This window comes from Panulirus ornatus, chromosome 7, assembly GCF_036320965.1.
Source record: "Panulirus ornatus isolate Po-2019 chromosome 7, ASM3632096v1, whole genome shotgun sequence".
Taxonomy (NCBI): domain Eukaryota; kingdom Metazoa; phylum Arthropoda; class Malacostraca; order Decapoda; family Palinuridae; genus Panulirus; species Panulirus ornatus.
Genome location: NC_092230.1, coordinates 37,855,146 through 37,999,324, shown reverse-complemented (window position 1 = coordinate 37,999,324; position 144,179 = coordinate 37,855,146). Strand labels below are relative to the sequence as shown.

The 144,179-nt window shown below is 40.2% G+C and overlaps 2 protein-coding genes across 8 annotated transcripts in view; both read left to right on the top strand.

The window, feature by feature from the left end:
- The window catches only part of Dtwd2 (DTW domain containing 2), a 38,096-nt gene extending 3,109 nt beyond the window's left edge, over nucleotides 1-34,987 (top strand). For both annotated transcript variants that reach the window (XM_071663512.1, XM_071663513.1), the window contains exons 3-5: nucleotides 26,901-27,096; nucleotides 28,752-28,919; nucleotides 31,682-34,987. In XM_071663512.1, coding sequence (XP_071519613.1) covers nucleotides 26,901-27,096; nucleotides 28,752-28,919; nucleotides 31,682-32,074 — 757 coding nt within the window. In that variant the 3' untranslated portion in view covers nucleotides 32,075-34,987. The remainder of the gene's footprint in view (nucleotides 1-26,900; nucleotides 27,097-28,751; nucleotides 28,920-31,681) is intronic.
- Nucleotides 34,988-39,442: 4,455 nt separating this feature from the next.
- On the top strand, nucleotides 39,443-133,199 carry LOC139749533 (major facilitator superfamily domain-containing protein 6-like). Of its 6 annotated transcripts, none has more exons than XM_071663508.1 (11): nucleotides 39,444-39,674; nucleotides 43,752-43,850; nucleotides 43,974-44,175; nucleotides 52,530-52,695; nucleotides 66,687-66,863; nucleotides 79,162-79,390; nucleotides 98,238-98,377; nucleotides 107,425-107,556; nucleotides 110,883-111,249; nucleotides 111,375-111,524; nucleotides 125,039-133,199. In XM_071663508.1, exons 2-11 carry the CDS (start codon nucleotides 43,793-43,795, stop codon nucleotides 125,116-125,118), a joined length of 1,701 nt encoding a protein of 566 aa, XP_071519609.1. In that variant the 5' UTR covers nucleotides 39,444-39,674; nucleotides 43,752-43,792; the 3' UTR covers nucleotides 125,119-133,199. The 6 variants fall into 6 exon arrangements, with proteins under 6 accessions (XP_071519611.1, XP_071519609.1, XP_071519606.1 ...); XM_071663505.1 differs by having other exon boundaries at nucleotides 39,448-39,674; nucleotides 98,190-98,377; XM_071663506.1 differs by lacking the exon at nucleotides 39,444-39,674 and adding an exon at nucleotides 39,761-39,893 and having other exon boundaries at nucleotides 98,190-98,377.
- The last annotated feature ends 10,980 nt before the right edge of the window (nucleotides 133,200-144,179 follow it).

Genomic DNA, 144,179 nt, shown 5'->3' with positions numbered 1-144,179 from the left:
CTGAGGAGAAGGGTAAGATGGCACAGACGCTTTCATAAGGTAAATAGATAATAGTAACAAATCCAGAGTTTCAAAGAAATATATCATTGACTGTTTAAAGACAAAGTTTTAAAGAATTATTGTAATAATTAAAGGATTTAGTATGCTAATGTCGGAGGTAGGGTGTATGATAAAGTAGATCTCCATGGTGTAACACTTACTGTTGCTAAATGTGACACATTCAGAGGGTACCTAGGGTCTAGCACACAGGTTTGAATCCTGGTTGTGGGAGTAAGTCTACAAGGAACACACATCAACATATCTAAGCCAAATTTTTGGATGATTACTGATATGTTAGAATCACAGTCTCAAAATATTCCATGAATAAGTTAATAAAGATGGGACTTTGGAGATTTCCCATGTTTAGACCAAATTTGCCTATAAAAATTACTTTCAGAATCTTGAAAAATATTATTGAAAATACAAAGTTCTATGATGCTGGTGAGATTGTTAACGGGGAAGGGTGAGCTGAGACTGAGATCAAGTAATTTCATCCTTCTGTAAGTGCCTTTTCCCAGTCTCCTGTTTTATAGATGGGTATGATGTTTGCCGTTTTCACTCCCTTGACACTGCCTTTCTCCAGGAAGACTGGAACAGTATTTCAGGAAGTCTGTTTAGTGTATCAGCACACATAAGGTGAAATTTCATCAGGACCCTGAGCCTTGTATGCATCATGGCCCTTCCTTAAGTATTCTGGTAATGCCTTTTCTAGCTATCTGTTTCCTAAAGCTTCCTTCCCATCCCATCTCACTAGTGTTGGGGCTGTAGTGTCTTTTAGTGTGAAAATAAGTATTATGAACTTATTATTCAGTTCCTCAAATCAACTATTTTCCCTTTGAATCTTTTAACCTGGTTGGCTTCTTTATAAGTGACAATCTGCTCCTGATGAATTTGTGGAAAAGTTTTGGATTTTCACCTGCCTTATCCAAAATATTTTTTTTCAAAATTTCTCTCTCCTTCCTTTGTTATCCTGATGTGCTTCTTTCTTACTCTCCCATGCCTTCTATAAGCTGGCTGGCTGGAGTGTTGCCTATATCTCCTCCACTGCATGTCTTGAAACTCCCTAGCTTTTTGACATCTTGCTTAAGCTATTCTTCTCTTTTTTTTAACCCTTCCTCTGTATTTGGGGTTAGAGGTACACCTGCTTCCACTCCATTGTAAATTTTATAAAACCTCTGACCATAGTGCTGTTTCCTTGCTACTAAACCCCATTCCCTAGTCTGTTACCATAGAAAGTCAGTTCTGCATAGTTTCCACAATTATATCTCCTCAAGTCCTGTCTCTTCTCTGTTATATCCTTTTCACCACATAATCAAACGAGCATTACAAGATCATTTTTTCTAAGTGATGTATTATATATGGTGTTTTCTGAAGCCATGCAAGTATTTGTGGAGATTGTATCTAGTAATAAGGGTGAATCAATCCCTGTCATCTAAGTGAATTCACTGTCATGCTGGTATAGGAAATTTTCCTGTATACACTCTAGGACCTTGTGTCTCCATGATACCCAGTCCCCCTGAGAATCCAAATCCCTCTAGTATTTCTCTTTATAATTGCAATCCCCCATTATCAATAGTGTTCCTTTTCCAAGAAGTGCATGTTTACATGCTTCATGAGCATCTTGATTGTTCCTGTATTGTTGTCACTGTATCTTTGTTCTGGATAGTTAAGATTCTTCGGAGGATGGTAAATCAACACCACTATTCATTTCTTTCCAACAAAAACCCTTTCCATTATGTACTGTCTGAATGGGCCATTAGCTACTGCTTACTAAAAGTGAGGGTTGTGCAGTCTCTTGCATGGATGATATGTCATCTATAAAAAGTCATGATTGAGAGAGCAGAAGAGGGTGTGTTGAAATGGCTTGGTCACATGGAGAGAATGAGTGAGGAAAGATTGACAAAGAGGATATGTGTGTTGGAGGTAAAGGGAACAAGGAGAAGCGGGAGACCAAATTGGAGATGGAAGGATGGAGTGAAAAAGATTTTGAGAGATCGGGGCCTGAACTTACAGGAGGGTGAAAGGCATGCAAGGAATAGAGCGAATTGGAACGATGTGGTATACCAGGTGGACATGCTGTCATTGGATTGAACCAGGGCATGTGAAGTGTCTGGGGGTAAACCATGGAAAGTTTTGTGTGGCCTGGATGTGGAAAGGGAGCTGTGGTGTTGGTGCATTACACATGACAGCTAGAGACTGAGTTTGAACGAATGTGGCTTTTTTTTTTTTCCTAGCGCTACCTCTTGGTGGCAGGGCAGGGGGAATGCTATTACATATGTGGCGGAGCGGCAATGGGATGGATGAACGCAGCAAGTATGAATATGCACATGTATATATGTATATGTAAGTGTATGTATACATTGAAATGTATAGGTATGTATATGTGTGCGTGTGGGCGTTTATATATATACATGTGTTTGTGGGTGGATTGGGCCATTCCTTTGTGTGTTTCCTTGTGCTACCTTGCTATCGCGGGAGACGGTGATTAAGTATAACAAAAGAATAATGAATAACAAAAAAGGAATGGGATGTATTTAGGGAAGCAGTGATGGCTTGCACAAAAGATGCCTGTGGCATGAGAAAGGTGGGGGGTTGGCAGATTAGAAAGGGTAGTGAGTGGTGGGTTGAAGTAAGATTGTTAGCGAAAGAGAAGATAGAGGCATTTGGATGATTTTTGCAGGGAAATAGTGCAAAAGACTGGGAGATATATAAGAGAAAGAGGGAGGAGGTCAAGAGAAAGGTGCAAGAGGTGAAAAAGAGGGCAAATGAAAGTTGGGTTGAGAAAGTATCGTTAAATTTTAGGGAGAATAAAAAGATGTTTTGGAAGGAGTGAAGTAAAGTGCGTAAGACAAGAAAAGAAATGGGAACATTGGTGAAGGGTGCTAATGGGGTGATAATAAGTAGTGGTGAAGTGAGAAGAAAATGAAGTGAGTATTTTTAAGGTTAGTTGAAAGTGTTTGATGATAGAGTAGCAGATATAGGGTCTTTTGGTCGAGGTGGTGTGCAAAGTGAGAGGGTTGGGGAGAATGGTTTGGTAAACAGAGAAGAGGTAGTAAAAGCTTTGTGGAAGATGAAAGCCGGCATGTGGCTGGTTTGAATGGTATTGCAGTGAACTTTATTAAAAAAGGGGATGACTGTGTTGTTGACTGGTTGTTGAGGATATTCAATGTATGTATGGTTCATGTTGAAGTGCCTGAGGATTGGCAGAATGCATGCATAGTGCCATTGTAAAGGCAAAGGGGATAAAGGTGAGTGTTCAAATTACAGAGGTATATGTTTGTTGAGTATTCCTGGGAAATTGTATGGGAGAGTATTGATTGAGAGGGTGAAGGCTTGTACAGAGAATCAGATTGGGGAGGAGCAGTGTGGTTTCAGAAGTGGTAGAGGATGTGTGGATCAGGTGTTTGCTTTGAAGAATGTGTGTGAGAAATACTTGGAAAAACAAATGGATTTGTATGTAGCATTTATGGATCTGGAGAAGACATATGATAGAGTTGATAGAGATGCTCTGTGGAAGGTATTTAGAGTATATGGTGTGGGAGGTAAGTTAATAGAAGCAGTGAAAAGTTTTTATTGAGGATGTAAGGCATGTCTACAAGTAGGAAGAGAGGAAAGTGATTGGTTCCCAGTGAATGTCAGTTTGTGGCAGTGGTGCGTGATGTCTCCATGGTTGTTTAATTTGTTTAAGGATGGTGTTGTTAGGGAGGTGAATGCAAGAGAGGGGCAAGTATGCAGTTTGTTCTGGATGAGAGGGCTTGGGAAGTGAGTCATTTGTTTGCTGATGATACAGCACTGGTGGCTGATTCAGGTGAAAAACTGCAGAAGTCAACTGGGGGGTAAGTTTGAATGGAGAAAACTGGAGGATGTGTTTTAGATGTCTGGGAGTGGATTTAGCAGCAGATGGAACCATGGAAGCGGAAGTGAGTCACAGGGTGGGAGAGGGGGCGAAGGTTCTGGGAGGGTTGAAGAATGTGTGGAAGGTGAGAACGTTATCTCGGAAAGCAAAAATGGGTATGTTTGAAGGAATAGTGGTTCCAACTATATTATATGGTTGCGAGGTGTGGGTTATAGATAGAGTTGTGTGGAGGAGGGTGGATGTGTTGGAAATGAGATGTTTGAGGACAATATTTGGTTTGAGGTGGTTTGATCGAGTCAGTAATGAAAGTATAAGAGAGATGTGTGATAGTAAAAGGAGTGTGGTTGAGAGAGCAGAAGAGGATGTTTTGAAATGGTTTGGTCACATGGAGAGAATGAGTGAGGAAAGATTGACCAAGAGGATATATGTGTCATAGGTGGAGGGAATGAGGAGAAGTGGGAGACCAGATTGGAGGTGGAAAGATGGAGTGAAAAAGATTTTGAGTGGTCGGGGCCTGAACATGCAGGAGAATGAAAGGCGTGCAAGGGATAGAGTGAACTTGAATGATGTGATATACCGGGGTCGACATGCTGTCAATGGATTGAACAGGGCATGTGAAGCGTCTGGGGTAAACTATGGAAAGTTTTGTGGGGCCTGGATGTGGAAAGGGAGCTGTGGTTTTGGTGCATTATACATGACAGCTAGAGACTGAGTGTGAATGAATGTGGCCTTTGTTGTCTTTTCCTAGCGCTACCACACGCACATGTGGGGGAAGTGGGTTTTCATTTCATGTGTGGCGGGATGGTGATGGGAATGAATAAGGGCAGACAGTATGAATTATGTACATGTGTATATATGTAAATGTCTGTGTATGTATATATATGTATACACTGAGATGTATAGGTATGTATATGTGCCTGTGTGGACGTGTGTATATATATATATATAATGTGTATATATATATATATATATATATATATATATATATATATATATATATATATATATATATTTTTTTTTTTTTTTTTTTTTTTTTTTTTTTTTTCAAACTATTCGCCATTTCCCACGTTAGCGAGGTAGCGTTAAGAACAGAGGACTGGGCCTTTTTTGGAATATCCTCACCTGGCACCCTCTGTTCCTTCTTTTGGAAAAAAAAAAAAAACGAGAGGGGAGGATTTCCAGCCCCCCGCTCCCTCCCCTTCTAGTCGCCTTCTACGACACGCAGGGAATACGTGGGAAGTATTCTTAATCCCCTATCCCCAGGGATAAAGAAATATATATATATATATATATATATATATATATATATATATATATATATATATATATATATATATATTTTTTTTTTTTTTTTTTTTTTTTTTTGTCTCCCGCGCCTGCGAGGCAGCGCAAGGAAACAGACGAAAGAAATGGCCCAACCCACCCCCATACACATGCCTTGATTCAATCCACCGACAGCACGTCAACCCCGGCACACCACATCGCTCCAATCCACACCACTCCCCGCCCTCCCCCCACCCTCCCACACGCCCAGGCCCCGACCACACAAAATCCCCCTCACTCCATCTTCCCACCCCCAACCCGGTCTCCCCCCCCCCCCCCCCCTCGCTCCCCCCACCCCCGACACACATCCTCCCTATGAGTCCACTGGGAAAATGAAACACGAAAAGTTGCCAAGTGCACTTTCGTGTAATAATCACATCATCAGGGGAGACACAAGAGAGAAATATAACAGTCAGTTGATATACATCGAAGAGACGAAGCTAGGACGCCATTTGGTAAACATGTGATTGTCCAAAACATACAACAAGAATCAAACAAGAATCAAATGCCTTGTTTAATCATGTTAAAAACTATGATCATTGTATTGACTGGAGTAACACCATCTCAGTTGTTAACTCTAACTCTGTTACCTAGAGAAATATCATTGAATCTTCTATTATTAAATTTTTTTTTTTTTCCGCTGTCTCCCGCGTTTGCGAGGTAGCGCAAGGAAACAGACGAAAGAAATGGCCCAACCCACCCCCATGCAACATGTATATACTTACGTCCACACACGCAAATATACATACCTACACAGCTTTCCATGGTTTACCCCAGACGCTTCACATGCCCTGATTCAATCCACTGACAGCACGTCAACCCCGGTATACCACATCGATCCAATTCACTCTATTCCTTGCCCTCCTTTCACCCTCCTGCATGTTCAGGCCCCGATCATACAAAATCTTTTTCACTCCATCTTTCCACCTCCAATTTGGTCTCCTACTTCTCCTCGTTCCCTCCACCTCCGACACATATATCCTCTTGGTCAATCTTTCCTCACTCATTCTCTCCATGTGCCCAAACCATTTCAAAACACCCTCTTCTGCTCTCTCAACCACGCTCTTTTTATTTCCACACATCTCTCTTACCCTTACGTTACTTACTCGATCAAACCACCTCACACCACACATTGTCCTCAAACATCTCATTTCCAGCACATCCATCCTCCTGCGCACAACTCTATCCATAGCCCACGCCTCGCAACCATACAACATTGTTGGAACCACTATTCCTTCAAACATACCCATTTTTGCTTTCCGAGATAATGTTCTCGACTTCCACACATTCTTCAAGGCTCCCACGATTTTCGCCCCCTCCCCCACCCTATGATCCACTTCCGCTTCCATGGTTCCATCCGCTGCCAGATCCACTCCCAGATATCTAAAACACTTTACTTCCTCCAGTTTTTCTCCATTCAAACTTACCTCCCAATTGACTTGACCCTCAACCCTACTGTACCTAATAACCTTGCTCTTATTCACATTTACTCTTAACTTTCTTCTTTCACACACTTTACCAAACTCAGTCACCAGCTTCTGCAGTTTCTCACATGAATCAGCCACCAGCGCTGTATCATCAGTGAACAACAACTGACTCACTTCCCAAGCTCTCTCATCCCCAACAGACTTCATACTTGCCCCTCTTTCCAAAACTCCTGCATTCACCTCCCTAACAACCCCATCCATAAACAAATTAAACAACCATGAAGACATCACACACCCCTGCCGCAAACCTACATTCACTGAGAACCAATCACTTTCCTCTCTTCTCACACTTACACATGCCTTACATCCTCGATAAAAACTTTTCACTGCTTCTAACAACTAGCCTCCCACACCATATATTCTTAATACCTTTCACAGAGCATCTCTATCAACTCTATCATATGCCTTCTCCAGATCCATAAATGCTACATACAAATCCATTTGCTTTTCTAAGTATTTCTCACATACATTCTTCAAAGCAAACACCTGATCCACACATCCTCTACCACTTCTGAAACCACACTGCTCTTCCCCAATCTGATGCTCTGTACATGCCTTCACCCTCTCAATCAATACCCTCCCATATAATTTACCAGGAATACTCAGCAAACTTATACCTCTGTAATTTGAGCACTCACTCTTATCCCCTTTGCCTTTGTACAGTGGCACTATGCACGCATTCCGCCAATCCTCAGGCACCTCACCAGAGCAAGGGAAGGAGTAGCAGTACTCCTGAAACAGGAGTTGTGGGAGTATGTGATAGAATGTAAGAAAGTAAATTCTCGATTGATATGGGTAAAACTGAAAGTTGATGGAGAGAGATAGGTGATTATTGGTGCATATGCATCTGGGCATGAGAAGAAAGATCATGAGAGGCAAGTGTTTTGGGAGCAGCTGAATGAGTGTGTTAGTGGTTTTGATGCACGAGACCGGGTTATAGTGATGGGTGATTTGAATGCAAAGGTGAGTAATGTGGCAGTTGAGGGAATAATTGGTATACATGGGGTGTTCAGTGTTGTAAATGGAAATGGTGAAGAGCTTGTAGATTTATGTGCTGAAAAAGGACTGGTGATTGGGAATACCTGGTTTAAAAAGTGAGATATACATAAGTATACGTATGTAAGTAGAAGAGATGGCCAGAGAGCATTATTGGATTACGTGTTGATTGACAGGCGCGCGAAAGAGAGACTTTTGGATGTTAATGTGCTGAGAGGTGCAACTGGAGGGATGTCTGATCATTATCTTGTGGAGGCTAAGGTGAAGATTTGTATGGGTTTTCAGAAAAGAAGAGTGAATGTTGGGTTGAAGAGGGTGGTGAGAGTAAGTGAGCTTGGGAAGGAGACTTGTGTGAGGAAGTACCAGGAGAGACTGAGTACAGAATGGAAAAAGGTGAGAACAATGGAAGTAAGGGGAGTGGGGGAGGAATGGGATGTATTTAGGGAATCAGTGATGGATTGCGCAAAAGATGCTTGTGGCATGAGAAGAGTGGGAGGTGGGTTGATTAGAAAGGGTAGTGAGTGGTGGGATGAAGAAGTAAGATTATTAGTGAAAGAGAAGAGAGAGGCATTTGGACAATTTTTGCAGGGAAAAAATGCAATTGAGTGGGAGATGTATAAAAGAAAGAGACAGGAGGTCAAGAGAAAGGTGCAAGAGGTGAAAAAGAGGGCAAATGAGAGTTGGGGTGAGACAGTATCATTAAATTTTAGGGAGAATAAAAAGATGTTCTGGAAGGAGGTAAATAAAGTGCGTAAGACAAGGGAGCAAATGGGAACTTCAGTGAAGGGCGCAAATGGGGAGGTGATAACAAGTAGTGGTGATGTGAGAAGGAGATGGAGTGAGTATTTTGAAGGTTTGTTGAATGTGTTTGATGATAGAGTGGCAGATATAGGGTGTTTTGGTCGAGGTGGTGTGCAAAGTGAGAGGGTTAGGGAAAATGATTTGGTAAACAGAGAAGAGGTAGTAAAAGCTTTGCGGAAGATGAAAGCCGGCAAGGCAGCAGGTTTGGATGGTATTGCAGTGGAATTTATTAAAAAAGGGGATGACTGTATTATTGACTGGTTGGTAAGGTTATTTAATGTATGTATTATTAAATACACAAAGAATTATAATCTTAATGATGGTCTTAGTGATGGTCTGTACAAATTAGATAACTTTATTGTTGATAAGATTTGTAAAATGATAAGTTTATGAACGCTCGTTGTATGTTTTGGACAATCACATGTTTACCAAATGGCGTCCTAGCTTCGTCTCTTCGATGTATATCAACTGACTGTTATATTTCTCTCTTGTGTCTCCCCTGATGATGTGATTATTACATGAAAGTGCACATGGGAACTTTTCGTGTTTCATTTTCCCAGTGGACTCATAGGAATATCTTGATCACACACAAAATTGTGATCCTTTCCAATATATATATATATATATATTTTTTTTTTTTTTTTCATACTATTCGCCATTTCCCGCATTAGCGAGGTAGCGTTGAGAATAGAGGACTGGGCCCTTGAGGGAATATCCTCACCTGGGCCCCTTCTCTGTTCTCTCTTTTGGAAAATTAAAAAAAAAAGTGAGAGGGGAGGATTTCCAGCCCCCCGCTCCCTCCCCTTTTAGTCGCCTTCTACGACACGCAGGGAATACGTGGGAAGTATTCTTTCTCCCCTATCCCCAGGGATAATATATATATATATATATATATATATATATATATATATATATATATTTATTTTTTGTCGCTGTCTCCCGCGTTTACGAGGTAGCGCAAGGAAACAGATGAAAGAAATGGCCTAACCCACCCCCATACACATGTATATACATACGTCCACACACGCAAATATACATACCTACACAGCTTTCCATGGTTTACCCCAGACGCTTCACATGCCCTGATTCAATCCACTGACAGCACGTCAACCCCGGTATACCACATCGATCCAATTCACTCTATTCCTTGCCCTCCTTTTTTGTCGCTGTCTCCCGCGTTTACGAGGTAGCGCAAGGAAACAGATGAAAGAAATGGCCTAACCCACCCCCATTTTTGTCGCTGTCTCCCGCGTTTACGAGGTAGCGCAAGGAAACAGATGAAAGAAATGGCCTAACCCACCCCCATACACATGTATATACATACGTCCACACACGCAAATATACATACCTACACAGCTTTCCATGGTTTACCCCAGACGCTTCACATGCCCTGATTCAATCCACTGACAGCACGTCAACCCCGGTATACCACATCGATCCAATTCACTCTATTCCTTGCCCTCCTTTCACCCTCCTGCATGTTCAGGCCCCGATCACACAAAATCTTTTACACCATCTTTCCACCTCCAATTTGGTCTCCCACTTCTCCTCGTTCCCTCCACCTCTGACACATATATCCTCTTGGTCAATCTTTCCTCACTCATTCTCTCCATGTGCCCAAACCATTTCAAAACACCCTCTTCTGCTCTCTCAACCACGCTCTTTTTATTTCCACACATCTCTCTTACCATTGCGTTACTTACTCGATCAAACCACCTCACACCACACATTATCCTCAAACATCTCATTTCCAGCACATCCATCCTCCTGCGCACAACTCTATCCATAGCCCACGCCTCGCAACCATACAACATTGTTGGAACCACTATTCCTTCAAACATACCCATTTTTGCTTTCCAAGATAATGTTCTCGACTTCCACTCATTCTTCAAGGATCCCAGGATTTTCGCCCCCTCCCCCACCCTATGATCCACTTCTGCTTCCATGGTTCCATCCGCTGCCAGATCCACTCCCAGATATCTAAAACACTTTACTTCCTCCAGTTTTTCTCCATTCAAACTTACCTCCCAATTGACTTGACCCTCAACCCTACTGTACCTAATAACCTTGCTCTTATTCACATTTACTCTTAACTTTCTTCTTTCACACACTTTACCATACTCAGTCACCAGCTTCTGCTGTTTCTCACATGAATCAGCCACCAGCGCTGTATCATCAGCGAACAACAACTGACTCACTTCCCAAGCTCTCTCATCCCCAACAGACTTCATACTTGCCCCTCTTTCCAAAACTCTTGCATTCACCTCCCTAACAACCCCATCCATAAACAAATTAAACAACCATGGAGACATCACACACCCCTGCCGCAAACCTACATTCACTGAGAACCAATCACTTTCCTCTCTTCCTACACGTACACATGCCTTGCATCCTCGATAAAATCTTTTCACTGCTTCTAACAACTTGCCTCCCACACCATATATTCTTAATACCTTCCACAGAACATCTCTATCAACTCTATCATATGCCTTCTCCAGATCCATAAATGCTACATACAAATCCATTTGCTTTTCTAAGTATTTCTCACATCCATTCTTCAAAGCAAACACCTGATCCACACATCCTCTACCACTCCTGAAACAGGAGTTGTGGGAGTATGTGATAGAATGTAAGAAAGTAAATTCTCGATTAATATGGGTAAAACTGAAAGTTGATGGAGAGAGATGGGTGATTATTGGTGCATATGCACCTGGGCATGAGAAGAAAGATCATGAGAGGCATGTGTTTTGGGAGCAGCTGAATGAGTGTGTTAGTGGTTTTGATGCACGCGACCGGGTTATAGTGATGGATGATTTGAATGCAAAGGTGAGTAATGTGGCAGTTAAGGGAATAATTGGTATACATGGGGTGTTCAGTGTTGTAAATGGAAATGGTGAAGAGCTTGTAGATTTATGTGCTGATAAAGGACTGGTGATTGGGAATACCTGGTTTAAAAAGCGAGATATACATAAGTATATGGATGTGCTGGAAATGAGATGTTTGAGGACAATGTGTGGTGTGAGGTGGTTTGATTGAGTAAGTAACGTAAGGGTAAGAGAGATGTGTGGAAATAAAAAGAGCGTGGTTGAGAGAGCAGAAGAGGGTGTTTTGAAATGGTTTGGGCTCATGGAGAGAATGAGTGAGGAAAGATTGACCAAGAGGATATATGTGTCGGAGGTGGAGGGAACGAGGAGAAGTGGGAGACCAAATTGGAGGTGGAAAGATGGAGTGAAAAAGATTTTGTGTGATCGGGGCCTGAACATGCAGGAGGGTGAAAGGCGGGCAAGCAATAGAGTGAATTGGAGCGATGTGGTATACCGGGGTTGACGTGCTGTCAGTGGATTGAATCAAGGCATGTGAAGCGTCTTGGGTAAACCATGGAAAGCTGTGTAGGTATGTATATTTGCGTGTGTGGACGTATGTATATGCATGTGTATGGGGGTGGGTTGGGCCATTTCTTTTGTCTGTTTCCTTGCGCTACCTCGCAAACGTGGGAGACAGCGGCAAAAAAAAAAAAACATATGTAAGTAGGAGAGATGGCCAGAGAGCGTTATTGGATTACGTGTTAATTGACAGGCGTGCGAAAGAGAGACTTTTGGATGTTAATATGCTGAGAGGTGCAACTGGAGGGATGTCTGATCATTATCTTTGAGGCTAAGGTGAAGATTTGTATGCGTTTTCAGAAAAGAAGAGTGAATGTTGGGGTGAAGAGGGTGGTGAGAGTAAGTGAGCTTGGGAAGGAGACTTGTGTGAGGAAGTACCAGGAGAGACTGAGTACAGAATGGTAAAAGGTGAGAACAATGGAAGTAAGGGGAGTGGGGGAGGAATGGGATGTATTTAAGGAATCAGTGATGGATTGCGCAAAAGATGCTTGTGGCATGAGAAGAGTGAGAGGTTGGTTGATTAGAAAGGGTAGTGAGTGGTGGGATGAAGAAGTAAGATTATTAGTGAAAGAGAAGAGAGCGGCATTTGGACAATTTTTGCAGGGAAAAAATGCAATTGAGTGGGAGATGTATAAAAGAAAGAGACAGGAGGTCAAGAGAAAGGTGCAAGAGGTGAAAAATAGGGCAAATGAGAGTTGGGGTGAGAGAGATCATTAAATTTTAGGGAGAATAAAAAGATGTTCTGGAAGGAGGTAAATAAAGTGCAAGATCATTAAATTTTAGGGAGAATAAAAAGATGTTCTGGAAGGAGGTAAATAAAGTGCATAAGACAAGGGAGCAAATGGGAACTTCAGTGAAGGGCACAAATGGGGAGGTGATAACAAGTAGTGGTGATGTGAGAAGGAGATGGAGTGAGTATTTTGAAGGTTTGTTGAATGTGTTTGATGATAGAGTGGCAGATATAGGGTGTTTTGGTCGAGGTGGTGTGCAAAGTGAGAGGGTTAGGGAAAATGATTTGGTAAACAGAGAAGAGGTAGTAAAAGCTTTGTGGAAGATGAAAGCCGGCAAGGCAGCAGGTTTGGATGGTATTGCAGTGGAATTTGTTAAAAAAGGGGGTGACTGTATTATTGACTGGTTGGTAAGGTTTAATGTATGCATGACTCATGGTGAGGTGCCTGAGGATTGGCGGAATGCGTGCATAGTGCCATTGTACAAAGGCAAAGGGGATAAGATTGAGTGCATAAATTACAGAGGTATAAGTTTGTTGAGTATTCCTGGTAAATTATATGGGAGGGTATTGATTGAGAGGGTGAAGGCATGTATAGAGCATTAGATTGGGGAAGAGCAGTGTGGTTTCAGAAGATTTTTTTTTTTTTTTTTTTTCTTTTTTTTTTGCCGCTGTCTCCCGCGTTTGCAAGGTAGCGCAAATGCGGGAGACAGTGACAAAGCAAGTAAAATATATATATATATATATATATATATATATATATATATATATATATATATATATATATATATATATATATATATATATTTTGTTTTTTTGTCGCTGTCTCCCGCGTTTGCGAGGTAGCGCAAGGAAACAGACGAAAGAAATGGCCCAACCCACCCCCATACACATGTATATACATACGTCCACACACGCAAATATACATACCTACACAGCTTTCCATGGTTTACTCCAGACGCTTCACATGCCCCGATTCAATCCACTGACAGCACGTCAACCCCGGTATACCACATCGCTCCAATTCACTCTATTGCTTGCCCTCCTTTCACCCTCCTGCATGTTCAGGCCCCGATCACACAAAATCTTTTTCACTCCATCTTTCCACCTCCAATTTGGTCTCCCTCTTCTCCTCGTTCCCTCCACCTCCGACACATATATCCTCTTGGTCAATCTTTCCTCACTCATTCTCTCCATGTGCCCAAACCATTTCAAAACACCCTCTTCTGCTCTCTCAACCACGCTCTTTTTATTTCCACACATCTCTCTTACCCTTACGTTACTTACTCGATCAAACCACCTCACACCACACATTGTCCTCAAACATCTCATTTCCAGCACATCCATCCTCCTGCGCACAACTCTATCCATAGCCCACGCCTCGCAACCATACAACATTGTTGGAACCACTATTCCTTCAAACATACCCATTTTTGCTTTCCGAGATAATGTTCTCGACTTCCACACATTCTTCAAGTCTCCCAGAATTTTCGCCCCCTCCCCCACCCTATGATCCACTTCAGCTTCCATGGTTCCATCCGCTGCCAGATCCACTCCCAGATATCTAAAACACTTCACTTCCTCCAGTTTTTCTCCATTCAAATTCACCTCCCAATTGACTTGACCCTCAACCCTACTGTACCTAATAACCTTGCTCTTATTCACATTTACTCTTAACTTTCTTCTTTCACACACTTTACCAAACTCAGTCACCAGCTTCTGCAGTTTCTCACATGAATCAGCCACCAGTGCTGTATCATCACCGAACAACAACTGACTCACTTCCCAAGCTCTCTCATCCCCAACAGACTTCATACTTGCCCCTCTTTCCAAAACTCTTGCATTCACCTCCCTAACAACCCCATCCATAAACAAATTAAACAACCATGGAGACATCACACACCCCTGCCGCAAACCTACATTCACTGAGAACCAATCACTTTCCTCTCTTCCTACACGTACACATGCCTTACATCCTCGATAAAAACTTTTCACTGCTTCTAACAACTTGCCTCCCACACCATATATTCTTAATACCTTCCACAGAGCATCTCTATCAACTCTATCATATGCCTTCTCCAGATCCATAAATGCTACATACAAATCCATTTGCTTTTCTAAGTATTTCTCACATACATTCTTCAAAGCAAACACCTGATCCACACATCCTCTACCACTTCTGAAACCACACTACTCTTCCCCAATCTGATGCTCTGTACATGCCTTCACCCTCTCAATCAATACCCTCCCATATAATTTACCAGGAATACTCAACAAACTTATACCTCTGTAATTTGAGCACTCACTCTTATCCCCTTTGCCTTTGTACAATGGCACTATGCACGCATTCCGCCAATCCTCAGGCACCTCACCGTGAGTCATACATACATTAAATAACCTTACCAACCAGTCAACAATACAGTCACCCCCTTTTTTAATAAATTCCACTGCAATACCATCCAAACCTGCTGCCTTGCCGGCTTTCATCTTCCGCAAAGCTGTTACTACCTCTTCTCTGTTTACCAAATCATTTTCCCTAACCCTCTCACTTTGCACACCACCTCGACCAAAACACCCTATATCTGCCACTCTATCATCAAACACATTCAACAAACCTTCAAAATACTCACTCCATCTCCTTCTCACATCACCACTACTTGTTATCACCTCCCCATTTGCACCCTTCACTGAAGTTCCCATTTGTTCCCTTGTCTTACGCACTTTCTTTACCTCCTTCTAGAACATCTTTTTATTCTCCCTAAAATTTAATGATACTCTCTCACATATATATATATGTGGAATGAACTGGGAAGACTAGGGGTTGGGAACATGTTTACATAGGGGGTTCCATTAGTTGTTAATTTCTGTTTTCCAGCATTTTCTGTGGTCCAGCAGTGGCTAGGTCCCAAGACTGCTGGATTAAAGAGGTTCAACCTTTATTTTCCAGAGATCCTTACACACCACAGTCAATAGTGAATCCAACATGTAGTTCAGAACCTCTTCACATGTGTGTGCTTATGTGTTTGTCAGTATCATAGCTCCATAAACATGACTGCTAGAAGCCTGGAACTTGGTATACTTACTGAGGAACCCCAAGGGTGTGCACCTGGGTATGATGTTTCACACTTAGTGAAAAACATATTTATTTTATTTTCCCAAAAATTTAGAAAATAGTTATAGAAAAATATGAAATACTGATTTCAGTCTGGCTAAAGCTGGGTACTTTAGCTAGTTTACAATGAAAGTCGTTGAGTAGAACTGAAAGTTTTTAAGGAAACATGATTTTAATCTATACTTTGATACAGCCAGAAAAACAAAACCTGCAGAAAAGCAACAAAACTTGCGAAAAAATTCAGAAATATGAAAGAAAAAAGTCGGATGTGAATGCTGAGTAACTGTATTAGAAAGGGTAATGAGAGTGACTTACTGTGGAAAGATTGAAAATATTTTTTGGTGCTTACCTTGCTTATTTGACTGTATGGGGAGGGAATTTTACACTTGTGGGGCTTTATCTCTTGAAAACTCTCTGGTATCATAATTTCTTAAATGTATGTATGCTCTCTGTATTAACTATGTCCTCTTTCAGTATGTTCCATTCATCCACCACTTATGCTGTAGAAGTACTTCTTTACATCCTTATTTACAAGTTCTTAAGTAATTTTGTGTTATTTTCTGTGGTTCTGTCCCTCCATCTCTCAGGGAACTTTCCAATGTCCACTTGGCCTGTCTCTTTTGAAAACTTCATGTGGATGAATATAAAGCCTTAGCCTTTTCCTGTAGCTTAACTTTCGTAATTTTGATACAGGTACACCACTGAATTTCCGGCAACTCCTTTAGTCCTGACAAAATTATGTGAGGGAACTTGAAATTACCGCAGCCACCTGACTAGTTTACTGGGCAGCCACAGATGGTGTTGTGTGTAGGGTGTGCTTATTTACATTCTTTACACTTGTTGTTGGTGATACTGCAATTCTGTGAGAGTCTTGGCTTATTTTGCGTGAATTTAACCTTAGCTATGGCTTCTAAGATATATGAGAGTGGCAGTCGTGGTGTCAAATGTAAACCAGTCCATATTGATCCAAGATAAAGTAGAACTGTTGAAAAAAAATGGACCGTGGTGTTTCAGTGCGTAAACTGTGTGACATCTAAAGTATTAGTTCACCAACTGTTTATGATATAAAGAAGCAAATGGAGAAAATATTGAAATTCTACGCAGACAGCGATTCCAAGAAGCAAATGACGATTGAAAGATGGTAAGAGTACTGAGCACGATCGAGTGATGATGGAATGGTTTCAACAGTGTCAGAGTGACGGAGTGGACATGTCAGGTAGCATGATAATGGACCAGGCTAAGTTGCTCCATAAAGAACTTAAATTACAACATGAGCATGACTATAGTGAAGGATGGCTTCAAAGATTCAAGAAGCGTCATGGAATTTCCATGAATAAAGTGTGCGGAGAAAAGCAGTTTGTAAACCAAAAAGGAGCTGCCGAGTATGTGAACGAATTTGCGAAACTCATAGCTGACAAACACCTCAGTCCTGAGCAGGTGTTTAATGCAGACTGAAAGTGCATTATTCTGGCAATGCACCTCAGTCCTGAGCAGGTGTATAATGCAGACGAAACTGCATTATTCTGGCGATGCACATGGGAGATGTATGATTAGTGGGTTAGAGGTGTGTTGAATTATTATTATGTGACCATGGTTGGTCCGGCAAAATGGCTAATCCAGCAAGGCTTTGGAACCAAGAGTGCTGGAGAATCGGTGGTGTACCTGTACCATCTAAGTTGCCCTCATCCATACCTTCTCTATGAACTCCTTTTGGTGTAATAATGAAGCCTGAGAAGCATATTCTAGTTTTGGCCATATGTAGAATATGAATGCTTGCTTGGTATTTTCTCATCCATATACTTGAGAGCTGTTATGGTATTTGTTAGCAAGCAGTTTGTTTCCTTAATTATTCTTCTCATATAGGACTGGTAATAGGTTAGGGATGTTGTCCACTCCCAAGTCCTTCTCACACACAAGATCCTAAAGCTTATTTTCTACTAGGTAATAATCATATTGAGGCCATCTTTCACTATGTCCCATCCTCATCACATTTACTGGGGTTGAATTTCATCAACCACATTTCAGACCAACTTTGGAATCTGTTTAGGTCCCCTTGTAAGCTGATGCAATCCTCCCTGCTTTTCACTTCCCTCTTGAAACTTTGCATCATTTGCAATCCTCAGTTTTCACTTCCCTAATGACCTTTGCATCATCTGCATACATATTAAGGTACAATTCCATATCCTCAAGCAAGTAATTAATTAATACTGATCAAGAAGAGTAATGGTTCCAGAACCAAACCCTATGGCACTCCACTGGTCACAACCTTCAGAAAAGGCTCCTCTAGCATTTGTCCATTGTTCCCTCCCTCCAAAATAATAGTCTAACCATCATAGGAATTTTGCCCTTATTTATGTTTGGTAATTCATTTTCTTAATCAGCCTCCTGTGTATTTATGCTTGGTAATCCATTTTGTTAATCAGCCTCCTGTGTATTTATGCTTGGTAGTCCATTTTCTTAATCAGCCTCCTATCTGGTACAGTGTCAAATGCCTTTTAGCAGTCCAGATACAGACAGTCCACACAGTCTTCCCTTTTGTCCAGGACTGAGCAGCATTTTACAATCAGCAGCAAAAGGCAAGTTAGTTGTTAGAACTTTAAAAGCAAAAAGAAAAATTTGAGTTTATTATGTTTATTTCAGTTTTGTATCTCAAACTAATGTAAGTTGGTGAATAGTGTCTTTTAGCAGTAGAGTGGTTAATAGACTGCAAAAGGAGGGATGAATATCTTTGGAAATGGATTTAACTTAAGAGAGAGGGTGTATATAGGAATAGAGATAATGAAAGGAGAGTTTCATGCCTAGAGTTATTTTTGAAGTTGATTACAGAGGTTGTATGAATATTTAGAAAGTTGTTACAGAAGTTATAAGGATAAAGTAAGGAGTACCTGTGTAAGAAGGATATCTTGAAGGAAGTTGCATGACTTAAATCAAGTTACAAAAATCAGAGGGGATTCTTCACGAGCAGCCCAGCAATAGATTGAGAGAACATTTAGACAGTTTTTTCTAGGAGTGTCTAAATTACATAGATATAGTTACAAAGATACGCAGACCTAAGGTCCAAGTGATGTGGTCTGGTCTTTAAAAAAAGCCCCCTTAAAAGCTTTAGAAGGAAAGGATAGTAAAGTAGTGGCTCTCTTTTCACCTTCCACTCCCTGCAGCAGACACCAGATGGAAATCAGAAAAGATATCTTGCAGGATTGATATGCCCAAAAGAAATTTTTATAGGAAAGTGATAAGGTAGAATGAACATGAATATGTCATGCATCCCTTCACTATATGCTATAAAAACAGTAGTAAGGTTAAACTTCAGGTTCGGCCTCTTGACTTACCCTGCCTATATTATTCCAGAAGTTTAAGATTGATACAATTATTTTTAGTTACTTTCTGAAAGCAGGTGAAATGGTTTGATCACTGTTGGTATATTACCACAGCATGGCCAGGGAGAGATCAGTTGTTCAGAAAGTGGCATGATATACCACTGCATTATAATGACGTTAAAGTAATTACTCGGTACCAGAGAGTGCCAAGTGATGATCAAGTCAACTTTTCAAGGTTTAAGGGTATTGCTTTGAACAACATTTTCTGGGAGCTTATTCCATGCATCAATAATGTCTTTGGTAAAGAAATATTTCATACAGTCCAGATTAACTTATTGGTAATGCTGGTGCTACTGAAAAGAAATTTTCAATATTAACTGTGTTGACTCCTTTAAGTACTTTAAAATAGTTGCTCTTTGATGCACTGCTTCCAGTTTAAGAATACTCTTGCTGAAGTGGATGGGGCCCATAACTGCACTGCATCGCTTCCTTGCTTTTGTAAATATAGATTTTGTAAATATATCCTAACTTCATTTCAAAATAAAAGTTTTTGTTGAGGTTTCCTGCTTGTTGCAGCTGACATTTATTGATGTTGAATGGCATTTGCCACTTACTAGACCAATTTGCAATTTTGTCTAGATCCTCTCATAATCTTAGACTATCTCTTCTGTTAATATGACATTGCCAGTTTTTGTATCATCTGCAAATTTTGACATTAGGTTATTTAGCCCTACATCAATATTAGGTAGGAACCTCTGCAAACACTATGTTAGAGTTGCCCTCTGCCAGTGGCCAGTTAAGGGTGAGGCATTAAAGGCTAAGAAGTGGCACTGGAGTCCACTAGTTATGGAGACTTTATTTCCATGGCCTTCCCCATGAGAGAGTTCCAGTTGGAATAGGCATCAGAGATATAGAGAGATAGTATTCTTTCTTCCCTATCCTCAAGGATGATGACAAAATTATACCTCATTGATTGAACTTGCACTTTTGTCCACCTTGATTTTATGTAGTGGCACTATACAGGCATTCCAACAACCCTTAGGCCTCACATTTAACCATACATACATGCATTGGATATCCTAACTAACCAGACAACAGTGCCATCCATCATCCCTTTCTCATGAAATTAAACTATAAACTACTTTCCCAGCCACTTGCCACACTAAATTTTAACCAGGGCATTCACAACCAGTTCTCCTTTTCACCAAACCACTTACCATGACTCACTTCTCTTATATCTATTTCCCAAACACCCAAAATCTACCACCCTTTCATCTAGTACATTTAGTAGTCCTTCACAATGCTTACCTTATCCACTCTTTCTTTTCTTTGCCTATTACCACTTCCCCATCTGCTCCAATCGCTGTATAGTGTCACTGAGATTTTATCAGAAAGGTACTTTATTGGTTCAGTCTTGAGGTTTGAGTTTTCACACACTCCATACTACCATTCTAACCGCTCTAACTATTGTCCTGTTGCTTTAATATCTAACATTTCCATCTATTGCTTTGATATCTTAACATTTCCATTTATCATATATCTCGAATCTCACAGTCTTCTCACTGACCACCAGTATGGCTTCCATAAGACAAGACTCAATGGTGATGATCTTTCCTATCTTATTAATGTATGATCATCATCCCTGATAGATTTGGGGAATCCTTTTTGGCTCTTGAGAGAGTGTGGTGTTGGCATCTCATCTTTAAGCTCCCTTTTTTTTGCTTCCCTTCCTTACTCTGCTCCCTCATATCTAGCTTCCTTCCTGGCCAATCTGTATCCATGGTTGTTGATAGATCAGCTCCCCAAGTTTCTGTCCCTCAAGTTTCTGTCTTGTCTACTCTTGTTCTCTTTTATTGATGATTTCCTTTCTATCATAATTAACCATATGCACTCATATGTTGATGACTCAACACTACATACCTTCTCATCCCTCACTTATGCTCCTTCTCTCACTCGATCTGCATCTCATTTCAGCATAACTTCCTTAGTAAACTCAGACTTGGACAGGATTTATCGGTGAGGTAGACAAAATAGGTTAAGGTTAATGCCTCCAAGATCAAATTTCTACCTATCTTTCATCAGAAATTCCTCACAACTTTCCTCTTTCCTTTGATGGTTCTGTAATTCCACCTCTTAAATCAGCAAACATACTTGGATTTCTTGGAAACCCCACATTATAGAAATAGCTAAGTCTACCTTTAAGAGTTCTGGTTAGATGTCAGAATTTCGTTGCTTCCAAACAGATGCTCCATTTGTACAAAGGATTTATATGCCCTTGTATGGAGTATTGTCGCTTTTCAGGTGGTTCTAGGTCTGCATCCTTACTTGAAAGAGTTGAATTGAAAGCAGTGCGACATAAATTCTCCCGGGCAAACTTCAAGACTTAAACCACTTACCCTATGCCACAGTGTTGTTTCGCTTTTCCACTTCTATAGGTATTACTTTGGTTTTGCTCCCTAGAGCTAGCTGCTTGTGTGTCCCCTTTGCTAGCTAGACCATGCAATACTCTCTACCCTCTCATATATTTCCCAATATCTATGGCCTGTCACATTTGATAAACAGGTTTTTTACTTTCTGCATAATTTGTAAATACTGTCTTTTGCATTTTCTTTTTTCCCTTTTCATTAACCTCTCTATATTTCAATTAAGGCTTGGCCATGAAATGGACTTTTGTCCATGACTATAACTTCCAACTTAAGAAAAAATCTTCCTGTGCCAGTAGTGTAAAGATCATGCCTTTTACCTTGGCTTTTTTAAAGAACCTTTCTTTGTATTTGCTTGAGCTTAGCAAAAAAGGGTCTTTGGCATTTGACAAGTACCTTTTTTTTGTTGGTGCATATGTTTAGATTTGGTTGAATTTCCTCATGTGGCTTTGAATGTGCTGCCATTGGAAAAGGATAGTCCAGACCATAGGTCACATGTCAGTGAGTCTAGTTTTCCTACGTCCATCCTTTTTCATTTGGGTATACTCATAGATGATCATTAAGCTCTGTTTGGAGATGAAAAATGTTAGTTTTAAAGGAAGAAAAATAATTTCTCTTCCATAGGCTGAATCCTGTTAGCAAACATTATTTTTCTTTCCTTATTTCCTTTAACAAAAATTCACAGTAACAGGCCTGAGGTACCATCACCAGCAGTCAGTGAATTCATGGAAGGGAGAGATTATTTGGTCGCACCATACCTGCGCATCTTGACTTCATAGGCTTGGATGAGTTACTGTTCTATATAATCTGAGTTGTGAACGAGCTTCTCTTAGCCTTGTGCATTTTATGATTATCAGAAGAGGTGAAGCCTCATGGATTTATCTCATTTTGAGGATGAAAATGAGTACAGAGTTGCTCCCTCTTTAAGCTTGCAGGGCTTAATTTTAATCACTTAAAACCAAAATTTTATTCATTTCTGAATAGATTTTTTTATGAGTTAATTTCATGTTATCAGTTTTTACTGTTTGGAATTAAGTGGGTAAATCACATTCACCATATTAAGTGGGTAAATCACATTCACCATATTAAGTGGGTAAATCACATTCACCATATAGATTTCTCTCTATCCATTTCTCTTTTTTCATCTTTAGTGAAATATTGTGTTATGTAGAAAATGAAGTAATGTGCATTTCTTTTCTTTCTTTCTTTTAAACTATTCGCCATTTCCTGCATTAGTGAGGTAACGTTAAGAACAGAGGACTGGGCCTTTTTTGGAATATCCTCACCTGGCCCCCTCTGTTCCTTCTTTTGGGAAAAAAAAAAATCCATTTATGTGCAGAACGTCTTCCCTAATTTCCCCTTTGAGTAGTGTTGTAATAATCCCTTCCTGATGATAAGTAGATAATTTGCTTATGTATCATGAGATGGTTAGATTTTTCATGTAATGGTTTTTGTTTTTTAATCAATACCCCTTTTAAGATTTCCCATGATTTTTTTTCTTATTGACTCGAGAAAATATGACTTTAGGTTCAACGAAATGGATAGTATTACCTTCTCTCTCTCTCTCTCTCTCTCTCTCTCTCTCTCTCTCTCTCTCTCTCTCTCTCTCTCTCTCTCTCTCTCTTAAAAAGAAAAGAAAGAACATCTGTAGTTTAACCAAATTGTTTATATTTCTTGCAAGATGTTTCTCTTATGAGGGACACAGTTCTCACCTAAAGCACATAAGTGAATTTCCTTCTTGTAGATTGCATAGCTCACCTTGTAAGCCCGTTTATTTTGTTTCGAGAAGCAACTGCTTGGCATGAATGCTATACATTTGTTAAGTCATGCTGATGTATCTACAGGCTGCAGAAAAGAGTCAGTTTTCACCCTTAAGTGTTTTATCCCAAGGTAACCCATCGCACTATTTAATAGGACAAGGCATATAACATATATTCAAATGCAAGTGTTATTTCCTCTCCTCTGCAGTCTCTCCCATAAGCATGAGATACATTTCTTGTAAATTAACTGGCTTGGATTCTGTCCTCCCTCTTATATGAGGCCAGATTTTGTTTTCTGGGCTTGCCTTCGATCAGTCATCAGCTGGCCCTGGCCAGTGTGACCATCCTGCCTTTCATTAGCCACTCAAAGCATTTACATTTCTTGGTTTAAGAGCATGACAGACGTACTGCCTCCTTCTGCAGCTGACTTATACAGATCAATATCCCTTACTTTTATTTTGCTTGTTATGATTTTGTATTTTTATGTAAAGTCATTGTTTATAGTAGATTTCCATTATTAGATTCTAGATATGTGACTTTTTTTTTTCATCTATTTTCTAATATTACCACCCTTGTACTTCAGGAGCTATACAGGCAGTAGTTTCTGGAGTGTGTAAGTTTTGAAAACCTAAAAGAGATGTAAGTGTTCAGGTTGTTACCTGGTGGCTTTGGTGACATATCAGTGGTTCTAGTGCCTTTTGTCTGTGTGTTTTTTATATATCTGTTTATCACTGTGGGACATCTTTATACCACAGTTGCCCTCATCTCTGCCATATACCTCTGTGTTTTTTTAGACCACCTCAAATTGAAGGACTTTCCATGGATTTTGAATGTTCTGTATAGTGTTTTCTCAGACTTTCTGCAGATTAAGTTTAGAGTAAGGTAACAATTGGCCTTTTACATATTAATCACCCATTTGCTTAGTACGGATTAGCTTGAAATACCCTTGTCTCATGAAGTTCTCGTGTCTTGGAAATGGCTTAGGCTTTTTGTTAGGGTTCTTTAGCCCTTGTCACCACAGAACCATGATAGTTGGGCTATTGCCTCTCTAGAGTTCCCTATAAGGGAATTTACTTATTTGGTTCTTCAGGAGAAATTGGTTCCCTTTTTTCCTCACAGCCCAAGCAGGAGCTTTAATTATAAGACCATTTACAATCCATTATTTTTTCTTTTTAGGACAGTTACCTCCTTGTCTTATGAAAATACTTGTCTGCTAGTCTTGAGTTCTTGAAAGAGAGTTAGTTAATTTCACACTTTGTGCTGACACCACACATTCTCTACATGATTTTAGATAGCCAAAAGCCTCACCTGTGCTATAATTAGATTAAGACCAGTATTGTTGTAGAATTTTTGTAATGATTGAGAAGATTGTCAGGGCATCATGCAGAGATGGCACACAAATCATGAAGAATTCCACCTTTTTGACATTGTGGATAAACCTTGTGGTTCTGGGGTTCCTTCTTCAGAAGACTTGGTTTCCAGTTTCCTTACAAAATGCCATTTTTTTTTTTTTTTTTTTTTTTTTTTTTTTTTTTAGGGCATGTATTTGAAGGTTTCTCTTTTCTCATGCTTTCAGAAGACTTTACTATGGAGAGAAATATGGCCTTGATTATTGAAAAACCTTTTCTCTCTAAGGCAGTGACCCTTGAGCAATTTTTTTTGTGATTTGTCATCCTGCCTGCCCTTCCCCTTCTTTTTTGAAACACCTTGTGTAATCATCTGTGACTACCTTGGGTTGGAGCCATAATCTGCAGAATGTGATCTTCAAGTGGACAGGGCAGGATAGGAAAATAGGCATAGGCTGTATATACCTTATAATAGTTCAGAAAGGATGACTGTAGGTAGGCTGCTGCCTCCTTACCAGATGAGAGGCAAAACAGTGTCCAAGCCAGTATATTTCCAAATAATGTGTCTTGCATTGATGGGACAGTGCCTCTAAGAGAAAAAGGTTTTCCACTTTGTATTTATTTATTTATATATTTATTTATTTTGCTTTGTCGCTGTCTCCCATGTTTGTGAGGTAGCGCAAGGAAACAGACGAAAGAAATGGCCCAACCCACCCCCATACACATGTATATACATACACGTCCACACACACAAATATACATCCCTATACATCTCAATGTACACATATATATATATATATATATATACACTCACAGACATATACTTATATACACATGTACATAATTCATACTGTCTGCCTTTATTTATTCCAATCGCCACCTCGCCACACATGGAATAACATCCCCCTCCCCCCTCATGTGTGCGAGGTAGCGCTAGGAAAAGACAACAAAGGCCCCATTCATTCACACTCAGTCTCTAGCTGTCATGTAATAATGCCCGAAACCACAGCTCCCTTTCCACATCCAGGCCCCACACAACTTTCCATGGTTTACCCCAGACGCTTCACATGCCCTGATTCAATCCATTGACAGCACATCGACCCCGGTATACTCCAGTTCACTCTATTCCTTGCCCGCCTTTCACCCTCCTGCATGTTCAGGCCCCAATCACTCAAAATCTTTTTCACTCCATCTTTCCACCTCCAATTTGGTCTCCCACTTCTCGTTCCCTCCACCTCTGACACATATATCCTCTTGGTCAATCTTTCCTCACTCATTCTCTCCATGTGCCCAAACCATTTCAAAACACCCTCTTCTGCTCTCTCAACCATGCTCTTTTTATTTCCACACATCTCTCTTACCCTTACATTACTTACTCGATCAAACCACCTCACACCACATATTGTCCTCAAACATCTCATTTCCAGCACATCCACCCTCCTGTGCACAACTCTATCCATTACTGTTTGTGCAACTGCACAAAAGGTGCCCATCAGTTGCCTTGATATTTTCTTCAGGAATAGCTTATAAAGTAGTAGTTAATTTGCTGTAATTGAATTTGAAACACTACTAATATGCCAGATTATTTTTGGGGGTAACTTTACAAAAGAAAGTATTAATTCTAATGCAAATGTCCTGTTCATATAATTCAATGATGCTGTATTCATTTGTTCAAAGGTTGGTTCCTTGAGAATATCATGTCTATAAAGGCTTGAGAGAGCATATCATGTGGTAAAGAGCAAATAGATGCTCCACTCTTTGTTCTGGAACATAAATGAGCCCAAGCAACCAATCAAATATTAATTTTATTTTTCTTTAGAAGCCTCTAAGACATCTAAGACAAACTTTTTTAATCATAATATAAAACACAATCTTTGTTTCATGACTTCATTCTGACCGTTGTTCCCCATTAATTCTCTTATTATGTGCATGGTAGCACCCATTAGTACATTCTTGAACTACTTCACAATGTGGAGACATAAGGTGGAGAGGAAGCAAAAGTGAGACCATATGTTGGGTATAAGGGCAGCAATGTAATTCTGTCGTAACAACTGTTGAGCTGAAACTTACTGTGTAGGTTAGTCAGTATAGGTAAAATATACCATTCAGGATAAGATAGAATAATATTAAAGCTAAAATCTTTGTATGTGACCTGCATTCCCAAATAGCAAATTGCAAGGAAAAGAAGTTTAAGTTAAATGTTGGAATACAATTGATTTAACATCAAGAATTGTGGCAGAGAGGCCCTTGATCACTTAAAGATTTTTCAACAGCCTGTACTCCTGGGAAATTACCTAAATAAAGAAGAGACTCTTCCCTTTTTATCCTAGATTCCCACAGCTGGAAGACATTTTCAGCAATGAGAACTCTATCCTCATGTATCCAGGAGAGAAAGCTATCAGCTTAGATGACCTTCCACCTGTGGGAGATGACCAGCCTCCATATAACATTATCATTATTGATGGTACCTGGCAACAGGCCAAATCCATGTACCATAATTGCCGCCAACTTCACACCCTGCGACAAGTAAGTGAAAAGATGTTAGCCTCTAAAACGTCTGATTAGTTCTTTTTAACCAAGTAGTCTGACATTCTCCCAAAAATGAAGGGTGACGACACAAGTGGCCAGCTCTGGGTATACTAAAGCTACCAGCCTATTGATGATTTGAATGGACAATCAGATTCAAACATAGGAGAATTAAGATGATATATTTAAAGATTGAGAGGTAAGCTGTTTCATAACAACACTCACAGAAAAATATAAGTAATCCTTCTGTTATTTCAGACCATCTAATAATATAAGGTGATAAGACTCAGTTTATGGAAGTGCATGTAACTACTTAGGCAAAAAAATACTTAGTTGTGATTCTAGAGGATACAAACCCTGCTTATCATAGTCTTTTCTTTACCCCAAGAGAAAGTAAATGTAGGAGCACTTTAATTATTGGCTGACATCAAGAGTCATGCCACATTAGTTATAACTTGTGATTTACACTGATAACTGATTGTATGTGCTACATTGTATGATTTATTGCCTTTAGGTAACTGTATATGCAGATTGTCACAACACATCTCAAAGTAAATTAACATCTGCTTGTAGCAAAATAGTGTATATATTAATTACTTTACTTATCCTTTTTGGCAAAAAAGCACAGCTTATTCTTATTGCATTTGGAAAAGCAGCTTAACTAACCAACAGCACCAAATCGAAGTTAGGCTTAGTTGCATAAGCATAATAGCATTAGTGCCCTTGCAATATATGTATAAAAGGTTTCCAGTCATTAATTTCCTGCAGGTTCTCTATAATATTTTCACATCAAAGCAATTACCAGATAGTGCATTTATTAACTTTTGTAAAAAAAAAAAATTCCTAGTCATTATTATCATTTGAGAGCTTTGCATGCGAAGCACACCTTTTGATAATACGATATTAACCCGAAGGTGAAGTTGAGTTGGATTCTTAATGATTTTGAAAACATGTTTATAAAAGGATTAGATGGTTAAGAAAGTATTTGAACCAATGGAAAAGTGAAATCTCTGACCATTATAAAGATGAACTTAGAACCACATAATACTAAAAAAAAAATTGTGGGAACATTTTAAGGATTATGCATTAATCAAATGGAGAACAAATCAAAAATCTAGCAATAGGTTAGTGTGAAAGAATAATAAGAAATAGAGATTAGTTAGTAACTTATGATTCAGATTATTGGAAACTTAGCTTGAAATTTGCACTGTTTTAGGTTGAGTAACTGGATAATGTTTGAAGGGCTTACCAATATCTCACATCAGTTAGCTTATCTTGATTATTTAGCACAGTTGTCTGATATTGGTACCACAGATGGGTAGCTACTTAAATCATGTACAGTATGTGTGATCCTTCTTCCTCAGGAACAGGTTTCTTCCAATCCACTAGACACTGGTAGGTATATAATGGAGAGTTTTGCATAAGCATCACTACATCAGTCATTCTACAAGTCCAGTTCTCCTTTAGTGTGCTTTGACTTTCATATTTGAGTGAAATTTTGTATAGAGGACCCTCTGGATATGGTTGATGGTTTGTAGTGGATAAATGTGTCATTTATGCTTATATGTTAACTGTAAATGAATGGTAAGTTAGATTAAGTTGTTGGTAATGTTATTTTTAGATAATGAATAGTACAGCAGTTAGTTTCATTTCAGGTTAGTTTATCTGGGAAATACAGAAGTGAGTATGTAATACGCACTCAACCGACAGAAGATGCATTGTCAACGGTTGAATCTGCTGCTATAGCATTGGCTACATTAGAACAAAACTGGTCTATATACAACACTTTAGTACACCCTCTTCAGCTTCTCTGCCATTATCAGGTGAGTTACAACTTTGTATATATATATATATTAATATATATTTATACTTTGTCGCTGTCTCCCGCGTTAGCGGGGTAGCGCAAGGAAACAGACGAAAGAATGGCCCAACCCACCCACATACACATTTATACATACATGCACGTCCACACACACACATATACATACCTATACATCTCAACGTATGCATATATATACACACACAGACATATACATATATACACATGTACATAATTCATAGTCTGCCCTTATTCATTCCCATCATCACCCCGCCACACATGAAATAACAACCCCCTCCCCCCGCATGTGTGCACGGTAGTGCTAGGAAAAGACAACAAAGGCCACATTTGTTCACACTCAGTCTCTAGCTGTCATGTATAATGCACCGAAACCACAGCTCCCTTTCCACATCCAAGCCCCACAGAACTTTCCATGGTTTACCCCAGACGCTTCACATGCCCTAGTTCAATCTATTGACAGCACGTCGACCCCAGTATACCACATTGTTCCAATTCACTCTATTCCTTGCATGCCTTTCACCCTCCTGCATGTTTAGGCTCCGATCACTCAAAATCTTTTTCACTCCATCTTTCCACCTCCAGTTTGGTCTCCCACTTCTCCTCGTTCCCTCCACCTCTGACACGTATATCTTCTTTGTCAATCTTTCCTCACTCATTCTTTCCATGTGGCCAAACCATTTCAAAACACCCTCTTCTGCTCTCTCAACCACACTTTATTACCACACATCTCTCTTACCCTTTCATTACTTACTCGATGAAACCACCTCACACCACATATTCTCCTCAGACATCTCATTTCCAGTACATCCACCCTCCTCCACACAACTGTATCTATAGCCCATGCCTCGCAACCATATAAAATTGTTGGAACCACTATTCCTTCAAACATACCCATTTTTGCTTTCCAAGATAACGTTCTCGCCTTCCACACATTTTTCAACACTCTCAGAACTTTAACCCCCTCCCCCACCCTATGATTCACTTCCGCTTCCATGGTTCCATCCACTGCCAAATCCACTCCCAGATATCTAAAACGCTTCACTTCCTTCAGTTTTTTTCTATTCAAACTTACCTCCCAATTGACTTGTCCCTCAACCCTACTGTACCTAATAACCTTGCTCTTATTCACATTTACTCTCAACTTTTTTCTTTCACACACTTTACCAAACTCAGTCACCAGCTTCTGCAGTTTCTCACCCAAATCAGCCACCAGTGCTGTATGATCAGCGAACAACAACTGACTCACTTCCCAAGCTCTCTCATCCACAACAGACTGCATACTTGCCCCTCTTTCCAAAACTCTTGCATTCACCTCCCTAACAACCCCATTCATAAACTAATTAAACAACCATGGAGACATCATGCACCCATGCTGCAAACCATCATTCACTGAGAACCAATCACTTTCCTCTCTTCCTACACATACACATGCCTTACATCCTTGTTAAAAACTTTTCACTGCTTCTAACAACTTGCCTCCTACACCATATATTCTTAATATCTTCCACAGAGCATCTGTCAACTCTATCATATGCCTTTTTCAGATTCATAAATGCTACATACAAATCCATTTGCTTTTCTAAGTATTTCTCACATACATTCTTCAAAGCAAACACCTGATCCACACATCTACCACCTCTGAAACCACACTGCTCTTCCCCAATCTGATGCTCTGTACATGCCTTCACCCTCTCAAACAATACCCTACCATATAATTTCCCAGGAATACTCAACAAACTTATACCTCTGTAATTTGAGCACTCACCTTTATCCCCTTTGCCTTTGCACAATGGCACTATGCAAGCATTCTGCCAGTCCTCAGGCACCTCACCATGAGTCATACATGCTTTAAATAACCTTACCAACCAGTCAGCGACACAGTAACCCCTTTTTTTAATAAATTCCACTGCAATACCATCCAAACCCGCCTCCTTGCCGGCTTTCATCTTCCACAAAGCTTTTACTACCTCTTTTCCATTTACCAAATTATTCTCCCTAACCCTCTCACTTTGCACACCACCTCGACCAAAATATTTGCCACTCTATCATCAAACACATTCAACAAACCTTCAAAATACTCACTCCATCTTCTCACATCACTACTACTTGTTATTACCCCTAAGTAATGATAGAAAAATTGTCATTTTACTTTTTCCTCTACAAAAAAGTTTGTTGTGAATGTACATTATTAGTAAATTCATCTGTAACTATTATATAGATACCATGTACATAGCAGAACTTTTCAAATGTGACATCTACACAAACTGTGCACTTTCCTCTCATTATACTTGTAGGGTAACTTAGATTGATTGTCCTGTGGAAGCGTTCATCACTCATACCTGTATCCCTCATTACCCCTACCCAGATTGTAGCCTCAAAACTGCAGTGGGAGTTTTCAATGGAAAGATCTTCACATGTTGATGTTACCCACATGAAGCTCTTTGAGTGTGAATGTTAAAGGGTTAAATGCATTTGATTTTAATGAATATTGAAAGCTTGACACAAGGAATCTGAACAAAGTGAAAGGAGTATATTAGTACTGAGACAGAGATGAAATAGATGAAGTGAGGGATTTTGTCAATGGGGGGAAGTTTTGATTAGAAATGTGACATGACCATATCATTTGGAAGATTGCTGCTCTAATCATACTGCTGAGAACATGGCTAAAGTGATATTTTGACTTGGGAATTCAAGTGACTTTTAAATAAATCTTAGAATTATATGCCAATGCATTTTGTTTTTCAGATCAAGCATGGTGCAGTACCTCATCAGAGCAAGGAACATATGATTGTCTCAGGGCGCTGCAATAAACCATTAGGGAAACGAACTTATAAAAAGTTGCGCAAGTGTGGTGCCAGACAGGGAGATAAACTTTCTGACTTCATGGACTCACTTACCATAGATAGTGATAAAATGGAAAACGTTGATCTTGGTGTTGAACTTAATTTTGATGATGATAAATCAAATGACATAGGAAATAAAAACATAGAATCTGATCTTGTAGATGATGAGAAAAATAATCAGCATGGGAAGATCCAAGAATCCTCACAGAGCAAAACTCTTGGCTTAGGTATGCCTCAGCAGGGTGTTTCCTTATTGAGTAATAATGTCTTCAACCCATTTCATGATTTTAGATGATACACTGCTCATCTTTCTAGAAATGATAAAAAATTTTCTTTTGTTTAAACATTTATGAGACATGTTTCTTAATTCATTAAATTATGATTGTACTTATGAATTGTATTAATTAATTATTTTCTTGTTACCATGGCATTAATATTTTTTCTCAGAGCTTAAGATTACTAAGAGTCATCCACAATTATGAAAATTGCTATAGATTTAAGATATATCTGATTTTAATACATATATTATTTTCAGTGATGTAAGGGGAGTAGGGGAGGTATGGGATGCATTTGGGGAAGCAGTGATGGCTTGTGTAAAAGATGCATGTGGCATGAGAAAGATGGGAGTTAGGCAGATTAGAAAGGGTAGTGAATAGTGGGATGAAGAAGTAAGATTGTTAGTGAAAGAGAAGAGAGAGTCGTTGGGATGATTTTTGCTGGGAAGTAATGCAAATGCCTGGGAGATGTATAAAAGAAAGCAGCAGGAGGTCAAGAGAAAGGTCCAAGAGGTGAGAAAGAGGGCATTTGAGTGTTGGGGTGAGAGAATGTCATTGAATTTTAGGGAGAATAAAAAGATGTTTTGGAAGGAGGTAAATAAAGTGCGTAAGACAAGAGAACAAATAAGAACATTGGTGAAGGGGGCAAATGGGGAGGTAATAAGTAATGATGAAGTGAGGTGATGGAGTGAATATTTTGAAGGTTTGTTGAATGTGTTTGGTGATAGAGTGGCAGATATAGGGTGTTTTGGTCGGGATGGTTTGCGAAGTGAGAGGGTTAGGGAGAATGGTTTGGTAAACATTGAAGAGGTAGTGAAAGCTTTGCGGAAGATGAAAGCCGGCAAGGCGGTGGGTTTGGATGGTATTGCAGTGGAATTTATTAAAAAAGGGAGTGACTGTGTTGTGGACTGGTTGATAAAGATATTCAATGTATGCATGGATACTGGTGAAGTGCCAGAGGATTGGTGGAATGCATGCATAGTGCCATTGTACATAGGCAAAGGGGATAAAGGTGAGTGTTTACATTACAGAGGTGTAAAGTATTCCTGGGATATTATATGGGAGGGTATTGACTGAGGTAAAGGCATGTACAGAGAATCAGACTGGGGAAGAGCAGTGTGGTTTCAGAAGTGGTAGAGGATGTGTGGATCAGGTGTTTGCTTTGAAGAATGTATGTGAGAAATACTTAGAAAAACAAATGGATTTGTATGTAGCATTTATGGATCTCAAGAAGGCGTATGATATAGAGTTGATAGAGGTGCTTTGTGGAAGGTTTTAAGAGTATATGTTGTGGGAGGTAAGTTGCTAGAAGCAGTGAAAAGATTTTACCAAGGATGTAAGGCATGTGTACGAGTAGGAAGAGAGGAAAGTGATTGGTTCCCAGTGAATGTTGGTTTGTGGCATGGGTGGGTGATGTCTCCTTGATTGTTTAATTTGTGTATGGATGGGGTGGTTAGGGAGGTGAATGTAAGAATTTTGGAGAGAGGGGCAAGTATGCAGTTTGTTGTGGATGAGAGGGCTTGGGAATTGAGTCAGTTGTTCACTGATGATAGTGCTGGTGGCTGATTTGGGTGAGAAACTGCAGAAGTTGGTGACTGATTTTAGTAAAGTGTGAAAGAAGAAAGTTTAGAGTAAATGTAAATAAGAGTAAGGTTATTAGGTTTAGTAGGGTTGAGGGACAAGTTAATAGGGAGGTAAGTTTTAATGGAGAAAAACTGGAGGAAGTGAAGTGTTTTAGATATCTGGGAGTGGACTTAGCAGCAGATGGAACCATGGAAGCAGAAATGAGTCACAGTGTGGGGGAGGGGCCGAAGGTTCTGGGAATGTTGAAGAATGTGTGGCAGGCAAGAACGTTATCTCGGAGAGCAAAAATAGGTATGTTTGAAGGAATAGTGGTTCCAACAATGTTATATGGTTGCAAGGCATGGGCCGTAGATAGGGTTGTGCAGAGGAAGGTGGATGTGTTTGATATGAAGTGTTTGAGGACAATATGTGGTGTGAGGTGGTTTGATCAAGTAAGTAATGCAAGGGTAAGAAAGATGTGTGGCAATAAAAAGAGGTTAGTTGAGAGAGCAGAAGAGGGTGTGTTGAAATGGTTTGGACACAGAGAATGAATGAGGAAAGATTGACAAAGGGGATGTATGTGTCAGGTGGAGGGGAGAAGGAGAAGCGGGAGACCAAATTGGAGGTGGAAGGATGGAGTGAAAAAGATTTTGAGCAATTTGGGCCTGAACATACAGGAGGATGAAAGGCGTGCAAGAAATAAAATGAATTGGAACGATGTGGTATACTGGGGTCGATGTGTTGTCAATGGATTGAACCAGAGCATGTGAAGCGTCTGGGGTAAACCATGGAATGGTCTGTGGGGCCTGGATGCAGAGAGGGAGCTGTGGTTTCGATGCATTACACATGACAGCTAGAGACTGAGTGTGAACGAATGTGGCCTTTTTTGTCTGTTCCTGGTGCTACCTTGCTGGAGGGGGGGGATGCTGTTTCATGTGTGGCGGGATGGTGACAGGAATGGATGAAGGCAGGAAGTATGAATATGTACATGTATATATGTATATGTCTGTGTATGTATATGTATGTATAGGTTGAAATGTATATGTATGTATATGTGCGTGTGTGGGCGTTTATGTATATGCATGTGTATGTAGGTTGGATGGGCCATTCCTTGTCTGTTTCCTTGCGCTACCTTGCTAACGCAGGAGACGGCAATTAAGTATAATGAAATAATAAATGAAAATGAATATAACATACAGAAAAATACATTGATCTCCTCATTTGGCTTTGGCCATATATTGAACAGTTAATGTGTTCATCAAAGACTTGTAATTTGGTAACGTACTTTTCTACTTGAGATGCAGATAAGTCTGAGCAAAATATGAAGAAGAATACAGTGTGATGAACTAAATATAGAAGTAGAAAAATCATTGTGTTGCCTTTATTTAAATCCTGTAACAGATTATGTCACATTGTCAGTCTACGTAGGGTGAAGAAGGTGGAAAATAAAAACAAAGAAATATGTAAAGATTTAGTGGGTATTATGTAATTTTGATTGAATTATAATATGGAAAGTGAAAGTGATTTAAGGAAGCAGTGCTTACATGTGTGGATGAAGTATATGACGTGTGGAAAAAGGATGTGGATACACAAGAAAGAAAGAGTAGTGACTGGTAGGTGAATGGGATGAGAGGAGATAGTAAATGTTTTACATAACATGAAGTGTGGCAGGGCAACAGGAGTAGATGGAACGAGAGCTGAGTTTCTCGAGAAAAAGTGTGACAATATTGAGGATTGGTTATTCAGCAATCTGATGTTTGAAAACATCAAGGTTGTGCCTGAGGAGTGCCAGAATGGAGGTACTGTACTTTAATATAAAACCAACAAGAACAAAAGGGAGTGTTCAAACTAGAGGTACAAATCTGATGCATACCTAGTAAGGTGTAAGGAAGAGTCAGTTCAGATGGGAGGCTAGCAGAGAACATCTAACTTTGGAGGAGCAAAGCAGCTTCAGCAGAGGTAGAAGGACACTTACTTACATACAAATACATATGACGAGATATTCCCTTGATGGCAGTGCTAGAGTATGGTGGTCTCCACACTGCATGCTTGTTGAACTATTCTTTTTCAACTGCTACCCTAATATTCATTTGATATCTTACATGTTGGATGATTTTTTGTCTTTCTTAAACCAAATAACTGCTTTGAAGAATTTTGTGTGAAACTGAGAATGAATTGTATATGGAAACAGAGAAAATGCATTGAGAGTTAATGCATGTCTTTTGGGAGATGTTTGAGGGATGGAGAACAGAAGCCCTGAACAAGGCCTAATGGCTGTTTTCTGGTTTACCTTGACACTCCATGTGCTCTAGTTCAGCTTATTGACATAATCTCACACAACACATTGATCCAATTTATATAGTACCATAGTTTACCTTGAGACCTCCATGTATTCTAGTTCAGCTCATTGACATGTGATCTCACATATAACATCACATGTCAATAAGCTGAACTAGAATACATGGAGGTCTCAAGGTAAACTATGAAACTATATAAATTGGATCAATGTGTTGTGTGGGATTATGTCAATAAGCTGAACTAGAGCACGTGGAGGTGTCAAGGTAAACCAGAAAATAGTCTTTAAGGCTTGTCTAAAGAGAGTGGATGAGTTAGTGAGCTCCTGGTTTATTTGTGCCTGACTCTACCTTGTTAAGGCAATTGAATTTATAAAAAGCAAATGAATTGGGATCATTATCATTTTGTTATTGTTCATTATAAAATTTTTCTTAGTTTATCTCTTATTCTCATTGTTCTTAGTAAAAATTAATAATTTGGAACTCTTCAACCGTGGCAGAGACTAGTTTTCAGTTTGGTTGCATTAAAGGCATGAAGACAATGCATACATGCAATTAACCTCCAGAAAAGCAGAATGCAGAACAAAAGAATTTGCAGAATAACAAAAGGGCTGGTGATAAAGTTTTAAGTCAAAACTATAGGCAAGTGTCAATGGTCCAGATCTGGGTGGATCAACATAAATGCAAAATTTATTGAATATTAATTGTAAACCTAATTTTAAAGCATTAGATGTACTGACAGAACTGTTAACAACAACACTAATAATCTCATTTTCCTTAACATTTAGACCAACAAAAAAAATAGATATATTCTCATTCCCATGATATTAAAGACATGCATGCATAAGAATGAAAACTAAAACGAAAAATACTTTACTTTTGTTTTACCCTGATGGAGTGTTAGAATCTATAAATGTTATATTTAGTGCACAATTCAAAACAGTGACGTGGAAATCATGCCTCAGACAATGCATGTGACAGTTGATTATGTACTGACAAATTATGTATGTCAAGACCCAAACTCCTGGAAGGGCTCTATAAATGAGATCTGACTTTTCTTAAATTATCCCAGGTTTCAGTAGTTTTGGGGATCATGAAAATGAGATCCAGCTTGTCTAAAATAAGTATTGATTACATGATTTTTCATTCTGGCTTGTTTGTGATAAACCCAAAAATTCAACTGCTGAGATTATATATTTACACACTTCCTCTTCACTGATGATACAGCGCTGGTGGCTGATTCATGTGAGAAACTGCAGAAGCTGGTGACAGAGCTTGGTAAAGTGTGTGAAAGAAGAAAGTTAAGAGTAAATGTGAATAAGAGCAAGGTTATTAGGTACAGTAGGGTTGAGGGTCAAGTCAATTGGGAGGTAAGTTTGAATGGAGAAAAACTGGAGGAAGTAAAGTGTTTTAGATATCTGGGAGTGGATCTGGCAGCGGATGGAACCATGGAAGCGGAAGTGAATCATAGAGTGGGGGAGGGGGCAAAAATCCTGGGAGCCTTGAAGAATGTTTGGAAGTCTAGAACATTATCTCGGAAAGCAAAAATGGGTATGTTTGAAGGAATAGTGGTTCCAACAATGTTGTATGGTTGCGAGGCATGGGCTATGGATAGAGTTGTGCGCAGGAGGGTGGATGTGCTGGAAATGAGATGTTTGAGGACAATTTGTGGTGTGAGGTGGTTTGATCGAGTAAGTAATGTAAGGGTAAGAGAGATGTGTGGAAATAAAAAGAGCATGGTTGAGAGAGCAGAAGAGGGTGTTTTGAAATGGTTTGGGCACATGGAGAGAATGAGTGAGGAAAGATTGACCAAGAGGATATATGTGTCGGAGGTGGAGGGAACGAGAAGTGGGAGACCAAATTGAAGGTGGAAAGATGGAGTGAAAAAGATTTTGAGTGATCGGGGCCTGAACATGCAGGAGGGTGAAAGGAGGGCAAGGAATAGAGTGAATTGGATCGATGTGGTATACCGGGGTTGACGTGCTGTCAGTGGATTGAATCAAGGCATGTGAAGCGTCTGGGGTAAACCATGGAAAGCTGTGTAGGTATGTATATTTGCGTGTGTGGACGTGTGTATGTACATGTGTATGGGGGGGGGGGTTGGGCCATTTCTTTCGTCTGTTTCCTTGCGCTACCTCGCAAAGGGAGACAGCGACAAAGTATAAAAAAAAAAAAAAAAAAAAAAAAAAAAAGACTATACTTCATTTGGTTTCAATATATTTTTCAAAGATCTGCTCGGGAGGTGAGGGGAGGATTCAAGAATATTTCAGCTAGGGGCCCCAAACCATTAATATGATGTCATCGTTGTGGGCCACTGCTGTAGTATATAACAAATTTTATGAGTCCTCCCTAACCTTGTTTGTGTTAATGTTGTGTAGTTAGTTTAAAACAATGGAGGGTGAATATGGGTATGTCTGGTTTCTTAGTTGAGCTCTACATATAGGATGTACTTTAAGAGAAAGTTAAGTACTTTTGAACTACTGCCATGTGGATAGGGCAGGTTCTCACTTTCCTCATCTTTTAAATGAGAGGGTGCTCAATTTACTCATCACCATGTAGGTGGGACAGGTGCTCACCTTTCCTCATCTCCATGTAGGTAAGGTAGCTACTCTACTCACCACAATGTAGGTGTGGCAAGTGCTCTTTTTTCCCATACCACCATGTAAGAGAGGTAGGTGTTCACTTTCCCCACCATAGTGTTAGCGTAGCAGGTGCTCTCTTCAACCATGTATGTGGGCAGGTACTCAGTTTCACCACTATGGGGATGGTTACTTTCCATGAACTCCTTGTGTATAAGGGCAGGGGCATTTTTCATTTGCCACTACGGTGTGGGGTCAGTTCCCCCTTCTCCCTACTACCATGTAAGTTCTCTCTTCCCACCCCTATACAGATGGGTAGAGGCTCATTTTACCCCAATACCATGCAGCTAAGGGGCAGATGCTAACATTACCCTGTGCTAACCCTGAACATAACTCCCTTCCCACAAAATTCCTTAATCCGTAACTTTATACAACCTAACTGACCACGTTCACCGGATGAATTATCAAATACCCATCTTCTGGTGTTTCGGTTGAGCTAAAAAGTTTAATAACTTTTGATTAACTAAGTGAATATAGCGTGAGGAGGTGGAAATGATCAGGTATCTTTGCCTAAGGGCACTGAAAACAAATTGGTCTTCTTTATAGAAACACTAGAAAAAAAATACGAAAAAAGTCATTTTTGTCAGTTAGATACTATATCCTCATTCTCTATCAATGATTAATGAAATTACAGCTCAAAATCATGGATACTTTCTAGGTTTGCCTTGTTACTTCATTGGCAAGATTAAAAATAGACAAAACTTTAATAATAAATAATCTATGTGATATAATCAAAAATCCAAATCATTGGCACATTATAACAAAGCCGGTTTCAATAATCATTACAAATATTACTCGTTACTCCAACACAACCAACCCGAAATCATATCAGAATAAATATACTTAAATATTTCTAACGAACAGTCATGCATTGAAGGTCCTGTAAGTTATAAGTAAACCTCTACAAATCTATAGATCTTAAAATGGTTGTCTTACACAGTGAAAAGGACATAAGTTGTAATTCGGTCTAATGTCAACACTATTAGACTCTTGGTTTAATGTGCGAGCTGGTGTCATGGCCAACTGTTGAGGAGAGCAATAAACAACGAAATAGTAAAAAAAGCAACTTTTGAGCAACTACTTCTCTGCATATTATTTCCATAGTACTTCTGGCACATTTAAAGGTAAGTGCTAGCATTCCAGTATGACTGTTTACCAGTCTAGAGACAGATAAGTTGGCTGCTGATTTTCGTATTGCCGAAGATTGTAATGGCATGGCAGTGGCTTCGAGATAAGGGAATTATAGTAATGGACCTCGAAATAATAACGTATGAAGGAGATTTGATAAAAGTTCATTTCTAGTGTAGAGGAATCATTGCAGATTCGAATATTAGCAAAGCATGGTAAGGAAATGTGTAATTACGGATATCAGTTAGAACCATTGCAGATCACTAGTTATAGAAGCGTTGTGAAGGACAAGTCTCCCTGGAGCTGGACGGCCACATTTTACGCACCTTATTTTGTGTGTGTGTTCATATCGTATATTTCATGAATTACATAAATCAAAATGAAGGTAAACTCCTAATTTGTAGTACCATATGTCTAACGTCGTTAAAGCTCATATCTCTTGGTCAAGATTTCTTTTTTCATGTAAAGGTTCCATGGCTTTCCAGACCCTTGTTAGAGAACTGGGAAAAATTGCTAATTACGGCTCCAGTCATAATCTTCAGGTTGATGGCGAAAATCCCATCAAACAATTTGGTTTGATATAACCTCTCAGGACACGAGTATAATTGTAAGTTTTACAAATTAAGAATCTCGAAAGTAAGATCATTTGAACGTATTTTTGTACATCAGTGGCACATCAAGATGGACGAAAGTAGGTTACTATTATAGCAGATGGTTGTTTCCATTGGTTACATTCATTATCATCTTTTTTCAAACCATTTTTATTCATATTCTATGTTTTTCTAAACCATGAATTATTCGCTGTCGTATGAGAAGAAAAAATTCAAATTACAACCCGTTTAGTATTTGAGTATTCTAAAGAATATAAGACCGTTCCAACACGCACTTTAACCACTAATTCGTTTAGTTAAATGTTTAAAGGATGCAATATTGGTAATATTTCTTTGTATTACGTATTAGAACTGAGAAAAAAAGCGATTGCTTGCCATTATGAGAGGTAATAAGTTACATATCTTATGTGTTCGTGTCTTTTAACACCGTTAATTTTGATACGTTTGGTAAAATTTTTAACCGTTGCCTGGGGCAGGTAAGCACATAATTACAGTAGGGTTGAGGGACAAGACAATTGGGAGGTAAGTTTGAATGGAGAAAAACTGGAGGAAGTGAAGTGTTTTAGACACATAAAAGTGGATTTGGTAACAGATGGAACCATGGAAGCGGAAGTGAGTCACAGGGTAGGGGAGGGTGCAAAAGTTTTGGGAGTATTGAAAAATGTGTGGAAGGCAAGAACATTATATCGAAAAGCAAATGTGGGTATGTTTGAAGGAATAGTGTTTCCAACAATGTTATATGGTCGCGAGGCATAGGGTTGGAGGAGGGTGGATGTGTTGGAAATGAGATGTTTGAGGACATCCACATCCAGGCCCCACAAAAGTTTCCATGATTTACCCCAGACGCTTCACATGCTCTGGTTCAATCCATTGACAGCACGTCGACCCCGGTATACCACATCGTTCCAGTTCACTCTATTCCTTGCACGCCTTTCACCCTCCTGCATGTTCAGGCCCCAATCGCTCAAAATCTTTTTCACTCCATCCTTCTACCTTCAATTTGGTCTTCCACTTCTCCTCGTTCCCTCCAACTCCAGTTTTGTCTCCCACTTCTCCTCATTCCCTCCACCTCTGACACACATATCCTCTTTGTATCCTCTTTGTCAATTTTTCTTCACTTATTCTCTCCATGTAACCAAATCATTTCAATACACACTCTTCTGCTCTCTCAACCACACTCTTTTTATTACCACACATCTCTCTTACCCTTTCATTACTTACTCGATCAAACCTCCTCACACCACATATTGTCCTCAAAAATCTCATTTCCAGCACATCCACCCTCCTCCACACAACTCTATCTATAGCCCACGCCTCGCAACCGTATATCATTGTTGGAACCACTATTCCTTCAAACATACCCATTTTTGCTTTCCGAGATAATGTTCTCGCCTTCCACACATTCTTCAATGCTCCCAGAACTTTCTCCCCCTCCCCCACCCTGTTACTCACTTCCGCTTCCATGGTTCCATCCGCTGCCAAATCCACTCCCATTCAAACTTACCTCCCAAATGACTTGTCCCTCAACCCTCCTGTACCTAATGACCTTGCTCTTATTCACATTTACTCTCAGCTTTCTTCTTCTTTCACACACTTTACCAAACTTAGTCACCAGCTTCTGCAGTTTCTCACCCGAATCAGCCACCAGCACTGTATCATCAGCAAACAACAACTGACTCACTTCCCAAACCCTCTCATCCACAACAGACTGCATACTTGTCCCTCTTGCCAAAACTCTTCCATTAACCTCCCTAACAACCCCATCCATAAACAAATTAAACAACCATGGAGACATCACACACCCCTACCGCAAATCAACATTCACTGAGAAGCAGTCACTTTCCTCTCTTCCTACTCATACACTTGCCTTACATCCTCGATAAAAACTTTTCACTGCTTCTAACAACTTGCCTCCCGCACCATATGCTCTTATTACCTTCCACAGAGCATCTCTATCAACTCTACCATATGCCTTCTCCAGATCCATAAATGCTACATACAAGTCCATTTGTTTTTCTGAGTATTTCTCACATACACTCTTCAAAGCAAACACATGATCCACACATCCCTTACCACTTCTGAAACCACACTGCTCTTCCCCAATCTGATGCTCTGTACATGCCTTCACCTCTCAGTCAGTACCCTCCCATATAATTTCCCAGGAATACTCAACAAACTTATACCTCTGTAATTTGAACACTCACCTATATCCCCTTTGCCTTTTTACTATGGCACTATGCATGCATTCTGCCAATCCTCAGGCACTTCACCATGAGTCATACATACATTGAATATCCTCACCAATCAGTCAACAACACAGTCACCCCCTTTTTTGATAAATTCCACTGCAATACTTGTCACTATCCTTTCTAATGTACCCACCTCCCACGCATCTCATGCCACAAGCATCTTTTGTGCAAGCCATCACTGCTTCCCTAAATACATCCCATTCCTCCCCCACTCCCCTTATGCCCTTTGTTCTCACCTTTTTCCATTCTGTACTCAGTCTCTCCTGTTACTTTCTCACACAAGTCTCCTTCCCAAGCTCACTTACTCTCACCAATCTCTTCACCCGAACATTCTCTCTTCTTCACCTTCGCCTTCACAAGATAATGATCAGACATCCCTCCAGTTGCACCTCTCAGCACATTAACATGCAAAAGTCTCTCTCGCACGCCTCTCAATTAATACGTAATCCAGTAACGCTCTCTGGCCATCTTTCCTACTTACATACATATACTTATGTATATCTCTCTTTTTAAACCAGGAATTCCCAATCACCAGTCCTTTTTCAGCACATAAATCTACAAGCTCTTCACCATTTCCATTTACAACACTGAACACCCCATGAACACCAATTATGTCCTCAACTGCCACATTACTCACCTTTGCATTCAAATCACCCATCGCTATAACCCAGTCTCGTGCATCAAAACTACTAACACACTCACTCAGCTGCTCCCAAAACACTTGCCTCTCATGATCTTTCTTCTCATGGCCAGGTGCATATGCACCAATAATCACCCATCTCTCTCCATCCACTTTCAGTTTTACCCATATCTATCTAGAGTTTACTTTTTAACACTCTATCACGTACTCCCACCACTCCTGTTTCAGGAGTAGTGCTACTCCTTTCCTTGCTCTTGTCCTCTTACTGACCCCTGACTTTACTCCCAAGACATTCCCAAACCACTCTGCCCCTTTCCCCTTGAGCTTCGTTTCACTCAGAACCAAAACATCCAGGTTACTTTCCTCAAACATACTACCTATCTCTCCTTTTTTCTCATCTTGGTTACATCCACACACATTTAGACACCCCAATCTGAGCCTTCGAGGAGGATGAGCACATATACATATATAGGTAATGGAAATCAGTGAGAAACTAGTTTTATGAAATTTTTAGTTTTGTTTGGAAAATTATTTGTCATTTCTTGATTTTTATGATTGTACATTAATGTCCAGATAGTGATCGGCATATGTCCTAGAAGCAACATTGCAGCAGAATGATATTCAACAAGAAGTTAGTGCCTCTTAAGGCTCACTACTTTCTATTTTTTGCAGGTATGTATGTTATAGATTGTCAAGTTACAGTGATATATATTTTCATGCTGTTACTTCTTTTTGTTATAAAGTTGTTTTATTTTAGTTTTACCTAATATGCATGAACTTTAATTTCTGCTACAGGTATAAGTCCAGTTCTTCCGTTTTTGCCTGTGTATGCTCGACAGCAAGGAATGTCTACCACTGGAATTGGCATTATATACACTGTCATACCCTTTATTGGACTTATTGCTAAAACAACATCTGGAGCATTATCAGACTGGCTGCAGATTCATCGTGGCATGTTCTTGTCAGCTATTATTTTGTGTGCTCTTGGCATTTTCAGGTAGGCTGAAAAAATTATTTACCCTCCCTCAACTGTTGTTGCCTTTTGATGACCCCTCCAAAATATTTCTCTCTTTTGTGGCCCCCATCCAATTCATTAAATTACTCTTCTAACATTAATGTGTATGTTTTTTTAATTTAAAGGTTCCAAAGGTTCCAGTTTGGGTTCAGGTTGTGGTTGTTTAATGAATGATGCTATGTCTCTCTCCATTGTTAAACTTAATAACCTAACTTTCTTTTTCATTAGCTCTCAAATTCCTCCTTTCATAGTCTCTCAAACTCAGGAATTAGCTTCTACATTTCCTTACTTGAATATGCTGTCAGAGCCAATTTCATCAGCAGACAGCAACTGAATCAACTCTAAGATTCCTCCACCATCAGCAGACTGCAGCCCTGCCCCTCTCTCCAAGTCCTTCACTTTCATCTCCCTCATGTCCCCATCCATTAACAGCTTAAACAGCCATGATGACATCAAACACCTTTGCTGGAGATCCACTTTCACCTTGAACCCCTTACACTTCTGTCTTCGTGTCCATACATCACCTTAGTCTTTTGATGAAAACTCATTGGTCCTTTCCTCTTACATTATGTAGTAAATTCTACTTTAGTATGGAAACAACAATGCATAAGTTAATTCTTGATTCAGGGAAGATATTTCCAGTAAAAACTTTACACATTATTCACATTACTCTTGATTATCTCTGGATTTATAGTCATATAGTTGGAAATGTTTTTCAATACTTCGGAGAAAGAGAGATTTGTCACAGGATAAGATAGATGGATCAGCTAGGAAATATTTCCAGTAGCTAGAAATGGTTAAAAGTTTCCAAGACTGAAACTTTCCATGTATTTGAGATTTCCATCCATGGGAGGTTCCATTTCAGGAAAATTTACTGTACTACCATCATATTCCTCACATTGTAAGGGGACTGAAAGGGGCAGATTTTTTATTATTGTTATTGTTATTTAATCTTCTCTCTCTTACAATTTCTAAAGGATGGAACAGAAGGAGCCTAGTGAAAAGTGCCTCATCATCTTCAAAGGCTCAGGTTAGGGTGTCTTTTAGTGTGTTTGGATGTAACCAGGATAAAAAGAAGGGATAGAAAGGTAATATGTTAGAGAGAAGGACTTGGCTGTGAGTGAAACAGAGCTAAAGGGAAAGGATGAAGAATGGTTTGGGATTATACATTGGATGAAGTCTGGGGTTAGTGAGAGGGTGAGAGTAAAGAAAGGAGTGCCACTTCTACTGAGGAAAGAACTGTGGGAATGTGTGAAGGAGTGTAAGAAAGAGAGCATCAAACTCTCGTTGAAAATGAAAGTGGGTTATGAGAGTTGGTTGCTTGTTAGTGCTTATGAACCTGAGAGAAGTGAGAAAGAGAAGCAAGTATTTTAGGAGGATTAAGCAGATTTGTTAGTAATATTGATATATTAAATTGAGTCATAGAGATGAGGTATTTGAATGCAAGAGTGGTTGATATGGCATATGAGGGTATACTTGGAAGTCATGAGGTCAGTCAGGATAACATCTTTGTTTCAAGGAATTATGAGATGGCCAGCCTGGTGGAAGGTAGGATGATGATGTCACTGAAGACAGTTTTAAATCAAGTTGTTGCCACAGCTGCTTCAGGGGTTGATTGTGAAGGGTAAGGAGCAAAATCTATTTTGAAGGAGGGTGGGTTAGAGGGCTCAAACCCCTGATCCATGGAGATTCTCTCGTATGTTGCAGAACACTCCCCTGGTGAAGACCAGTGATAAGGGGCCCTTGTCTTCATGTCATCATTACATAATACACTTCAAATATTCTCTCTCTCTCTCTCTCTCTCTCTCTCTCTCTCTCTCTCAAGCTTGAAACAAGAAAGAAAAAAGGCTCAAAGAACATATCTGGACTGCCGTTTCAAAAGGGGGTATGGTGAAGTTGACTCAGGTCCATTGCTGGCTCTTGATGTTCCTCCCCTAGAGAGAAGCAATTTTTCCTTCTTCACTACTCACTTTTTTAATGAATATCTATCTATCTGTTGGTTTATCTATCTACTATCTATCTATCTGATGTCTTATTTCATCCAGGAACTCCCATCATGGGCATGGCCACAGCAAAAGAGCCTCCACATATCCCTTCCCTTGCATGCAAAATTCACATACACTATTCCATGCATTCTTCTGTCATTTCTTTTCCTCCAGACTCTTCCACTCTATTTCCCCATGTCACAGGAGTTTTTTTTTTCTCTCACACCAACCATTTAATCATAGTATCATACGCTTTCCTTGTAAACTCCCCATCTGGCAAGCTTCCTACATGCCCAAACCACTTCAAAGTATTACGTTTCACCCACTCTGTCACTCCAAAACTGATTCCCTTTGCATTTCTTACCATACCAAGTTTTTCATACAGAACCTCATTTCCTTCTTCATTCCATCTAGTCATACTACATGCTTCTCCCAGATAGCTCAATTAAACACCCTGGATTCTTGACTTGGTAACATGTTGACTATTCAGGACTATGAAAAATGAATTAATAAAGATCTAAATTTTAATGAAAATTGAAAAGTTGCAAAGAAATTTGTGCAAATACAAACCAGCAGAAATATTGTTAGATGATGAATTGTGTAGAAATAAGTCAGAGAGAATGAACAGATTAATGATGAGACCATGAAATTAAGTCAACAAACAATTCAGTAGCTGTCAAAAGGAACAGATAATTAAACTAATAATAGTGTGGCCTCTTTAACCTAATACAAGTTATAACATACCAACAAGAAACACCAACACCATTAACCTACTCTTCACAAGTTATGATTTTCATCGCTGATAAGGTAATCAGATCTAACATTTCAGATCACAGCCTCACAGACATTCTAATTACAGTGTTGAATTAGTGAAAGCAGGCAGAGTTATGCAATGGAAGATGTATGCAATCTAACCTGCTTAAATTTCTACTTTGACATAATGAATTAAAGTGAAGTCAATTATTTAATACCAAATGCTATTGGAGTGAAGTTTTCACTAACATTAATGTGAGAGAAAACAGAGATTATCACCATAGTATTATGTAAGTTATTACAAGATTACTACAGCATGTAAAAAAATGCAGAAAACAGAAAAATACCAAAAGATAGATATAAGTGAATGAATAGAAGATAATGGAAGAAAAATATGAGATATACAATGGAAATGGTGAAGAGCTTGTAGAATTGTGTGCTGAAAAAGGACTGGTGATTGGGAATACTTGGTTTAAAAAAAGAGATATACATAAGTATATGTATGTAAGTAGGAGAGATGGCCAGAGAGCATAATTATTTTTTAATTGATAGGTGCGTGAAAAAAGGGGTGACTGTGTTATTGATTTGGTCCCAGTTATATTTTTCCAAAAGAAGGAACGGAGGGATGGGTCAAGTGAGGATATACCCTCTAAGGCTCACTCTGCTCTTAATGCTACCGCGCTAACTCGGGATAAGGCGAATATGTAAAAAAAAAAAAAAAGTTTGAATGGAGAAAAAGTGGAGGAAATGAAGTGTTTTAGATATCTGGGAATGGATTTGGCACCGGATGGAACCATGGAAGCGGAAGTGAGTCACAGGGTGGGGGAGGAGGCATAGGTTCTGGAAGCCTTGAAGAACATATGGAAGGCGAGAACGTTATCTCGGAGAGCAAAAATAGGTATGTTTGAAGGAATAGTGGGTCCAACAATGTTATATGGTTGCGAGGCATGGGCTATAGATAGGGTTGTGTGGAGGAGAGTGGCTGTGTTGGAAATGAAATGTTTGAGGACAATGTGTGGTGTGAAGTTTTTGATCGAGTAAGTAATGAAAGGGTAAGAGAGATGTGTGATAATAAAAAGAGTATGGTTGAGAGAGCAGAAGAGGGTGTATTGAAATGGTTTGGTCACATGGAGAGAATGAGTGAGGAAAGATTGACAAAGAGGATATATGTGTTAAAGATGACTGGAACAAGGAGAAGTGGGAGACCAAATTGGAGGTGGAAGGATGGAAAGAAAAAGATTTTGAGTGATCAGGGCCTGAACATACAGGACGGTGAAAGACGTGCATGGAATAGAGTGAACTGGAATGATGTGGTATACCGGAGTCGACATGCTGTCAATGGATTGAACCAGAGCATGTGAAGCATCTGGGGTAAACCATGGAAAGTTTTTTGTGGCCTGGATGTGGAAAGAGAGCTATTGTTTTGGTGCTTTATACATGACAGCTAGAGACTGAGTGTTAATGAATGTGGCCTTTGTTGTCTTCCTGGCACTATCTCACACATGTGCGGAGGGGAGGGGGGTGCCATTTCATGTTTGGTAGGGTGGCAATGGGAATGGATGAAGGCAGCAAGTATGAATATGCCCATGTGTATATATGTATATGTCTGTGCATGTGTATGTATGGATACGTTGAAATATATAGGTATGTATGTGTGCGTGTGGACGTGTATGTATATACATGTGTATGTGGGTGGGTTGAGCCACTCTTTCGTCTGTTTCTTTGCACTACCTCGCTAACGCGGGAGACAGTGACAAAGCATTATAAAAAAAAAGATAAACTTTGAAAAAGATAACTAGAGGACTAGTTTATAGGCCTCCTACACTGACACCAGAGGCAGACAAAAGATTTTATGGTCAGTTAGTAGAAATTTGTGATGAACAAAATTCAGTCATGGTGGGAGATTTTAACATACTAATATCTAAATGAGGAGAATCCCTTTCTAGTAACTCTGGGTGTAGACTCTACTTAAATATTCTTGATAGTGCTCTAATCCAATTATTCGTGAAACCTACTCATGACTAGTATATATCAAATTTAGTTCTTGGAACTCTCTACCCTCTCATGTCTTTCCCAATAACTCTACAAGTTAGCATATTTTAAAAAGACAGGTTTTTCACCTCCATAATTCATAAATTTTTTCCCTTGCCTGTTCTTTTTCCCTCTCATAATCCTTTGTGTAGTTCAATTAAGGCTCAGCCTTGGCATGGACTTTCATCTGTGATTGGAGTCTCCACTGTAAAGAGAGAGACAAACTGACAGACAGAGAGAGGATCATGTTGATATTGCTGAAGTCAAGAAAAGTTTGGTGCAAATGATCACTGACAAATTGACTTTTAAGTTGCTATAAATGCTTCCTATAATGTTGGTCAAAATGACTTATTGCAAAAATTATTTAAGCTTCAAAACATTTTTGATTATAAAACAAAGACATGGATGTAAGGGAAAGTTTAGCTAGGAGTTTTGTGGATTACTTAAGTAAGATGGTGTGTACGGAAGACCGAAACCATTTATAAAGAGATTTAGATATTGTCTATAAATGGGTTGAAGATAACTGTATATAGTGCTTTGAGGAGAAATTTAAGTAAATGAACCATAGAATGAATATTATTGTAATGATTTTTTCATACTTAATCATACTTTGATACCTTTCAGTGAAGGTCCGAAAGAAAGAGACAGAGAGAAGAGAAAGTATGAGAGATCTGGGAGTCACTATCTATGGAAAGTTTGAATTATTGGAGCACACAGAAAAAATGCTATCATGCCAAACATTGAGTGGTATGATAATAAGAACTTTCACAAGAGGCAGATAGCTGATTGTGAAAATGTTCATTGTTTGTATAAGAAATGCGCTAGAATACTGCTGTATTGTATGGGCACCAGTTTAGCACATGAGAGTAAACAAACTGGAAAGAATACAGCAGCACTTATCAAACAAAATATAAGGATTGGAACATATGAATTATCATGAGAGATTGAAAGAGACTGAAATTGAGATCTAGAAAGGAGAGAGGGTGAAGTAAGTGAGATCCAGCCAATGTTCAGACATAAGTACCATCTCTCTTATTGATGACCTGTTGCTGTGCAAGATAAACACAAACCCAATGGTCTTGGCCAAGAATGAAACTGTCAAACTTATGAATAACTTTATTATGATTCATTATTGAAATATTTCCTCAGAAAAGCACTGTATTTAAGTCCATTTATATCTCTTAGGGATTTGCTGAAGATCACTTAAGACTCTAGGAGAAATTTTTTTCCAGAAACTTTGAAATCACTCTTGATATGGAACATCTCTTTTTCAGTTTAGATACTGGGCACAGTGGCACAACCTGGCCTATCTTCTAAAGCCCATGACATCAGGGAGGTGGCCTGTTCCCTAACTTGACCTTTCAGTGAAGGAAATCAATACAAGAGATCCATGACACTTGTGAAACACATTCATTAGATAGCACCACAGTCTGGATGTTGCATATCTTCCTTGTGTGATTCTGGGGATTTCTCCAGTAGAGGAGAGCAATCCAAAGCGATCTTAAATTTGCCATTAGAAAATGCATTTTTTGCTATTATCTGTGGTTTATTGCACTAAAGTGTTTTCTCCAAGCCCCTCTCATTCATATGGGTAAGTTTTCAGTTGCTCATGGGACAAACCAACCTTGAAGAGAAATTTGGTTTCTGAAGTTTTTTTTTTTTTTTTTTTTTTTTTTTTTTTTTTTTTTTTTGCCGCTGTCTCCCGCGTTTGCGAGGTAGCGCAAGGAAACAGACGAAAGAAATGGCCCAACCCACCCCCATACACATGTATATACATATGTCCACACACGCAAATATACATACCTACACAGCTTTCCATGGTTTACCCCAGACGCTTCACATGCCTTGATTCAATCCACTGACAGCACGTCAACCCCGGTATACCACATCGCTGCAATTCACTCTATTCCTTGCCCTCCTTTCACCCTCCTGCATGTTCAGGCCCCGATCACACAAAATCTTTTTCACTCCATCTTTCCACCTCCAATTTGGTCTCCCACTTCTCCTCGTTCCCTCCACCTCCGACACATATATCCTCTTGGTCAATCTTTCCTCACTCATTCTCTCCATGTGCCCAAACCATTTCAAAACACCCTCTTCTGCTCTCTCAACCACGCTCTTTTTATTTCCACACATCTCTCTTACCCTTACGTTACTTACTCGATCAAACCACCTCACACCACACATTGTCCTCAAACATCTCATTTCCAGCACATCCATCCTCCTGCGCACAGCTCTATCCATAGTCCACGCCTCGCAACCATACAACATTGTTGGAACCACTATTCCTTCAAACATACCCATTTTTGCTTTCCGAGATAATGTTCTTGACTTCCACACATTCTTCAAGGCTCCCAGAATTTTCGCCCCCTCCCCCACCCTATGATCCACTTCCGCTTCCATGGTTCCATCCGCTGCCAGATCCACTCCCAGATATCTAAAACACTTCACTTCCTACAGTTTTTCTCCATTCAAACTCACCTCCCAATTGACTTGACCCTCAACCCTACTGTACCTAATAACCTTGCTCTTATTCACATTTACTCTTAACTTTCTTCTTCACACACTTTACCAAACTCAGTCACCAGCTTCTGCAGTTTCTCACATGAATCAGCCACCAGCGCTGTATCATCAGCGAACAACAACTGACTCACTTCCCAAGCTCTCTCATCCCCAACAGACTTCATACTAGCCCCTCTTTCCAAAACTCTTGCATTCACCTCCCTAACAACCCCATCCATAAACAAATTAAACAACCATGGAGACATCACACACCCCTGCCGCAAAACTACATTCACTGAGAACCAATCACTTTCCTCTCTTCCTACACGTACACATGCCTTACATCCTCGATAAAAACTTTTCACTGCTTCTAACAACTTGCCTCCCACACCATATATTCTTAATACCTTCCACAGAGCATCTCTATCAACTCTATCATGTGCCTTCTCCAGATCCATAAATGCTACATACAAATCCATTTGCTTTTCTAAGTATTTCTCACATACATTCTTCAAAGCAAACACCTGATCCACACATCCTCTACCACTTCTGAAACCACACTGCTCTTCCCCAATCTGATGCTCTGTACATGCCTTCACCCTCTCAATCAATACCCTCCCATATAATTTACCAGGAATACTCAACAAACTTATACCTCTGTAATTTGAGCACAAAAGAAAATTCTGAGGCAGTCATGTGAGCATCATTTTCTGTGATTTTCCTGTCCTGCTTTCCCTTCTTTTTGTTTTGGAAAACAATTCTTTTTTACTGGCTGTGATAGTTTTCAGACTAACACCAACAATCTGCAAATTCCAAGATGTTCAAGCAGCTAGGGCCATTGCCATAGACAGGTTGGAGACTGTGGTACAGTATTTGCAGATTGGTTAAGGGGTTCCTAACCAACACCACTTGCAGGTGTTTATTGAAGTGTGTAGAATGCCAGCAAGTTCCTATTGTGTCCTTGGTTATTGTATTGATAAGACTGATTTTTTTGTGACAAAAACATAATCTGTCAAATTAGCTATGTTATCTGTCAAATTTATTTAATTCATTTCATTCTTTTAGCATCCAATTCAACCCTGCTGTGCCTCAGAAGCCAAGCCATGCCTTAGCTCATGTGGAGCTTGAATGCAGTGCCTCATCCACTTCTTTCAAGTACTGTATTCCTAAAGCTAGATGTGGTCCAAATAATTTTCTTAGCATCTCAGGCGACTATACAACAGACTGTGAGGTTAGTATTTTTGAAGAAAGTTTCAGGTTTGTGTCGGATTCTTCTAAGCCGAATTGAAATCCAAAGATTGTGGGCTGATGGCATTCATTCAGGTGTAAATGGACCAGAGTACATGTTGAATCAACTAAAGTACAAATCATTGGAAATTTTAACTTCCATATTCTGTTTGTTTGTCAATCTGTCTGTCTGTCATCACTCCATACCAGTTTGATGAGGTGGATACATCACTAGACATCAAGCACACAATTCCTTCATGACCATCTGTAGCTGCTTGGTGTGAGATGATTATCATCTGAATGAGTTTACATTTTATGTGACAAATGGATTCCCTGAAGGCCAGTATAAAGCTACAACCTAAACAAGCTCTGTGATTTTTTCTCTCATCTTACTAATAATTATATCATTTCATATTGCTTAAAATGTTTATTATGCTCTATCCTAGTTCTGCCATCAGCTGACACATTTATTCTACTTCAGTTGAAAGATATAATGTGTATAAGCTTTCCTCTTCCTCACATATTCATCAGTTGCCCCAATTATTGCATGATTATAGGCATATACTGCATGGTGTCTGCAGAAAGCCTTGTATGCTCACCCATACATATTTTCAAAGGTGATATCACACTTACATTTTAGTACTTTGTCATCTCCCCTTTGGCCTTGATTACCATTTGCAGACATCTAGGCATAAAGTTGGCAAGGTTTCTGAAGTATTCCCAGTACATATTTTGCATTCATAGGGTTTTGATCTGAGTAACGTGAGGCACAGATGTGGTGTTGGAGGAAGCAGCTGCCTGATCATGCATTCTGAGCGCTCTGTGTGCCTAGAAATCTCATGTGTACTCGCATTTTCTTGCTTCCAGGCAAGAATTTGGGCTTTGTATTAGAAAGGTAAGAGCCAGCCATCTGGAAGTACTGGTTGAAGAAATATACCACCCAGAAGAGATATTCTCAAAATGAAATGGTAGGAAGAGTAAAGAAAGAACATCTTTCCCAAAAGATAGCCTAAGGCACACTGAGGCAGGATGCTGGTGCTTGCACTGTTAGAAATACTGGACTCATCAATCAGATGCATGACCAGTTTACCTTGAGGGCATCATATGCTTGTATCCGCAATAAACCTTAGCCATGTATCGCCTTTGAAAATATACATGCGAACACTATTTACAACATATCAACACACCAGCCAACATATGTGCACCTTCTCAGAGGATTTATTAAGGCATGTGAAATTTTATTCCACTGTGGTAGGAGAATGCAAGTGACATTTATAGATAAATGATAGACACCAGCTAAGAATTCAGATGATGATGGGAACCTCCCCATGTGAGGTCAGAACATCCCTCATCAAATCTTTATGAGAGGTCCCGGGCAGTGAGAAGTTAAGTGAGGGATACTGGGAATTTTAAGAGATATTGATGCATGGGATATTCAAATATTAGAGAATGGGTAAATTTCTAAAAGGGGAAACAGGAGTCAAGTGGGGAGTGCTCATCCTCCTCGAATGCCCAGACTGGGGTGTCTGAATCTGTGTGGATGTGACCAAGATGAGAAGAAAGGAGAGGTAGGTAGCATGTTTGAGGAAAGGAACCTGGATGTTTTAGCTCTGAGATGAAGCTCAAGGGTAAAGATGAAGAGTGGTTTGGGAATGTCTTGAGAGTAAAGTCGGGTTGGTGAGAGGACAAGAGCAAAGGAAGGAGTAGCACTACTCCTGAAGCAGGAGTTGTGGGAGTATGTGATAGAGTGTAAGAAAGTAAACTCTAGATTGATGTGGGTAAAACTGAAAGTGTATGGAGAGAGATGGGTGATTATTGGTGCTTATGCACCTGGACATGAGAAGAATGATCATGAGAGGCAAGTGTTTTGGGAGCAGCTTAGTGAGTGTGTTAGCAGCTTTGATGCTCGAGATCAGGTTATAATGATGGGCGATTTGAATGCGAAGGTGAATAATTTGGCAGTTGAGGGTGTAATTGGTGTACATGGTGAAGAGCTTGTGGATTTGTGTGCTGAGAAAGGACTGGTGAGTGGGAACATCTGGTTTAGAAAGAGAGATGTACATAAGTATCTGTCTGTGAGTAGGAGAGATGGTCAAAGGGTGTTATTGGATTACAGGATAATTGATAGGTGTGTAAAAGAGAGACTATTGGATGTAAATGCTCTGAGAGGGGCAGCTGGAGGGTGTCTGATTGCTATCTTGTGGAGGTGAAGGTGAAGATTTGTAGAGGTGTTCAGAGAAGAAGGGACTGAGAGGAAGTGAGCTTGGAGAGGAGACTTGTGTTAGGAAGCACCGGGAGAAATTGAGTGTAGAATGGCAAAAGGAGAGAGCAAATGCCATGAGGGGAGTGGGGGAGGAATGGGATGTATTTAGAGAAGCAGTGATAGCTCGGTAAAAGATGCCTGTGGCATGAGAAAGGTGGGAGGTGGGCAGATTAGAAAGGGTAGCGAGTGGTGGGATGAAGAAGTGATATTGTTAGTGAAAGAGAAGAGAGAGGCGTTTGGATGATATTTGCAGGGAAGTAGTGCAAATAAGTGGGAGCTGTTTAAAAGAAAGTGGCAGGAGGTCAGGAGAAAGGTGCAACAGGTGAAAAAAAGGGCAAATGAGAGTTGGGGTGAGAGAGTATCATTAAATTTTAGGGAGAATAAAAATGATGTTTTGGAAGGAGGTTAATAATGTGCGTAAGACAAGAGAACAAATGGGAACATCAGTGAAGGAGGCAAATGGGGAGGTAATGACAAGTAGAGATGGAGTGAATATTTTGAAGGTTTGTTGAATGTGTTTGATGATAGAGTGGCAGATATAGGGTGTTTTGGTCGAGGTGGTGTATGAAGTGAGAGGGTCAGGGAGAATGGTGTGGTAAACAGAAGAGGTAGTGAAAGCTTTGCAATGGATGAAAGCCAGCAAGGCAGTGGGTTTGGATGGTATTGTAGTGGAATTTGTTAAAAAAGGGAGTTACTGTGTTCTTGACTGGTTGGTGAGGATATTCAGTGTATGTATGGTTCATGATGAAGTGCCTGAGAATTAGTGGAATGCATGCATAGTGCCATTGTACAAAGGCAAAGGGGATAAAGGTGATGTTTCAAATTACAGAGGCATAAGTTTTTTGAGTATTTCTGGGAGATTATATGGGAGGATATTGATTGAGAGTGTAAATGCATATACAGAGCATCAGATTGGGGAAGAGCAATTTGGTTTCAGAAGTGGTAGAGGATGTGTGGATCAGGTGTTCACTCTGAAAAATGTATGTAAGAAATACTTAGAAAAGCAGATGGATTTGTATGTAGTATTTATGGATCTGGAGAAGGCATATGACAGAGTTGATAGAGATGCTTTGTAGAAGGCTTTAAGAGTATATGTTGTGGGAGATAAGTTGCTAGAGACAATGAAAAGTTCTTAATAAGGATGTAAGGCATGTGTACAAGTAGGAAGAGAGGAAAGTTATTGGTTCCCATTGAATGTTGGTTTGCCTGATGTCTCCATGGTTGTTTAGTTTGTTTATGGATGGGGTGGTTAGGGAAGTGAATGCAAGAGTTTTGTAAAGAGGGGCAAGTATGCAGTCTGTTGTAGGTGAGAGGGCTTGGGAAGTGAGTTAATTGTTGTTTACTGATGATACAGCGGTGGTGGCTGATTCAGGTGAGAAACTGCAGAGGTTGGTGACTAAGTTTAGTAAAATGTGTGGAAGGAGAAAGTTGAGAGCAAATGTGAATAAGAGCAAAGTTATTAGGTTCTGTAGGGTTGGGGGGCAAGTTAATTGAGAGGTAAGTTTGAATGGAGAAAAACTGGAGGAGGTGAAGTGTTTTAGATATCTTGGAGTGGACTTAGCAGCGGATGGGACCATGGAAGCGGAGGTGAGACACCGGGTGGGGGAGGGAGCAAAGATTTTGGGAGCATTGAAAAAGTGTGGAAGGCAAAACATTATCTCGAAGAGCAAAAATGAGTATGTTTGAAGGAATAGTGGTTCCAGCAATGTTATGTGGCTGTGAGGCATGGGTTGTGCGGAGGCGGGTAGATGTGTTGAAAATGAAATGTTTGAGGACAATATGTGGTGTGAGGTAGTTTGATCGAGTAAATAATGGAAGGGTGAGAGGGATGTATGGTAATAAAAAGATTGTGGTTGAGAGAGCAGAAGAGGGTGTTTTGAAATGTTTTGGACACATGGAGAGAATGAGTGAGGAAAGATTGACAAAGAGGATATATGTATCAGGGGTGAAGGGAACAAGGAGAAGTGGGAGACCAAACTGGAGGTGGAAAGATGGAGTGAAAAAGATCTTGAGCGATGTGGGTCTGAAGTTACAGGTGGGAGAAAGGAGTGGAAGGAATAGAGTGAATTGGAACGATGTGGTATACTGGGGTTGACATGCTGTCAGTGGATTTAACCAGGGCATGTGAAGCATCTGGGGTACATCATGGAAAGTTTTGTGGGGCCTGGATGTGGAAAGGGAGCTGTGGTTTCGGTGCATTACACATGACAACTAGAGACTGAGTGTGAATGAATGTGGCCTTTTGTCTTTTCCTGGTGCAACTTCGCTGGAGGGGGAGAGGATGGGGATGCTGTTTCCTGTATGGTGAGATGGCAACGGGAATGGATGAAGGCAGTAAGTATGAATATGTACATATGTATGCATATATGCCTCGCAACCACATGACATTGTTGGAACCCCTATTCCGTCGAGCATACCCATTTTTGCTCTCAGCGATAATGTTTTCGCCTTCCACAAATTCTTCAATGTTCCCAGAACTTTCGCCCCTTCCCCACCCTGTGACTCACTTCCATGGTTCCATCTGCTGCCAAATCCACTCCCAGATATTTAAAACACTTCACTTCCTCCACTTTTTCTAAATTCAAACATACCTCCCAATCTACTTGTCCCTCAATCCTACTGAATCTAATAACTTGCTCTTATTCACATTTACTCTCAGCTTTCTTCTTTCACACATTTTACCAAAGTCAGTCACCAACTTTTGCAGTTTCTCACCCAAATCAACCACCAGCGCTGTATTATCAGCGAACAACAACTGACTCACTTCGCAAGCCCTCTCATCTACAACAGACTGCATACTTGCCCCTCTCTCTAAAACTCTTGCATTCACCCTTCCTAATAACCCCATCCTTAAACAAATCAGACAACCATGGAGACATCACACACCCTTGCCACAAACCGACATTCACTGGGAAACAATCACTTTCCTCTCTTCCTACTCCTACACATGCCTTACATCCTCAATAAAATCTTTTCACTGCTTCAAGCAACTCACCTCCCACACCATATAATTTTAATACCTTCCACAGAGCATCTCTTTCAACTCTATCATATGCCCTCTCCAGATCCATAAATGCTACATACAAATCCATTTGTTTTTCTAAGTATTTCTCACATACATTCTTCAAAGCAAACACATGATCCACACATCCTCTACCACTTCTGAAATCACACTGCTCTTTCCCAATCTGATGCTCTGTACATTTCTTGACCCTCTCAATTGATACCCTCCTACATAATCCAGGAATTCTCAACAAATATATACCTCTGTAATTTGAACACTCACCTTTATCCCCTTTGCCTTTGTACAATGACACTATGCATGCATTCCACCAATCCTCAGGCACTTCACCATGAGCCATACATACATTGAATATCCTCACCAACCAGTCAACAACACAGTCATCCCCTATTTTAATAAATTCCTCAGCCATACCATCCAAACCCTCCACCTTGCCGGCTTTCATCTTCTGCAAAGCTTTCACTATCTCTTCTCTGTTTACCAAATCATTCTCCCTGACCCTCTCACTTTGCACACCACCTCCACCAAGACACCCTATATCTGCCACTCGATCATCAAACACATTCAACCAACTTTCAAAATACTCACTCCATCTCCTTTTCACATCACCACTACTTGTTATTACCTCTCCATTAGCACCCTTCACTGATGTTTCCATTTGTTCTTTTGTCTTATGCACATTATTTACCTCCTTCCAAAACATCTTTTTATTCTCCCTAAGATTTATTGATACTCTCTCACCCCAACTCTCATTTGCCCTTTTTTTCACCTCTTGCACCTTTTTTTTTTACCTCTTGCCCCTTTCTTTTATACATCTCCCAGTCATTTGCACTACCTCCTTGCAAAAATTGTTCAAATGCCTCTCTCTTCTCTCTCACTAACAGTCTTACTTCTTCATCCCACCACTCACTATCTGTTCTAATCTGCCCATCTCCCACCTTTCTCATGCCACAGGCATCTTTTGCGCAAGCTATCACTGCTTCCCTAAATGCATCCCATTCCTCCCCCACTCCCCTTACGTCATTTGCTCTCACCTTTTCCATTCTGCACTCAATCTCTTCTGGTACTTCCTCACACAAGTCTCCTTCCCAAGCTCACTTACTCTCACCACTATCTTCACCCCAACATTCTTTCCTCTTTTCTGAAAACCTCTACATATCTTCACCTTCGCCTCCACAAGATAATGATCAGACATCCCTCCAGTTGCACCTTTCAGCACATTAACATCCAAAAGTCTCTCTTTCATGTGCCTATCAATTAACATGTAATCCAATAGCGCTCTCTGGCCATCTCTCCATCTTACATACGTATACTTACGTATATATCTCTTTTTAAACCACGTATTCCCAATCACCAGTCCTTTTTCAGCACACAAATCTACAAGCTCTTCTCCATTTCCATTTACAACACTGAAAACCCATGTACGCCTGTTATACCCTCAACTTCCACATTACTCACCTTTGTATTCAAATCACCCATCTCTATATATCAACATATACATACACATACACAGACATAAACACATATACTCATGTATATGTTCGTACTTGCTTGCTTTCATGCATTCCTGCCTCTACCCCACGACACAGGAAATAGCGTTGCTACCCCCTGCTTCAGCGAGATAGCCACAGGAAGAAGGACAAAAAAGGCCTTATTTGTTAATACTCAGTATTTAGCTGTCATGTGTAATGCACCGAAACCACAGCTTCCTATCCATATCCAGGCCTCACAGACCTTTCCATGGTTTACCCCACATGTTTCACATGCCCTGGTTTAATTCATTTACAAGTTTGTCGACCCTGGTATACCACATCGTTCCAATTCACACTATTCCTTGCATGCCTCTCACCCTCCTGTATGTTCAGGCCCTAATCGCTTAAAATCTTTTTCACTCCGTCCTTCCACCTCTAATTTGGTCTTCTGCTTCTCCTTGTTCCCTCCACCTCTGACACATCTATCCTCTTTGTCAATCTTTCCTCACTCATTCTCTCCATATGTCCAAATCATTTCAACACACCTTCTTATGCTCTTTCAGCCACACTCTTTATTTCCACACATCTCTGGTGTGCAAAGTGAGAGGGTTAGGGAAAATGATTTGGTAAACAGAGAAGAGGTAGTGAAAGCTTTGCGGAAGATGAAAGCCGGCAAGGCAGCAGGTTTGGATGGTATTGCAGTGGAATTTATTAAAAAAGGGGGTGACTGTATTGTTGACTGGTTGGTAAGGTTATTTAATGTATGTATGACTCATGGTGAGGTGCCTGAGGATTGGCGGAATGCGTGCATAGTGCCATTGTACAAAGGCAAAGGGGATAAGAGTGAGTGCTCAAATTACAGAGGTATAAGTTTGTTGAGTATTCCTGGTAAATTATATGGGAGGTTATTGATTGAGAGGGTGAAGGCATGTACAGAGCATCAGATTGGGGAAGAGCAGTGTGGTTTCAGAAGTGGTAGAGGATGTGTGGATCAGGTGTTTGCTTTGAAGAATGTATGTGAGAAATACTTAGAAAAGCAAATGGATTTGTAGGTAGCATTTATGGATCTGGAGAAGGCATATGATAGAGTTGATAGAGATGCTCTGTGGAAGGTATTAAGAATATATGGTGTGGGAGGAAAGTTGTTAGAAGCAGTGAAAAGTTTTTATCGAGGATGTAAGGCATGTGTACGTGTAGGAAGAGAGGAAAGTGATTGGTTCTCAGTGAATGTAGGTTTGCGGCAGGGGTGTGTAATGTCTCCATGGTTGTTTAATTTGTTTATGGATGGGGTTGTTAGGGAGGTAAATGCAAGAGTTTTGGAAAGAGGGGCAAGTATGAAGTCTGTTGGGGATGAGAGAGCTTGGGAAGTGAGTCAGTTGTTGTTCGCTGATGATACAGCGCTGGTGGCTGATTCATGTGAGAAACTGCAGAAGCTGGTGACTGAGTTTCGAAAAGTGTGTGGAAGAAGAAAGTTAAGAGTAAATGTGAATAAGAGCAAGGTTATTAGGTACAGTAGGGTTGAGGGTCAAGTCAATTGGGAGGTAAGTTTGAATGGAGAAAAACTGGAGGAATTGAAGTGTTTTAGATATCTGGGAGTGGATCTGGCAGCGGATGGAACCATGGAAGCGGAAGTGGATCATAGGGTGGGGGAGGGGGCGAAAATCCTGGGGGCCTTGAAGAATGTGTGGAAGTCGAGAACATTATCTCGGAAAGCAAAAATGGGTATGTTTGAAGGAATAGTGGTTCCAACAATGTTGTATGGTTGCGAGGCGTGGGCTATGGATAGAGTTGTGCGCAGGAGGATGGATGTGCTGGAAATGAGATGTTTGAGGACAATGTGTGGTGTGAGGTGGTTTGATCGAGTGAGTAAGGTAAGGGTAAGAGAGATGTGTGGAAATAAAAAGAGCGTGGTTGAGAGAGCAGAAGAGGGTGTTTTGAAGTGGTTTGGGCACATGGAGAGGATGAGTGAGGAAAGATTGACCAAGGGGATATATGTGTCGGAGGTGGAGGAAACAAGGAGAAGAGGGAGACCAAATTGGAGGTGGAAATATGGAGTGAAAAAGATTTTGTGTGATCGGGGCCTGAACATGCAGGAGGGTGAAAGGAGGGCAAGGAATAGAGTGAATTGGAGCGATGTGGTATACCGGGGTTGACGTGCTGTCAGTGGATTGAATCAAGGCATGTGAAGCGTCTGGGGTAAACCATGGAAAGCTGTGTAGGTATGTATATTTGCGTGTGTGGACGTATGTATATACATGTGTATGGGGGGGGTTGGGCCATTTCTTTCGTCTGTTTCCTTGCGCTACCTCGCAAACGCGGGAGACAGCGACAAAGTATAATAAATAAATGAATATCTCTTTTACCCTTTCATCACTTACTTGATCAAACCACCTCACACATTTCCAACATATTTTTCCTCCTCTGTACAACCCTTTCTATAGCCCATGCCTCACAACCATACAGTATTGTTGGAAGTTCTCTTCCTTCTAACATACTCATTTTTGCTCTCCAAGATAATGTTCTCTCCTTCCTCTCATTTTCCATTGCTCCCAGAACCTTCGCCCAAGGAACTGCATTGTTTAGAGAAGATGGGCATTCATATATGAAGCTCCTGTAGGAAAAAGTGATCATGTAGTGCTTGATTTTGATTCTGTGGTGTAGGAGGAAGCAGAATAAAAATCTGAGGAAACACAGGATCTTCAGAGAAAATACAGTTGAGGCAATTACACGGAGGTAATTAAGATATTTGAGAGTGTAGATTGGGAAACAGAGTACTAGAATAAGCATATAGATGAGTGTTTATTGTGTATTTGTAAGATTTACCATGAAGCGGTCAAGACATTGGTGGCATGGTACACTAAGGAGGGAGGAAGAATGAGGTGAAAAGAGGCATGGTCCGGTGTGAAACGAAGATCAAGAGAACTCAAGGATGCACCATGGAAGAGATGAAAATGACACTGTAGCCAGTGAGCATTTGAAAGATGCAAGAGAGCAAGAAATGAGTGATGCAAGATAAAGAAGTTGAGAGGTTTTGAAAAGAGTATTGTGGACATGGCAAAAAAACAACCTAAAGCTTTTTCATACGTCTATCAACAGCATACATTCAGTTAAAGAAAAACTAATCATACTAAGAGACTCAGAGGGAAGGGCTCTTGATGAAGATAGGAAAATGTATGAGGAATGACAAATTCAAAAGTGTATTCACAGTGGAGGATGATGCTACTCCAGTATTAGAAAGTATAAAGATTAATAGGAGTGAAATAATGAAGCTCTTAAAACTGCTTGACCTTTATGAGGCACATTTGACCGGATGAACTCTTTCCACATGTGATGAATGAGTGGACTAATGTATTGGCTAGGCTACTCAAAACATTGTTTTCTAGGACACTGGAAGAAGGAATAGTTCCAGAGTTGTAAACAAGAATAATGTTTTGCATATCTTTAAAAAAGTAACTGGAGAAATTGCAATGAAGTATAGGCATAGTTCACTAATGAGTTTGGTTTGTAAAATGCTGAAAAAGGTAATCAGTAAGCAAATAAATGAGCACAAACACAGGAGAAACTAATTAACTGGGAGACAACATAGCTTTAGAGCAGAGGTCCTGTGTCACAAGCCTGTTAGACTTTCATGACAAGTGAGCTCAGACTGAAACCAAAGAAATGGATGGGTAGTCTGTGTGTTCCCAGACTGCCAGAAAGCATTTGATGCTAAAGCTACAGGCTAGAATATGGGGTAAACTTTTTCACTAGACTGTGGATTACCAATGTGGAATCGAACAAAAGATGTGGTTAAGAGGCACATTGTCAAAATGGGCTGAGGTTACAGTGCTTGGACTGGGGTCCACTGCTGTTCTCTGTGTATATAAATGACTCAACTGTAGGACTGAACTCATACCTAAACAAGTTTGTGGGTGATGCTAAGGTCATGAGAGAAGTAAAGAATGAAAACATTTGTATTATCTTACAATAGGACCTAGACAAACTCTAAAATTGGTTAGATAAATGAATGTTGAGATTTAATCCAAGTGAGTGCAAGGTATTGAGGATGGAACTCAGGGAAAGAATGCCCCAGTTGAATAATACTTATTGGGAAGTAGGTTACAGTACATGATGTGTTAGGGAAATCCTATCTGTCACCAGAGCTTCACATCAGTAGAACTGAAAAACGTAAAACATACGCCAGTGAATGTTAAATTTTTTTTCAAGTACATGGATAAGTACATGGTTGTTTAATTTGTTTATGGATGGGGTTGTTAGGGAGGTGAATGCAAGAGTTTTGGAAAGAGGGGCAAGTATGAAGTCTGTTGGGGATGAGAGAGCTTGGGAAGTGAGTCAGTTGTTGTTCGCTGATGATACAGCGCTGGTGGCTGATTCATGTGAGAAACTGCAGAAGCTGGTGACTGAGTTTGGTAAAGTGTGTGAAAGAAGAAAGTTAAGAGTAAATGTGAATAAGTGCAAGGTTATTAGGTACAGTAGGGTTGAGGGTCAAGTCAATTGGGAGGTAAGTTTGAATGGAGAAAAACTGGAGGAAGTAAAGTGTTTTAGATATCTGGGAGTGGATCTGGCAGCGGATGGAACCATGGAAGCGGAAGTGGATCATAGGGTGGGGGAGGGGGCGAAAATCCTGGGAGCCTTGAAGAATGTGTGGAAGTCGAGAACATTATCTCGGAAAGCAAAAATGGGTATGTTTGAAGGAATAGTGGTTCCAACAATGTTGTATGGTTGCGAAGTGTGGGCTATGGATAGAGTTGTGCGCAGGAGGATGGATGTGCTGGAAATGAGATGTTTGAGGACAATGTGTGGTGTGAGGTGGTTTGATCGAGTAAGTAATGTAAGGGTAAGAGAGATGTGTGGAAATAAAAAGAGCGTGGTTGAGAGAGCAGAGGAGGGTGTTTTGAAATGGTTTGGGCACATGGAGAGAATGAGTGAGGAAAGATTGACCAAGAGGATATATGTGTCGGAGGTGGAGGGAACGAGGAGAAGTGGGAGACCAAAATGGAGGTGGAAAGATGGAGTGAAAAAGATTTTGTGTGATCGGGGCCTGAACATGCAGGAGGGTGAAAGGAGGGCAAGGAATAGAGTGAATTGGATCGATGTGGTATACCGGGGTTGACGTGCTGTCAGTGGATTGAATCAGGGCATGTGAAGCGTCTGGGGTAAACCATGGAAAACTGTGTAGGTATGTATATTTGTGTGTGTGAATGTATGTATATACATGTGTATGGGGGTGGGTTGGGCCATTTCTTTCGTCTGTTTCCTTGCGCTACCTCGCAAACGCGGGAGACCGGCAAAAAAAAAAAAAAAAAAATAATGGATAAGGAAATGTTTGGTGAGCTATTCATAGCTGGTCTGATCACCATATGTAAAGAAACACAGATATGATTCAAAGGGGTCCAGAGAAGAGCAGCCAAGATGGTACCAGAATTAAGAGGGCTGACCGCTGACACAGCTGTCCTCCTTAGAGGAGAGAAGAGAAAGGGGTGACCTGAAAAATGCTTTTAAGTTCATAAATCATTTGAATGATGTTGACAATAAACAGTTCTTTACGAGGTACATTATTGAGGGCCATGATCAGAAGCTGAGAGAGTGTTTAAGAAGGCTAGAAGGAAATACTAGTTTAGTGAAAGGGTGGTGATTGGTTGGATTGATCTAAACAAGGAGACTGTAAATGCTGGAAACTTACAGAACTTTAAAAGTCTTCTTGATGGTATGAAAAGTACAAGATTTATGGCCCTCCACAATTGTAGAACTGTCTCCCCATAATGTTCAAATAGGTCATTACTCTAAGAACAATGAAGGAACAGTTAAGATGGTGAAAGGAACATTAGGACACTCCCTCCTTGTTGATGGTAAATTCCTGATTGACAGTGGGGAATTCCATCAAAGGGAAACAGCCTGAGAAAACTTAACCCTGATAGATATACAGTACAGGTTCACTGAGAAGTTTGCAAAATATATACTGGAGCTTTGCCTGCATCAGCATATAATGAAGCATACAAGACCAAGGGTTCTTTTATGCTCCATATTATGATGTATGTATACACTATCTTAGCTACACAACATGGAAAAAGAACATATCAGATATGATACACCATTTATGAAAAATTGTCATGTACTGTAGTTCTTGAATTTGACTATGTAATTGAAGAAGATACAAGATAGGGATCAGAAGGAAAACAGAAACCGAAGAGGAAATATAAACATGGCAACTACCTATAGCTGAAGGAGTTCTTTGAGAGTATGAACTGGAAAAGTGAGTTGTGTAACAGACTATAGACCAGTGCTGTAGATGGTTCCATGAAATTTAAAATGAAAGAGTCAGGAATGGGTACCATTGTATGCAAATAAAGGAGAAAGATCAGTTAGAGAGGCAAGGTTCAATGGAGAATTTCAAAAGGCAGATGACAGTGTAGCCAGCCATCACATGAGAGACATAAGGCATCATGGAACAAGTACTGCAAGAAAAGGAGGGAGAAGGGGAAGAGCAGGGAACTTTTGAAAAGAGTATTGAGGAAAGGGTAAAAGACAATCCAAAACTCTTCCATAACTTCATCATGAGCAAATTGGTTAAAGGGTAGCTTATCAGGCTAAGGTAATCAGAGGTAAAAGCTATAAAGGATGATAAGGATATATATGTATAGCTGAATGATGAGTTTAAAGTGTTTCCAAAACAGAGGACATTACTGTCCCAACATAAGCAAGTTGGGATGGTACATTACTGCCCCTTCATAAGGAAGTTGGGATGGGGAATAAGTTTCAAAAGGTACAAAATTGATAGAGGTGGCATAACCAGGCTATTAAGACAACTTTGCTAACATAATTGTGCTGAAAGAAAGTGTGTAAGATCTTGTTGCACCTTTTTGAATATTGTTCTGTTGTTCATAAGGGATGAGAGTAGTTAGAAAGATGTGGAAAGGGCAGAAGTTGTGTCTATGTTGAAGATATGTTATCCGTAAAGTACATTAAAATACCTACTTGGCTTTCCTGTAATAGTGAGGTAGTATTAGGGGGTTCAGATAACTGAATCTTTTGGGAAAGGTCCTCCCAGGGTCCATATTACTTTTACAATACTTCATTCCAATACTTCCCTCCCACCTATTTTAGTTTCCATGTATGTCATGCAGGAGATACAGCACTTAAGAAGATTTCTCTCACCCTTATCAATAGAACTAATAGATCCTAAACAAGGTAAGGTTTTGTATTCTGAATTAGTGAGGATGTTATATTTTACTTCTCAGGTTATGTGTGATATACAAGAGAAAGACACAATGAAAATATGTGATGACTGGAACGTATCTTCAAGTTGTCGAGCTGGAGAGCTCAACTTCACAGCATCCACCATCTTGCTTGATTATAATAAAAGACATCTGTGCACTTCCTTCTTCATCTCAAATATTATGGTTGCAGGAGAAGAGGTAAAATTTATTTGAATTTGATTATTACTGTAGTTCATTTTAATTTTTTGATTTTTTGCGAAATGCCGGGAGCTACAGTGACAGCACCAAAGCTAGCCAGCACTGCAGCATCTGTCATGTTTCTCTCCCTGGTCCAAGTTATTCTGTTAGCTTTACTAATTGGTTGCTTGAACTCAGTCAACAAGCACAAACTTTTTCTCCATCTCTCACTTAACACCTGACAAGAAGTAATTCACATAATTCTCTATTGAAAGTCTCAAATTTTCTTTATTCCTGGTGATAGGGAGTTAGAAAACAATCAGTGTATCTCCTGTTTGTCATAGGAGACAACTAACAAGGGAAAGAGTCATGGGCTGGATACCTTCCTCTCGTTATATTATTGTTTTTCAAAACAGAAACAAAAGAAAGAACCAAGCAAGGACATCTCATAGGCTAAGATGTGTCAGTGTCATCAGAATAAGAAAATGGGGGAAATGGGTGTTATGTATGATGAGAGGAATCTTTTATTGAAACTAAGTTGTAGGGAAGTGGATAGAATGATTTGGGAATGCTTAAGGGTTAAAATCTGTAGTTAGTGTTAAGGTTGAGAGCAAAGGAGCAGGTAGTACTTCTGATAGAGGAGGAACTATGGGGCTGTACTGAAGAGTGCAAGGAAATGGCTTTAAGACTGATGTGGGTTAGAATAAAAGTAGACTACGAGAAGTGGGTGGTTGTAAGTGCTCATAAACTTGGTAGTAAGGTGGATGAAAAAAAGGGATGCTTTTTTTTTGAGAAACTTACCTGTTCAGGAATTTTGATGCACTGGATCAAATCATGGTGTTAGAGAATCTGAATGCAAAAGTTGGTGATGTAGTAGTTGAGGGTATGATTTAGGGATATAGGGTAGTGCAAATGAAAATTGGGGGCATATTTTTAAACTGTGTGCTGAAGAAGTAAGATCTATTGTGTTGCTCCCTCTTGTTGGTCTGTGGTTAACTTACACAGGGCTGAATGTATCTCAAAAATTTATTTGTTTTTGTTGCCCTTATGTTTCATCTGTTGATCCATTATTCTCTCCTTTGTAATTGTATCTGCATCCATAATTTACTTTCTTTCGTGCCATCCAATAAGATGGGAGTGAAAATCACCAATCTGTATTATTATTGGGTCATGTTTCTTAATCCCTTCGAATTTTCTTCAACTTTTGTTAAGATTATTCCAAATTCATTTAGTCCTGATTTTGGTGGTCTATAGATGATATTTTTTTCTGTTAATGACTGAGATCATTATTATTAATTCTCATATATTATGATTAGATTTTTTATTCATTTTCCTTATAACCTTTAATGGACTTTCATTGCTATACCCCTTAGTTTAAATTTGGTTCTGTCTGCTCTGAACATTTCATATTGTTCCAGGCTTGCTTCATCTTAAACATTTTCACCAAGCCAAGTTTCTGACATATTGATTAAGATTGTACTGTTATCTTTTGCATATTCATTGATTTGAGTAACTTTGATTGTAGAGTTCTCACTTATGGTTCTTTGTTTTTTTATTAGTCCAGCTTATTTCTGTTTATCAAGTCATGCCTCATATTTTGAAAATTTCCTATGTGTAGTTAATTTATTTCCATTTTTGAAAGATATGCTTATGACAATATCATTTTACTGCTTGAACTTTCCTTATTTTGTTCTCTTTCTCTAATAGAAAAATAATTGCATTGGTCTGGTGGATTTCTGTGGTAGTCATAATCTGGGTAGTTATTGCTATAGTTTTCATTTCTTTGGTACTCATAATCTTGGTAGTTATTACTATAGTTCTCATCCCATCTTTTTCTTCTGCTTTGATTTATCATATGTGTTTTATGCTCTTACCGACATTAATTCATACCACCCTTCCACTTTTTTTTTTTTTTTTTTTGTTAAGTTGTGGCATGTAGTTTCTGTAATCATATTTTGGCCATTCTTGATTTCAGTTTTGTGTGGAATCAGTGGTGATTCCATTGATGGGATAAACTTTATGATCCTTCTCTGATAAAATATTTCTCCTTAAAGGCAAACCACATACAGGTACACCACCAAATTTCCGGCAACTGATGGTTCGGCACCTCCTTTTGTCCAGACAAAATTACAGAGGGAACTTGAAATTTCTGCGGCCACCAGACTAGTTTACTTGGCAGCCGCAGATGGTGTTGTGTGTAGGACGCGCTTATGTACATTCTTTACACTGCATTTCTTGGTGGTGATACCGCAATTCTGTGAGATTCTTAGCTTATTTTGCTTAGATTTAACCCGAGCTATGGCTTCTAAGACGTATGAGAGTGTCACTCGTGGTGCCAAACATAATCACCAGTCCATATCGATCCAAGATAAAGTAGAGCTATTGAAAAATGGACGGTGGTGTTTCGATGCATAAGCTGTGTGACATCTACTGTATTGGTTCATCATCTGTTTATGATAAAAAGAAGCAAAGGCAGAAAATATTGAAATTCTATGCAGACAGCGATTCCAAGAAGCAAATGAAGATTAGAAAATTATGAAAGATGGTAAGAGTACTGAGCACAATCGAGTGATGATGGAATGGTTTCAACAGCGTCAAAATGATGGAGTGGACCTGTCAGATAGCATGATAATGGACCAGGCTAAGTTGTTCCATAAAGAACTTAAATTACAACATGAGCGTGACTATAGTGAAGGACGGCTTTAAAAATTCAAGAAGCGTCATGGAATTTCCATGAATTAAGTGTGCGTAGAAAAACGGTCTTCAAACCATGAAGGAGCTGCTGAGTATGTGGACGAATTTTCAAAACTCGTAGCTGACGAGCACCTCAGTCCTAAGTAGGTTATAAAGCAGACAAAACTGCATTATTCTGGCAATACACACCTAAGAAAACACTAACAACAGAAGACGAAGAAGACCCCACAGGATTCAAATAATCTAAGGACGGACTTACCATTGTAGGATGCTCAAACATTTAATATTTGTTTAATCTAAATTTCTAGCAGTCCATGGTATACTTTAGACACATGGGAGATGTATGATTAGTGGGTTAGAGGAGTGTTGATGAATTATTATTATGTGACTACGGTTGGTCCAGCAAAATGGTTAATCCAGCAATGCTTTGGAACCAAGAGTAGTGGAAAATTGGTGGTGTACCTGTAGTAAGCTCTTTTAATGTTGCTATTTTAAGTTGGCAGTTAATATCTTTATTTTGTATAGATATCTGTATACACATGAATATAATGTAAATATTTAACCCCATGGGTAGGGGAGAAAGAATTCTATTGCCATATTCCCTGCATGTCTCAGGAGGCAATTGGAAGATGGCAGGAGTAGGGGGCTGGGGGACTCCCCCATCTTTTATTTCAATATCTAGATGAAAGAACATAAGGAGCCAAGCAGGGAGTCTCATCTCCCTCAAAGGCTCAGGAAGGAGTATCTAAGTGTGTTTGGATGTAAACAAGATGAGGAGAGATAAGTAGTGTGTTTGAGGAAAGAAACCTGGATGTTCTGGCTCTTGGGTGAAACAAAGCTCAAGGGTAAAGTGGAAGAATGGTTTACAAATGTCATAGAGTAAAGTCAGAGGTTGGTGAGGGGACAAGAGCTAAGGAGGGAGTAGCACTACTCCTGAAGCAGAAGTTGTGGGAGTGTGATATGAGTGTAAGGAAATAAATTCTAGATTGATTTGGATAAAATCTAAAGTAGATGGTGAGAGATGGGTGAGTATATGTGATCATACATCTGGCCATGAGAAGAAATATTATGGGAGACAAGTGTTTTTGGAGCAGGTGAGTGAGTATATCAGCAGTTTTTATGTAAGAGATCAGGTATTAGTAATGGGTGATTTAAGTGCGAAGGTGAGTAATGTGGCAGTTGAGGAAATAATTTGATGAATGGAAATGATGAACAGCTTGTAGACTTGTGTGCTGAAAAAGGACTGGTGATTAGGAATACCTGGTTTTAAAAGAGGGACATATAAATGTACATGTATGTGAGGAGGAGAGATGGTCAGTAGGCATTATTGGACAACATATTGATTGATAGGCTTGGAAAAGAGACTTTTGGATGTAAATGTGCAGCTGGTGGGATGTTTGATCACTGCCTGGTGGAGACGAGGATGAAGATTTGCTGAGGTTTTAGAAAAAGAGGAAACAGTGTTGATGAGAAGAAATTGGTGAGTCTAAGAAAGCTTGGAAAAGAGACTTTTAAGAAGAAATATTAGGAGAATTAGAGTGTGCAATGGCCAAAGATGAGAGTAAATTAAGCAAGGGGAACAGGTGAGGAATGGGAGGTATTTTGGGAAGCAGTGCTGGCATGTGCAAGAAATGCATGTTGCATGCGAAAGATGGAAAGTAGGCAGATTAAGAAGGGAGGTGAGTGGTGGGAGGAAGAAGTAAAGTTGTTAGTGAAAGAAAAAAGAGGCATTTGAGTGGTAGTTACAGCAAAGGAGTGCAAATGATTGGGAGATGTATAAGGGAAAGTGGCAGGAGGTCCAGAGGAACATGGGTTGAAAAAGAGAGCAAATGAGAGTTGGGATAAGGTAGTATCAGTAAACTTTAGGGAGAATAATATTTAGAAGACAAGAGAACAAATGGGAACATTGGTGAGGGGGTAAAGGGAAAGTGATAACAGGGAGTGATAAAGGGAGGAGGAGATGGTGTGAGTATTTTGAAAGGTTGTTAAATATGTTTGATGATAGAGTGGCAGATGTTGGGTGTTTGGGTCAAGGTGGTATGTGAAGTGAGAGAGTCCTGGAGGGTGGTTTGGTAAAGAAAGAAGAGGTGGTAAAGGCTTTGCATAAGATGAAATGTGACAAGATGGCAGGAGTGGATGGTTTTGCTGTTGAATTTATTTAGAAAGTGGGTGACAGTTGTTGATTTGTTGGTAAGAACTTTCAGTGTATGTATGGATCATGGTGAGGTGTCTGAGGATTGGTAGAATGCGTGTATAGTGCAATTGTATATAGGTAAGGGGGATTAAGCTGTGTTCAAACTACTGAGGTATAAGTTTGTTTAGTATACCTCGTAAATTGTATGGGAAGGTATTGATTGAGTAGGTGAAGGCATGCACTAGGCATCAGACTGTTGAGGGGTAGTGTGGTTTCAGAATTGGTAGAGGAATTGTGGATCAGGTGTATGCTTTGAAGAATGTGTGTGACAAATACTTAAAAAGAACATGTATTTTTATGTAGCATTTATGGATCTGGAGAAAGCATATGATAGGGTTGATAGAGACGGTCTGTGGAAGGCCTAAAGAATATATGGTATGGGAGGAAAGCTGCTAAAAGCAGTAAGAAGTTTTTATCAAGGATGTAAAGTTTGTGTATGAGTATTAAGAGAGGAGAATGAATGCTTCCAAGTGAAAGTTGGTCTACAAAAGGGATGTGCAATGTCTCCATGGGAGTCTTTGAGAGAAGGGTGAATATGCAGTCTGAGGGGGATGAGAGGGCCTGGAAAAAGAGTCAGTTGTTATTTTCTGATGATACAGCACTGGTGGCAGATTCAAGTGAGAAACTGTAGAAGTTGGTGACTTAGTTTGAAAGAGTGTGTGAAAGGAGAAATTTGAGATGAATGTGAATAAAAGCAAGGTTGTTAGGTTTTGCAAGGTTGAGGGACAGATTAGATGGGATGTGAAGTTGAAGGGAGAAAAATTGGATGAAGTTAAGTGTTTTGGGTACCTGGGAGTGGAAATGGCAATGAATGGAACCATGGAAATTGATGTGAGTCATAGTGTAGGTAAGGGGGCGAACATTTTGGGAGCACTGAAGGATGTGTGGAAAGAGAGAACATTATCTGGAAAAGCAGAAATGGTATATATGAAGGAATAGTAGCCCCCAAAATATTATATGGATGTGAGGCATGGGCTATAGATGAGGCTGTGTGGAGGAGGGTAGACGTCTGGGGAATGAAGTGCCTGATCACATATTGTGGTGTAAGGGGGTTTGATTGTGTAAGTAATGAAAGGGTATGAGAGCTGTGTGGTAATAACGAAATTGTGGTTGAGAAAGCAGAACAGGGTGTTCTTAAAGGGTTTGGACATATGAGTGAGGATAAATGTGTCAGAAGTGGAGGGAATTAGGAGAATGAGGAGACCAAATTGGTGATGGAAGGATGGAGTGAAAAAGATTTTGAGTGATCAGGGCCTGAAGGTGCAGGAGCATGAAAGGTATGCACAGAATAGAGTGAGTAGGAACGTTGTGGTATACTGGGGTCGTTGTGTTGTCAGTGGACTCAACCAGGGCATGTGAAGCATCCAGGGTAAACCTTAGAAAGGTCTGTGGGGCTTGTGGTTTTGATGCATTACAGATGACATCTGGAGAATGGATGTGAGGGGATGTAGCCTTTCTTTGTCTGTTCTTGGAGCTACCTCACTAATGTGGGAAATGGTAATCTAGTATGGGGGTGGGGGAACTTTACTTTGCAGACTTACATATTCTTTTAGTCGTTATTGGAGAAACTTAAATCATCCAGTAGAGAAGAATTGGATGTGCAGTTAGAGCTTAAATGAATGAAAAGTTAATGTAATGAGCAGAAAGCTTACACAGTGAATAACCCATGTTTATACAGAGGTCCCTTACCTACCACAGTATCAATGTTTAATATAATGGATACCATTTTACAATCCAAGGTATGAATTTTGGAGTATCCAGTCTCTCTCTCTCTCTCTCTCTCTCTCTCTCTCTCTCTCTCTCTCTCTCTCTCTCTCTCTCTCTCTCTCTGTCTCTCTCTCTCTCTGTCTCTCTCTCTCTCTCTCTCTCTCTCTCTCTCTCTCTCTCTCTCTCTCTCTCTCTCTCTCTCTCTCTCTCTCTCTCTCTCTCTCTCTCTCTCTCTCTCTCTCTCTCTCTCTTTTTTGTGTGTGGTAAGTACAGTATTATGGTGGCTACAGGTTACTTCTAGCCAAACCTGATGGGATCCAGCATAATGGTGTGTTGAAGATGTGCACAGCATTGCAGGAGATAGCTAGATGTTACCCAAGCATTGTTGCCTGTGCTGTGGTTGTGATCTTCTATCTCACTGTACCCCTCGTCAAGTGAAGAACTTTTTGAGTGGGCTCAGTGCATCACTAACTTTTGATAACTTCAACTTGTTTGTTGATTTATGCCCTTAGATATGGTCTCATAGCAAAAAGTTAGCGATATGAGATGTGCTACCACAAAGAAGACAAGGACTCATTTCATCGTCTTGAACATGGTAAAAGTGCAGCATCTGTTAGGACAGCTGTTTGTGTGGCATAGCTTGCTGCATCTCTGTTAGGGTATGAATGCTAAGACAAGAGCATCAGGGGTGATGTGTTGCCATCATTGTATACAGTATTATTTCCTTCTTCTTTTTCTGTACAGTTTTTACATAATTTGTAAATACTTTTGTAGAATGAAAAAAAAATTGAGGTATAATATCTTGACTTTTTATTTTGAAGTGGTTATGATAGAACTTAGGTATGTTTCTCAAGGGTCACTACTCCCAACCCCCTAGTTCTCATAAGGCTATTACCATACCAACTGCAATTTTACCAACCACAGGGTTTTCCAGGAGCATAACCCTCCTGGTCATTGCCGATTTGTATTGTACAGAGAGAGAATTTTGCACTCATGGGATTCTTTCTCATGAACACTCTCTGCTATTATACACACTCTTGAATTTTTTGTATGCTGTTTACATAGGCCATGTCCCCACTCTTATACCATAAAAGTATTTCTTTGCATCCTTATTTATCTCTACATCTCTCAAATATTGTCTGCTATCCATTATGGTTATCTCTTTTAAAGACTTAATTGTTGTGATCAGGTCACCCTCAGTCTTCTCTCTTCCAAGAAAAGTAAATTTAAAGCCTCCAGCCTTTCTGTGTGGCTTATCTCTCTTAAGTGTGGTACCATCTTTGTTGCCCTCCAATGGAAGTTTTGTATGAGTTCTTTATGCTTTATGTACAATGACCAAACCTGAGATCCATATTTTAGTTTTGGCCTTTTGCATGATATAAATAGCTTGGTAAGTATTTCTTTATTTGTTCACTTGAAAGCTATTCTGATATTTGACAGCAGGCAGTTTGTCTCCTTTGCTATTCTCTGAATATGGGACTGGTGACAGGTTAGGGATGATTCCTACTCCTAAATCTCTCTCACACAGAATCTTGAAGCTTATTTTCTGTCTTTTGCTTTGTCCCATCTTCATTACTTTAAATTTGCTCAGCTTGAATTTCAGACCAACCTTGGAGGCTGTTTAAGTCCCCTTGTAGACTGATGCAATCCACCTCACTTTTCATTTCCCTCATGACCTTTCCATCATCTGCAAACATATTTAGGCAAGTCATTAATGCAGATCAAAAAGTTTTGGATCCAGAACTGAACCCTGTGGCATTCCACTTGTCACGTCATCCCCTTCAGAAAAGGTTCCTCTGACTTGCGTCTTTGCTTTCTGCCGCTGAGGTAATCTTCAAACCAATGAAAGAGTTTCTTCCTTATTCCTTCATGTTAATCCAACCTCATAATCAGCCTCCTGTGTGGTATAGTGACAAATGCCCTTTGTTTACTAAGGGGCCTCTGTATAACTATTTTTGCTTAACTTTACACAAAGTCAGTCTCTTTCAGTTCTTGTATCAAACATGGATATTAACTTTAATTTGAAAATAACTTGGTGTTTATATCTGTAGTTAGAAATAAAAGAACAGTATAAAGAATGAAAATGTGAGAAGGATATTTCATATAAAGGAATCATGTGAAAAATACAAAAATGAGAGGATAGAATGGCACAGCCTGCAAAAGGGATGGAGAATTCTAATGAGAGAAGCACAAATAAGTAGACATTAGATAGTAGTCAGCAGGGATATTAGGTAGGAGCCTTTGGGAACACTGCACAAGAGTTGCCCTCTGTCAGTGGCCTGTTAAGGTTGAGACAGTAAAGGCTAAGAAGCAGCACTGGAGTTGTCCAGTCATGGAAACTCTTTTGTCATGGCCACACCCTTGAAAGAGTTCCAGGAGGGAATGGGTATCACAGATATAGGTAGATAGATGCAAGAATGAAAAGCTTGGAATGTTTCATAGGTAGATATTAGTGGAATAGAAACTGACTATGTACAGAGGAGACATTGTATGTCATGTACAAAGGTGGAAGTATGAAATGACATTTTACTCCTGCCTTGCAAATTAACTTAGTATGCAGTCAAATGTATAACTGTTGTTGTATCTTCAACTTAGTATGGAAAGTCATAGGAAGAGCTGTTGTTGTATCTTTGCACACAGGAACATGGATATTGAGAATATTATGTATGATATGCCAGTTGCAAAAAATGAATATTTGATGCTTAAATTTGTTTATGTGGTGACTGATAAGGCAAAAAGAGCTGAGTTGAAACAAGGTTTATAAAGGAGATAGTCATAGAAGATTGAACAGAACTTAACAGTTTTTGTGATAGTATAAATTGAGAAATGGTGTTTGGTTGCCAAAAACCAGGGCTTTGTGGGGATAATTTCAGTAAAATTTAAGATTTAAGAATAGGAACATAGATACCTCTATTCTTAAATATCAATGGAAGGTAAGGAATGACTAAGTGGTTCGGTAAAAGATGTCAAAAAACAGAGCCCCAATATGTGCTGTGACGAAGGTTTAGGTGCCACTTCAGCCAGTCAACATTTGGAAGATATAAGGGAAAAAGAAGATAATGATAGCAAGATGAGAAAGAGGGAAGATTTTTTTTTTTAAAGGGGTGCAAATGGGGAGGTGATAACAAGTAGTGGTGATGTGAGAAGGAGATGGAGTGAGTATTTTGAAGGTTTGTTGAATGTGTTTGATGATAGAGTGGCAGATATAGGGTGTTTTGGTCGAGGTGGTGTGCAAAGTGAGAGGGTTAGGGAAAATGATTTGGTAAACAGAGAAGAGGTAGTAAAAGCTTTGCGGAAGATGAAAGCCGGCAAGGCAGCAGGTTTGGATGGTATTGCAGTGGAATTTATTAAAAAAGGGGGTGACTGTATTGTTGACTGGTTGGTAAGGTTATTTAATGTATGTATGACTCATGGTGAGGTGCCTGAGGATTGGCGGAATGCTTGCATAGTGCCATTGTACAAAGGCAAAGGGGATAAGAGTGAGTGCTCAAATTACAGAGGTATAAGTTTGTTGAGTATTCCTGGTAAATTATATGGGAGGGTATTGATTGAGAGGGTGAAGGCATGTTCAGAGCATCAGATTGGGGAAGAGCGGTGTGGTTTCAGAAGTGGTAGAGGATGTGTGGATCAGGTGTTTGCTTTGAAGAATGTATGTGAGAAATACTTAGAAAAGCAAATGGATTTGTATGTAGCATTTATGGATCTGGAGAAGGCATATGATAGAGTTGATAGAGATGCTCTGTGGAAGGTATTAAGAATATATGGTGTGGGAGGCAAGTTGTTAGAAGCAGTGAAAAGTTTTTATCGAGGATGTAAGGCATGTGTACGTGTAGGAAGAGAGGAAAGTGATTGGTTCTCAGTGAATGTAGGTTTGCAGCAGGGGTGTGTGATGTCTCCATGGTTGTTTAATTTGTTTATGGATGGGGTTGTTAGGGAGGTGAATGCAAGAGTTTTGGAAAGAGGGGCAAGTATGAAGTCTGTTGGGGATGAGAGAGCTTGGGAAGTGAATCAGTTGTTGTTCGCTGATGATACAGCGCTGGTGGCTGATTCATGTGAGAAACTGCCGAAGCTGGTGACTGAGCTTGGTAAAGTGTGTGAAAGAAGAAATTTAAGAGTAAATGTGAATAAGAGCAAGGTTATTAGGTACAGTAGGGTTGAGGGTCAAGTCAATTGGGAGATGAGTTTGAATGGAGAAAAACTGGAGGAAGTAAAGTGTTTTAGATATCTGGGAGTGGATCTGGCAGCGGATGGAACCATGGAAGTGGAAGTGGATCATAGGGTGGGGGAGGGGGCGAAAATTCTGGGAGCCTTGAAGAATGTGTGGAAGTCGAGAACATTATCTCGGAAAGCAAAAATGGGTATGTTTGAAGGAATAGTGGTTCCAACAATGTTGTATGGTTGCGAGGCGTGGGCTATGGATAGAGTGGTGCGCAGGAGGATGGATGTGCTGGAAATGAGATGTTTGAGGACAATGTGTGGTGTGAGGTGGTTTGATCGAGTAAGTAACGTAAGGGTAAGAGAGATGTGTGGAAATAAAAAGAGCGTGGTTGAGAGAGCAGAAGAGGGTGTTTTGAAATGGTTTGGGCACATGGAGAGAATGAGTGAGGAAAGATTGACCAAGAGGATATATGTGTCGGAGGTGGAGGGAACGAGGAGAAGAGGGAGACCAAATTGGAGGTGGAAAGATGGAGTGAAAAAGATTTTGTGTGATCGGGGCCTGAACATGCAGGAGGGTGAAAGGAGGGCAAGGAATAGAGTGAATTGGAGCGATGTGGTATACCGGGGTTGACGTGCTGTCAGTGGATTGAATCAGGGCATGTGAAGCGTCTGGGGTAAACCATGGAAAGCTGTGTAGGTATGTATATTTGCGTGTGTGGACGTATGTATATACATGTGTATGGGGGTGGGTTGGGCCATTTCTTTCGTCTGTTTCCTTGCGCTACCTCGCAAACGCGGGAGACAGCGACAAAGCAAAAAAAAAAAAATAAAAAGATCTTATGTTTTATTTTACATTTTTTCTTTCACCTGAGGTGACCCTGATTGGGGCATGAAATGCATATGCCATGTTGGTCACTATGAAGTATGATAAGATGTTGCATGGAAATGGATAATAAGGGATGTCTTTGAAATGGTATACAATTGTTGAAGGTATGGTGAAGAGTTGATATAAGCAAGATGAAAGAAGAAAAATATATAAAAGTATGTTACAAAGAGATATTGAGGATAGGAATAATGTTGTGTAAAAGAAATTTCACAAACCACACTGCTAGATGGTGAATGCAACATTTTGGATATGCTTGTTCCAAATAATGTGGTAGTATGTAATGTTGAATCAAAATTTAGAAAGAATGCAGTGTACAGTGTTATTTTGTTTTTACATCATAAATTAAAAATGAATAATTATTTCAGCTGGCTGATATACTGAAAAAAAAAAAAAAAAAAAAAAAAAAAAAAAAAAAAAAAAAAAAAAAAAAAAAAAAAAAAAAAAAAAAAAAAAAAAAAAAAAAAAATGTTACAAAAAGATATTGAGGATAGGAATAATGTTGTGTAAAAGAAATTTCACATAACCCACACTGCTAGATGGTGGAATGCAACATTTTGGATATGCTGTTCCAAATAATGTGGTAGTAGTGTAAAGTTCAGATCATAATTTAGTAAGGAATGCAAGTGTACAGTGTTATTTTGTTTTTAATCATATTATTAAAAAAGAATTAATTATTTCAGCTGGCTGATATTACTTGCCCCACCCAAATTACCATCAATTGCACTATGGTTTGTGATGATGGCAGATTTATGAACTATCTACATGCTCCTCTCACCATTCCACCAACCACATATGATGAACTGCTTTCTCATTATCAGTTTTGGTTATATTTGTGTGCTATTGCTATTGCTTGGTGTGGGCAAGCTGTCACTATAGTAATGACTGACACAATAAGCTACCAACTTTTAGGTAAGTTCTGCTGCTTATTTTCTAGACATAGTAAGATCATATGCACTTTAAGATTATAGATGAATGTACTAAGTTCAAAATGTTTAATGCATAACTACAAAAACAAATGTGCAATTACTATTATCAATATTTGATCATTTTAAGTGTTATACAGGAAATACAGCATTCCCCCCTACTTGATAACCATTTCCAGCATCAGGAAGGTAGTACCAGGAACATGAAAAAAAGGCCACATCAGCTAACATCCATTCTCTAGCTGTCTTGTGTAATGCACCTAAATCACAGCTCCCTATCCACAACCAGTCCCCACACACCTATCAGTGGTTTACTTTGGACACTTCACATGCCCTGGTTCAGTCCATTGACAGCACATCATCCCCTTTATACCACGTCATTCCAGTTCACTCTATCTCATGTACACCTTTCACCCTCCTCCATGTTCAGGCCCACGCTCAAAATCTTTTTTCACTCCATCCTTACATCTCCAATTTGGTCTCCCCATTCTCCTTGTTTCCTCCATTTCTAACACACATACTCTCTTTGTCAACCTTTCCTCACTTATACCCTCTGTATGTCCAAACCATTTCAACACACCCTCTTCAGCTCTCTCAACAACACTTTCATACCACACCTTTCTCTTACCCTTGCATTACTTTCTTAATCAAACCTCACACCACATATTGTCATCAAACATTTAATTTCCAGCTAACCCACCTTCCTCTGCACTGTCTTATTAATGGCCCATGCCTTGCATCCATATAATAATGTTGTGGCTTCATCGTCAAACCTACCCATTTTTGCTCTCCCAAATAATGATCTCTCCACACATTCCTTAGTGCTCCCAGAACCTTCACTCCCTCATCTACCCATTGACTCACTTCTGCATCCATGATTCCATTTGTGGCCATGTTCATTCCCAGGCATCTTAAATACTTCACTTCCCCCAATTTTTTCTCCATTCAAACTCTCATCCCAATTAACCTGTCCCTCAACTCTGCTAAACTTAATAATCTTGTTATTCACACTTACACTTAACTAACTCCTTTCACACACCCTTCCAGACTTGGTCAACAATTTCTGAAGATTTGCACTTGAATCTGCCGCTAGTAATGTGTCTTAAGCAAACACTGATTCACTTCCCAGGCCCTCTCATCCCTTACAGACTGCATACACTCCCTTTTCTCTAAGACTCACATTCACCTTCCTCACCTACCCCATTTATAAACAAATTAAACAACCCTGGTGGCATCACATACCCCTGCTGCAGATCAGCCTTTACTTGGAACCTATTCACTTTTCTCCCTTCCTACTCATACACAAGCTGTAGACACTTGATTAAAACTTCTCACTGCTTCTAGCAGCTTACTTCCTACACCCACACTGTATATTCTTAAGACCTTCCACATGGCATCTCTACAGCCCTATCATATGCATTTTTCATCTCCATAAATGCCCCATACAAACCCATCCATTTCTCTTAAGTATTTCTCACACATTCTTTGATGAAAAACGCTTGATCCATCCTCTACCACCTCTGAAACCACACTGCTCCTCCCTAGTCAGATGCTCGCATACTTCTGTTGCAGATCAACCTTCACTTGGAACCATTCATGCTCCTCCTTTCCTACTCATACAGAAGCCATAGACACTTGATTAAACCTTCTCACGGCTTCAAGCAGCTTACTTCCTACACTCACACTGTATATTCTTAAGACCTTCCACAAGGCATCTCTATCAGCCCTATTATATGCTTTCTCCATGAATGCCACATACAGATCCATCCTTTTCTCTAAGTATTTTCACACACATTCTTTGATGCAAGCACTTGACCATCCTCAATTACCTCTGAAACCACACTACTCCTCCCTAGTCTGATGCTCTGAATATGTCTTCGCTCTCTCAGTCACTATCCTCTCATACAACTTCCCAGGTACCTATAGTTTGAATATTCACATCCATGGAATACCCTAACCAGCCAAGTAACAGCACAGTCACCTCCTTTCTTGATAAATTCATCTGCAATACCATCCACTCCAGCTATCTTGCCACGTTTCAGCTTTCACCAAACCACTCTCCATGTCTCTCTCACTTCCCATACCTCCTCGACCAAAACACCCTATATCGGCCACTCTGTTATCATATATATTCAACAGTCCTTCAAAATGTTTACAACATTTCCTCCTCACTTCATCACTGCCTGTTATCACTTCCCTTTTTGCCCCCTTCACTGGTGTTCCTATTTGTTCTCTAGTTTTTCACACATCATTAACCTTCTTCCAAAAACATCTTATTCTCCCAAAAATTTATTGATGCTCTTTCACCCCAACTCTTCATTTACCCTCTTTTTCAGCCCCTGCACATTCCTCTTGAACTTCTGTCACTTTGTCTTATACAATCCTCCAATTGTTTGTACTCCTTTCCTACAAGTTCTACCTAAATGCCCCTCTTTTCTCTTTCATTTGCAGCTTTACCTTTTCATTCCAGCACTCACTACCCTTTCTAGTTTGCCCTCCTCCCACCTTTTGCATGCTACTTGCATTTCTTGCACATACCATTACTGCTTCCCTAAATATTTCCCATTCCTCACCCACTCCCCTTGCTTCATTTACTTTCACCTTTTGCCATTCTACACTCAATGTCTCTTCATATTTCTTCACACAAGTCTCTTTTCCAAGCTCACTTACTCTCACCACTCTCCTCTCACCGATAGTTACTTTTTTCTAAATCCTATACAAATCAGCTGCTCCCAAAACACTTATCAATCATGATCTTTCTTCTCATGGCCAAGGTCATAAGCACTAGTAATCACCCATCTCTTGCCATCAGCTATCATTTTTACTCACTTGTCTAGATTCACTTTCTGATATTTTTAAGCATTAAACACTCTCAAAATATCTGCTTCAGGATTAGTACTATCCCTTCCTTAGCTCTTGTCCTTTCACCAACCCTGACTTTATTCCTTAGACATTTCCAAACCATTCTTCCCCTTTAACCTTGATTATTGTTTCACTCTGAGACAGAACATTGCAGGTTTCTTTCCTCGGACATACTACCTATCTCTCCTCTCTTCTCATCTTGGTAACATCCATACATTTAGACACCCCAGCTTGAGCTTCTTGAGGAGGATGAGACTCCCTGCTTGGTTCCTTCTGTTCTGCTTTTCAAAAATTGAAATACAAGTATGGGAGGGTTTACAGCCCCCTGCTTCGACCTCCTTTATTTGCCTCCTGTAACATGGCGGTAAATGATATATCATTTATTTTATTTATTTATTTATTATACTTTGTTGCTGTCTCCCGCATTAGCACGATGAAACAGACGAAAGAATGGCCCAGCCTACCCACAGACACATGTATGTACATACACGTCCACACATGCACATATACATACCTATACATTTCAGCGTATACATATATATAGACATAGACATATATACAGACATATACATATATACAGATGTACATAATTCATATTTGCTGCCTTTATTCATTCCCGTTGCCACCGCGCCACACATGAAATGACAACCCCCTCCTACACACATGTGAGGTAGTGCTAGGAAAAGACAACAAAGGCTACATTCATTCACACTCAGTCTCTAGCTGTCATGTATAATGCATCGAACCACAGCTCCCTTTCCACATCCATGCCTCACAAAACTTTCCATGGTTTACCCCTGACGCTTCACATGCCCTGGTTCAATCCATTGACAGCACATCGACCCTGGTATACCACATCGCTCCAATTCACTCTATTCCTTGCCCTCCTTTCACCCTCCTGCATGTTCAGGCCCCGATCACACAAAATCTTTTTCACTCTATCCTTCCACCTCCAATTTGGTCTCCCACTTCTTGTTCCCTCCACCTCAGACACATATGTCCTCTTTGTCAATCTTTCCTCACTCATTCTCTCCATGTGACACATGTATGTACATGTGTATGTGGGTGGCTTGGGCCATTCTTTCGTCTGTTTCTTTGCACTGCCTCGCTAACGTGGGAGACAGCAACAAAGTATAATAAATATATAATGAAATAACTAACCTTTTATTTTCCCAACACATAATGTATTCATTTTATCTCATAAATGTTACTATTTCATGCTCTTTGGTCTTCAGCTTCTTTTTACATGCTTAGTTTGGTAGTCCCTTTCGATTTTACCACAAATCTTCTTTGACATGAATTTTTCTTTTCAAAAGTTCATTTGCTAAATCCATGTGTGTTTGTAATCCATCAATACATGTATGATATCCTGTTGCCTGCATCACTTTAGTTATCCTGTTAACTAGTTCCAAATTACTCTGTTGGTAATTGTAAGTTCAGGATAATGCAAATTATCTGTTGTAACAGACCTGTGATATGGGATGAGTGCTGAAATATATGTATTTACTTCATCAGTGATAGCATACATATGAAGCCTCCACTTAGCTTTTTCTAATTCATACATCTTGAAAACTACGCACCCTCTGAAACCAACAGTAAATTCATCTGCTGATAAAAATTGGCCTTGGGAATTCATTTCTAAGGATATCTGCAGCAAATGCTTCCTTATGAGGACATACTAATAAAAGCTTGATGAGTCAACTCATTGCACAGAATAACATTCTCTCTTAGTAACTCTCCTTCTGACAGCCATATTCACTAGCGCACAGTGAAATGCCAACACTTCTTGTAATATGCTCCCAGCCCCATTAAGCTGAATCTTATTGTAATGATTTTTTTTTTTTTTTCCATACTATTCACCATTTTCCGCATTAGCGAGGTAGCATTAAGAACAGAGGACTGAGCCTTTGAGGGAATATCCTCACTTAGCCCCCTCCTCTGTTCCTCTTTTGGAAAATTAAAAAACAAGAGGGGAGGATTTCCAGCCTCCTGCTCCCTCCCCTTTTAGTCGCCTTCTACAACACGCAGGGAATAAATGGGAAGTATTCTTTCTCCCCTATCCCCAGGGATATGTAATGATATGTATTTGGCTCCTGGGAGCCTTGAAGAATGTGTGGAAGTCAAGAACATTATCTCGGAAAGCAAAAATGGGTATGTTTGAAGGAATAGTGGTTCCAACAATGTTGTATGGTTGCGAGGCATGGGCTGTGGATAGAGTTGTGCGCAGGAGGATGGATGTGCTGGAAATGAGATGTTTGAGGACAATGTGTGGTGTGAGGTGGTTTGATCGAGTAAGTAGCGTAAGGGTAAGAGAGATGTATGGAAATAAAAAGAGCGTGGTTGAGAGAGCAGAAGAGGGTGTTTTGAAATGGTTTGGGCACATGGAGAGAATGAGTGAGGAAAGATTGACCAAGAGGATATATGTGTCGGAGGTGGAGGGAACGAGAAGTGGGAGACCAAATTGGAGGTGGAAAGATGGAGTGAAAAAGATTTTGTGTGATCGGGGCCTGAACATGCAGGAGGGTGAAAGGAGGGCAAGGAATAGAGTGAATTGGATCGATGTGGTATACCGGGGTTGACGTGCTGTCAGTGGATTGAATCAGGGCATGTGAAGCGTCTGGGGTAAACCATGGAAAGCTGTGTAGGTATGTATATTTGCGTGTGTGGACATATGTATATACATGTGTATGGGGGTGGGTTGGGCCATTTCTTTTGTCTGTTTCCTTGCACTACCTCGCAAATGCAGGAGACAGCGACAAAGCAAAAAAAAAAAAAGAAAAAAAATGTATTTGGCAATTTTTTTACTTTACAAATTTGTTTCTGCAGCTATTTGTGAAAACAGTTCCTTGATAGAAAGCAATGAAATATACCTAGTGATGACTGGATTCCACTCTTTAAGGGTTTATATCCAGATATATCATGGAAGGAGTTTACAGCTTCATTCTATCTGCTCCATTCTTCCCTTGAGTATAAAGCACTATTTTTCCCCTCCACTTCATCATCAGCTTTTCGTCACAAATGTTCCTAAATTGCTCTCCTGTCCTCATCATTGCTTAAGAAAACACTCTCTTCATTCATGTCACTTTCTAAATCAAAATTGTCTGCACAATCATCTGATATGTATGTATTTCCTCCCTTACTAGGTTATTATAGTGTACTTCCACCATGGAATGAGGACTTTCATTGGTTTTAGATGGTTGCAGCAGCAGAATTAAAGTTACACGGTGTTGCCAATAAATTGCTGTATGGTCTATAGAAAATAGAATAGGAAGTGGCTGGAAGAGTTTAGTTGTAAAGATTTAGAACAAAATTATTCAATGATATCTTCTAATTTGCTTGATCAGGATATTACTTGCCTTTTTGGAGTATTTGAAAGGGACGGGGGAAGAGAGACATATAGGCATTAGAATTCTAAATAAAGCTTGATGTGCCAACACATTGATCAGAACAACTTTCATTCATAGTAACTCGCCTTTTAAGAGCCATGTTCAGTAGCATACGATGAAATGCTACTATCTCCTCAGGTATAAAATCCTCCCATCCTCATTAAATTGAATCTCTTGGTAATGGTGTTCATTCAGCAGTTTTCTGCTTTACATACCTGTACACTTCAAAAGCCATCTGTGAAAATAATTCCTTGCTAAAAGGCAAAGAAAAACTTTTAGTGATAACACTGTATTCTTATAATTCTGGGTAATAACACTATGAGAACCATTGAAAAATATTTTACGGAAGAAATTTACATTTTACCTCATACATTTATTCTCCCCTTTTCTGTAAATCTGTTTTCCTCTTCCAGTTCTTTGTCTGTTTCATTTATAAAAACTTTTATATCTTTCTCCTTTTCATTATCATCACTCACAAAATTAGTCTTTACTCATAACTGTCTAAATTAGAGTTGGCCTCTAGATCTTCTAATCCAAATAATATGTCCTTCCCTGTTAGGCATTTGTGGCATGCACTCACAATAGTGTCAGAAATTTGTATGTTTATATACAGTTACCAAGGTAGGGAAAACAGTTACACATGCAGTCTATAAAAAATGGCATTTCTACCAGAGGTAAATGGCACTGTAGCCATTTCTTGGCATTTCCCTCAAGATCTTGGGATATTAAGTGCACTATTGCAATCTTGGCATTTTATTAAGAAGGTGCTTCTGATCTTGGGATTTTCAAATCATATTTTTACCATAAATAAATGTTATATATAATGTGATCGGGACCTGAACATGCAGGGGAGTGAAAGGCATTCAAGGAATAGAGTGAATTGGAACAATGGGATATACCAGGGTCGACGTGTTGTCAATGGACTGAACCAGAGCATGTTAAGCGTCTAGGGTAAACCATGGAGCCTAGACGTGGAAAGGGAGCTGTGGTTTCGGTGCATTACACATGACAGCTAGAGACTGAGTGAGAGTGAATGTGGCCTTTTTTTGTCTTTTCCTGGCGCTACCTCGCTGTAGGGGAACTATTTCCTCTGTGGTGGGGTAGCAATGGGAATGGATGAAGGCAGCACGTATGAATATATGCATGTGTATATGTGTATGTGTCTGTGTATGTATATGTATGTATATGTGCGTGTATGGGCGTTTATATGTATATGAGTGCTTGGGCCTTTTTTGGTCTGTTTCCTTGTGCTACCTTGCTGATGAGGGAAACAGCAAGTATAATGAATAAATAGATAATAATGTGATAGAAAAAATTGCATTGTTGGCTTGGTTTATGTTTTGTAGTATCTATACAGCCTTGTATAACTATTCACATTTATGACTTTACATTTATGTTCATGGATATGTATGTGTCTGAGAACAGATGCCGACATGGCATATAGTCCCTTCTCCAACCCTGTTAATCTAAAGTTTTCCTAGTTTTTGGTAATGGACTAGTTTTCACTTTATGATAGGACATATGTTGGAACGGTAACATACGGTGAATTTCTGTATGTCAGTAATTCAAGCTAAGATTGGCAGAATTTGTGAGATTTAAGGTGCATTAACAAATCACTCTTGGGGACATGAATACTCACACGGCCAGTTTGAAAGGTTCTCCATCCCCTTTCTGTTCATCTTCAGTTACGCATTAGACCTCTTGTGTAATTGGTGTGGTATTAAGACTGTTATATCATAAGACCAAAGAGTGCATTGTGGAATTCTGGACCCTGGGGGATTGATACACCTCCAGGGCAAAAGGCAAAGATATGGTACTATCAGGCATTCATCCCAGAATGGATAGGGTGAAGGCGGATGCGAATGATAATATATTGCAGTTTGCAATGTTTTTGAGTGTAAATAGAAAAACTGTAACAAAGTAACACTGATGCCACAAAAGTTTTTCAAAGCATGTGAAAAACTATGCAGAAAAGTCTTGACAGTATACAGCATTTTTTCAAAAATACCTGCTTGCAGGATGCTCAAGATAAAGTAGCAAAGGCTGTAGTTTTGTTGTCAGGATATATGGCTGAACACATTATACCTGTCATTCAAATGGATACTTAGTGTAAGCCATGAAGAAAATGTTCCATGATAGTGAAACTGCAACTAATTTGAAAAAGAGAATAGCCAAGGCATTGTATTTGTTGCAAGATGGTTTTGCCAGTGAAGAGAAACAGTCAGAAGCTAATATTTGCAAATAGACTTTTTTTCATATATTATATATGAATGTACTGATGTATCTGTGATAAAGAAGCTGAAGGTATAGGTAGGAATAAGAAGCAGACTCCTTGACTAGATTGAAGATGAATGTAGCGGAAGGGAACAAAGAAAGCAAGTAAGAGGTGCATCCTCAGAGTGGGTGCCACAGGGCTTAGTGTTAGACCCATTGCTATCTCTGATGTATTAAAAATCACTTGACTGGTAGCCTAGAATCATACATAAGCATGTTTGCAGGCAGTACCAGAGTCATGAGAAAAATGAAGAATTATGATGATTGCATCCTCCTTAGGGAAACTTGGACAAACCCTAAAGTTGTTCAGATGAATGAATGCTAAAGTTTAATCCAAGTACAACATGATAAGGATGGGTCAGAGCAAAGGAAGACCTTGGTGCAATCATTACCTAGCAAGAAGTGAATTACAGCAATTTTCATGTGAAAGAGACTTACAGGTTGACAGTGTGCCTAATCTGTCACTAGAGCTGCACATCAGGAGAATTGTGAAAGGGGCAAACTGTTTGCCAATAAATAAAAGAATCACATTCAAGTATATGGAAAAAGGACGTGGTAATTAAATTGTTCACTTTATACATCAGGCCAAAACTGGATTATGCCTCAGGTCTGGTCACCACACCTGAAGAAGCACAAATATCTGATGAAGAGGGTATGCAGCAGAACAAATGAAATTGTACCTGAATTAAGAGGACTGAGGTATCGTGAGAGGCTGATGGCAACAAAGCTGTCCACTGTGGAGTTAATGAGAGGGAGTACTTGATGACAGCCCTCAAGTTTCTAAATTAGCTGCTTTATATTAAGTGAACATTTTTTCAAGGGTCGCAGCACCAGAGTAATCAGAGGCTATAACAAAAATATGGCCATAAAGGTGGTTAGAAAGGATGATAAGAAGTACTGGTTTGGTGTTAGGGTTGGGGGTGCTTGGAATGAACTAATCAGTGAGATACTGAATGGTAGCAGTTTACAAATGCTACATTATGGCTTGAAAAGTTCGAAATATGGGGCCCTGTGAGATTAGAAGTCTCTCTCTCTGAATTACAATTACTATTTGTGTGTTACAGGAAGAATTTTACATTCGTGTTGCTCAGTCACTTCACCTTGTATACTTGCGCCATGTCTTTTACTCCTATGTATGTACACACACACACACACACACAAACCCCCTTAGCCTGTCCTAGGTAATTACAGGACCAGAAAGGGTTAATACAAAGGTGAGAGGAGTTGTAATGCATGGGAAAATGGAAAAGCTTGGGATATTTAGTGGTTAGTGAGATAGTAAAGAATAATTGAACCTGCTATTGAATGAATCTAAAGTATATGTATTGTAGCATGGAAAAGTGGTTGTAGAGCTAAGAAGTGATTAAAGGATGTGATTGTTTCATTGCATTAACTTGGAGTAAAAATGATTGCATGACCTTAACAGTATAGGAATAAGTATACTTAGAACATTTCAGAAAGATGATAACGGGATTGTGTCTTTGTTAACCCCAAAACTATCCCAGCCATACTTGGATGTTTTATAGTATGGAAACCCTAGCTGTGCTTCAATGGATTGCCTCTTCCTACTCTCATTTAGATTCAAAGGCATTCATTATTGGTATGTACAGGTGCCTTATATCACAAGCAACTACACTAAGCACCAAGAAAGAAAATCTTAAGAGTTATAAATACCCATGTACCATGATGTCTTCCCATGTGGGGCCCTTATTCATACTTGTACAGGTTGCCTTCTTCCTACCATCATTTGGACTGAAAGGAGTACTTTATTGGTAGTAAGAGTTTTTTTTTTTTTTTTTTCTTTTTTTTCTTTTTTTTCCCCGCTGTCTCCCGCGTTTGCGAGGTAGCGCAAGGAAACAGACGAAAGAAATGGCCCAACCCACCCCCATACACATGTATATACATACGTCCACACACACAAATATACATACCTACACAGCTTTCCATGGTTTACCCCAGATGCTTCACATGCCTTGATTCAATCCACTGACAGCACATCAACCCCGGTATACCACATCGCTCCAATTCACTCTATTCCTTGCCCTCCTTTCACCCTCCTGCATGTTCAGGCCCCGATCACACAAAATCTTTTTCACTCCATCTTTCCACCTCCAATTTGGTCTCCCTCTTCTCCTCGTTCCCTCCACCTCCGACACATATATCCTCTTGGTCAATCTTTCCTCACTCATTCTCTCCATGTGCCCAAACCATTTCAAAACACCCTCTTCTGCTCTCTCAACCACGCTCTTTTTATTTCCACACATCTCTCTTACCCTTACGTTACTTACTCGATCAAACCACCTCACACCACACATTGTCCTCAAACATCTCATTTCCAGCACATCCATCCTCCTGCGCACAACTCTATCCATAGCCCACGCCTTGCAACCATACAACATTGTTGGAACCACTATTCCTTCAAACATACCCATTTTTGCTTTCCGAGATAATGTTCTCGAATTCCACACATTCTTCAAGGCTCCCAGAATTTTTGCCCCCTCCCCCAACCTATGATCCACTTCCGCTTCCGCTTATTTATATTTATTTATTTTGCTTTGTCGCTGTCTCCTGCGTTTGCGAGGTAGCGCAAGGAAACAGACAAAAGAAATGGCCCAACCCACCCCCATACACATATATATACATACACGTCCACACACGCAAATATACATACCCATACATCTCAATGTACACATATATACACACACAGACACATACATATATACACATGCACACAATTCACACTGTCTGCTTTTATTCATTCCCATCACCACCTCGCCACACATGGAATAACATCCCCCTCCCCCCTCATGTGTGCGAGGTAGCGCTAGGAAAAGACAACAAAGGCCCCATTCGTTCACACTCAGTCTCTAGCTGTCATGCAATAATGCCCGAAACCACAGCTCCTTTCCACATCCAGGCCCCACACAACTTTCCATGGTTTACCCCAGACGCTTCACATGCCCTGATTCACTCCATTGAAAGCACGTCGACCCCGGTATACCACATCGATCAAGTTCACTCTACTCCTTGTCCGCCTTTCACCCTCCTGAATGTTCAGGCCCCAATCACTCAAAATCTTTTTCACTCCATCTTTCCACCTCCAATTTGGTCTCCCACTTCTCCTCGTTCCCTCCACCTCCGACACATATATCCTCTTGGTCAATCTTTCCTCACTCATTCTCTCCATGTGCCCAAACCATTTCAAAACACTCTTCCGCTCCCTCAACCATGCTCTTTTTATTTCCACACATCTCTCTTACCCTTACATTACTTACTCAATCAAACCACCTCACACCACATATTGTCCTCAAACATCTCATTTCCAGCACATCCACCCTCCTGCGCACCACTCTATCCATGGCCCACGCCTCGCAACCATACAACATTGTTGGAACCACTATTCCTTCAAACATACCCATTTTTGCTTTCCGAGATAATGTTCTCGACTTCCACACATTCTTCAAGGCTCCCAGGATTTTCGCCCCCTCCCCCACCCTATGATTTACTTCCGCTTCCATGGTTCCATCCGCTGCCAGATCCACTCCCAGATATCTAAAACACTTTACTTCCTCCAGTTTTTCTCCATTCAAACTTACCTCCCAATTGACTTGACCCTCAACCCTACTGTACCTAATAACCTTGCTCTTATTCACATTTACTCTTAACTTTCTTCTTTCACACACTTTACCAAACTCAGTCACCAGCTTCTGCAGTTTCTCACATGAATCAGCCACCAGGGCTGTATCATCAGCGAACAACAACTGACTCACTTCCCAAGCTCTCTCATCCCCAACAGACTTCATACTTGCCCCTCTTTCCAAAACTCTTGCATTCACCTCCCTAACAACCCCATCCATAAACAAATTAAACAACCATGGAGACATCACACACCCCTGCCGCAAACCTACATTCACTGATAACCAATCTCTTTCCTCTCTTCCTACACGTACACATGCCTTATATCCTCGATAAAAACTTTTCACTGCTTCTAACAACTTGCCTCCCACACCATATATTCTTAATACCTTCCACAGAGCATCTCTATCAACTCTATCATATGCCTTCTCCAGATCCATAAATGCTACATACAAATCCATTTCCTTTTCTATTTCTCACATACATTCTTCAAATAGCCAGAGGTTGAACCATTATGTGACGTTCATTTTTTTCATTCATTTCAAGCTAAAAGTTTGTTTTCTAAATTGTTTCTTACATTTTTCATATGTATATATATGTATGTGTGTGTGCGTGTGTGTGTGTGTGTGTGTGTGTATATATATGTATATTATCCCTGGGGATAGGGGTGAAAGAATACTTCCCACGTATTCCTCGCGTGTCGTAGAAAGCGACTAGAGGGGACGGGAGCGGGGGGCCGGAAATCCTCCCCTCCTTGTATTAACTTTCTAAAATGGGAAACAGAAGAAGGAGTCACGCGGGGAGTGCTCATCCTCCTCGAAGGCTCAGAGTGGGGTGCCTAAATGTGTGTGTATGTAACCAAGATGTGAAAAAAGGAGAGATAGGTAGTATGTTTGAGGAAAGGAACCTGGATGTTTTGGCTCTGAGTGAAACGAAGCTCAAGGGTAAAGGGGAAGAGTGGTTTGGAAATGTCTGGGGAGTGAAGTCAGGGGTTAGTGAGAGGACAAGAGCAAGGGAAGGAGTAGCAATACTCCTGAAACAGGAGTTGTGGGAGTATGTCATAGAATGTAAGAAAGTAAATTCTCGATTAATATGGGTAAAATTGAAAGTTGATGGAGAGAGGTGGGTGATTATTGGTGCATATGCACCTGGGCATGAGAAGAAAGATCATGAGAGGCAAGTGTTTTGGGAGCAGCTAAATGAGTGTGTTAGCGGTTTTGATGCACGAGACCGGGTTATAGTGATGGGTGATTTGAATGCAAAGGTGAGTAATGTGGCAGTTGAGGGAATAATTGGTATGCATGGGGTGTTCAGTGTTGTAAATGGAAATGGTGAAGAGCTTGTAGATTTATGTGCTGAAAAAGGACTGATGATTGGGAATACCTGGTTTAAAAAGCGAGATATACATAAGTATACTTATGTAAGTAGGAGAGATGGCCAGAGAGCGTTATTGGATTACGTGTTAATGGACAGGCGTGCGAAAGAGAGACTTTTGGATGTCAATGTGCTGAGAGGTGCAACTGGAGGGATGTCTGATCATTATCTTGTGGAGGCTAAGGTGAAGATTAGTATGGGTTTTCAGAAAAGAAGAGTGAGTGTTGGGGTGAAGAAGGTGGTGAGAGTAAGTGAGCTTGGGAAGGAGACCTGTGTGAAGAAGTATCAGGAGAGACTGTGTACAGAATGGAAAAAGGTGAGAACAATGGAAGTAAGGGGAGTGGGGGAGGAATGGGATGTATTTAGGGAATCAGTGATGGATTGCGCAAAAGATGCTTGTGGCATGAGAAGAGTGGGAGGTGGGCTGTTTAGAAAGGGTAGTGAGTGGTGGGATGAAGAAGTAAGAGTATTAGTGAAAGAGAAGAGAGAGGCATTTGGACGATTTTTGCAGGGAAAAAATGCAATTGAGTGGGAGAAGTATAAAAGAAAGAGACAGGAGGTCAAGAGAAAGGTGCAAGAGGTGAAAAAAAGGGCAAATGAGAGTTGGGGTGAGAGACTATCAGTAAATTTTAGGGAGAATAAAAAGATGTTCTGGAAGGAGGTAAATAGGGTGCGTAAGACAAGGGAGCAAATGGGAACTTCAGTGAAGGGCGTAAATGGGGAGGTGATAACAAGTAGTGGTGATGTGAGAAGGAGATGGAATGAGTATTTTGAAGGTTTGTTGAATGTGTCTGATGACAGAGTGGCAGATATAGGGTGTTTTGGTCGAGGTGGTGTGCAAAGTGAGAGGGTTAGGGAAAATGATTTGGTAAACAGAGAAGAGGTAGTAAAAGCTTTGCGGAAGATGAAAGCCGGCAAGGCAGCAGGTTTGGATGGTATTGCAGTGGAATTTATTAAAAAAGGGGGTGACTGTATTGTTGACTGGTTGGTAAGGTTATTTAATGTATGTATGACTCATGGTGAGGTGCCTGAGGATTGGCGGAATGCGTGCATAGTGCCATTGTACAAAGGCAAAGGGGATAAGAGTGAGTGCTCAAATTACAGAGGTATAAGTTTGTTGAGTATTCCTGGTAAATTATATGGGAGGGTATTGATTGAGAGGGTGAAGGCATGTACAGAGCATCAGATTGGGGAAGAGCAGTGTGGTTTCAGAAGTGGTAGAGGATGTGTGGATCAGGTGTTTGCTTTGAAGAATGTATGTGAGAAATACTTAGAAAAGCAAATGGATTTGTATGTAGCATTTATGGATCTGGAGAAGGCATATGATAGAGATGCTCTGTGGAAGGTATTAAGAATATATGGTGTGGGAGGCAAGTTGTTAGAAGCAGTGAAAAGTTTTTATCGAGGATGTAAGGCATGTGTACGTGTAGGAAGAGAGGAAAGTGATTGGTTCTCAGTGAATGTAGGTTTGCGGCAGGGGTGTGTGATGTCTCCATGGTTGTTTAATTTGTTTATGGATGGGGTTGTTAGGGAGGTAAATGCAAGAGTTTTGGAAAGAGGGGCAAGTATGAAGTCTGTTGGGGATGAGAGAGCTTGGGAAGTGAGTCAGTTGTTGTTCGCTGATGATACAGCGCTGGTAGCGGATTCATGTGAGAAACTGCAGAAGCTGGTGACGGAGTTTGGTAAAGTGTGTGGAAGAAGAAAGTTAAGAGTAAATGTGAATAAGAGCAAGGTTATTAGGTACAGTAGGGTTGAGGGTCAAGTCAATTGGGAGGTGAGTTTGAATGGTGAAAAACTGGAGGAAGTGAAGTGTTTTAGATATCTGGGAGTGGATCTGTCAGCGGATGGAACCATGGAAGCGGAAGTGGATCATAGGGTGGGGGAGGGGGCGAAAATTTTGGGAGCCTTGAAAAATGTGTGGAAGTCGAGAACATTATCCCGGAAAGCAAAAATGGGTATGTTTGAAGGAATAGTAGTTCCAACAATGTTGTATGGTTGCGAGGTGTGGGCTATGGATAGAGTTGTGCGCAGGAGGATGGATGTGCTGGAAATGAGATGTTTGAGGACAATGTGTGGTGTGAGGTGGTTTGATCGAGTAAGTAACGTAAGGGTAAGAGAGATGTGTGGAAATAAAAAGAGCGTGGTTGAGAGAGCAGAAGAGGGTGTTTTGAAATGGTTTGGGCACATGGAGAGAATGAGTGAGGAAAGATTGACCAAGAGGATATATGTGTCGGAGGTGGAGGGAACGAGGAGAAGAGGGAGACCAAATTGGAGGTGGAAAGATGGAGTGAAAAGGATTTTGTGTGATCGGGGCCTGAACATGCAGGAGGGTGAAAGGAGGGCAAGGAATAGAGTGAAGTGGAGCGATGTGGTATACAGGGGATGACGTGCTGTCAGTGGATTGAATCAAGGCATGTGAAGCGTCCGGGGTAAACCATGGAAAGCTGTGTAGGTATGTATATTTGCGTGTGTGGACGTGTGTATGTACATGTGTATGGGGGGGGTTGGGCCATTTCTTTCGTCTGTTTCCTTGCGCTACCTCGCAAACGCGGGAGACAGCAACAAAGTATTAAAAAAAAAAAAAAAAAAAAAAAAAAAAACATTCTTCAAAGATACTTTATGCAATAAGTAACGATATGTAGCACTGGGAAAGATTCATGATATCTTAAGGTACCCATGTAACATAAAGGGGGAAGGTATGACCCTGGCATATACCCCCACATCAATTAGTGGCTAATTAATGATTATTTTAAGGGCACTAATTATGGTGATAATAATTAAGTGGATGTTTAAGGGTTAGCCCTGGGAAAAATTCTTTGTGTATCAGTAATCCATCGGTGGTGGCAGAAAAGAGATGAAGGCATATGACTCTGCATCAGTCAACAAACCTTGCTTATGTGTTGTACCAAATTGACATATCTATACAACAACAGATATAGCTAATTTACATGATTTTCATTTTCCTTTAACTTTTTTTAATGTTATCTAAGATGGCACGTGCAGCTGATAAGACCCAAATATTTTTATTCTTTTTATGAACCCATCCTGGAAATCCCCTAAGTCTCCAGGGCTGAATCATTTAAAGGTTTAAAGAATTTAGAATTCCTTACAGGTTCAGAACAAAGTGGTTTTGAAGGGAGAGATCATCCTGTTGACTTCTTCCTCATTTGTTTCAGTTCAACCTAAGTTTAAAGAAATTTCATAATTTCACTGTAGGTTGATTGGTGTAGGAGTGTTAATGATGTAGAGCATGAAGTATTTATTTTCTTTTTTATTGTACTTGATCACCATTTCCCACATCAGCGAGGTGGCATCAGGAAACAGACAAAGAACGACCCATCAACTCATATACACATATATGTACATACATGCCCATACACATACGTATACATATCAACATATACATATATACACATGTACATATTCGTACTTACTTGTCTTTAATCCATTCCCGGTGCACCCTGCCCCACAGGAAACAGCATCAGTGCCCCCAGCTTCAGTAAGGTTGCACCAGGAAAACAGACAAAAAAAGCCACATTCATTCACACTCAGTCTCTAGCTTTCATGTGTAATGCACCGAAACGAGAGCTCCCTTTCCACATCCATGCCCCACCGACCTTTCCATGGTATACCCCAGACATTTCGTATGCCCTGGTTCAGTCCGTTGAAAGCACATCAACCCTGGTATACCACATCATTCCAATTCACTCTATTCCTTGCATGCCTCTTGCCCTCCTGTATGTTTGGGCCCCGATCACTTGAGATCTTTTTCACTTCATCCTTCCACCTCCAATTTGGTCTGCTTCTCCTTGTTCCCTCCACCATTGATATATATATCCTCTTTGTCAACCTTTACTCACTCATTCTCTCCATGTGTCCAAACCATTTCAACACCCTCCTCTGCTGTCTTAGCCACACGCTTTTTATTACCACTCATCTCTCTTACCCTTTCATTTCTTACTTGATCAAACCACCTCACACCACATATTGTCCTCGAACATTTCATTTCCAACACATCCACCCTCCTCCATACAACCCTATCTATAGCCCATGCCTCACAACCATATGATATTGCTGAAACCTCTACTCCTTCAAACATACCCATTTTTGCTCTCTTAGATAATGTTCTCTCTTTCCACACATTCTTCTTCCTTCCAGAACCTTCGCCCCCTCCCCTAGTGTGTGACTCGTTGTTAGGTCCACTCCCAGATATCTAAAACACTTCACTTCCTCCAATTTTCCACTATTCAAAGTTACATCCCAGTTAACTTGTCTCTCAACCCTGCTGAACCTAATAACCTAGCTCTTATTCACACTTACTCTCAACTCTCTCCTTTTACACACTTTTCCAAAATCAGTCACCAACTTCTGCAGTTTCTCACTTGAATCACCCACCAGTGCTGTATCATCGGTGAATGACAACTGACTCACGTCCCAGGCCCTCTCATCCTCAACAGACTGCATACTTGCCCCACTCTCCAAAACTCTGGCATTTATCTCCCTAACCACCCCTTCCATAAACAAATTAAACAACCATGGAGACATCACACACCCCTGCTGCAAGCCAACCTTCATAGGGAACCAGTTACATTCCTCTCTTCCTACTCTCGCACATGCCTCATGTCCTCAATAAAACTTTTCACTGTTTCTAGCAGCTTACATCCCACACCATATGCTCTTAAGACCTTCCACAAAGCAGACCCATAAATATCACATATAAATCCATTCATCAAAGCAAACACCTGATCCACACATCCTCTACCACTTCTGAAACAACACTGTTCCTCCCCAGTCTGATGCTCTGTACCTGCCTTCACCCTCTCATTCAATACCCTCCTTTGGAATTTTACTGGAATACTCACCTTTTTGAACACTCACCTTTATCCTCTTTGCTTTTGTTCTGTGGCACTATATATGCATTCTGCCAATCTTCAGGTACTTAACCATTATCCATACATACATTGAATATCCTTACCAACCAATCAACAACACAGTCACCCCCTTTCTTAAGAATGAAGTAGTGAAGGTAACAGAAAACTGTGCATCCTTCTTAAGTTACCATAGGATACAGAAATTACCATTCTTACCCCTATGACAGTCAGCAGAATTGTGGTCCCCATATGTACAAATATGATTTTCAAAATTTTATTTTTATGTACTTGATCTATCCCATATAATTATGAACTTAGTTAATCATGGTAGATAGGGTGTGTTCAGATTACTCTTACAGTATACAATATTTTTTCCACATAGGAGCTGATGCCAACAATTATGGTAAGCAACGTATGTTTGGTTCCATAGGCTGGGGAACATTAGCTGTCATTTCTGGAGCCTTGATTGACTTCTTCTCAAAAGGGTTACCTGAGAAGAACTACACCCCAGCATTTTTTCTGAGCTTTGTCATCCTTTTCTTTGATCTTTTAACTGCCAGTCGTCTTAAGGTAAGTGGAACTTAATGTAAAGCAAAGGACATGAAGCTCAAAATTGTTTGGAGAAACCTAGCCAGCTGTGAAAAATGCTGTTAATGTTATAATGAAGTGCACTAGTTCTTAGTAACTTATAACCATGTTGGAGAACATCTAGGCAATTTTGACCACAATGTTGTTAGTTTTGATATATCAAAACTGACTCTCCTAAAACCAGTATTTTTACCATTGACTTTAAAAGGGGGGATTTTAATAGTTTGCACAACACATCAAAGAGTCTCACCCTTGTTGGTTCTTTTTTTTTTTTTTTTTTTTCCCCGCTGTCTCCCGCGTTTGCGAGGTAGCGCAAGGAAACAGACGAAAGAAATGGCCCAACCCACCCCCATACACATGTATATACATACGTCCACACACGCAAATATACATACCTACACAGCTTTCCATGGTTTACCCCAGATGCTTCACATGCCCTGATTCAATCCACTGACAGCATGTCAACCCCGGTATACCACATCGATCCAATTCACTCTGTTCCTTGCCCTCCTTTCACCCTCCTGCATGTTCAGGCCCCGATCACACAAAATCTTTTTCACTCCATCTTTCCACCTCCAATTTGGTCTCCCACTTCTCCTCGTTCCCTCCACCTCCGACACATATATCCTCTTGGTCAATCTTTCCTCACTCATTCTCTCCATGTGCCCAAACCATTTCAAAACACCCTCTTCTGCTCTCTCAACCACACTCTTTATATTTCCACACATCTCTCTTACCCTTACGTTACTTACTCGATCAAACCACCTCACACCACACATTGTCCTCAAACATCTCATTTCCAGCACATCCATCCTCCTGCGCACAACTCTATCCATAGCCCACGCCTCGCAACCATACAACATTGTTGGAACCACTATTCCTTCAAACATACCCATTTTTACTTTCCGAGATAATGTTCTCGACTTCCACACATTCTTCAAGGCTCCCAGAATTTTCGCCCCCTCCCCCACCCTATGATCCACTTCTGCTTCCATGGTTCCATCCGCTGCCAGATCCACTCCCAGATATCTAAAACACTTTACTTCCTCCAGTTTTTCTCCATTCAAACTTACCTCCCAATTGACTTGACCCTCAACCCTACTGTACCTAATAACCTTGCTCTTATTCACATTTACTCTTAACTTTCTTCTTTCACACACTTTACCAAACTCAGTCACCAGCTTCTGCAGTTTCTCACATGAATCAGCCACCAGGGCTGTATCATCAGCGAACAACAACTGACTCACTTCCCAAGCTCTCTCATCCACAACAGACTTCATACTTGCCCCTCTTTCCAAAACTGTTGCATTCACCTCCCGAACTACCCCATCCATAAACAAATTAAACAACCATGGAGACATCACACACCCCTGCCGCAAACCTACATGTTGGTTCGTGCTTAAAGGAATTATTGGCCATTTTAAGCATCAGTTTATGCACCATCAAGTTGCATTCATTCCCATGCATGACAGAAGCAATATAACCAACAACAAACCTGAATGGTACTCCCAAGATATTGTAAGAGCTATATGGCACAGGAATAAACTGTAAGCTTCAGAAATCAGACTATCAATCTATCTATATCTCTGATGCCCATTCCATCAGGAAATCCCATCAAGGGCAAGATTCCACTTATCCCTGTCCTCCCACGCATAAACCATTCCACACATTCTTCCACCATTTTTCTCCCTCAAGTATTCCTCTACCCTATTTACCCATGTCACAGGTGGTCATCCTCTCACACCAACCCCTTTAATTGTATTATCATACACACTTCTTGTAAACTCCCAGTCTTGCATTCTTTCCATATGCCCAAACTCCCTCAATATATTATGTTTCAACCAGTTTACCAGTCCACAATTTATTCCCTTTACATTCCCTGCCATACCACGTCTCTCATACACCCCTTCATATCTTCATTCTATCTAGTCACACCACATGCTCTTCTCAAATAGCAAATTTCCACAGCCTGGATTCTTGACCTCTGTGACTCATTCCATGTCCATGTTTCAGCCACATAGATCGGGATTAGGAGGACTATACTGTCCCTTAATCCTCTCTTCATTACGTACACCTCTACCCTTCATTATGCTGTTGAAGTACCTAATGACTTTTCAACCCTGTAGTGCTCTCTCCCTTACCTCTCCTTCCGTATCACCAAACTTACACAAGACAGTTCCTAAATACTTAAATTCTCACACTTCCATTTAGCGAAGTACTAACACAGATAGATAAGTTGAAAACTGATAAAAGCCCAGGTCCTGATCATTTATATCCATGAGCAGTTATGAACATCAAACATCAAATTGCCAGACCATTAGCCTGTATTTTTTATATATCTCTCCAGGGTGGAATAGTCTCTCTGGAGTGGAGGCTGGCGGACATTAGTCCCATTTACAAAAAGGGAAACCGCGAATTTTCATGGCACTCACCATCCTATTACCTGACATCAATTGTATGTAAACTTCAGGAGTCAGTTATTAGAGTTAAAACCATAGACTACCTAGAACAACACAGTCTGATCAATAATACAAAGCATGGTATTAGAAGGCATAGGTCATGCCTTGCATATCTCCTTGAATTATATCATAGATTATTCAGTACCCACTACAGGCATCCATACTTAGACTCAAATTTTTCATCATTTGTATTAATGATACTGACATAGGGCAAAATAAGTTAGTGTTCAAATTTACCTTTGTCAAAGATTGGCAGTGCCATATTAACTGAAAAAGATAGGGTAAGGTTACATGAAGAAGTAATGAAATTGCTGGATGGTTTAGCAAATGCCATTTAATATCTTTGAGTGTCAGCTGTTATGAATAGGAAACCTTAACAAAAAATTTGATGATGAACTGATGGGCCACAGGATAAAGGACACCACCAGTGCGAGAGATCTAGGGGTCACTTTCCCCAATAACTTCAAATTATCCCAGTATTGTAGTGAAGCTGCTAAGAAAGCAAATAGGATTTTAGGATTTATTAACAAAAACTTTGCATACAAAAGTATGCAACATTACCACCTTACCTAAGTTTAGTTAGACCAGCAGCTAGCATTTTACAAAATCTTACTGTATAAGCTTGGAGGTATATGAACACAAATATAGTCCATATAAAGGTGTACTTTTGTAATACACATAATACCCTCCAACAGCCAGTTGTTGATCACTGATGATTCAGCATTGGTGGCTGATTCGAATGAGAAAGTGCAGAAGTTGGTGACTGAGTTTGGAAAAGTGTGTGAAAGGAGAAAGTTGAGAGTTAGTGTGAATAAGAGCGAGATTATTAGGTTCAGCAGGGTTGAGGGACAAATTAATTGGGAGGGAAGTTTGAATGGGGAAAAACTGGAGGAAGTGAAGCGTTTTAGATATCTGGGAATGGACTAAGTAGCAAATGGAACCATGGAAGCAGAAGTGAGTCACAGGGTCGGGGAGGGGGCGAAGGTTTTAGGGTGGGTTGAAGAATGGGTGGAAGGCAAGGATGTTGTCATGGAGAGGAAAAATGGGTATGTTTGAAGGAATAGTGGTTCCAACAATGTTATATGGTTGTGAAGCATGGGCTATAGATAGGGTTGTACGGAGGAGGGTAGATGGAAATGAAATGTTTGATGACAATTTGTGGTGTGAGGTGGTGTGATTAAGTAATGAGAGGGTAAGAGAGATGTGTGGTAATAAAAAGAGTGTGTTTGAGAGAGTAGAAGAGGGTGTGTTTAAATGGTTTGGATACATGGAGAGAATGAGTGAGGAAAGGTTGACAAAGAGGATATATGTGTCAGAGGTGGAGGGAACAAGGAGAAGCGGGAGACCAAATTGGAGGTAAAAGGATTTTGAGGAATTTGGGCCTGAACATACAGGAGGGTGAAAGGCGTGCAAGGAATAAAGTGAATTGGTACACAGGGGTTGACGTGCTGACAATGGACTGAACTAGGGCATGTAAAGCATCTAGGGTAAACCATGGAAAGGTCTGTGGGCCCTGGATGTGGCAAGGGAGCTGTGGTTTCGATGCATTACACATGACAGCTAGAGATTGAGTGTGAGCGAATGTGGCCTTTTTTTTTCCTGGTGCTACCTCACTGTAAGGGGGGCTATTTCCTGTGTAGTGGGGAAGTGATAGGAATGGATAAAGGCAGCTAGTATGAATATATACATGTGTATATGTGTATGTATAGGTGTTTATGTATATATATATATATATATGTATACATGAGTGGTTGGGCCATTCTTCATCTGTTTCCTTGCACTACCTCACTAATGTGGGAAACAGCAGTTAAGTAGAATATATAAATAAAATAGATACATGTATATGTATGTATATATACGTGAATGGGCGTTTATGTGTATGTGAGTGGATGGGCTGTACTTCATTTGTTTCCTGGTGCTACCTCGCTGATCTAGGAAATGGCGGTCAAGTATAATGAAATAAATGAATATATATTTCATATTTTATCACCATTTTCCACGTTAGCAAGGTAGTGCGAGGAACAAAGAAGGTTTCAGCCTTTCGTAAATCAGCTTTCTTGTTTACCTAGTATGTTCTTTAATTTGACTATATATTCAGAAAAAGTTGATTGAAGAGGGATTATAGTTTTTACAAGTATGATTTTATTCAAATTTTCATCCTGCTGTAGGTTTAGAAAATAGGTTTATTGCTTAGCTTTGTATAGTATTGATATTTCTCATGTAGTTAGTAGTATCTCTTTTGACATACATAAAAGTTAGATTATTCATGTCATGCAGTTTTTGACTTTTGTTGGTATTTGCTGTATTAATTTGTGACGTTAGGTCATATGCTATATACAGGTCTCATTAACTCAGCTTTTGATGTCAAGCAATTTTTTATAATGATAGGCTAATATTTCTTGAAATAAAGAAAGATTATGCCTTAACTCTTGAGCTGCAGCATAGATTTGATGGTTTACAGTCAACTGCAAGGTACATCACTTAAGACAGGATTTCCATGACACTCTCTGAAGGTTCCCACCAAGTTTAGCATTCATAAACCACCTCCTTTGCCCCAGTAGGCCTCCACACACAACCATACAACATCCAGGACCTCAGTAGTATCTGTCAGCATGGAGAACTTACCATGTCCTGTTACATCTACTTCTTATGGTGCAGGTGGTTTGCAAGGATAGTCAAGTACAAAGAAGAGTGTTAGGGAAGTATAAGCTTCATGGTACTTCTTAGATACATTAGTTTTCAGTTAATGTCTTTATGTCAGTTACTTGTTTGTTTGTGTGGATATCTTGAGTGCTACACATCATATGATGTCGGCACATGGTTGTTTGAATGCATCATTTGAGACAAAAATTCTGCCCACTATTTTAAAGCTACACACCAAGTTCAGTACTCAGTCCTGGCTCCACCCTCCTCCCTCACTACACATGGCTCCCTGATCTTGCTTCTCCACCCTCCCCTGCTACTCAAGACACCAGCTTATCTGCTTCTAAGTGCTCACTTCAACATTCCACTATGGAAAAACAGAGGTAGGTACAGAGCTTATCTTTATTCATTTTTCATACTGCTGCATGCATATCTAATTCAGTAAGAATGTAATGTTTTTAAGTCCTTTTTCTCATTTTGTTTGCCCATACAGTATTAGTCAGGTTTTCTTGTAGCCACAGTGTTAAAACTGCTGATAACTTCATGTTGTAGTTGCTGCTAATAACTGGAGAGTGAATGCTGCAGATGACTTAGTGCTGTAATTGCTGGAAATGACTGATTAGTAAACACCACTGATATCATGGTGCTTTGATTGCTGCAAATGACTGAAGAGTGAATGCTGTTGATGTCATGGTGCTTTGATTGTTGCAAATGATTAAAGAGTGAATGATGCAGATGACTTGATGCTTTAATTTCAAGAAATGAAAAATAATTATGATTTGGGTAAATCAGATAATTGTTATGAATTTTCACACCATGAGAACAATGTTTCATGTGCATTATGATTAGCTTTCACGTATGCAGCCAAAACATGGACATGGAGTGAGTCACAGAGGTCAAGAATCCTGGTTGTGAAAATGAACTATTTCAGAGGAGTATGTGGTATGACTAGAGGGAATTAAGAAAGAAACAAAGGGGTATATGAGAGATGTGGTAAGGCAGGATGAATTGTGGAGTGGTAAAGTGGATGAAACATAATACTTTGAGGTAGTTTGGGTATGTAGACAGAATAAAAGACTGGAATTTTACAAGGAGTGTATGATAATACAATTTAGGGTTGGTGTGAGAGGAAGACCACCTGAGACATGGAGAAATAGTGTGGGAAAATATTGGAGAGAGAGGAAAGGTGGAAGAATGTGTTGAATGGTGTTACATTCTGCCTCCACCCCTTACATTAAAGGGTGTATAATCAGCCCATAGACCCATTAAAACAGATAACTCTGAAATAACAGTTTCTTTTAAGAGAGAGATTTGGGCTAGACACAGATTCCCTTACCATTTGGCTAACTTTTCCTGACAGCTGACGGCTGTAATTATATACCTACTTCTTCCTTCTTGTCAAGTTGGTCAAATACCAAACACAGATAAAAATCTGTTGAAATATATTCATGATAGGTGAATAAACAGCTCTCTTGTAACAATACAATTTATTCTTGATACATAGATCTCTCCCTATATTACTTTACTTAACATCTCTGGCAAATTACTGGCCTCAATTATATGACATAAGGGTTTGAAATTACCGAGATGTGTACAGATTACATCATACATTTACCAACAGCTTTGTATCACATACTTCCTTTATGGCCATGCCAGAGAGAGAGAGAGTTGACCTTGGCCTTCTTCCAGTTCTATGCAAATTCTTCATATCACTCTCTTGTCTCTTACACATGTTATTGTCCTTTCATAATTTCAGAAGTGGTAGAGGATGTGTGGATCAGGTGTTTGCTTTGAAGAATGTATGTGAGAAATACTTAGGAAAGCAAATGGATTTGTATGTAGCATTTATGGATCTGGAGAAGGCATATGATAGAGTTGATAGAGATGCTCTGTGGAAGATATTAAGAATATATGGTGTGGGAGGCAAGTTGTTAGAAGCAGTGAAAAGTTTTTATCGAGGATGTAAGGCATGTGTACATGTAGGAAGAGAGGAAAGTGATTGGTTCTCAGTGAATGTAGTTTTGCGGCAGGGGTGTGTGATGTCTCCATGGTTGTTTAATTTGTTTATGGATGGGGTTGTTAGGGAGGTGAAAACAAGAGTTTTGGAAAGAGGGGCAAGTATGAAGTCTGTTGGGGATGAGAGAGCTTGGGAAGTGAGTCAGTTGTTGTTCGCTGATGATACAGCGCTGGTGGCTGATTCATGAGAGAAACTGCAGAAGCTGGTGACTGAGTTTGGTAAAGTGTGTGAAAGAAGAAAGTTAAGAGTAAATGTGAATAAGAGCAAGGTTATTAGGTACAGTAGGGTTGAGGGTCAAGTCAATTGGGAGGTAAGTTTGAGTGGAGAAAAACTGGAGGAAGTAAAGTGTTTTAGATATCTGGGAGTGGATCTGGCAGCGGATGGAACCATGGAAGCGGAAGTGGATCATAGGGTGGGGGAGGGGGCGAAAATCCTGGGAGCCTTGAAGAATGTGTGGAAGTCGAGAACATTATCTCAGAAAGCAAAAATGGGTATGTTTGAAGGAATAGTGGTTCCAACAATGTTGTATGGTTGCGAGGTGTGGGCTATGGATAGAGTTGTGCGCAGGAGGATGGATGTGCTGGAAATGAGATGTTTGAGGACAATGTGTGGTGTGAGGTGGTTTGATCGAGTAAGTAACGTAAGGGTAAGAGAGATGTGTGGAAATAAAAAGAGTGTGGTTGAGAGAGCAGAAGAGGGTGTTTTGAAATGGTTTGGGCACATGGAGAGAATGAGTGAGGAAAGATTGACCAAGAGGATACACATGTCGGAAGTGGAGGGAATGAGGAGAAGTGGGAGAACAAATTGGAGGTGGAAAGATGGAGTGAAAAAGATTTTGTGTGATCGGGGCCTGAACATGCAGGAGGGTGAAAGGAGGGCAAGGAATAGAGTGAATTGGATCAATGTGGTATACTGGGGTTGACATGCTGTCAGTGGATTGAATCAGGGCATGTGAAGCGTCTGGGGTAAACCATGGAAAGCTGTGTAGGTATGTATATTTGTGTGTGTGGACGTGTGTATATGCATGTGTATGGGGGTGGGTTGGGCCGTTTCTTTCGTCAGTTTCCTTGCACTACCTCGCAAACGCGGGAGACAGCGGCAAAAACAAAATAAGAAAAAAAATTGAAAATATTTACTCATAATTTGTTTACACTCTAATAAACAAAATCTCTTATATTAACATACAATAATACTACCCTCAAAACAATATAATGTACTCTGGACATATTATTCCTCAAAGAAAACTGAACAATATAATGGTTAAAAAACTGAATGATATAATGGATAACTATAACATTTATTGGTAAATTAGGAGAGAACTGTAACAATGGTGTGTGCAAGGGAGGCATTTAAGGACAGGAATAAGTGGAGACTTTTTCTGTGGCCTCCTTATGATGGGAGTTTCTGGAGGGAAATCAGAGATATAGTCACACCATAATGGCAACATTTCATAATGGTATACTAATTTGTGAAAATAAAAGATGACCTAAGTACATTTTAGCCATTGGATCTAGATTTCCTCTGAAGTTTTTGCCCTTTTCAACTTTACTGCATCTTTTACATCTATGCTTTTACTCACTTATTGACCATCACACATCTGACACCTTCCAGTTGTTTCATATTTACTTGTACCTGGAATACTCAGTCTAATATTCAATTTCCTTACAGCTAAGGAACACATGAATATTCTTTCCATTTAGAAACCCATCATCTCCTCCAGGATTAGCATAGAATTCTGTTTGGATTGCTGGTAAATGAAAGCATCACACTATGGAGCAAAGAGAAATAACTAGTAAGTCTTTCATGTTTCATTCTCTGCAAGGTTAGCAAGAGCAGTAGACTGAGATGGTCTGCAGGGTGATACTTTTGGCATATTATGTCATGTCTTCTTTTTCTTTTTTTCTAAACAGGTGGGAAGCAATGAGAGGAAGAAAATAAGTGTTGGGTCAGTGATTCGCCTAATATGTGAACCTCGCATAGTACTCTTTGTGTTTTGCTGTATTGTTGTTGGCATGTCCACAGGGATTCTTTTGTCATTCCAGGTATGAAGAAATCAATTAATCATATGCTACATTTTTTCAAGTACTGTATGAGAAAATAATATACCATCTTCACCGTGTATTTGTCTCTGTGGTATTATTATACTTTTTACCACTTTATATATGTATGAAGTCTGCCTTTTTCCTCTTCTGTGCATTCTGGTCTGTGCTGCAAAAGATGCTCATGGATATCTTCTAGGATTATTGAGCTTAGGGTCTTCTAAACTGGTCTCACTAGCGGGGAAATGCTTGTATTCCCTATCCATCACTGTACATATCTATGGTAGCAGCAGCTTTCTGGTTTTGGTCCACCTTCAGCCATCCGAAAGCCACCATAGTGAGTGAGTGGTTGACTCACCCTTGGAGATTAACCTATCTGGGAACTTAGAATTCTTCAGGAGCATATGATGATTAGACATTTCTGCCAGATTTGCTTTTTTCCGTCCTAACATGGATTAGTTTAGGACAGAATTAATCAGATTGGTGTGATACACAGGGGGCGACATGCTTTCAGTAGGGTCAACAAGGGCATATGAAGAAGTCCAGGGAAAGTATGGAATAGTCTGTAGCATTTGGCTGTGGATGATGTACTCTGGTTTTGGTACAATACACAGGAAAGCCAAATAGTGGATGTGAGTAAATGAGACGTTTGTTTGCTCTTAGCACAACCTCACTTAGGTAGGATAGAATGAACATACACAATTATGATATGACTGAGAGAAGAACTTTAACAAGATACAAATCATACTGTTAATGTTGGCTCTCAGAATATGTTCACACTGTCGTCGTTCATCAGTGTTTTTGAAAGTTCCAATGAGTTATGTGTGTTGGGTCTTGCAACTCTGTAAGGTCTGTGAACCTTTTCACTGTATGAACATTCATCACTCCAATGTAAGATCCTGAAGAGTGACACAGGAAATGATTTTGATGCCGAAACTCTTATCCCCATGACCTTATTCACTTCATTGTCTGGGGAGGGAACTAAGAGGATACACTTATCAGAAGTGGAGAAAACAAGGAAAAGGAGAAAATGGAGGGGAAGATGGAAGGATAAAGTGAAAGATGCTTTGAAGGTCTGGGGCTTATATATGCAGAAGAGTGTATGGTGTTCAGGGGACAGAACAGATTGGGACAACATGTCAGTGGGCTGAACTAGGGCATATGAAGCAATCAGGGAAGACACAGAAAGGTCTCTAGGGTCTGGTTCTGGATAGGGGGCTCTGGTTTTAGTGCATTATTCATGACAGCCAAAGAGTGGATGTGAGTAATTAAGGCCAATTCTTCATCTATGTAGCATCACCACACAAATGCAGAAAATAATGAACTTGTATGAAAAAAGCACACACACACACACACACACACACACACACACACACACATTTTTGTATCCCCTTATGAAGTGATCATTACATGAAAGTGCACATGGGAACTTATGATGGATGTCTCACTTTCTTCACGGTTATCAACGAATACTAGATCACATGTACCACTGTGAACTATTGAAATATAGGTAGAGGATGTTTGGATCAGGTGTCTGCTTTGAAGAATGTGTGTCAGAAATACTTAGAGAAACAGATGGATTTGTAGCATCAATGGATCTGTAGAAGACATATGACAGGGTGGATAAAGATGCTTTGTGGAAGGTCTTAAGAGTATATGGTATGGGAGGTAAGCAGCTAGAAATAGAGAAGTTTTTATTAAGGGTGCAAGTCATGTGTATGAGTGGGAAGAGATGAGAGTGATTGGTTCCCAGTGAAGGTCGGTCTGTGGCAGGGGTGTGTGATGTCTCCATGGTTGTTTTATTTGTTTATGGTTGGGGTAGTTAGGGAGGTAAATGCAAGTGTTTTGGGGAGAGGGACAAGTATGCAGTCTGTTGGGGCTTGAGAGGGCCTGGGAAGCGAGTCCGTTGTTGTTCGCCAATGATACAGCACTGGTGGTTGATCCGAGTGTGGAACTGCAGAAATTGGTGACTTGAGTTTGGAAAAGTGAGTGAAAGGAGAAAGTTGAGAGTAAATGTGAGTAAGAGCAAGGTTATTAGGTTCAGCAGGGTTTAGGGACAAGTTGATTGGGTTGTGTTTGAATGGTTAAAAATTGGATAAAGTGAAGTTCTTTAGATATCTGGGAGTGGACTTAATAGTGAATGGAACCATAGAAGTGGAAATGAGTCATAGGGTGGGTAAGGGGGTGAAGGTTCTGGGAGCGATGAAGAATGTGTGGAAAGAGAGAATGTTATCTTGGAGAGCAAAAATGAGTATGTTTAAAGAAATATTAGTTCCAACAATATTTTGTGGTTGTGGGGCATGGGCTGTAGATAGGGTTGTGCAGAGGGGTGGATGTGTGCTGAGGAGGGTTAATGTAACAATGTGAATAAGTTTTGAAGTTGTTTCAGCATAGTGCACTAAAAAGTGCAAGATTAAGCTGTGGCCTGAGTATCAAGTAAGGGACCACTGTACAAGTTTAATCATTTATCTTATCTGTACCGAATTACTAATTAGATTATCAGTATCATGTTTTATGATATGGAATGTGTCTTTTCTTGCTATAATAAGTGTCATTCATTTATAATTTTTTCACAGTGGCAAAACAATAAAAATGTAAATTTACCAGCTGTGCCAGTCAAACTTTGCGTTGTCCAGGTCAGGCAGGTGCTGGCAACACTGCCTCCAGTTTTGCTTTAAAAAAAATCTGCTATATCTTGGCCATCTGTTTGATGCTGCAAATATCAGTTTCCATAAAATCACTCTCCATGTGATATGAAGACATCATTTTCATGTGATTTAGGGTCATCTTCTGGGTCCTCAAAATCCAACTAAAATCTGCTCAGTATCCTTTCTAGAAATCTCAAAAATGTATTCTCTTTTGCATGGTTGAACAATAAATGACTGTGGAGAGAAATTATCTTGCACTTCCATCTCAACCACCACCCAGTTTTGGTACTCAACCTTGAAATTCAGCTGCGAAACTCAGTCCATAAATATCATCCAGAGGCAGTGCTCTGCTGGCATGAATATCTACCTAGAGGCATTAAGGGCTTAACATTGCCAGAAATTGCTTGCTAATGATAACTACCAAGGTAGTAGACACATTCAGGCCATTATGTCTACTGTTACCTATTTTCTTTGCTTTCTCTGTTTCCTTGTATTCTCTTCATTGCCTAGACCTGTAAGTACATAGGAATTGAAGCAAATCTTTTGAAAATAGTTGCCATTCTTCTTTCTTATGATCATATCATAAGAAAATGTTTTGACCCTGAAATGAAAAAAAGCATTTCATTAACCTCTTTTTTTACATTTTAGATTTGCATTGTAGCATTCATCTCTCTTTGACAGCTGATGTTTGTGGAAGATGTTGCATTCCAGTGGGACTGTCAATTTGAATCTCTAAAATTACTACAAGGATTGATATTGGGTGTACAGTGCTTTTTAGGAGAACTGCCATTCTTCTTCCTGTCTGGATGGCTTATCAAGAAACTGAAACATGCCAGTGCCATATCCCTCACCATAACAGTCTTAGGCTTTCGGTTTATAATCTACTACTTTATCACTAACCCCTGGTTTTTTCTGCCCATGGAAGTGCTGAATGGAATTACATTTGGACTTTTCTATGCCACAATGACCTCATATGCCAGTCTCGTTGCACCACCTGGAACAGAAGCAACAATGCAGGGTATTTTTGGAGCAGCATTTGAAGGCATTGGTAAGAGTTGGTTAATGATGATTATGTAATGTATCAATATCAGACAGTATTTGACTTGTCACTTATGGCCATTATTGTTGCTGTTAGTATGATAGAATTTTAATGCTTTCCAATATTCTTTCCAGGTTTTTCTATTGGTGGATTTGCAGGAGGTTTTCTGTTCTTAGAATTAGGTGGTGCAGAGATGTTTCTCTGCATAGGAGTATTCAATTTGATTTTCACCTCTATTCATATTTTCCTGGTTAGCAGATTCAGATCAGAGTACATCATAACAGGTACGTACAGTCAGTATGATAAGTATCATTTACCTTACCATGTGTAACATTTTGAAACACAAGATGAAGATTTTTCTTATATATTCTGGTTTAAAATGCGAGATTTTTATATTTATTTTATTATCATATTTTGTCGGTCTCCTGCGTTAGCAAGGTAGCGCAAGGAAACAGACAAGAGGATGGCCCAACCCACCCACATACACATGTATATACATAAACACCACATACGCACATATATATTTATTTCATTATGCTTTGTCACTGTCTCTCACGTTAGTGAGGTAGCGCAAGGAAACAGACGAAAGAATGGCCCAACCCACCCAATACGCATGTGTACACATACACGTACACACATACATATACATACCTATACATTTCAATTTTTTTTTTTTTTTTTTTTTTTTTTTTTTTTTTTTTTTACTATTCGTCATTTCCTGCGTTAGCAAGGTAGCGTTAAGAACAGAGGACTGGGCCTCTGAGGGAATATCCTCACCTGGCCTCGTTCTCTGTTCCTTCTTTTGGAAAATTAAAAAAAAAAAACGAGAGGGGAGGATTTCCAGCCCCCCGCTCCCTCCCCTTTTAGTCGCCTTCTACGACAAGCAGGGAATACGTGGGAAGTATTCTTTCTCCCCTATCCCCAGGGATATGTATATGTATATGTATCATTTACATAATTTTTACAGGCTGATTTTATACACATCATAAACAGTACATGGGATTTTACATATCATTTACACACACACACACACAATATTATTCATGTGAACAGATGAAAAATCTGTACTTTCATCAAAAATATAAACACTAATACAGAGGATTGTTGCTATTCTAAAAATGACCACACCATTTAGCAAGTACATGTGGCGACCGACCATGTTAATGCAGTTATTCTCTTTTTGACAATTGATGGGAACCTGTAATGTATAAAAAAATTTCCAGCTGTGTTGTTAGTCTGCTTGTGACATTTCTAGGTAAGAAATGGAATCATACATCGTGGGAATTTAAAGGGCAGGTGAACCTTTATACCTCATGTGAAGCACACAGCAGTGTCCACAGTGATGTGAGGCACAAAGCAATACATGTAATCCCTACTCGATGTTGGTGATGTGTTCCTAGAGACTACAACATGGCAGAAACACTGGACAGCAAACCTCATTTTATCAAGGGATTCAAAGGGTTAATGGGGGACTGCATTCCTGTGGGGTGATATCTCAACCTAATCTGCATACTAAAACATGATTGAAATGCCCGAAAACATACAATAAAATGCAAGTACATTTAATCTAATTATCTAAATAAAAAATACTTGCTTCAAATACCATACAGTGTTAAAATAATACTTGAAGTTGTTCTGGATCTCGAACAGTAGGAAGAAGTTCTGACCATGTCAACATGTCAATCTGATTCAAAAGCCATAATATGTCTAATCTTAAATCTGTATCTGATGCTCTTCCTGCTTCTCTTCTTCCCAGAAGAACAAGACTCATTGGATACTTTTTTCACGAAGTGTTACAACAAAATATACGATGTAAACATTCTAGGTTGTATGCCCACCATAACACATGTGAGTCAGACTGTCAGCAGCTGGGATGCGCTGAAGTGCCAGAAACAATCTTTTTAAAGTGATCACATGCTAGAGCCATAAATTGAGGTGCTATTTTCTTTCTTTCTTTTCAATGTATATATATATATATATATATATTTTTTTTTTTTATACTTTGTCGCTGTCTCCCGCGTTTGCGAGGTAGCGCAAGGAAACAGACGAAAGAAATGGCCCAACCCCCCCCCATACACATGTACATACACACGTCCACACACGCAAATATACATACCTACACAGCTTTCCATGGTTTACCCCAGACGCTTCACATGCCTTGATTCAATCCACTGACAGCACGTCAACCCCTGTATACCACATCGCTCCAATTCACTCTATTCCTTGCCCTCCTTTCACCCTCCTGCATGTTCAGGCCCCGATCACACAAAATCTTTTTCACTCCATCTTTCCACCTCCAATTTGGTCTCCCTCTTCTCCTCGTTCCCTCCACCTCCGACACATATATCCTCTTGGTCAATCTTTCCTCACTCATTCTCTCCATGTGCCCAAACCATTTCAAAACACCCTCTTCTGCTCTCTCAACCACGCTCTTTTTATTTCCACACATCTCTCTTACCCTTACGTTACTTACTCGATCAAACCACCTCACACCACACATTGTCCTCAAACATCTCATTTCCAGCACATCCATCCTCCTGCGCACATCTCTATCCATAGCCCACGCCTCGCAACCATACAACATTGTTGGAACCACTATTCCTTCAAACATACCCATTTTTGCTTTCCGAGATAATGTTCTCGACTTCCACACATTCTTCAAGGCTCCCAAAATTTTTGCCCCCTCCCCCACCCTATGATCCACTTCCGCTTCCATGGTTCCATCCGCTGACAGATCCACTCCCAGATATCTAAAACACTTCACTTCCTCCAGTTTTTCTCCATTCAAACTCACCTCCCAATTGACTTGACCCTCACCCCTACTGTACCTAATAACCTTGCTCTTATTCACATTTACTCTTAACTTTCTTCTTCCACACACTTTACCAAACTCAGTCACCAGCTTCTGCAGTTTCTCACATGAATCAGCCACCAGCGCTGTATCATCAGCGAACAACAACTGACTCACTTCCCAAGCTCTCTCATCCCCAACAGACTTCATACTTGCCCCTCTTTCCAGGACTCTTGCATTTACCTCCCTAACAACCCCATCCATAAACAAATTAAACAACCATGGAGACATCACACACCCCTGCCGCAAACCTACATTCACTGAGAACCAATCACTTTCCTCTCTTCCTACACGTACACATGCCTTACATCCTCGATAAAAACTTTTCACTGCTTCTAACAACTGTGTGTATATATATATATATATATATATATATATATATATATATATATAAGAATATATATATATATATATATATATATATATATATATATATATATATATATATATATATATATACACACGTATACATATATACTTATGTACATAATTCATACTTGCTGCCTTTGTTCATTCCTGTCACCACCCCAATACACATGAAATGACAACCCCCTCCCCCCCCGCATGCGCTCGAAGTAGCGCTAGGAAAAGACAACAAAGGCCACATTCGTTCACACTCAGTCTCTAGCTGTCATGTATAATGGACCAAAACCACAGCTCCCTTCCCACATCCAAGTCCCACAAAACTTTCCATGGTTTACATACGCACATATACATACCTATACATTTCAACGTATGCATACATATGCATACACAGACATATACATATATACACTTGTACATGTTCATACTTGCTGCCTTCCTCCATTCCTATCGCCACCCTACCGCACAGAAAATAGCACACACCCTCCCCCTTGTGAGGTAGCGCTAAGAAAAGACAAAACAGGCCACATTCGTTCACACTCAGTCTCTAGCTGTCATGTGTAATGCACTGAAACTACAGCTCCCTTTCCACATCCAGGCCCCACAAAACTTTCCGTGGTTTACCTCAGATGCTTCACATGCCCTGATTCAATCCATTGACAGCACGTTGACCCCAGTATACCACATCATTCCAATTCTCTCTATTCCATGCATGCCTTTCACCCTCCTGTATGTTCAGGTCCCAATCGCTCAAAATCCTTTTCATTCCATCCTTCCACTTCCAATTTGGTTTCCTGCTTCTCATTCCTTCTACTTCTGACACATATATCTTCTTTGTCAACCTTTCCTCACTCATTTTCTCCATGTGACCAAACCATTTCAACACACCCTCTTCTGCTCTCTTAACCACATGAATATACGTATGTGAGTAGGAGAGATGGTCAGTGGGCATTATAAGATTACGTATTAATTAATAGGCTTGTAAAAGAGAGAGTTTTGGATGAAAATGTGCTGAGAGGGGCAGCTGATGGGATGTCTGATCACTGTGTTGTGGAGGTGAAGGTGAAGATTTGTAGAGGTTTTCAGAAAAGAAGAGAGGATGTCAAGGAGGAGAGAGTGGTGAGAGTAAGTGAGCTTGGAAAGGAGATATGTGTGAAGTAATACCAGGAGAGATTGAGTGGAGAATGGCAAAAGGTTAGAGCAAATGAAGTGAGGGGAGTGGATGAGGAATGGGGGGTATTTAGAGAAGCAGTGGTTGCATGTACAAGAGATGTATGTGGTAAAAGAGAGATAGGAAGATTAGAGGGGATAGCAAGTGGTAGGATGAAGAAAAGTTGTTAGTGAAAGAGAAAAGAAAAGCATTTGGATGATATTTACAAGGAAGGAGTGCATATGACTGGGAGATGTATAAGAGAAAGTGGCAGGAGGTCAAGAGGAAGGTTCAAGGGTTGACAAAGAAGGCAAATGAGTGTTGGGGTGAAAGAGTAAAAAGATGTTTTGGATGGAGGTAAATAATGTGCAGAAGCTGGTGACTGAGTTTGGTAAAGTGTGTGGAAGAAGAAAGTTAAGAGTAAATGTGAATAAGAGCAAGGTTATTAGGTACAGTAGGGTTGAGGGTCAAGTCAATTGGGAGGTGAGTTTGAATGGAGAAAAACTGGAGGAAGTGAAGTGTTTTAGATATCTGGGAGTGGATCTGGCAGCGGATGGAACCATGGAAGCGGAAGTGGATCATAGGGTGGGGGAGGGGGCGAAAATTCTGGGAGCCTTGAAGAATGTGTGGAAGTCGAGAACATTATCTCGGAAAGCAAAAATGGGTATGTTTGAAGGAATAGTGGTTCCAACAATGTTGTATGGTTGCGAGGCGTGGGCTATGGATAGAGTTGTGCGCAGGAGGATGGATGTGCTGGAAATGAGATGTTTGAGGACAATGTGTGGTGTGAGGTGGTTTGATCGAGTGAGTAACGTAAGGGTAAGAGAGATGTGTGGAAATAAAAAGAGCGTGGTTGAGAGAGCAGAAGAGGGTGTTTTGAAGTGGTTTGGGCACATGGAGAGGAATGAGTGAGGAAAGATTGACCAAGAGGATATATGTGTCGGAGGTGGAGGGAGCAAGGAGAAGAGGGAGACCAAATTGGAGGTGGAAAGATGGAGTGAAAAAGATTTTGTGTGATCGGGGCCTGAACATGCAGGAGGGTGAAAGGAGGGCAAGGAATAGAGTGAATTGGAGCGATGTGGTATACCGGGGTTGACATGCTGTCAGTGGATTGAATCAAGGCATGTGAAGCGTCTGGGGTAAACCATGGAAAGCTGTGTAGGTATGTATATTTGCGTGTGTGGACGTATGTATATACATGTGTATGGGGGGGGGGTTGGGCCATTCCTTTCGTCTGTTTCCTTGCGCTACCTCGCAAACGCGGGAGACAGCGACAAAGTATAAAAAAAAAAAAAAAAAAAAGAGAACAAATGGGAACATCAGTGAAGGGGGCAAAAGGGGAAGTTATAACAGGTAGTGATTGAGTGAGGATTTTGAGGGAATGTTGAATGTGTTTGAAGATAAGAGTGACAGATGTAGGGTATTTTGGTTAGGGGTGGACGAAGTGAAAGAGTTAGGGAGAGTGATTTAGTGAAGAGAGAAAAGGTGGTGAAAGCCTTGTGGAAGATGAAATCTGGCAAGGCGGCCGGTCTGGATGGTACTACCATTGAATTTATTAAGAAAGGGGTGACTATGTTGTTGATTGGTTAGTAAGGATATTCATTGTATGTATGGATCATGGCGAAGTGCAGGAGAATTGCTAAAATGCATGTATAGTACCGTTGTACAAAGGTAAAGGGGATAAAGATGAGTGTTCAAACTACAGAGCCATAAGTTTGTTGAGTATTTCTGGAAAATTGTATGGGAGGGCATCAATTGAGAGGGTGAAGGCATGTACAGAGCATCAGATTGGGGAGGAGCAGTGTGGTTTCAGAAGTAGTAGAGGATGTGTGGATCAGGTGTTTACTTTGAAAAATCTATGTGAGAAATACATAGAAAATCAGATGGATATGTATGTGGCATTTATGCATCTGTAGAAGGCATATGATAGGGTTGATAGAGATGCTTTGTGGAAGGCCTCAAGAATATATGGTATGGGAGGTAAGCTGCTAGAAGCAGAGAAGTTTTTATCAAGGGTGTAAGGCATGTGTGCAAGTAGGAAGAGAGTAGTCATTGGTTCCCAGTGAAGGTCAGTCTGTGGCAGGGGTTTGATATTGTTTAGTTTGTTAATGGATGGGATGGTTAGGGAGATAAATGCAAGAGTTTTGGAGATAAGGGCGAGTATGATGGGTGTTAGGGATGAGAGGGCCTGGGAAGTGAGTTGATTGTTGTTAGACAGTGATACAGCACTGGTGGTTTATTTGAATGAGAAACTGCAGAAGTTGGTGACTGAGTTTAGTAAAGAGTGTGAAATGAGAAAGTTGAAAGTAAATGTGAATAAGAGCAAGGTTGTTAGGTTCAGCAGGGTTAAGGGATAAGTAAGTTGAAATGTAAGTTTGAATGGAGAAAAATTGGAGGAAGTGAAGTGTTTAGATATCTGGGAGGGACTTGGCAGCAAATGGAACCTTGGAAGTGGAAGTGAGTCATAGGATGGGGGAGGGGGTGAAGGTTTTGGAGCGATGAAGAATGTGTGGAAAGGGAGATTGTTATCTCGGAGAGTACAATTGGTTCTGTTGAAGAAACAATGGTTCCAAAAATATCATATGGTTGTGAGGCATATTCTATAGATAGGGTTGTATGGAGGAGGATGGATGTGTTGGAAATGAAATGTTTGAGGACAATATGTGGTATGAGGTGGTTTGATCAAGTAAGTAATGTAAGGGTAAGAGATGTGTGGTAATAAAAAGAGTGTGGTTGAGAGAGCAGAAGAGGTTGTGTTGAAATGGTTTGGACATAAGGAATGAATGAGTGAGGAAGGGTTGACAAAGAGGATATACATGTCAAAGTTGGAGGGAACAAGGAGAAACAGGAGACCAAATTGAAGATGGAAGGATGGAGAGAAAAGGATTTTGATGGATTGGGGCCTGAATATGCAGGAGGGTGAAAGACATGCACGTAATAGAGTGAATTGGAAAGATGTAATATACTGGTGTTGACATGGTGTCAGTGGACTGAACCAGGGCAAGTGAAACATTTGGGGTAAACCATGGAAAGGTCTGTGGGGCCTGGATATAGATGGGGAGCTGTACATGTGTATATATGTATATGTCTGTATGTATATATATGTATATGTGCATATGTGGGTGTTTTTGTATATACATGTGTATGTGGGTGGGTTGGGCCATTCTTTCGTGTTTCCTTGCGCTACCTTGCTAACACAGGAGACCGACAAAATATGATAAAAAAGATAATATATATGTATGTTTTATTTTTTTTATTATACTTTGTCGCTGTCTCCCACGTTTGCGAGGTAGCGCAAGGAAACAGACGAAAGAAATGGGCCCCCCCCCCCCATACACATGTATATACATACGTCCACACACGCAAATATACATACCTACACAGCTTTCCATGGTTTACCCCAGACGCCTTGATTCAATCCACTGACAGCACATCAACCCCGGTATACCACATCGCTCCAATTCACTCTATTCCTTGCCCTCCTTTCACCCTCCTGCATGTTCAGGCCCCGATCACACAAAATCTTTTTCACTCCATCTTTCCACCTCCAATTTGGTCTCCCTCTTCTCCTCGTTCCCTCCACCTCCGACACATATATCCTCTTGGTCAATCTTTCCTCACTCATTCTCTCCATGTGCCCAAACCACTTCAAAACACCCTCTTCTGCTCTCTCAACCACGCTCTTTTTATTTCCACACATCTCTCTTTCCCTTACGTTACTCACTCGATCAAACCACCTCACACCACACATTGTCCTCAAACATCTCATTTCCAGCACATCCATCCTCCTGCGCACAACTCTATCCATAGCCCACGCCTCGCAACCATACAACATTGTTGGAACCACTATTCCTTCAAACATACCCATTTTTGCTTTCCGAGATAATGTTCTCGACTTCCACACATTCTTCAAGGCCCCCAGAATTTTCGCCCCCTCCCCCACCCTATGATCCACTTCCGCTTCCATGGTTCCATCCGCTGCCAGATCCACTCCCAGATATCTAAAACACTTCACTTCCTCCAGTTTTTCTCCATTCAAACTCACCTCCCAATTGACTTGACCCTCAACCCTACTGTACATATGTATGTATATGTACATTTACTTTCTATGTGTGGATATGAGTGGATGGGTCTTTCTTCATCTGTTTCCTGGCGCTTCCTCAATGACACAGGAAGCAGTAATCAAGTATGATAAATGAGAATATAAGTATTCTGGTTTTCATCATTTGTTGGTATGTGTGCTCTCCCAGTTTCACAGTGACATTACCAAGATAGGAAACTGTTGGGTGCAAGAGAACTTCATGATTGGAATTATAAGATACTTCTATATGCCTATCCTTTGCTCTCAGTTATGGAATATGGCCATTAGATCTAAGCTTATCCCGTGAAGTCCTATGGGAGTGTGCCTTTGAGCTACCTCTGATATTTTCTTGCCTGTTTCAACTGTCTAAAATCCCAAACTTTTCCATCTTCTTGGAAACATGCCATAATGTAGCCCATTCATAACAAAGGATGTTGCTCTAACCCTTCTGACTGTCACCCCACTGATCTTATCCCTGCTACTTCAGAGTATTTGAAACTCTCTTTAAGTCTCACATTCTTGAACACTTAGAATCATTGGAATAGTTAGATTGTTGAATTTTCTTCCTTCATCTTTTCCTCTTCATATTCCCCTTCTACCTTTTAGTAATTTCTACAAGTACCTGCACATCCGTGATTAATTTCTAAGTTCTTTAGCTCTTACTTTTTTTTTTCCATCTAGAATGGCCTTTGATTGGGGCATGTTATATTCTGCATCATGTCAGACACGAAAAAATAAAACTCTCATACTGTGGGCATTGGTCAAGTTAAACCATAATTTGAATTCAGATTATTCTCTTTAATACTTTTTAACCAAAGTCATGAATTTATACCTAATTAGATTATGCTGTACTATTTATCCAGAAAGCTTGGGACCAAAGGAGACCTGGATTTCAGGATTTTCCAGTTTTCTGGAACACGGACTGATATATATATATATATATATATATATATATATATATATATATATATATTTTTATTTTTTTTATTATACTTTGTCGCTGTCTCCCGCGTTTGCGAGGTAGCGCAAGGAAACAGACGAAAGAAATGGCCCACCCCCCCCCCCCCCCCCCCCATACACATGTATATACATACGTCCACACACGCAAATATACATACCTACACAGCTTTCCATGGTTTACCCCAGACGCTTCACATGCCTTGATTCAATCCACTGACAGCACGTCAACCCCTGTATACCACATCGCTCCAATTCACTCTATTCCTTGCCCTCCTTTCACCCTCCTGCATGTTCAGGCCCCGATCACACAAAATCCTTTTCACTCCATCTTTCCACCTCCAATTTGGTCTCCCTCTTCTCCTCGTTCCCTCCACCTCCGACACATATATCCTCTTGGTCAATCTTTCCTCACTCATTCTCTCCATGTGCCCAAACCATTTCAAAACACCCTCTTCTGCTCTCTCAACCACGCTCTTTTTATTTCCACACATCTCTCTTACCCTTACGTTACTTACTCGATCAAACCACCTCACACCACACATTGTCCTCAAACATCTCATTTCCAGCACATCCATCCTCCTGCGCACAACTCTATCCATAGCCCACGCCTCGCAACCATACAACATTGTTGGAACCACTATTCCTTCAAACATACCCATTTTTGCTTTCCGAGATAATGTTCTCGACTTCCACACATTTTTCAAGGCTCCCAAAATTTTCGCCCCCTCCCCCACCCTATGATCCACTTCCGCTTCCATGGTTCCATCCGCTGACAGATCCACTCCCAGATATCTAAAACACTTCACTTCCTCCAGTTTTTCTCCATTCAAACTCACCTCCCAATTGACTTGACCCTCAACCCTACTGTACCTAATAACCTTGCTCTTATTCACATTTACTCTTAACTTTCTTCTTTCACACACTTTACCAAACTCCGTCACCAGCTTCTGCAGTTTCTCACATGAATCCGCCACCAGCGCTGTATCATCAGCGAACAACAACTGACTCACTTCCCAAGCTCTCTCATCCCCAACAGACTTCATATATATATATATATATATATTTTATCGAGGATGTAAGGCATGTGTACGTGTAGGAAGAGAGGAAAGTGATTGGTTCTCAGTGAATGTAGGTTTGCGGCAGGGGTGTGTGATGTCTCCATGGTTGTTTAATTTGTTTATGGATGGGGTTGTAAGGGAGGTAAATGCAAGAGTCCAGACAGTGACAAAGTATAAAAAAAAAAAAAAAAAAAAAAAAAAAAAAATATATATATATATATATATATATATATATATATATATATATATATATATATATATATATATATATATATATATATATATATTTTTGTTTTTGTTTTTTTTGCCGGTCTCCCGCGTTTGCGAGGTAGCGCAAGGAAACAGACGAAAGAAATGGCCCAACCCACCCCCATACACATGTATATACATACGTCCACACACGCAAATATACATACCTACACAGCTTTCCATGGTTTACCCCAAACGCTTCACATGCCCTGATTCAATCCACTGACAGCACGTCAACCCCGGTATACCACATCGATCCAATTCACTCTATTCCTTGCCCTCCTTTCACCCTCCTGCATGTTCAGGCCCCAATCACACAAAATCTTTTTCACTCCATCTTTCCACCTCCAATTTGGTCTCCCACTTCTCCTCGTTCCCTCCACCTCCGACACATATATCCTCTTGGTCAATCTTTCCTCACTCATTCTCTCCATGTGCCCAAACCATTTCAAAACACCCTCTTCTGCTCTCTCAACCATGCTCTTTTTATTTCCACACATCTCTCTTACCCTTACGTTACTTACTCGATCAAACCACCTCACACCACACATTGTCCTCAAACATCTCATTTCCAGCACATCCATCCTCCTGCACACAACTCTATCCATAGCCCACGCCTCGCAACCATACAACATTGTTGGAACCACTATTCCTTCAAACATACCCATTTTTGCTTTCCGAGATAATGTTCTCGACTTCCACACATTCTTCAAGGGTCCCAGGATTTTCGCCCCCTCCCCCACCCTATGATCCACTTCCGCTTCCATGGTTCCATCCGCTGCCAGATCCACTCCCAGATATCTAAAACACTTTACTTCCTCCAGTTTTTCTCCATTCAAACTTACCTCCCAATTGACTTGACCCTCAACCCTACTGTACCTAATAACCTTGCTCTTATTCACATTTACTCTTAACTTTCTTCTTTCACACACTTTACCAAACTCAGTCACCAGCTTCTGCAGTTTCTCACATGAATCAGCCACCAGCGCTGTATCATCAGCGAACAACAACTGACTCACTTCCCAAGCTCTCTCATCCCCAACAGACTTCATACTTGCCCCTTGACTAATATATGTGTAAAATAAAAGAAATAAACAATGAAATGTAAAGAATGAAATTGTATTGAAGAGATACAGATTGATAACCTTCTAAAACAGGGTCTGTGTGATCATTATTAATTCACTTTATGTTCTTAAGATGTAGAATAATGTGTGAAATATGGAATTAGAAATTTAGAATATACGATGAAAAGTGAATGAAGGAAAGTAAAGAATAAATCTGTTTTTACCACATGGCTAAAACTTAATCCCCTTCAAAAACAGGGTTTGGGTAATCAATATCAATTTACTAATCTTTATTTGAAGACAATTCAACATCTGGGGTGACAGGTACAGGGAGAGAAGAAGCACAGGTATTGGAAGTCAAAGATTGAGGCTTAAGCTGAACTTCACTCGAGAGTTTCTTATTGATCTTTGCAGAGTCTTTTGTTTCATATATTTTGGTTTTTCTTTGATTGAAACCACTTGTATCTTATAAATCGACATTATATGCTGCTCACTGATTAAGATCTTTTGCTCCAGTCCCTGAATCAGTTCCTTAGTCGGACTGATGCACCTATCTGGACACTCTTTCTTCTTTCAGTGCACTGGCCTCACCTTCTTCATCACTTTCATCTGATTTGTTCTTATTAGCATTCACTACTGTATCTACAATTTCACTGTCAATAAGATGGAGCACAACTGGAGTGTCATCGCCAATGTTTATACACTCCTGTATATCCTTTGAATCCTTACACCCTGCTGGTGCTGGCTCATCTGGTGTTACGTTCATTATCCGTGATATGTAACACCAGAATAAAGCAGTTTCATCTGCATTGTACATCTGTTCAGCTAATAGTCCGTCATCTGAAATCAGTTTAGCAAATTCATCTAAATACTCCTCTACAACTTCATGGTTTAAAGAAGCCTTTTCTCCACATACCTTCAGTTTGCAAAAGCCATGTCATTGTTTAAGTCTTTGGAACCACCCAGCAGAATATTCACATGGAGTTGTCAAATTTAATTCTTGAAGAAAACATTTAGCTTTGGCCATTATAATGGAACTATCAAGTGGAAACTTTTCACTCTGACACTGCCTAATTCATTCAAGCAACACTCTGTCCACATCTACACTCTTTGACAGGTGTAAAGTTTTTTATTTGTCCATTTATTTAGGCACATCACTGTCACCTGACATTTAAGTATTTGTTCCCTCTGTTTTTTGATATCATAGATAGTAGATAAACCCATACTATACTCCTCACTCAAATGCCACACAGAAGCACCTTTATTGAATTTCTTCAGTAACTCTACTTTCTTTGATGTACTGAGCTCAATATGTTTCCTTTTCAGTTGTTGCCTTTCTGCTGGCCTCTTAGACATTGTATTTAATGAAAATTATGATAAACTGGGACAAATAATCATAAATTTGTAGAGGACAGGTGTTCACAGCAGCTGTCCTGCTTGAACTGCCATGCAGTGGGTACACCAGACCAAATCAAAACAGCAGCCAAGGGACAAACTACTATGAAGCCCACCACATTCAAAATTAACAACTTTCAAAATTATCATTTTCTGGAATCCGGATGAATGGTTCGGTACCTTAACTACATGGATCTATTTGGTGTAGCAGTTAGTGTTGCTGACCATGATGCATTCTTGGGGCACCAGGGGTTGAGTGCTTGGGCTCTTAATTCTGTTTGTGGTGGTCAGTCCACAGTCCACCCAGCTGTTGATAATTCAGTTTATAGCTTACTGCTAGTGAGATCTAGCAATCACATTTCTGGATTGATAAAAGTTATAGATTGACTTATCTTTTCCTTCATTGAAAGAGCATCTTCCATGAAAATATTTTAAAGGATAATGTGAAATTAGCTTGAAGATAGTATGAAAATTTTCTTACGATATTTTACTTCTGTACCTGAATGACAGCTGTTGAGAAGATTGTGTGTGTCTTAAGATTCACATTATGAAAATTTTGATTTAACATGTTATTAAACAAACTTTTATTTTCTTGTAATTTCTATTAATTATGTGCTCTTTATCTAGATTACAGCTCCTTTTCTGATGGCTACAATGACAGCATGAGACCAGATGTAGCCTGTGATGCAGACTCAGAAGACTTTTGAATAAATGCATTTTCCTAACATGAAATACTGATTAAGATTTAAGCATCAAATGTGCCTGAGAGTAAGAGGTGAAAGTACTTTCACACCAGTAAATTTTGATTTTCATAGATATTCATATTTGGCTGAACAGTAGGTTTTACATAAAACTTGTTCTTGTTCGAAGTAAGACTTACATTCATTCAATCTGAACTCTTAATGAACGGTATCTTAATATTATTCCTCAAGATGAAGCTTATATGTCAATATAAGAAAAAATTTACTTTTGTATTAATGAATATTTCCTTTCCATAAAAGAGGTTAATAAGGTTTAAGCCTTACAACCTTACCTCTTACTGGACTGTAGCTATACCAGTGATATATATCATGTTAGGGAGACTTTAGCAGTAGTTGCACAGATTGTCTCTTTCCACCCATATTTGAATTTGATGGCACCCTTTATCAGTATGTTATGCCTCATGTCACAAGCAACTGTAATTAGCATTAGGAAAAATGCTTAACTTATGGTTACCCATATAGCGCAGTGTCATACCATGTCTCAGAGGACCTTAGAGTTGCTTGTATGGGTCACCTTTTCTCACCATCAATTGAAAGATACGCTTTTTTGGTATGTATAGGTGCCATATGTATCAAGCAAATAAAATTAGCACTGAGAAAGAATCTTAGTGTTGTAAATAGCCATATAGCATGATGGGGAAATCATGGCCCTGGTGTTTGCCCCACATGAGCTTGTGGCTGATTAGCAGTCCATAGGGCATTATAGTGATAATGATTCTACAGATGTTTAACTTGTAACCCTGGGAAAAGCTCTCTGTGTGTCACTTATTCAATGATTGTGCAGGGAAAAAATAAAGATGTATCGAGTCAGCGAAAAGCAACAAAGATGTTACCAGACTCCACTTGCCCAAGGTTATACTAAGAGTGGAAAATCACCTTTGGTGAGACTGTATCACTGGGAGTAAAGTCTTTTCAAAGAACTTCTCACTCCCAAGGAGTCTACATTCCATGCTATTGGAAATGGTGCAGCCTTGGGCTGCAGGGGCCTTTAGAAAGATGTCCTGGGTAACACCAAGACTATTTCATAGAAAGTAGAGTTTGGGTGATAATTAATGAAATCAAAAAGTCAGCAAAGACATGAAGAGCAAAGCTTGCATGTCAAACAAAATCTAATTTTTTTTTTTTTTTTTTTTTTTTTTTTTTTTTTTTTTTGCTGTCTCCCGCGTTTGCGAGGTAGCACAAGGAAACAGACAAAAGAAATGGCCCAACCCACCCCCATACACGTGTATATACATACGTCCACACACGCAAATATACATACCTACACAGCTTTCCATGGTTTACCCCAGACGCTTCACATGCCCTGATTCAATCCACTGACAGCACGTCAACCCCGGTATACCACATCGATCCAATTCACTCTATTTCTTGCCCTCCTTTCACCCTCCTGCATGTTCAGGCCCCGATCACACAAAATCTTTTTCATTCCATCTTTCCACCTCCAATTTGGTCTCCCACTTCTCCTCGTTCCCTCCACCTCTGACACATATATCCTCTTGGTCAATCTTTCCTCACTCATTCTCTCCATGTGCCCAAACCATTTCAAAACACCCTCTTCTGCTCTCTCAACCACGCTCTTTTTATTTCCACACGTCTCTCTTACCCTTACGTTACTTACTTGATCAAACCACCTCACACCACACATTGTCCTCAAACATCTCATTTCCAGCACATCCATCCTCCTGCGCACAACTCTATCCATAGCTCACGCCTCGCAACCATACAACATTGTTGGAATCACTATTCCTTCAAACATACCCATTTTTGCTTTTAAAGATAATGTTCTCGACTTCCACACATTCCTCAAGGCTCCCAGAATTTTCGCCCCCTCCCCCACCCTATGATTCACTTCCGCTTCCATGGTTCCATCCACTGCCAGATCCACTCCCAGATATCTAAAACACTTTACTTCCTCCAGTTTTTCTCCATTCAAACTTACCTTCCAATTGACTTGACCCTCAACCCTACTGTACCTAATAACCTTGCTCTTATTCACATTTACTCTTAACTTTCTTCTTTCACACACTTTACCAAACTCAGTCACCAGCTTCTGCAGTTTCTCACATGAATCAGCCACCAGGGCTGTATCATCAGCGTACAACAACTGACTCACTTCCCAAGCTCTCTCATCCCCAACAGACTTCATACTTGCCCCTCTTTCCAAAACTCTTGCATTCACCTCCCTAACATACATAAATATGGGTGATTTAACTTATTATCCCTTTTACTTGTCCTTGATAATCCCTATTGGTGAATAATGCAGACATTTTTTTTTTATTTTCCAATAAACCCTGGTCCTAGGGCTCCCCATAGATTTCCAGGCTTGGTCCTTTAGGGGTTAATGTAGGCTGTAGGTTAACTTAAAGCATACTGGAGACTTAATGTATACCTAGTCACATATCTAAAAATATTTACAAATGCTATCAGGGATATTACTGATGTATATTCCAGTTGCATTTTGTAACTTCTGTAAGTGAGGATAATGCTACTATGTTTCTGTTGTGATGACTATTAGGCCTTATTTCAAAAACACCCCAGATGTTTGGAAAAACGCTGGTTTTGAAACATACTTATATTTCTTAGACCCCATTAAAACCACAAAACTAAACAATATCAATAGTTTGGTATTATGTACATTGCCCAAATTTCTTCATGGTAAAAGAAAAGTTTTCTTAGATGAAAGATGAGTGATACTGAATAAACTTATTATTCCTGAGTTGCTAGACACTATCCAGGGGTTTAACTGGAGACTGTGTCCAATAAGTGGAAAAGGAGAGGGAATAGATACCTTTTTTTGAAGAATCATCATTTGCTTACTAATTAGATTTCAGACATTTCTTTAAAGTGGAAATCCAATTGGTTTGGATGGCAGATATTGTACTGCATTACACTATTTATTGGTATAGTATATTTTCATTTGTTCTATTGTATAAAGGCAAAGGGGACAGAGGTGAGTGTTTGAATTGCAGATGTATAAGTTTGTTGAGCATTGTTTGAATTACAAATGTGTAGGCTTCTTGAGTGTACCTTGTTATTTTAGTATAGGAGAGTGGTGATCAAGAAGATGGAGGCATGCATGATCAAGAAGATGGAGGCATGCACTGAGCTTTAGACTGAGGATGAACATTGTGGTTTCAGGAGTGGTAGAGGATGTGTGGATCAAGTGTTGGCTTTGAAGAATGTGAGAAATACATAGAGGAACAGAAGGCTTTGTGTGTTGCATTTATGGATCTGGAGAAAGCATATGATAAGGTTGATAGAGATGCTCTATGGAGGTTGTTATGAATATATGGTGTGGGAGGAAAGCTATTAGAGGCAGTGTAAAAGTTTTTATCAAGAGAGTAAGTCGTGTACAAGTAGATAGAGAGGAGGGTAAGTGGTTCAAGGTGAAGGTGGGTCTGTGGTAAGGATGTATGATATCACCATGGCTGTTTAATCTGTTTTTGGATGGGATAGTAAGGGGCATGAATGCAAGGGTTCTCAAGAAAGAAGCTGGTTTGTAGTCTGCTGAGAGTGTATACAGTGGTGGTGAGGTGGATGGATGGTGTAAATGGGAGCTACAAAGTGAGTCATTGCTGTCTGCTGATGAAATGGTGTTGTTGGCAGATTCAAGTAAGAAATTGAAAAATATAATGTCTAAGATAGGAAGAACATCAAAGGAGAAAGTTGAGAGTAAATGTGAATAAAAGCAAGGTTATTAAGTTTAGCAGTGATAAGAGATGGGTTGTTGTTGTTCGCTGATGATACAGCGCTGGTGGCTGATTCATGTTAGAAACTGCAGAAGCTGGTGACTGAGTTTGGTAAAGTGTGTGAAAGAAGAAAGTTAAGAGTAAATGTGAATAAGAGCAAGGTTATTAGGTACAGTAGGGTTGAGGGTCAAGTCAACTGGGAGGTAAGTTTGAATGGAGAAAAACTGGAGGAAGTAAAAGTGTTTTAGATATCTGGGAGTGGATCTGGCAGCAGATGGAACCATGGAAGCGGAAGTGAATCATAGGGTGGGGGAGGGGGCTAAAATCCTGGGAGCCTTGAAGAATGTGTGGAAGTCGAGAACATTATCTTTAAAAGCAAAAATGGGTATGTTTCAAGGAAAGTGGTTCCAACAATGTTGTATGGTTGCGAGGCGTGGGCTGTGGATAGAGTTGTGCGCAGGAGGGTGGATGTGCTGGAAATGAGATGTTTGAGGACAATATGTGGTGTTAGGTGGTTTGATCGAGTAAGTAATGTAAGGGTAAGAGAGATGTGTGGAAATAAAAAGAGCATGGTTGAGAGAGCAGAAGAGGGTGTTTTGAAATGGTTTTGGCACATGGAGAGAATGAGTGAGGAAAGATTGACCAAGAGGATATATGTGTCGGAGGTGGAGGGAATGAGGAGAAGTGGGAGACCAAATTGGAGGTGGAAAGATGGAGTGAAAAAGATTTTGAGTGATCGGGGCCTGAACATGCAGGAGGCTGAAAGGCGGGCAAGGAATAGAGAGAATTGGATTGATGTGGTATACCGGGGTAGACGTGCTGTCAATGGATTGAATCAGGGCATGTGAAGCGTCTGGGGTAAACCATGGAAAGTTCTGTGGGGCCTGGATGTGGAAAGGGAGCTGTGGTTTCGGGCATTATTACATGACAGCTAGAGACTGAGTGTGAACAAATGGGGCCTTTGTTGTCTTTTCCTAGCGCTACCTCGCACACATGAGGGGGGAGGGGGATGTTATTCCATGTGTGGCGAGATGGCGATGGGAATGAATAAAGGCAGTGTGAATTGTGTGCATGTGTATATATGTATGTGTCTGTGTGTATGTATATATGTGTACATTGAGATGTATGGGTATGTATATTTGCGTGTGTGGACGTGTATGTATATACATGTGTATGTGGGTGGGTTGGGCCATTTCTTTCGTCTGTAGCCTTGCGCTACCTCGCAAACACGGGAGACAGCGACAAAGCAAAATAAATAAATAATAAGAGATGGGTAATTTGGAGTGTGAATTTGAATGGACAAAGTGGAGCATCTTAGGCATCTGGGAGTGGATACAACAGTGAGTGGAACCATGGGAGCTGAAGTAAACCATAGGATAGATTGTAGGGCAAAGATCTTGGGCACATTGGGAAATATATGGAAAGAAAGATCACTGTCTATAAAGGCAAAAATTGGTATGTTTGATAGTATGGTAGTCTCATCGATGTTGTATGGATGCAAGGTGTGGGCCTTAAACAAAAATGTAAAGAGTAGTGAGGATATGTTAGAAATGAAATTTTTGAGGACAGTATGTGCAGTATCTGACATAAAGGAGAGTTGATGGAATAATAAATGATAGGGTAAGAAAGAGTTGTGATAGTAAGAGGAGTATGTATGAGAGCTGAAGAGGTTTGCTGAGATGGTTTGAACAAATGGAAAGGATGAGTGAAGAATGGATGATTAAGAGGATATAAATTTCTGAGGTGGAAAGAGCAAGGAAAGGAGGGGAACCAAAGAGGAAGTGGAAGGATGGAGTGAAAGATGGTTCTAGGGCCCAGGGCCTGAACATGAAGGATGCAGGGCATGAAAAGGATTGAGTGAACTTGAGCTTATGATTTAAAGGGGACAATGTGCTGTCAGTGGGCAGAACCAGAGGATATGTGGCAGTTGGGGGAAACATGGATAGGTCTGTGGAACCTTGTTTGTGGATAGGAGGTGCAGGCTTCGATGTATCATACGTGGCAACTAGAGGGTGGATTTGAGTGAATGAGGCCATTTGCTTGTCATATCCCTAGCACTACCTTGGAAATAATGAGCATGTATAGAAAAAAAAGGTAAAATTTATATGTATATATATTTATTCATTATTATACATAAGTGCTGTTTCCCGCTTCAGCGAGGTAGCACCAGGAAACAGACTAAGAATGGCCCATCCACTCATCTAGATATATCTACATAAACACCCATACACACACATATACATGCATATACATATCAACATATACATACATACAAATGTACATATTCGTACTTGCTTGCCTTCTTCCATTTCTGTTGCTACCCCATCCCACAGGAAACAGCATCGCTACCCCCCGCTTCAGCGAGGTAGCGCCAGGGAAACAGACAAAAAAGGCCACATTCATTCACACTCAGTCTCTAGCTGGCATGTGTAATGCACCGAAAGCACAGCTTCCTGTCCACATCCAGGCCCCACAGACCTTTCCATGGTTTTACTTAATCACTGTTTCCTGCGAGGGAGCACCAGGAAACAGACGAAGTATGGCCCATCCAATCATTTACACATATTTATACATAAACACCCATACACGCACATATGCATAAACATATCAACATATACATACATACACATACACAGACAGACATATACACATGTACATAATCATGCTTGCCTTCATCCATTCCTGGCTCCACACTGCCCCATAGGAAACAGCATTGCCATTCCTTATGTCAGTGAGGTAGTGCCAGGAAACAGACAAAGAAAGGCCACATCTGTTCACATCCATACATGAGCTGTTATGTGCAATGCACCAAAACCACAGCCCCCTATCCATATCCAGGCCCCACAGACCTTTCCGTGATTTACTCCGAACATTTTAACATTTCACATGCCCTGGTTCACTCCAATGATGGCACGTTGACTCCTGTAAATCACATCATTCCAATTCACTTTATCCTGTGCATGCCTTTTGCCTTTCTGCATGTTCAGGCCCTGATTGCTCAAAAAAATTTTCACTATCCTTCCATCTCTGATTCGATCTACCCATTCTCCTTGTTTCCTCCATCTTACACATATATCCTCTTTGTTGACCTCTCCTTGCTCATTCTCTCCATATATCCAAAGCATTCCAGCAAACCCTCTTCAGAATTCTGAACCACACTATTTTTTATTACCTTACCCATTCTGTATCCTTTGATTACTTACTCAAACTGTTATACACTACTCATTGTCCTTAAACATATACTTTCCAACACATCCACCCTCATCCTCTCATCCTTCTCTAAAGCCCATGCCTTGCATCCAAATAACATTATTAGGACTACTGTACCTTCACACATGCCCATTTTTGACCTACCAGACGACCTCTCTTTCCACAGATTCTTCAGCACTCCTAGAACCCTCTCTCCTTTACTCACCCTATGACTTACTTCTGCTTCCAAGGTTCCATTCGCCACCATGTCCATTCCCAGTACTTGTTCATCATTCTCAAGTTAGAGAGATATCATCAGGGTTCCCTGGGTGTAATTTTAAATAAGATAGATACTATAAATGTATTTGTAAATACTTTCTTTTTTCTTTCATACTATCCGCCATTTCCCGCATTAGCGAGGTAGTTTTAAGAACAGAGGACTGGGCCTTTGAGGAATATCCTCACTGGCCCCTGTCTCTGTTCCTTCCTTTGGAAAATAAAAAAAAAAAAAAACGAGAGGGGAGGATTGCCAGCCACCTGCTCCCTTCCCTTTTAGTCACCTTCTTCAACATGCAGGGAATACGTGGGAAGTATTCTTTCTCCCCTATCCCCAGGGATAATTTGTAAATACATGTATGCATATACATAGTCATGTGGTGGATCTCATCATCATATAGATTGTTTGTGTCAGTGTTTGTTTATGTAGTGTATCCTTTGTTAGATATGATGACCCTCTTGTTATGGTTTGATTCTCTGATGTTTTGCCATAGATGGTAACAGGATTTCTTATTTCAATGTTTGGAGTGTATGTTTTATTATTGATATCAGTGGCATAGAATACACTAATGTCTGAAGATATGTTTGATATTGGATGTCTGTTGGATTTTGTATTCCTTTTTTATTCCTAGTTAAACATGAAAATGTTTCCATTTCTATGGATATGAGATATTGCTCTTTTGTAAATGATATTTGTATTACATTGGTAATCCATATATTATGATCACTATATTTGCTATCAAAAGTATAAACATGTTAAATTTTGCAAGCAAACTATTATGCATTTTCTATATTTTTCTTTGCTATGATATGTATGAAGGTTTGTATAATACCATTTCTTTGTTTAAGTTGAACAAGAAATACAGTCAAGGATATGTGTTTTTTATTTTTATGGGTTCTTCCAAATTCACAAGTTAATTCATTAGCACCACTATCTTTGTTTATTCATGCATCCATGCCCCAAGTTGATATTTCGACAGTTTAAATTTTATGTCTAATTTTCTTCACGCTTGATCTTGCCATTTCTCGCATTAGCAACAGGAACAGATGAAGTAATGCCACATCTGCTAACATCCATTCTCGAGCTGTTTTGTGTAATGCATTGAAAACAGAGTTCCCTATCTTACAACCATGCCTCACCGACCTTTCCAGATTTACCCCAGAGGCTTCACATGCCTTGGTTCAGTACATTGACATTGCATTGACCCCGGTATACTACATTGTTTCAATTCACTTTATTCCATGCAGGCCATTCACCCTCTTGCATGTTCAGGCCCTGGTTGCTCAAAATATTGTCCATTCCATTCTCCCATCTCCAGTTTGATCTCCCTATTATCCTCCTTGTCAAACTTTCCTCACTTATTTGCTCAATATATCCACTCTGTGTCAACTTTTCCTGACTCATTCTCTCCATAGGTCCAAACCATTTCAGCACACCTTCATATCTCTCAACTGCACTTTTTATTACCACACATCTCTGTTACACTTTCATTACTCAACCAAACCATCTAATACAACATATTGTCCTGAAACATTTCCTTTCTGACACATCCATCCTCTTCCGCACAGCCTTATCTAAAGCCCGTACCTTGTATCCTTATAATATTGTTGGGACTACTAAACCTTCAAACATACCTATTTTTGCTATCCCAGATAACAATCTCTTTCCACTCATTCTTCAGCACTCACAGAACATTTACACCCTCACCCACCCTATGACTCATGCTTCACTTCCTCCAGTTTTTCTCCATTCAAACTCACACCCCAACCCTGCTGAACCAAATAACCTTGCTTTTATTTTCATTTACTTATCATTTTTTCCTTTCACATTATCTTCCAAACTTTTCCAACTTCTTCAGTTTCTCTCTTGAATCCACCACCAGTGCTGTATCATCAACAAACAACAGCTGACTCACTTCCCAGGCCCTTTCATCCCCCACAGACAACATACTTGCCCCTCTCTCCAAGATTCTTGCATTTACTTCCCTCACTACCCCATCCATAAATAAATCAAACAACCATGGTGACATCACACACCACTGCTGCAGAACACACACTGAACATTCTTAACACCTTCCACAAGGCATCTCTTTCAATTCAACCCTACTACTTTCTCTAGATCCATAAATACCACGTACAAATATATCTGTTTCTCATAAGTACTTCTCACATATTCTTTAAACGAAACATCCTAGTCCTAATTTTTTGGAGTGAGAAGTTAATTGACAAGATTGTACTTCCAGCAATATGGCCTCGCTAAAGATGACTTTCCTTTCATTGTAAACTCATGCAGGTGGAGTCCTGTAACACAAACACACACACATCAACATAACTAATGGAGTTCAACCTGAGCAAAGATAAAGTAATGAGGATGGGACAAAGCGAAAGATGGCCTCAATATGAATGACACCTAACAGAAAATAAGTTTCAGGATTCTATGTGTGAGAAGGACTTTGTTGTTGACATCTTCCCTAACCTGTCAAGAAAGCCCCACATTAAGAAAAATGTTAAGGACACAAACTGTTTGCTGGCAAATGTCTGAATTGCTTTCACATTAAGAAATATTTGGCAAGCTATACATACCTTATGGCCAAAACTAGAATATACTTTTCAGGTTTGGTCACCACACATAAAGAAGCACAAAGAGCTTATAAAGTCCAGAGAAGGTGAAGAAAGATGATACCAGAATAAGAGAGTTAAGCTACAGGGAAAGGCTGGATGCTTTAAATTTACCTACCTTGGAAGAGACGACAGGGGTGACCATCACAAACTTTAAGTCTTTAAGAGATCAATATGTGGACAATGGAAAGATCTTTGAGAGATGTAGGGATAGAGCAACCAGAGAACATAGCATGAAATTAGGTAAGAAACATAAATAAGGATGTAAAATACTTTATAGTATGAGTGGTGGATGAATGGATTAACTGAGGACATGAATAATGCAGTCAGCATACATAATTTTATGAGGTTGTATGATAGATGAGAGTTTAAGAGGTGGGGGCTTGTGAGATTAAAACCCTCGCTGCACAGTACAGATAGGTAACCACACAGGCACAACTCCCTTGTTGAGCAGTTAGCATTCCTGACCATGATGCATTCACCGGCTGCTTTGGGTTGAGTTTACATAAGCTTGAATCCTGGTCATGGTAGTCAGGCCACTGTTCACCCAGCTGTTCAATATCCCCTCAGGTAATGATTCCCAAACCTGAGGTCGTGACCCAATGGTGGATCAGAAAACCTCTTCACAGAGCATCATAAAGGGCTCATGGGGTCATTTCTAAACGAATGCACATTAATGCTAGCAAGTGTATCCAATTTTTTGATAATAGTGGGAGGTGGAAGGATGGAGTGAAAAAGATTTTGAGTGATCGGGACCTGAACATACAGGAGGGTGAAAGGTGTACGTGGAATAGAGTGCATTGGAGTGATGAGGTATACCGGGTTCGACGTGCTGTCAATGGACTGAACCAAGGCATGTGAAGCGTCTTGGGTAAACCATGGAATGTTTTGTGGGTAGTGCAAGGAAACAGACGAAAGAATGGCCCAACCCACCCATATACACATGTATATACATACACGTCCACACACACACATATACATACCTATACATCTCAACGTATACATATATATATATACACACACAGACATATATATATATTTTTTTTTTTTTTGTCGCTATCTCCCGCGTTTGCGAGGTAGCGCAAGGAAACAGACGAAAGAAATGGCCCAACCCACCCCCATACACATGTATATACATACGTCCACACACGCAAATATACATACCTACACAGCTTTCCATGGTTTACCCCAGACGCTTCACATGCCCCGATTCAATCCACTGACAGCACGTCAACCCCAGTATACCACATCGCTCCAATTCACTCTATTCCTTGCCCTCCTTTCACCCTCCTGCATGTTCAGGCCCCGATCACACAAAATCTATTTCACTCCATCTTTCCACCTCCAATTTGGTCTCCCTCTTCTCCTCATTCCCTCCACCTCCGACACATATATCCTCTTGGTCAATCTTTCCTCACTCATTCTCTCCATGTGCCCAAACCATTTCAAAACACCCTCTTCTGCTCTCTCAACCACGCTCTTTTTATTTCCACACATCTCTCTTACCCTTACGTTACTTACTCGATCAAACCACCTCACACCACACATTGTCCTCAAACATCTCATTTCCAGCACATCCATCCTCCTGCGCACAACTCTATCCATAGCCCACGCCTCGCAACCATACAACATTGTTGGAACCACTATTCCTTCAAACATACCCATTTTTGCTTTCCGAGATAATGTTCTCGACTTCCACACATTCTTCAAGGCTCCCAGAATTTTCGCCCCCTCCCCCACCCTATGATCCACTTCCGCTTCCATGGTTCCATCCGCTGCCAGATCCACTCCCAGATATCTAAAACATACACATGTACATGATTCATATTGTCTGCCTTTATTGATTCCCATCGTCACCCCGCCACACATGAAATGACAACCCCCTCCCCCTGCATGCATGCGAGATAACGCTAGGAAAAGACAACAAAGGCCACATTCCTTCACACTCAGTCTCTAGCTGTCATGTATAATGCACCAAAACCATAGCTCCCTTTCCACATCCAGGCCCCACAAAACTTTCCATGGTTTACCCCAAGACACTTCACATGCCCTGGTTCAATCCATTGACAGCACGTTGACCCCGGTATACCACATTGTTCCAATCCACTCTATTCCTTGCCCGCCTTTCCTTCTCCTGCATGTTCAGGCCCCGATCGCTCAAAATTTTTTTTTCAATCCATCTTTCCACCTCCAATTTGGTCTCCCACTTCTCGTTCCCTCCACCTCTGACACATATATCCTCTTTGTCAATCTTTCCTCACTCATTCTTTCCATGTGACCAAACCATTTTAATACTCCCTCTTCTGCTCTCTCAGCCACACTTTTTATTTCCACACATCTCTCTTACCCTTTCAATACTTACTCGATGGAACCACCTCACACCACATATTGCCCTCAAACATCTCATTTCCAACACATCCACCCTCCTCCACACTGCCCTGTCTATAGCCCACGCTGTTTCCCGCGTCAGCAACGTAGCACCAGGTAACAAGAAGAATGGCCCATCCACTCATATACACATAAACGCCCATACACACATATACATATCAACATATATGCATGTATACACAGTATATATTTATTCTTGCTCGCCTTCATCCATTCCTGGCGCCACAGGAAACAGCAAAGTAGCGCCAGGAAAACGGACAAAGAGGGCCTCGTTCGTTCACACTCGGTCTCTAACTGTCATGTGTAATGCACCGAAACCACAGCTTGGTATGCACGGCTGGGTTGGGTTGACTGTGGACCGACTGCCGCAACCACGAATCAAACATATTCGCTGGACCCTGGGTGGCCCGCGAATGCGTCGCAGTCAGAAATGCTAACCTGTATACCAACACTGGAATACCTGGTTGTACAATATAGATGAATAGTTACAGTAATTGACATACCTCATAGTCTAATGGACAAGAACTGAGCTGTTCACTTGATTAGCCATGCTTTGTTAATTTATTGTATATGTCTTTCATGATGGTGGGTATATGAATGTTCTTATATCTGTCTGTACGAGCTCTGATGGGAACAAACCGATTGTCTTGAACGGCAGCCCCTGTAGGGATGTTGGAGGGGATGATGATCTGCAAGTCACGGTGTGTGTCAGCAGTATATTGTCAAATTGCCGTGTGAGCTGCTGGTGTTGGCCAGAGATGGACAGATTCAGTAAGTTGAGAGTATCGAGGTAGGTGGTGTAAGGGCAAGGATGATTATGTATGCTATTTTTTTCTGAAATCTTTACACTGGTCACTTTGTTGAAAATCGAGCCACAATAACTATACCTACAGTAATATAATCACAATGAAATTATAGCCAACATTACAAGAGGGTATAGGCATTCCTGAGCTCAACTGGTGGAATGGCTAGTAATTTCAGTCGGTGGAAATGGTACAGACGGTATGAGGAAGATTTGATGATAGTGCAGCTTGACTCCAGTTTAAAGCCGTATATAGGGACACCATGAAGTCTCTGATTACCCAGAGGAGGTCAGGGCCTAGTAAGATGTCTGCACCCAGGTTGTGTGCATCATCACAATCTTGGTGTAGTTGATGGTGACGTCGTTGGCCGTATTCCACTCCTGAGGGATGTTGATGTGCTGAAGGACACTAAAGTCAGGAGAGTTGTGGTTGTTAGTGATGCCAAAGGAGGAGGAGTCTACGTACTTCCAGCGGTGGTTTGTAACCCTCAGGGCGTCATTGATAAGGATAAGGAAGCAGAGTGGCCCTATCTTGGTACCCTGTGGTACACCGCATGTTTGGGATAGTGATGCCGATGTGGCTCCGCAAAGTTGGAACGTTTGGTGTCGCAAGACCAGGAAGTCCCCCTTGCCACGAGAAGAAACACCTCCGTAATCCCAGGTCGACGGCTTTCTTTATGATGATGTTATGGTTTGCCAAGTTAAAAGCATAAGTCAATGACGGTGAGTGCCAACGAGGATTTGCGCTTTTCCAAGTTGTCCTACATGAAGTCTAGGAGGCTGACAAGGCAGTGAGTTGGGGAGGAAAACTTCATGTTTCCAAACTGCTGAAGGTCTGCTGAATCAGCAATGGCAGCTCGAATTCAGTCAAACAAAACTTTCACAAAATAGATTAGGTATTGGAGTGATGGTAACGGGGTGTACGGTATTTAGACAGTTTGAGTGAAGCATTAATTATGGCTATCATGGTATAATTCCCTATAAAGCTTCGCTGGGTGGGGTTGAGAGTTTGGTTTGAAGGCGCTTGCATACTTGATATTTCTCTACTGTGTATTATAGGTTAGATGGAGTTGGCAGGTATGCTGGAAGAGAACTGATGTCGAGTTGTGGTAATCGTTGGGACACATCAGCAAAGCGGTTGTTACTTCATTGTGCGGTCTCATTGCTCAGGTGGTCTACAGAGGGGAAGGGTGGGTTGGGGATAGAGGGAAACCTCCCCTTCAAACATCAAGTTGGTTCTTTTACTCTGTCTTACCACTGACCCATGTTAGTCTGCTATAAACGGTGTGTGTGTGTGTGCATACATACATACGAGTAAAGACATGGTACACATACATACACACACACACACACACACACACACACACACACACACATATATATATATATATATATATATATATATATATATATATATATATATATATATATATATATATATATATATATATATATTTATTTATTTATTTATTTATTTTGCTTTGTCGCTGTCTCCCGCGTTTGCGAGGTAGCGCAAGGAAACAGACGAAAGAAACAGCCCAACCCACCCCCATACACATATATATACATACACGTCCCCACACGCAAATATACATACCCATACATCTCAATGTACACATATATATACACGCACAGACATATACATAAATACACATGCACACAATTCACACTGTCTGTCTTTATTCATTCCCATTGCCACCTCGCCACACATGGAATGACATCCCCCCCCCCCCTCATGTGTGCGAGGTAGCACTAGGAAAAGACAACAAAGGCCCCATTCGTTCACCCTCAGTCTCCAGCTGTCATGCAATAATGCCCGAAACGACAGCTCCCTTTCCACATCCAGGCCCCACAGAACTTTCTATGGTTTACCTCAGACGCTTCACATGCCCTGATTCAATCCATTAACAGCACGTCAACCCCGGTATACTACATCGATCCAATTCACTCTATTCCTTGCCCACCTTTCACCCTCCTGCATGTTCAGGCCCCGATCACTCAAAATCTTTTTCACTCCATCTTTCCACCTCCAATTTGGTCTCCCACTTCTCGTTCCCTCCACCTCCGACACATATATCCTCTTGGTCAATCTTTCCTCACTCATTCTCTCCATGTGCCCAAACCATTTCAAAACACCCTCTTGTGCTCTCTCAACCACGCTCTTCTTATTTCCACACATCTCTCTTACCCTTACATTACTTACTCGATCAAACCGCCTCACACCACATATTGTCCTCAAACATCTCATTTCCAGCACATCCACCCTCCTGCGCACAACTCTATCCATGGCCCACGCCTCGCAACCATACAACATTGTTGGAACCACTATTCCTTCAAACATAGCCATTTTTGCTTTCCGAGATAATGTTCTCAGCTTCCACACATTCTTCAAGGGTCCCAGGATTTTAGCTCCCTCCCCCACCCTATGATTCACTTCCATGGTTCCATCCGCTGCCAGATCCACTCCCAGATATCTAAAATACTTTACTTCCTCCAGTTTTCTCCATTCAAACTTACCTCCCAATTGACTTGACCCTCAACCCTACTGTACCTAATAACCTTGCTCTTATTCACATTTACTCTTAACTTTCTTCTTTCACACACTTTACCTAACTCGGTCACCAGCTTCTGCAGTTTCTCACATGAATCTGCCACCAGCGCTGTATCATCAGCGAACAACAACTGACTCACTTCCCAAGCTCTCTCATCCCCAACAGACTGCATACTTGCCCCCTCTTTCCAAAACTCTTGCATTCACCTCCCTAACAAGCGCATCCATAAACAAATTAAACAACCATGGAGACATCACACACCCCTGCCGCAAACCTACATTCACTGAGAACCAATCACTTTCCTCTCTTCCTACACGTACACATGCCTTACATTCTTGATAAAAATTTTTCACTGCTTCTAACAACTTTCCTCCCACACCATATATTCTTAATACCTTCCACAGAGCATCTCTATCAACTCTATCATATTCCTTCTCCAGATCCATACATGCTACATACAAATCCATATATATATATATATATATATATATATATATATATATATATATATATATATATATATATATATGTTTATATATATATATATATATATATATATATATATATATATATATATATATATATATATATATATATATATATATATATATATTCTTCTTTCTTTCATACTATTCGCCATTTCCCGCATTAACGAGGTAGCGTTAAGAACAGAGGACTGGGCCTTAGAGGGAATATCCTCACCTGGCCCCCTTCTCTGTTCCTTCTTTTGGAAAATTAAAAAAAAAAAAAAAAAAAGAGGGGGGAGGATTTCCAGCCACTCGCTCCCTCCCCTTTTAGTCGCCTTCTACGACACGCAGGGAATACGTGGGAAGTATTCTTTCTCCCCTATCCCCAGGTATATATATATATATATATATATATATATATATATATATATATATATATATATATATATATATATATATATATATTTACTCTTAATATATATATATATATATATATATATATATATATATATATATATATATATCTATATATCTATATATATATATATATATATATATATATATATTATTTATTTATTTATTTTGCTTTGTCGCAGTCTCCCGCGTTTGCGAGGTAGCGCAAGGAAACAGACGAAAGAAATGGCCCAACCCACCCCCATACGCATGTATGTACATACACGTCCACACACGCAAATATACATACCTATACATCTCAATGTACACATACATATACACACACAGACATACACATATATACACATGTTCACAGTTCACACTGTCTTTATTCATTTCCATTACCACCTCGCCACACATGGAATACCATCTCCCTCTCCCCTCATGTGTGCGAGGTATATATATATATATATATATATATATATATATATATATATATATATATATATATATATATATATATATATATATAAATAACAGTTTTCCCGCGTTAGCAAGGTAGCGTCCATAACAGATCACAGAGCCTTTGAAGGGAAATCATCCTTATCGAGCTATTTCCTCTCTTCCTTCCTCTGGAAAATATGCAGGATGAGAGGATTTTCAGCACTCCGGCTCCCACGCCCCTTAAGTTTTTCGTACAGCATACAGGATATACGTGGGCAGCATTCTCTTCCCTGTGACCATGGATAACACACAGAAGCACGTGTATATTTATATATATATATATATATATATATATTTTTTTTTTTTTTCTTTTTTGCTTTGTCGCTGTCTCCCGTTTGCGAGGTAGCGCAAGGAAACAGACGAAAGAAATGGCCCAACCCACCCCCATACACATGTATATACATACACGTCCACACACGCAAATATACATACCTACACAGCTTTCCATGGTTTACCCCAGACGCTTCACATGCCCTGATTCAATCCACTGACAGCACGTCAACCCCGGTATACCACATCGATCCAAATCACTCTATTCCTTGCTCTCCTTTCACCCTCCTGCATGTTCAGGCCCCGATCACACAAAATCTTTTTCACTCCATCTTTCCACCTCCAATTTGGTCTCCCACTTCTCCTCGTTCCCTCCACCTCTGACACATATATCCTCTTGGTCAATCTTTCCTCACTCATTATCTCCATGTGCCCAAACCATTTCAAAACACCCTCTTCTGCTCTCTCAACCATGCTCTTTTTATTTCCACACATCTCTCTTACCCTTACGTTACTTACTCGATCAAACCACCTCACACCACACGTTGTCCTCAAACATCTCATTTCCAGCACATCCACCCTCCTGCGCACAACTCTATCCATAGCCCACGCCTCGCAACCATACAACATTGTTGGAACCACTATTCCTTCAAACATGCCCATTTCTGCTTTCCAAGATAATGTTCTCGACTTCCACACATTCTTCAAGGGTCCCAGGATTTTCGCCCCCTCCCCCACCCTATGATTCACTTCCGCTTCCATGGTTCCATCCGCTGCCAGATCCACTCCCAGATATCTAAAACACTTTACTTCCTCCAGTTTTTCTCCATTCAAACTTACCTCCCAATTGACTTGACCCTCAACCCTACTGTACCTAATTACCTTGCTCTTATTCACATTTACTCTTAACTTTCTTCTTTCACACACTTTACCAAACTCAGTCACCAGCTTCTGCAGTTTCTCACATGAATCAGCCACCAGCGCTGTATCATCAGCGAACAACAACTGACTCACTTCCCAAGCTCTCTCATTCCCAACAGACTTCATACTTGCCCCTCTTTCCAAAACTCTTGCATTCACCTCCCTAACAACCGCATCTATAAACAAATTAAACAACCATGGAGACATCACACACCCCTGCCGCAATATATATATATATATATATATATATATATATATATATATATATATATATATATATATATATATTATTTTATTATACTTTGTCGCTGTCTCCCGCGTTTGCGAGGTAGCGCAAGGAAACAGACGAAAGAAATGGCCCAACCCCTCCCCATACACATGTATATACATACGTCCACACACGCAAATATACACACCTACACAGCTTTCCATGGTTTACCCCAGACGCTTCACATGCCCTGATTCAATCCACTGACAGCACGTCAACCCCGGTATACCACATCGATCCAATTCACTCTATTCCTTGCCCTCCTTTCACCCTCCTGCATGTTCAGGCCCCGATCACACAAAATCTTTTTCACTCCATCTTTCCACCTCCAATTTGGTCTCCCTCTTCTCCTCGTTCCCTCCACCTCCGACACATATATCCTCTTGGTCAATCTTTCCTCACTCATTCTCTCCATGTGCCCAAACCACTTCAAAACACCCTCTTCTGCTCTCTCAACCACGCTCTTTTTATTTCCACACATCTCTCTTACCCTTACGTTACTCACTCGATCAAACCACCTCACACCACACATTGTCCTCAAACATCTCATTTCCAGCACATCCATCCTCCTGCGCACAACTCTATCCATAGCCCACGCCTCGCAACCATACAATATTGTTGGAACCACTATTCCTTCAAACATACCCATTTTTGCTTTCCGAGGTAATG

What these genes read in the sequence shown, in the direction of transcription:
- LOC139749533 (XM_071663505.1), top strand. Translation starts at nt 43,793, where the DNA reads ATGATATTCAACAAGAAGTTAGTGCCTCTTAAGGCTCACTACTTTCTA. An exon ending in ACTATACAACAGACTGTGAG is followed by an intron (nt 52,696 to 66,686) that starts GTTAGTATTTTT and finishes TTTACTTCTCAG; the next exon opens with GTTATGTGTGATATACAAGA. An exon ending in TAACTGCCAGTCGTCTTAAG is followed by an intron (nt 98,378 to 107,424) that starts GTAAGTGGAACT and finishes TTTTCTAAACAG; the next exon opens with GTGGGAAGCAATGAGAGGAA.